Source organism: Aphis gossypii, chromosome 2 (genome assembly GCF_020184175.1).
Source record: "Aphis gossypii isolate Hap1 chromosome 2, ASM2018417v2, whole genome shotgun sequence".
In the NCBI taxonomy this organism is placed as follows: Eukaryota; Metazoa; Arthropoda; class Insecta; order Hemiptera; family Aphididae; genus Aphis; species Aphis gossypii.
In genome coordinates this window covers 67,274,381-67,418,559 of record NC_065531.1, presented here as the reverse complement: position 1 = coordinate 67,418,559, position 144,179 = coordinate 67,274,381, and the positions used below count along the sequence as shown (strand labels likewise).

General features: G+C 26.3%; 6 protein-coding genes, 1 long non-coding RNA gene and 1 other non-coding gene across 19 annotated transcripts in view; 3 read left to right on the top strand and 5 right to left on the bottom strand.

Annotated features, from left to right (window-relative positions):
• Window positions 1-15,737, top strand: part of LOC114122034 (forkhead box protein D5-C-like) — a 20,514-nt gene extending 4,777 nt beyond the window's left edge. Inside the window, exons 2-5 of one of the 2 annotated variants that reach the window (XM_027984589.2) lie at window positions 4,667-4,734; window positions 7,335-7,643; window positions 12,453-12,899; window positions 14,769-15,737. In XM_027984589.2, the coding sequence (XP_027840390.2) occupies window positions 7,335-7,643; window positions 12,453-12,899; window positions 14,769-15,221 (1,209 nt within the window). In that variant the 5' untranslated portion in view covers window positions 4,667-4,734 and the 3' untranslated portion in view covers window positions 15,222-15,737. The remainder of the gene's footprint in view (window positions 1-4,666; window positions 4,735-7,334; window positions 7,644-12,452; window positions 12,900-14,768) is intronic. The other variant, XM_050200491.1, reaches the window with a different exon arrangement.
• Window positions 15,738-19,404: 3,667 nt separating this feature from the next.
• Window positions 19,405-24,319, bottom strand: LOC114121689 (eukaryotic translation initiation factor 3 subunit I-like). The gene is made up of 7 exons (XM_050200492.1): window positions 24,210-24,319; window positions 22,120-22,262; window positions 21,760-22,006; window positions 21,544-21,693; window positions 20,822-20,949; window positions 19,797-19,997; window positions 19,405-19,718 (listed from the first exon to the last, which is right to left on the bottom strand). The coding sequence occupies exons 2-7, from the start codon at window positions 22,120-22,122 to the stop codon at window positions 19,470-19,472; spliced, it is 978 nt and encodes a 325-aa protein (XP_050056449.1). The 5' UTR covers window positions 22,123-22,262; window positions 24,210-24,319; the 3' UTR covers window positions 19,405-19,469.
• LOC114121690 (U5 spliceosomal RNA) lies at window positions 23,206-23,327 on the bottom strand. Its single transcript, XR_003592211.2, has one exon. It is a non-coding gene; the product is annotated as a U5 spliceosomal RNA (small nuclear RNA).
• An 8,446-nt stretch (window positions 24,320-32,765) lies between the features above and the next one.
• Window positions 32,766-66,404, top strand: LOC114130540 (uncharacterized). Of its 2 annotated transcripts, XM_027995529.2 has the most exons (9): window positions 32,766-33,331; window positions 54,342-54,461; window positions 54,912-55,014; window positions 55,087-55,214; window positions 55,336-55,525; window positions 56,987-57,182; window positions 59,376-59,593; window positions 60,446-60,703; window positions 64,288-66,404. In XM_027995529.2, the coding sequence occupies exons 1-9, from the start codon at window positions 33,224-33,226 to the stop codon at window positions 65,217-65,219; spliced, it is 2,253 nt and encodes a 750-aa protein (XP_027851330.2). In that variant the 5' UTR covers window positions 32,766-33,223; the 3' UTR covers window positions 65,220-66,404. The 2 variants fall into 2 exon arrangements, with proteins under 2 accessions (XP_027851330.2, XP_027851331.2); XM_027995530.2 differs by lacking the exon at window positions 60,446-60,703 and having other exon boundaries at window positions 32,767-33,331.
• A 10,102-nt stretch (window positions 66,405-76,506) lies between these two features.
• On the bottom strand, window positions 76,507-82,422 carry LOC114130542 (uncharacterized). Its single transcript, XM_027995531.2, has 7 exons — window positions 82,270-82,422; window positions 81,737-81,833; window positions 81,102-81,166; window positions 78,872-78,907; window positions 78,678-78,792; window positions 76,823-76,887; window positions 76,507-76,756 (listed from the first exon to the last, which is right to left on the bottom strand). Exons 1-7 carry the CDS (start codon window positions 82,324-82,326, stop codon window positions 76,685-76,687), a joined length of 507 nt encoding a protein of 168 aa, XP_027851332.2. The 5' UTR covers window positions 82,327-82,422; the 3' UTR covers window positions 76,507-76,684.
• LOC114130543 (uncharacterized) lies at window positions 81,857-85,831 on the top strand. The gene is made up of 3 exons (XR_007603920.1): window positions 81,857-81,920; window positions 84,003-84,127; window positions 85,016-85,831. It is a non-coding gene; the product is annotated as an uncharacterized LOC114130543 (long non-coding RNA).
• Window positions 85,832-88,073: 2,242 nt separating this feature from the next.
• On the bottom strand, window positions 88,074-97,983 carry LOC126549949 (uncharacterized). 5 transcript variants are annotated; one of them, XM_050200497.1, is made up of 7 exons: window positions 95,724-95,879; window positions 92,201-92,303; window positions 92,003-92,067; window positions 90,161-90,196; window positions 90,048-90,063; window positions 88,847-88,911; window positions 88,074-88,766 (listed from the first exon to the last, which is right to left on the bottom strand). In XM_050200497.1, the coding sequence occupies exons 1-7, from the start codon at window positions 95,757-95,759 to the stop codon at window positions 88,674-88,676; spliced, it is 414 nt and encodes a 137-aa protein (XP_050056454.1). In that variant the 5' UTR covers window positions 95,760-95,879; the 3' UTR covers window positions 88,074-88,673. The 5 variants fall into 5 exon arrangements, with proteins under 5 accessions (XP_050056454.1, XP_050056450.1, XP_050056453.1 ...); XM_050200493.1 differs by having other exon boundaries at window positions 88,084-88,766; window positions 89,949-90,063; XM_050200496.1 differs by lacking the exon at window positions 95,724-95,879 and adding an exon at window positions 94,595-94,615 and having other exon boundaries at window positions 88,086-88,766; window positions 89,949-90,063.
• A 4,124-nt stretch (window positions 97,984-102,107) lies between these two features.
• Window positions 102,108-139,284, bottom strand: LOC114128512 (uncharacterized). 6 transcript variants are annotated; one of them, XM_050200483.1, is made up of 15 exons: window positions 138,649-139,284; window positions 127,158-127,353; window positions 125,901-126,018; window positions 124,552-124,640; window positions 123,043-123,113; window positions 122,835-122,937; window positions 122,426-122,756; window positions 121,631-121,750; window positions 115,150-120,979; window positions 113,077-113,166; window positions 111,756-111,885; window positions 107,711-107,906; window positions 106,636-106,778; window positions 104,787-104,932; window positions 102,108-103,641 (listed from the first exon to the last, which is right to left on the bottom strand). In XM_050200483.1, exons 1-9 carry the CDS (start codon window positions 138,758-138,760, stop codon window positions 115,991-115,993), a joined length of 6,129 nt encoding a protein of 2,042 aa, XP_050056440.1. In that variant the 5' UTR covers window positions 138,761-139,284; the 3' UTR covers window positions 102,108-103,641; window positions 104,787-104,932; window positions 106,636-106,778; window positions 107,711-107,906; window positions 111,756-111,885; window positions 113,077-113,166; window positions 115,150-115,990. The 6 variants fall into 6 exon arrangements, with proteins under 6 accessions (XP_050056440.1, XP_050056443.1, XP_050056439.1 ...); XM_050200486.1 differs by lacking the exon at window positions 111,756-111,885; XM_050200482.1 differs by lacking the exon at window positions 113,077-113,166.
• Window positions 139,285-144,179: the final 4,895 nt, after the last annotated feature.

Genomic DNA, 144,179 nt, shown 5'->3' with positions numbered 1-144,179 from the left:
ACGGTTATATACACTTAACACACGTATACATATTTATATAGCGTGAGCGTACAGTACAAATATGTGTCTCCTTATTTTAATTTTTATTATTTGATTTGATATTTTATATTTAGTCTGAAAAAACGTGTAAAATATAGTATTTAATTGTATGAAACATAGATTATGATATACGGTTTAATCGTTTTAATATTAACTTTAATTGTTATCTTAATTTTTTAATTAATTTTCAATACATTTCTTAAAATCTACATTATGACATATTATTATAGATAACAAGTAACTACGTACGTAATCTTCTAGCGAATAATATAAGTTGTTTCCACGACCTCTAAACCCGTTTACTGGGTACTGATTTAAATTCGGTAATGGGCTTTATCAGCTAAAATTATATATTATATTTATTTGTTTGTTTATCAAACACAAAATATTAACACAAATTATAAACTTAAACTAAGAAATAAAATGTACATTTTAGAGGTGCTAACTTTTTTTATTTTTTACCAATATTTTTCTAGTAAATTATTTCCTTAAGTTTAAAAACCTTTTAAAGTATCATATTATTTTTTTTTACGTTTGAATACAATAATATAAATTCATAATTCTCATAAAGATTATTAAACGTCATGTAAATGCATATCTATAGATTTTTTCATCAAATAAAAAATTTACAAAATAGTTAATGTTTCATTTATTTATTTATTTATTTGAATTAAATTTAGATCTTAATTAATAAATTATTTATTTAAAATAGGTATCAAAAATAAAATTATATCTTATTTAGGTAAAACCATTTTAAGAATACAATTAATATTCTACTGCAATGTAGGTACATATGTTATAAATTTATGTAAAACAAAAAAATGTAATTAAATTTATTGAGTCGTTATATATAAATTAGTTAAAACTAATAGCCTTAGCTACAAAGATTATAATAAATTAACAAATAATAATAATATTAAAAAAAAAGTTGATAATATAATTTAACTATTACCATTTACCAATATATTTATTGCAATCCTTATTAGTTATTACTAATATATAGTATTTATTAATCATAAATTATAATCTTCTTATTTTAAAAGTTTTCACTTTTCTGAGTATTAGAACATAAATAAAATAATCTATTTCATATTGTGTAGTACTATGTATTAATATATTATATATATATTATATATATTTTTATGTGTGTATTCAATGTATTTCCTATTTTCAAGTTCATAATGTAATTTAAGCTTATTTTGATGACAAAAACAATTTTATGCATTATTAGTAATTAATTAGGTATTACAAGTCTTAAAATTAATAACTAATAAAAAAAAAAACTAAGCCAATGAATGCATAATTGTTAACATTAAACATTGAATTATAATTTTTCAAGCACAATATTTTATAGGATAACTTAAATATACATATGAATTTGTAGATTTGTGATCTATAGACTATTGCTTTTAATAATTAAACATCTAAAATTTCATCCGATAATACACAATATATTATATAATATATACTATTTACATACTTAACACATACTATATATATACGAGTTCATAAATATATATAGTATATATATATATATATATATATATTTAATACAATTTTATAACACGTTAAAATTACATGTAAAATATTTTGTTTCAAAGCATATTATTTATGTTTTATATGCGCATGTAGAATGTAGATATGGTACCTACTATAGTTATACCTACCTATTATTTTAAAGATTTGTTATAGTTTTTCTCTGAAACACTTACTACATCTAAATAAAAATCATTGTTTATAATTTATCATATTTAATTTTTGTGTTGGTACTCATTGGCCATTGCCCATTTAAATTTTCAAAAGTATATTTATTATAGAAGTTAAAAAAATGTTTTAAAGAAACATGTGCTCTTGACATTATATGAACTTTATAACTTAAATATTATTGTTTATATTATTTTTTGTTTATTTTATCCATGGTAAAAATAACTTGTATAAAAAATATTTTACTTGTGAACTAGACGTTTATGTGGTATTTGTATATCAAACTCATAATTACAACCATAACACTTTTTTCTAACAACGTCTTTTTTTTAGTTATAATAAAAACAAAAATCTAACTTTTAATAATAAAAATAAACATCTTTTGAGCAGATGAAATTTAAAAATAATAATACATTTGATTCAAAACTATATTGACTAACTTAAATGTCATAAAATATAAATAGACATTAGACAACTTAACAATATTTTGTATTAGTGTTTTACGAACAAAATCACTATAGGTAGTTAAAAATGCAATTATATAGTAGTATAATATGTACTAGTATAACACTAATACCAGTAATACCCTATAATAAGCAATCGATATAAACTATTACAAATTATACCAACTATTATATATTTAGCGTATATTTTACGTTTGTACTAAGTATATATTGTTGATATTATGTTACATTACATAATATTTAGTATATTATATATACAGTATACTGTATAATACTATCACAAACTTATTTACATTAGGCTCAGCAAAAAATATAAATATAAATTATTTTAAACAGTAGGTACTCTGTAAATAACCATTAATTTTAAATGTGTTTCGTTGTTATGTTTAATAATCTTATTAATTCATTAATAATGAATTTAAATATTAAATATATGTCCTGTGTGGCTACGTGTAAAATAATTATTTTAACGCAAGTCAGTTAATATCTGTCTCTGTATTAACAATTGAATGAATATATAAAAATCAAATTCTTTTTTGTATAACCATTTAAAATTTTAAAATAGTAGGTATTAGAAAAGCTAATGACCTCTGCCAACGAGCTTAAAATTAATAATAATAATAATAACAATAAGTATAAAAAACAACATAAAAATCAATAATTTAAAAACTATGAGACAATCTGTTTAAATTATTGTTTTTAATATGATACCTATATAAATTATAATATATGTTATAATCCTCTAAGAAAAAACATAATCCAAAGTATATAGGACACAAGTATATATATATCACCTATTATAAGTTATAATAAAATCAACATTAATTCATGTTAACATAATTGCACTGTACAGTGTATAAATAATATTATATATAGACATGGAACATAGAGGTGCTATATAGGTAGTTATTTGTCAATATGTGTTTACATTCGTATATTTTATAGGTAATATTAATATACAATCTACAGTATTTATTTATAATTCGTCATTATACAAGTGTTTCAAGTTTCACTGTCCGACTTTTTTCCTCTGTTAAACATGTAATGATTAATACAATTTTGAATTTGCATTGCGATCGTTAAAAAAATCTAATTACCGCGTACACGGTTTGCTATGCTTTGTAATTAAACATTGGGGCGCACCGTGCACAGACTTACGGTTAAAGTTCGCGTTAGTACTTGATGGTTTTAAAAGAGTTCGTCCAAGAAGGTCTAATAGGTACGTTATAATATAATATTATAATTTATATTGATAACAATAGTTTGAAAATGCATCAAAAATATTTTATCGCAGCCATTACACACACACACTATCATAAAAAAATTTAATATTATTTGAACCACAACAATTATTTTGAAAACCTGAGTATAATAATTTATCACCAGTTACCACCTATAAAACTAATAATAATAAATATTATATCTACTACCTAAAATTCGTTTATATATTCTTTTATCTGTTGTATTCATCAGAATATTATGTTGACAATTGTTATTTACATATCGTCATATCAAATAACCATCGATGTACCTATGCACATAGCACACACACATATATATATATATATATATAATACACATCACACACCTGTGGGAAATACTATTGGAAAGAACTGGAGTCAACGATTCGAGTATACATATATTATTATTATATCCTATCTAAAAACATATTATTCATTGTTTTTTTTCTAATATTTATTTTTTTTTTATTTTTTGCCAATAGCGTTTGAATTTTTAACCACAAAATTATTAATGAAAACACAACGCACCACCGGTATATATAGTGATCGTTACTTTTGATTATTGTTTTACAAATAGGTTCGGCGATTTTGGTATACGCGATCGAATGTTTTCGAATAAATTGTTTATGAAAAAACATAAATAATTATATTATTTATTATTATTTCATGTGGTCGAGCGTGTGTTATTTTTTATTATTATTATTTTTTTTATTCACAAATGCATCAACGGCACATTTGTCAACAGCGTCTGTCTTTTATCGCGTATTGAAAAATATTAAACAATAACAATTATTCCCGGCTGTGGGAGGTAGGGGGAGGCACGGCACACACACGGCTACTGTGTAAATCGTTATCGTGAATAGATTAAATAACAATTTATTACGTTTGTCGTATGTAGTAGTAAAAATAATAATAATAATAGTAATAATAAAATAAAATAAAATACCATGTCTATATAACGACTATAAATTGGATATTGCACTGGTGTTGTTATGAATTATTGTTACTATACTATAATAATAATTAATATTGATGGTAAGTCATATATGGTTTTAATAAAAGGCATATAGTATTAATTTCATTTTGTATATTTTCCTTCGTAGTTTGTTATTGAAAAACGTATAACAAACACAATATAAAAAAAAACTAGGAAATAATGCACAGTTACTGTATTACATCAGACACTACAATAGATACCTATTTTAATTTATTTTTCAGAATAGCCGGGTCTTACAAGTGTTTGACCAATCGGACGGCACCTTGGAGACTGCAGCAGCTTGATATCGGTAAGTTTTGATACTATATTTTTCAGGCACAGATATCACAGAGTTAAAAGATTTTTTAATTGTAAAAAAACATGATTTTATCTCTGAAGTCAATAAAGATAGTCGCCTCTCTTTCACACACACACTCTTTTTTGTCGTTTCTCTCAAACAGACATGCGTGCTTTCTTATAGCTTGAATAAGTCGAAACCACGTCAACCAATAGTAAATGTGTTTAATCCGTTTTACAGCGATATACGCATTTCAACAACCTAAAAATGCTCAATACATTGTTTGTTTCTACTAAATATTAGTATTGGATTAGGTATGCAGCATAAACAATAAATATTAACAGTTTTAAAAAAAACAACTTAACGTAACCATATCTTATCTGTAATAAGGCGGGGTTAACTTGACAACTGATTGATGACAACCCAAACCTTTTTGTTATGTAATATTTATAAAATTTTAATGAAATCATACCATTTATTTCGCCACCTAGCACTTAGCTATTACGCCTATATGCATTAAATAGTTGGGAAAAATACCAGTGACCGGGTTTTAACATATTTATTCATTTCAATGTAAGTTGTATCATTCAAACATGTAAACTATTATAATAACTATTATAACTCAAGTATGTGATAAACTTGCGGCTTTTAAAATCATTTACCTCAAGAGCAATCTTAATCATTATAATATTTTTAAACAAAACTCTCGAATATACTATGAATATATATAATATGAAGTATTTCGATAAATATTGAATTAATTTTACTGTGAGGTAAAATATTAGTCACTATTTAATACCTATTTATTATTTTTCGAAATAAAATATAAGATTATTTTGTTGCATTTTAGAATCTGATTGGAGCGATCGATGTTTGGAGCGACACATTTTACAATGTGTTTGTTTTTTTTGTATGTTCGAAGGTTATTTGCACCTTTTATATCAGAAACAATACTTTAATCTACAATATTGAGGGTAGTTCCTAGTAAAAAATTAAATCTATAGTTTGTAATTTAAGTTAGAATTAGAAAGTATTTAAATTTTAAAGAAAAAATTCTTAGTACTTGTTAAAATAATCGGGGGAAAAATTTATTTTCAAGTATTGAAAACTGGAGAGTAAGTGGGAACTTACGGATGTACGTGCCTCCACTATATATTGAACCAGAGATTCTAATTATAGTGATTTGATAGGTTACCAGTAATCAATTGTTCTTTGGGCATTAAATCTTAATTATTTACTTTATTTCAAATTTCATTTTAAGTTACAAAATAACCCCAATTCAGGATAATTTTCATGCTAGTGTTCGCTAGGATACATACCTATATCGTTTAATAATTGTTGATTAATTTAACGATTACACATACATATTATATAATTATTATTTAAAAACAAGGTATTTTTATTGTTGTTAAGCAATAGCATTAAGTGTTAACATACATATATTAATTTTGTACTTCAATTTTTCACAACAATACAACATTGATACGAAATACGAGTTTATATATATATGATATTTATAAACCGTAATTAGTATTCTCTGTAATTGAGCGATAGGTATGTACTTCAAGTCTTCAAAGTATATTTAAGTTTCATTATCAATTCTCTGCTTAAAATTGTCCGATAAAAAAATCCTTATTAATGAATATTGACCAATGGGAGTATCCTTTGCAGAACACATTATTATTTTAATATCGGATGTCTATTAATAATTGTATATACATATATTATTTTGAAGCATACACAGTGATTAATATTTTATCTACTCATTTTAAGGACGATTGTTAAGTTTCAAATACACACAATAATAAATAATAACAATAAAAATATAAAGTAAATATAAGTAATAATCAATTAATGAGTAACATTAACAAGTTAAGTATACACGATGACTTTTTAATACACTAGAACAAATAAAATAATAGAAGAAAAACAATGTGTGTTTTTTTCCATATATACGTAAAAAAATAGTCAATGGAAAATGTACATGCATATTATTTTTAATATTAATAAAATATTAGCAATACAATTTCAAATTTAAATACAAGCATAGTATAAAAAAAAGGATAATGACTCACACAATTAGATTATTAGCATGTGCAGGAGATTGTTGTCGTGTGGCATTGAAATATTAATGACGAGTTATTTAACATGTGGTTTTGGGAGAAATTATGAGTATAAAATAGATAACTGTCGCGACTATTGCTGTGGTCAATGACTTAAAAATTTATCGGAATTGATAGGAAAAATTCATAAATTTCGCTGTACATTTAATGATAATTTGAACAGAAAAGAGCTGTGGGCAATAATTTTACGCGCTTTTAAACAATCCATTATACCTATATTCGTTATAATAATACAATATAATTCCGTGTAATAATATTATGGTTCTATAGACCGTCAATATTGGCATTACAGTTGTTAATCTATACATATATGTATAGCATTCACAATATTATAATATTATATTGTCGATCAAAACATCAGTCGTTCACGTCCGACGACTGCTGAATAACGCGATAACCCAAACGACGCATGTCATAAAAATATAATAACATATACTGACGCCGCCTCGTGTTATGATTTATAATATAATATAAGTATAATTGTTGCAGATGAACCGCGGGGGCCAGCCCCAATCACCGGAACAGCCAAGTCATACCGCAGCAGCCGTGGACAGCATGAAGAACGAAGAGCCGACCATACAGAGTCATCACCAACAGCGGAACATGTTGGCCGAGGCGATAGCGTCTCTGCCGCCCGTGCCTCAGAACTTGTCAGCCATCGCCCTGTTTCATCAGCTGCCCATACTGTACCAGCAGCACTACCAGCACATGTTGCATTCCCGCATCCTGCCCTACTTACAGGAATCGCTGAGGTTGCAGAGTTCCGTCAACTTTGTGGATAAGCCACAGATGCCGACGGTAAGTCTACATATTATATTATATACATAAATATCATACTCAAATGTTGTTAGCTGACCCGCGCACGACACTGATTTTATTTTTACGTGATATTGTTTTAAAGTTTAAAAACGGGGTGGCGTCAGTCCATCATATTTCACCAGCGCAATAGGTTTCATTAAAAAAAAAAAAAAAACTCTAACACCGACCAAACCACCTTTAATCCCTCTCCGTCGTCGCGTACGTTAACTGCTGCCATCTCAAAAGTAGCAGCGATATGACTACTCTATTAGTACTGCGGTACGATTAATAAATAAACAAATTATGTCCTGAAGGGTTCTATAATATGAATGGCTTCCCACGTTTTGTATTTTACTTCCAGTGTTTTTGGCTATGTGTGTAGTTATCCTATATTTATTACTGGTTATATGTTTAAAATATAGATTCTAAGTTTTTCAAGAAAAATTTTTAAAAATAAAACGTTTATCTTATCGATTTCTATGATTTTGATAATACCTAATGCACACATTAGATATACACATAAATACTTGATAATTATAATGGTATATTGATAGAGAGATTTTTATACTAATGATTTTTTAAACTTAATTAATTGCATATTCTATAGACGAATGTATTTCTAAACATTTTCGAAAATAAAACAAGTATTATTATTTTTATATATATTATATATATATGTGCATTTAAATAGTTCATACTATGAGCAAAGTCAAGTAGCGGCGGATTTATAGTTTTTACGAAGGATAATGATTATAATTTATATTCACGCGAAATGATCATTAAATTTACCGAAATGATTCAGACCAATTTTATGGTCAGAGATAAAATACTTTTTATTCTTCATAAATAGGATTTATTGATATAAACATTGTAAACATATTATGTTACCATCCTCACCTATAAGTTGTATAGTGCCTATATACTGATAGAACTTTTAAGACTTTATTGATACATACATAATAACTTAGGTCTTAGAGTGAGTCCAAGTACACTTGATTATAACGTGTTTAGTCCATCATACGTATAGAATATATAGATAGGAACATTATATCAATATTTACGACAATTAAAAATAATAAATTCTTTAGTAGGATTACTAATCCTATAGGTAATCTCTAGTAAGTAACAAGTAATAAAGCCTTTTAATAAAAATACTAAAAAAATTTAAAAGTTATAATAATAGAATTTATCGTGTTATGATGATATTACAATACATTTTTTTTTTTTTGACTTCTCTAAAATATAAAGTAGTCCGATTTGCTACTAAAAATCATCACAATTATTGAAAATCTTAGAATTCTATCGACTACTTATTATTTGTGTACTCAAAAAATATACCAAAAAAATCACACACACATATCATTATAAAATCAATATATTTATCGTTTTGCCCAAAATCTAAAACATGAAGTTAATTGAACACATTCTACAATATTGGTGGAGATAAAATCGACAGTCATTTCATAAATAATTCATTTTCTACATTATTATACTAATTGGTGTATAACTATTTATTTAAAACCTTTTATTTATTAGTTATTGGTCCTAGTATCCCTATAAAATTACGTAGATTTTAGAAAATATTGACAATTTATATGTTTTTGGCGATTTTAAATCTTTTACTTTAATAAATTATGTTATATTCTCCATTGAACGATGTATGAATTGGCTTTACAAGTTAACAACTATGTGTATGTTTTATATATATTTATTTTTATTCCACCTTTTTATTTGTCAGCATTATATAAATTCTTATATTTTCAATTTAAAAGTTAGATTTTGGTAGCAAATTTAATCTTTACTTTGGTAAAAATAATTAATTTTACGTAAACCCAAATGTTGATAAAATCGGATTTGTTTATCTAACTGTAGAATTTTTAAATATTCATAAGTTATTTAAATTATCTATTATTTTTTATATAAAATAATGCATTTTTTTGATATATTCATAGACTAAATTAAAGCTATTTTTAGGCATTTGAAATTTTAGAATTTTTAAGTATTTTCCTATAACTATTGTAAAAACTTATATAAAGTGTTAAAATCTTGAAAATTTAATATATCTTACATACAATATTATTATGACAATTTTATTATGTTTAAAATTAATCTTCACAATTTATTTTTATACCTATGTAATTGAAGCTTAAATTTTGAAAAAATTATTTTGTGGTTAAAATAATGTATAAGATTTTAAATTTACTCATAAAACCATAACCCATAATTTAACTTTTTTTTTTTAATTTCTAAAAATATTATTTATAAACTTGAAACATTTCATCATTCATTACGTATATAATTATTTACTATATTTATAATAAAATTTTCAAAAAGTTTAGATTTATTTTAAGCTATTTATATAACATAAACCTATTCAAACCGTTTTACTGTACATCTGTATTGACTTAGGTTAATAACAGCTATTAATATTGTATGAAATAATATAATGATTACTAGGTAGTACGTATGTATAACATAATGTGTAATTTTTTCAGCAAAAAACAGTTAAACCCACTAGATTACTAATAGAAAAATACGTTATTAATAACAATATAAATAATATATATTATATACCTAATAAAACGTCCTTATAGGAATATAGGCTAACTAACAATAATTTATCATTGAATTCAAAATTAACACATTTATTACAGTGACCCAGTTTTGATGGCACTCTGATATCTACTATACCTACAACAAAGCAACTATTCCAGTAGCGAATTTGAGGGAGGGGTGATGAGGACAATTACCACTTCCTTATGGCCCAAGTAGTTTGTTTGTAAATACCTACGAAAAAATTACGAAAATTTAAAAAAAATGGTCATCGTTGTATTATCAATGAAATAATTATTTAACACGCTAAAAATTACAAATATTTTGATTGTTTCCATGATTTGAGATATGAACCTTAAATCGTGATTATGATGATGCGTGAGGTTTCACTATCATTAGTTGTGTAAGATTATTTGATAATATTATCACAGATTAACAAGTATAAATTAACTAATGGTATAATGGGTAGGTAATACTAATCATAAATGTATACACTATACACAGTATATACTCTTATGCTATGTATTAACTATATTTAGATGCTTCTGCTGTTGCGGTTTTTATAAATATTTTTGCAAAGCCTTACAAAAATTGTTTATCAAAATTCTGAATAAATTATAAAATATTATTTAAAAATAGTTTATTTATTTTTAGGTATACAAAATAATAAATTTAATTGGCTTAAAATATTTTCTAGTTCATAGTAGTTGAATAGTTTCGTCTGTTTTAAAAAAGTTTAGGTAATATAGTTGACAACAATATACATTAATTAACTTATATTTACATTTTTCACTTAGGTTAAAAACATGGCTTAAATCCACAATAGGAAAAAATACTAAACGCATAAATTAATAAATATAAATATGCCAAACAATTGATACATTTTCACAAACGAAAAAATAAGTATTGATTTCATAATTTAATAAATATTTTTTTACTAATGTTTAAGTTATATTATTTATTTATATATCTAAGAGCTTAAGCATATTTATATATATGTATAAAAGTTTACTTAGAAAGTATATAAAATAAGTTCTCATAAATTAAGTATCCCCACTAGCTCATAGAAATAAATCAAATACCTACGTCATTATTAACTTCCCTAGTTTTTAATAACTCATCTCATTAACACCAAATTATCTAAAAAATCAATTTTGAACTTTTTCGTATTACAATATAAGTCCCATACATTATGTTCAATGTTTATACGATGATAAGAGCTCAAAATTTCTGGCATTGTTGTGGCAAAAAACCAAAAACTGTCTATTTTGTTCGTCTGAATAATTTTACTGCTGGCCTAGTATCTCACATTTATAGCGAAAACATATTATAGTTTATTATCAACTATTAATTTTCAATGTCATCACTTAAATGTTGACGACTAAAAGACGTAAGCAAATTTCCTCCACTAATGATAATGGCAGAACTCAACGTCGGCACTTCGGCAGTACCCCATACGCTATGAGGCAACTATACAATCCCCTTAAAAAGGCCTAATTGACGACACTATAATATATAATTTATAATAATGTTTCTCGTGATATAAGATTGAGCATATCTTACATCAAAAATCGCGATGTACATATTATGAAATATTATACATAATAGAGAAAAAGTTTTCGGAGTTTCGACTGTTCTAAATAAATTATTTTCGTATAATAATATGAAAGAGAGTAGGTAAGTAAATTACACGTATATGTTTTACACGGTTAAAATCATAATATATATGCTAATATTATTTAATATTTATTCACAGAGCATATTATGATTTTATATCTGTCAGTGCTCAGTTCCATGACGTACTGATATGAATTTAAAAAGTTCAAATATTACACCCTGTATATACGGTTATATATATACACTGTCATCTGTATTATATTGTTTATTGTCTACTTGACAAACACATATATATATATTAAAAAAAAAAAACATCTCTATAATAATTGTATACTGCACCTACGCAATGAATTATATAATATATTATACATACATATTTGATGAGCCATTCTGTTCTAATTAATTGCTATTTATATACATAATATTATATAATAATATACTGAAATCGTGTATATTTTTTGACTCATATTGCACCCTCTGCCAATAAAAAACACATAAATCGTCGACGCGTGCGTTTATAAGTGCCTATTAAACATAATATAATAATTATATTACGACACGTACCAAAAACGTGTTATATAATATGACGTGTACCTAATAATGGTAATAATAATGATGATGATAACAATTCGTTCACAGGTGCCGGCTATCAGTCTGTTCGACCAACCCTCCGAACAGAACGCGGCGGCCGCCGCGGCCGTCGCTGCCGCTGACATGGCGGCGGTCGGATGCAACGAGAAACCGCCTTACTCGTACATAGCGCTCATCGCCATGGCCATAACTTCCACTCCCAACCAGCGGATGACGCTCAGCGAGATATACAACTACATTACGGACAAGTTCCCGTACTACCGGCGCAACAGACAGGGCTGGCAGAACTCGATCAGGCACAACCTGAGCCTGAACGATTGTTTCATCAAGATCCCGAGGGGCCGGACCGGCATGGACGACAACATGGGCGGCGGCAAGGGCAGCTACTGGACGCTGGACCCGGTGGCCGCGAACGACATGTTCGAGCGGGGCAACTACAGGCGGAGGAGGATGCGCCGGCATAGGCCGTACCAGCAGCAAAACCACCACCAGACGGTAAGCCTCACGGGATGACAACCCCCTTCCTACATACTTGAAAATCCAATTTTTGCGAGTGTTTAATGGGTTATGACTTTATAAGTGTTTGAAGTATCGGTGACCGCGGAGTTGTGTTACTGCACAAAGTGGAATACCCCGCAAAAAGTACATAAATGCTCTCTTATCTAAACTTTAAATATTTGTTATAACTAATAAACTATACTTGTCCAAAATTTGATTTATATAAGTAAAAAAAAAAAAAACTCCAAATCATGTTCTACTTCGGAATATATGAAATGTAAAAAAATGTATATTGTCATTCAAAACAGTAAAAAGCAGTTCAACGTTTTCTGAAATATTAAATAATGAATATGAATCAGTATATTAGTTAAACAGAAAATAACTTCGCTTATTACCGGTTAATACATGGGTAATTAGATATCGTTATAAATAGTATGAATAGATGTTCCCACGTTTCATTTATTTAAAAGTTATATTGTACTGTCGAAGACGTTAAAATTAATCACAAAATGTCCAACAAATTAAGATCAAAATGTATACCCAAGAAAAAATCCACAACCAAAAAGTTATGATGCTGGAATAAAGTTTCAAAAGACAACAATTTTACCAATGAAAATAAAATCCATCAAAATTAGACGTGCTTTACGATGTCAAATAAATTGGAACGTCAATAAATTGACACGGAAAATAGGTCTATTAAGTAGACAGGTATTATGCAATCATAGATAATATATAGATTTTATATTAGTCTAAAAAAAAAAAAATAAATAATAATAATTCGTGATAAACAAAATAAATTATAACGGCATGCAATTCGGGTAGATCCTCGTAATAAGAGATGGCGTGCAATTATAATATATAGGACGTTTCGATTTATGTTTATTATTATTTTTTTTTTTTTTTGGCATGCCATTTGGACTCGCCGATTAGTGTATTACACCTATAATTATATTAATTATTCATAGTTCATACCTTACCCATCAATTATATAATATATGTTATTGTAACTTGTTATTGTACTACTGTATACACATAGAAACATTAGTGTTGATTTAACTTTTAACAATACTGTTGACAGTGTAGTTGTCAAATTTACAAATTTATATATTTAATATATAATTAATATATATTTAAAAGCAATGAAGATCCACACATATTATGTACAAAATATTTATTAATATATTAAGTGTGTTTATTTTATATTATTAATTTTTTTAACGGTTACATATCTATATTTGACATGCTCGGCATGTCATGCTTGACATGCATGTAGGTACCGTATTTTGTTACATTTTATCATCTGAATAGGTATAGTCGATAGATAGGTAGGAACTCATAATAATCCGAGGTAGTGAGAACAATTCTACGATACGGATAGCGGTTGATCCAAAGCCATGTCTCTGTATTTTTTGCATTTTTTTTTTCAATTTATTTTTTAAATCAACTAATAAAATATTTATGAAAACATTAAGTAATTAATGTTATTTTAGAATACTTAGCAATTTCTCAAAATAAAACATAAAGTACTCAATACAACAACAAGGTCGTAGTTGATATAAAATGTATTGGTGTAGATTTCACATCGAATATCATATAGTGATTCCAACTACTTACGTTATTTAATATAACCAATAATTGTTGTTGTTTTAACCCAATTGGAAGACTAAAATAGATGGAAAATTTGAAAATCGCGGTTAACAAACTAACGTTGTTAATTCAACACCAAGCCAACCTCAGTCGGAATCTAACGTTCAAATGTGTATTTGATAAACTCAATTCGGTGTTTTGAATTTACATCAGTTGTCTATGTGTCTATATATATATATAATAAAAAATATAACGACGGTGTGTCTCGTGTTTTTGCAGCAACAGCAACAGCCGCTGACCAGTCCTCACCACCATCACCACCACCACTTCGCGGTGTACCCCGAGTTCCAGTTGACCGGCCGGAACGCCGTGGCCGTGGCCGCCGCGGCCGAGTCGCTGGCGGACAAGCAGCACGCCGTGGCCGCCGTCGCGGACACGGTGTCCTCGCACAACCTGGCGTTCCACATCGAGAACCTGATACAGAAGAAGCACCGCGGCGTCGAGATGTCCCAAGAGGAGATCGTGTCGTCCAGCGGCGTGCACAACAACAACAACGATCTGCAGCAGTACTCGGCCGGCGACGACAACCCCCACCTACAGCACCACCACCAACAACAACAACAACACCACCACCGCCATCAGCAAGCCGTCGAGTCCAAGCCAAAATTGATCATCATCAACGACGAGGACGACAGCAACATCAGTGGCGGCAGTGGCGGCAGACGCTGTTAAAGACGCGCCGCGGTCACACGCGCGCATGAACCGACATGCGATCGTCTTATATACTTATCGATAAGTCAATAATATAATTGCGGAATTATGACGTTATGTTATATATATATAGTAAAATGTACTTACCAGTACGAGTGGCATCGTATTCGCAAACAAGACACGCCAAGACGTGTAGTCACATGTGCGTGTGCGGTAATACAGGTAATACACCATTACCTATACCGCTGTAATCGAGTAATATTAGGTATATACCTATTTGCGGGGCGCGTAAAAGATATCCGATGGAATATTTTGTGCGCGCGCGCTTATGTGTATGTCGTTTTACGACTTGTGTTTTTCGCGGCGCGATAGAAACGCAGTATCGCCCGAACGAAAGTATTAATTTCATTTTCGAAAATATAAAACATGTACATACCTACTACCTACCTACACATGAATATTATTATTATTATAATTAATATTATTATTATTATTATTATTATTATATCATTATTATTATAACTACTGTGCTATGAATCGTTTGTTGGTTTTTTTTTTTTTGTTCACTACTTTTCAGTGCGACGAAATGTATGTTTGTAACGAATTGCATTGTCTATACCGCGGTGTATCTGGCTACTACCTAGGTACATGAGGCTATTATAAAATATCTACGCATAATATTTAAGTAAAACAGTGTTCGTTCTCAATTTTCAAAAATCGTATTTGTTATTTAATTTTTATAGTTGAAATCTTATGTGTAAAAATAGGAGTGGCTCTATTAGCAATTTCAAATCCTACGTGTATTCAAGTAATGAAGTAACTACCTACCTATTCGATTGGTAATTTAATATAAATTATTTAGTTGTTATATTATTTTATAAATTTATTTGCTGAGATAACTTACTATAACCCGTCCAGCTCATCTTGGCACTCGATAATCGTCACGACTTAAAACAAAACAGTGGTCTAAAAACTATACACCTATATTGTATTGAACACATTACCATAACTCAAAAGTCCACAGAATAAGATAGAGAGCGAGACTATGACATTTTTTTCAGATCGTTGTTTTTTTTTTTAAATTGTAATTGTTGAAGAGTGCCAACTGCCAAAATGCAATACCTACCTATTGAGTATTGACTATTTCCTTCATACTTTATAATATACTTGTACCCCTTGAGATCATGTTACGTACCCCAGGTTGAGAACCGCTGCTTTATATTATATATTGTAACATATTATTATGAGGGTAAGGTAGTAAACTTTTTTTCTCCGTTTTTCGTAGAGTATAGAAAAAACTTCTCTTCGTATTTTATTCATTGTTGTTTTAATTATTAAAATTAAGGTATAATAATTAATAATATCTTAATTACCTAATTATTCTTTCATTAATTTCACCAACAATCATTATTTAAAAAAATATCTGTTATATAGGATTTTATTTTTATTTTTTATTTATTTCATATTATTCACAATTATCTTGTAAATAAAGAATGTTTCTGGCAAAACCCAGATAGATAGGTAGGTAATTATTTTAATCTCGAAAAATAACAATATCGTTATAATAACTTAATTTAAATGTACAATAATGTGCCTAGTGACAATCAATTATCATATGAGTAAAATACGAAGAGATTTATACTTTATAAGTATACAGTATACACTATACAACACTTAGGTACCTATTTATGTGAAAAAATGTAGATGCTTTTATGGTATTCTCTCCCTTTATAGGGCAATGGGAAATAATTTCCCACTAAAAAAATTAAAATCTTGAAGGTTCTGTTTCAGTAATTCATCCGTAGAGCGCGCTAAAGCAAATGCCAATAAATCACTAAACTCAGAAAATTGTAAACTATATGTTTCATTTATTTTCTCTAGTTGCTTATTATTACACGATTTTAAATAGTATTTTTTTCTAATTAATATTATATTATTGTAGTAGATGAATACTAACAACTATTAACTATGAATGCTACAAACTATAAAGCATACAGCCCGTATTATAAATACCATTTATTGACCTTATTATCTATTTCATATTTATCCATAGAAATGTAGTATGATGTATGGAACCTATAAATATACTCAAATAATATGGATTTATAATTATATATACCTACTTAAATACTCATTACCTAATCAGTTTTCTTGAAAAAAATTGATAATAATGATTATAATAAAATTAATGTTCAACATATTATTCTTTTGCACTGTCTTAAGATATAATTCATAATACCTATCTATAAAATATATACACAGAAATTCCTAATAGGTATAATAATGAGGAACATTGTATTCATTAATAACTTATTTCATACATAAAAAATCTATCCCACAAGATGTAAGTTACTTATATAGTTACATAGACATACCCAAAACTACAAAGTTGAATATTTATAGTTAGTAGTTACTAAGATTTAACAAATTATTTTAATACGAAATGATTATTCAAAGTTTAAGATAATTTAGATATTAATTAAAAAAAAAAATACTTCACAACTATAAATCTTGTGATAAAAAAGTAAATACATCTAAACCTTTAAATAAAAATTATTTATTTTTCATTAATTATATGGATTGTTTCTAGAATATCTTCTAATAAAAGAATGTTACAATATAACAGGTCAAAATTTACTGTATAGAAAACCGACTTTTTTAAATCGGTTTTTGGATTGTTAATCTATTATTTTTCATTCCAATAAAATATAATGTATAATTTGTACAGATTCATGCAGTTGGCATATTAAGTTATAAAGAAAAATTTAAAACATAAAAGGAAAATAACAGTTTATGATTCAGACTTCAGAGGCCATTTGATAACACAGAAAATAAAAAAAATAAGTGACTGGTTTAAATTTGTGACAACTCATTAAGAATAGTAAGCTTTATTCACATTTTAACTTTGTTTAAAATAAACACTGATTATATATTTCAATAAATAAAAACAAAAATACAGAATGTATGCCAAAGCACATTTTATAAATACAATTTTTCAAATATAGATTACTATTTCCTTTATTCTTATCAACCTCCAAACAATGTTAAATGATACGTAACAAATAACAGTTAAACACAAATATACATAATTTAAAAAAAAATTTAATATTATTTAGAACATTCAATTTGTATATAGGTAGCATACATTTTCTAAATTAACTCAACAAATTATATAGAAAATATCAGTAAAAATCAGTGATGGGAAAGTTCTTTATAAAAATGAACTTGTTCAAGTTCAAGACATCAAATATGAACTGTTATATATTATATTACATAAACTAAAATCTAGTTCATATTATTATCACAAAGTTAAAAATTGTCAATGAGCAAACCCAAAACTTTTAAGACCATAATAAATAAGAACTTAGTTCACGTTCAAATTCATTTCTTAAAAATTGAACTTGATCATGTGAACAAGTTCTTTCCCATCACTGGTAAAAATTAATTTTAATTTATAAATGTTATAACTTATATGGTTCACATTAAAGCACAGACAAAATCTGTATGTTTTGTCTAAATCTTACACATACAATATACATAACACAGTAACATTATATTTAGCTTTGTTATTTTATTTTAATTCTTGATCTATTATCAAACTTGAACGTTTAATTAAGCATTATTTATAATTCTATGATACTGTAAATTTGAACAATTGATACATCTATAAAACATGTATTGAAAATTTTCATCAAAATAAATTATAAAATAAGCACCATCAAGAAATAGTTAATAGTTACTCTATATAACGAGAGAACACACCTTGGTCCAACAAAAATTAGTTTTACAGCATATTCCATGTGTTTCCTTGACATAGTAAAATCAGTATTGATGTGATGGTAGGATATCACATGGATATTTTTAGAATTAGCATGTTCTCTCACTAGACAGAGTATAAGTTCCCTTCAAGTTTGATAATATATTAACTCAATTTAATTTTAAAATTAACAAAGTTTAACATAAATTGCTGAATGTAAGTTTCCTGTATTAGAAACTTGTTACAGGGAAATATCAAATACATGTGCCATATTAACATTTAAAAAGTACTATTTTTTTTAATAAACTACTTTAAAATTGGAAGTTATGAAGTATAATAAAATACAATACAAGTAGATAAAAAAAAAGGAATTAATAATCTAGGGTTTACAAAATGGTAAGATCCAACAACATAGACAGGTTGTAATAAAATAAATTTATAAAAAAATTGATGGTAAATATTTTATTCTTATTTTTTTTTTTAATTATTGACACTGATACTAAAATAAATGATCAATAATCAAATTTAAATTCTTTGTAAGATGGATCGAATGATTGAACCCTAATGAAACCATCCTCTCCACCTGTACTGAAACTTTCACCATCTGGATGGAAAGCTAATGAATTTATTGGACCGAAATGACCTTTCACTCTTGCAAATTCTTCTTCAAAAATAACATGGAAGAATCTGGCATCAAATTTGCCTGCTTGTGCTGCTGTTGTTGTTACATCCATAGCATCTTGACCGCCTCCCAATACCACCTGAAAAAAAAAAACAATATTATTAAATTTCAATGTTAAGTATAAACAAACTTTATAAAATATAAGTTATTAACTAACATGATCGTATATTGGTGAAAGTGAAGCACTATTGACAGGACGTTCAGTGACATAAACTTTGTGAACCGACAAATCGTCTACATCAAATAACTTTGAGGTATGGTCTTTTGATGCAGTAACAAACATAGTACCTTGTCGGTTCTTTTGCATGTCGTTGATTGATCCTTGATGGTCTTTAACAGTTTCTATACTTTTACCAGTCTAAAATATATATAAATATTATGAACACAATATATACATAGGAAAATCTTATTAATTTAAAACCTCAAATTTTATCTAGCCATTTAAGAAGTTATAATATACAATGGAATCTTTATTTAAAGAAACTTTCTATGAAAAGAAATATTTTATGGCACTATGAAATTTTCATTCAAAAATGTTTCTTATTGTGTAATTTTTCTACAACAAATTTAAAAACTATTGTTAATTGTAAATTACACATTTCTTAATTAGATAAATGAGAGTATACACACAATTGTATGCAATCATACCTCATTAAATTTATTAACTTAGATTAATATTAACAATTTTGAAGTGTAACAAACAATCAATCGATAATAAAATCAGTTGTGGAGTTCAGCACATCGAAAATAAACCAAATGATATCTTTAAGATTTTAATAAAATGAGTATATTTTTAAAGTTGTCAAAAAAGTACAAAAATTGTTCAACGGGACATAAGAAAGTTTTTCGGCAACAAAAAATAAAAAATTTTATTTACATATTATTATGTACTTAATGTAATTTATTTATAAATATTGTACACATAGGAGTATTATATATTGTTACATATTTACATAATTTTCATACACTAAAATGAAGTTTTTTAAGTGAAAAAAATGTATCTTTTTAACAAATTCTTTTCAAAAAATCTACAAGTTTTGAAATAGAAGTTCTACTGTGGTTAGATCAATTTGAAGAATAAATATGTTAAATATATTGATATTCCTTTGAGATTCTAGTTACTAGGACATAACTATATAATATAATATATAATAAATTTAATTTTCTATCAACTATACATACTCTTAAATCCCATTGAGTTATGCTACCATTTTCATGCCCAGTAATGATTGTATGGTCCAATGTACCCCAAATTAACGAAGTCACTTTGGAATCTGGTACAGTCATTTTTAAAATTGGTGCACTGCTTTCTATAAAATAAATTATTGATGATTAAAATATTAAATATACATATTTATTTAATAGATAATATGTTTAAATAAAACAAAGTACTAGATACTGTAGTGTTTAGTACTAGATGTTTTAAACTTATAAGAAATATATTTAAAATATTAACAAATCGGAGAAAACAACTATAAATAGATTAAAAAAAATTAACTGAACATTTATCTTAAATAGTATAAACTATTTCCTATAATATACTAACTATACACTTATTAAAAATGTATTCGTTTATTATACACTCAAAATTAATCAAAGTGATTTTCAGAGAACACTTTTTTAGTATCTAAATGTAAAATAATACATTTTTGTACAGTTATATCTAAACTTAACTATTGTCTTACATAATACATTAATACTTATAAATATATTATTATAACTTATACCTTATTTTGTTTATATTATAATAATTATCAAATTAGTTGAAATAAGTGCTTAAATTCTCAATTTGGTATTAAAAATAAATCTTTTAATTTTATTGTTATAATTTATAAATTTCAAATGCTAAATGTTTAATTGGTAAAAACAATAACTGAACCAATATTGTAAACAAAACAACTTACTAAAAGATTCGTCATCTCGAGCATCAACTATAAAAATTTCACATTCTTGTTTCATAGCCTGATCTGTTGAGTAACTGGCGAGATCAGCCGAGTAACTGAATGAGCATGTACGCACAGCTGAATTACTACTAATATTACCAATTTCCACACCTGCATATTAAACATTTTAAAATCATTTGGTTCAATGCTATAAAATTAAAATGTCATTGTCATTACCAGTCGCAACATCCCAAAGTCTTAAGGTGTTGTCAGCAGCTCCGGACAAAAACTTTGTGGTTTTCCAATCAACATCAATACACCATACAGCTCCAGTATGGCCATTGTATGTACCAAGACGTTCACCGTTCAATGAATACCATACGTTTGGCGTAATATCCTTAGCAGATGAGAACAATAAATCACCCTCCCTGTTGTATTTAATTTGAGTGATGGCACGCTCATGCCCTTGTAACATTAAAGGTTTCTGTATAACAATATAAAAAATGACATAAAGACAAATATTTAAAATAAATACTTTTTTAAAAACATTGTAGATAAAAGTGATGAGCGCAAAATAATGATATACTTATTACTTACCATGGTGAACAAGCGAGGAGAACTTCTATATTTGTATTTGAAAAATATATAACCGAAAAGGGGGATCCACAACGACAAGACGTACTTCGTCTGTCGCGTAGTTTACTAGTGTCAAGTGTCCGAAAGTTGATCACGTCCCAACTCTGGAAATTTCCCGGTAGATCGTGGTTAGTAAATGATACCATGATTATAACAGCCAATCAGAATACGATAAAAGGCACGCGACACGAAGCTGCAACTGCTGTGGATCCGGCTCAAGTACAAGCTCACAGACACGGGTAATAATATTGAGTAGGAATCGACTGTCGAAGAAAACTGTAAACCTGAACTTCAAAAGAGGTAAGAACCGGAAAATCACGCGATACCGCGTGTCAGCGTCAGAATATGATAAGGCGCAAATAAAACAGTTTCACCAATGCATAGACTATAAAATATACATTTTAATACGCGCCGACACTGATCATATATATATATATATTTATACGTGTCAAAATATTGTGTCGGACGTAGAAGAAAAATATGACGTGATATAACTTCGTGATCAACACCAGCTCTCGGCCGGCAGCGGCAGCCAAACTCCTTAGTTAAATCACAGATTAAATTATTTAATCTGTGGTTAAATGTTCACCATGAATTAAGATTAATATAAGGGCATAAGGCCGGTGTCACTTGCAGAATAATCGCGACATGTAGCGATTTTATTTTTTCCGTGCAGAAATTCCGCTGGAACGTGTCCGGTAATATTTAAATATATGAATTTCGATATTGCGAAAATTTCGCCGCGGATATTCCGCAAGTATGACACCGGCCTAAATAAATAATAATTTCACGGCCTATAAAAGTTATATGTCGAACTCCCGTCTAACACAATGCACGCCACAACGTTTTTACATATAATTTTGGATTAACTTTTTAGTTTTTACCAGTTTACCACCTTTACCGTGTATTTTTTATACACTTTAAATCCGTTAATGACGCGTAGGCAAATAGAGTCGCAACTCTGTAAACGAAATGGGTAATCGCTACAGAGGCAACTGAACGCCTACAACTCTGAACAGATATGTAAGTATGATTTTAGTTGATCTAAGCCCGACCGAAATCAGGCAATTAAAAAAATTGTATTTCTAGACTCCTTTGAATGCTCCCTTCCACGGAAATCTTTAGTAAAAGGCGAAAGATTTTTTCGTATTGAAAGGGAACCGGAGTTGTCGGGCTATGAAAATTGGGAGTCTAATATACACTTTACAGGCTGTATAGCATAGCGAGAACGTTCAAAATATGAGTATCCAAAGTAGCTTATATTTGTTCTAAGTAATGGTGTGATTTAAGAACAGATTACTTGTTTGTATTAAAAACATGTATTATTTATTCTAGTTTAAGTTGTCAATTACTTTGCCAAGAAAATCATTGGATTTTTTAACAAAAATATTCATCATTTTAGAGACGATCGGTTTCCACGCCCTCTGCCGGATGTAATGTCGACTATCCTATCTACAACAAGTCTTCAATAACTGTAACGTCGTTTTTGTCCGCTAGTAGCAGCAAACAGTAATACGTAATACATAATACAATATTGTGAGTACATATATAATATACGACATCTATGAAACGAATTCAACTAAGGGAGTATGAGACACAGGCCAGACTTATTACTTTACTTATGGGCGTTAAAAACTGTGATTTTATTTACAAGAACACCTGGCGGGCGTACCCTGCTGTAATAAATGTATGTGTCCGACTGACCTTAAGGACATAATATTATATTGAAATAATACAGTAGAGATAAGCACTTTAGTCTAAGGAGATCTGGTGCCCAGGCGAAAAGGGGTTTGTAAGACTCGGTAATACAGAATTCGAAGTAACACTTCTCTAGCTAACACCACATATCATTTACTCTTTTTATTATTTTACTTTGGACTTGGTCGATTTTTATTTAATAAACGTAATTGCGTATATGACAATAATCACTTATTGTGTCAGAATTATTAATTATTAATCTCATCCTTCGGTCTGTAGCAAATTGAGGTTTGTAACACATTTCAATAAGACCACACGAAAGGAACTAAAAAGTATTTACTCTTATTAAGTACCTTTAATAATCCGCGGTATTGCTATAACGGGATGTACTTGCTATCGACTGTAAAATATTAATTTTTAGTTTTTACCATTTTCAAGTAAAGAAATATTAATGTAATAAATAATAATGTGGTTATGCATTATAAGTTAATTTTGTTTTTGTTTTTATGATATTAGTAACACGTATTTGTAGAATAAATTAGCAAAACTATAAGAATAACACATTCAGCCAGAACTATGAATTTATATTAAACAATACAAATACAATTTTTAAGCAGGTACATGTCATATAGCTATAGATAATATTTACATTTGTACATAATAATATGTGACTAAATATATGTATTAGTACTAAGTAGGTATACTGTATACCATGTACCATAGGTACTATTTAAAATTCCTATTCTCTACTTCCTACCTGTATATAATTTTAATGTCGAATCTAGAAATTATTATTTACCATCATAATTATTTTCTATAAAATAAAAATATAATAATATCTTCATTTACCTACTGATTATTTTTTAACTGTATGAACTATGAAGTTTAAATTTTAAATTTTATCGAATAAAACCAGGGGACCATAAAAATAAAAATAAATTAAAACCGTATACAAATATTAAGCGTCGTTTAAAATCGTTTACTTACTCTTCGGAACCATTTACCGTATATTGTAGACCGTTCAATACCTCAGACTTTTTTCTTTTATTAAAACATGAAAATTGGAAGGTCAGTAATTAAAAACCGTATACCTACATTTAATTGACAATTATTAGAAATTCAACATTTATCCATTATAAAAATAATTCAATATATAATTATAATTTGATAAAAAAAAGTATATATTGTAGATGCTGCTTAAATTGAAATAAATTTACAAGTCCGGTTTCAAATATTCTATAATAAATTATTTAGGTATAATTTTGTTATTTTGATTTTGAAGGTATTATTTTGTAATTTTGCAAGTGTCAACCAATGTTTGCTTGTATATAGATGTACAGACATAGGTTAAAAGTTGGGATAATTGAATATTTTGTTTTAGTTATTATTTTAAGCTTTTTAACATTGATTTAAATTCTATTCTATTCTTTAGATAGGTACCAATGTATCATTATACCAATGGTGTTATTCATAGAAATTGAAAGCGCTAATTTATTTGGGTCGTGTATAGATATTTTATACGCATTGCGCAGTAATGCTACTAATCATTATTAGTACCTATAACCTATATTTGAGTGTTGAAGTGTATAGCGTATGTACTGTATATTGTGTAAATTTATTTGAAGTCCATAATGATAAACACTTGCATTTTTGGACACGTGTCATATGACATAAAAATAAAAACTAATTTTAATGTAAGTAGGTATCTAGCTAACGAATAATAAAGTAAAACAATAAAATATTTCTAAAATGTTTATTCTATTGTAGGTACTCAACAATCGTAATAATCGTATAATTATAAGTTTTAATCAAAGAACGACAACTACAATAAATTAATAGGTTTAATACCTACCAAAATTAAATTTTGGATGGATAAAAAACAAAAATTTACTTTTATTATTTTACAAAAATTAAATTAAATATCCTTCTAGAAAGTATAATTAATGTTTGAATTATTTATTATTATTTGTATCTATTGGCTACTTAAGTATTCATAAAATATTACAATTTACAGTTTTCAAGTTTTGTGCTACATTAAGAAACGAGTAAAACACTTATTCTGAAAATAAAAACTGGTCAATCGTGAAAATTGTATATTATTATTATTTATATATAAATGCCTTTAAGTTCATAATTCGAATAACTGCTATTTCACATATTTTGTACCTATATTGTTTACTTTCTATAGATCCATAAACTGTAGTTTATATGTAGGTACTCATGTCTTATTCTTTAATTTATTATCAACTGTAAATTCTATAAATGTTCATAATGATATTAGGTACCTATATTCTTTTAAAACAGTAGATAGCCGATAGGTAGTAGCTAGACACTAATTATAAATTAAAACTACAGTCAATTTTGGTATTCTTACTTAAATATAAGTACCTTATTTCATTACATATATTAAAAAAAAAATTATGTTTCCTACCATCTTAAGTTGGTAATATCTAAATATTATATGTAAGTACAATAGATAATATAAATGAAATAATCAAATAAAATGTAGTAAGATAACTTGGTACAAATATATAATATATTCGTATTTAAACATGTATGTTTAAATATTAAATATAATATATAGCTTTAATTATATTTAATAAGAGATAATATTATATTTTATGAGTAAATATTAAATTACCGGATGACGTATACGCCTATAAATAATACAAATTCCGTCAATTCTGGAATTCATCATCATCTGTTTTATTTTCATAATAAATTATTTAAATTTTAAATTATTTTGTTTAATCAATTTATTACAATCTAAAAAAAATATATTTTTTCGTCAAGAATCATTGTTATGTACAATTAAATTAGTTTTTTTGTGACATTACTTACGTTATGTTAGTAGTTTTATCATTTAGATATAATATATAGTCATATAATAGACATGTATCTTTTAACTTTTTCCTTTTGTGATTGTATGCACGTACTTATTGATGATATATTATTGTATCATTACAACTTTATCACTTACGTGCTATTTCTCTAATTTAATTGTATTAAAGCATATTCTATATTTCTATAATTTCTAAATAGAATCTTACATACTCTAGACGATTCGTAGATTACTAACTTTACTGCGTAGTAAAATGTCAATACTTTTATCAAATTATTTACAATTTACATATTATATTGTGTTATAATGTTATATTAGTATGCATATGCATATTACTATACCTATTTGTATATAACAATTTTTCTCATGAAGTACCTAATAGCTTATGAAATAGAGTTGCAGTATTGTCATTTCTAAATTAAAAGTTGTGCGACGTGCATTGTCTGGGCTTAAAACTAATTTTAAAATATCTATTGTTAAATAATTATTAATTATAATCGAAGAACTCGCTTTGCTGACTGCTGTATACATGCTTATACCTATAGTATTTTAAGTATTTAGGTTTTGAGCGTGGGTAGGTACCTACTTCGTCTGGTGTCATAGAATAGGTCACAATAATTATATGTATGTATTAAATTTGAATTCACTAATAAGTCATTAAATTGTTTACAAAATAACAATGTTATTATACTTGAAAAAAAAAATGATTCAATCTTTAACTTCGAAGCTGATTTCTTTAACAAATTTCATCTTATTGGTACTTTGAGGGTTCGAAGTAGAAAGTGCTAATTGAATATAATTGGGAAAGTGGTGGCTAAAACACAAAAAAAAAAAAAATATAGAAAAACTTGAATATTTACGGAACACGTAAAAATTGACGAACACTAAACATGCAGTGTTTCTGCTCAGACTTATTCTTCGATAGTCTGTCGTTAAATTAAAATTTAATACAAGATCCATAAGTGATCCAGTCAATGATAAGTTATATTTTGAAATATATACTATACCTATAATAGAGACTTCCACTGTATTTTTTTTTTAACCTATATTGTTTTACAGTAGTTTTAAAAATTACTAAGGAATTTAATGGTAATTAGAGCTATTTGTATGCATACTTATTATACCTATACGAGTATATAGTATAAATAATAAATACTGTGATTTTATGAATGTTTGATTTTAATATATTATTATACATATATAGTGTAATGGGTGTAAAATGTAATGTTAATCTGCGGTTTATCGCATATAAAATGACTAATGTAAAATACATTATTTCATTTTATGATTTAATTGTACCTTACCTATATGCTGTAGAAATGTAGTTCGTAGGTAGTAGTCATACTGTATGAAGTTGTAAAACAATGATAAATTTAATCAAAACTTCTAGTTATGATTGTTATAAGTTATTATAACTTATAAAGATATAAAATTATAAGCCATTTGAGTATTTGACATTTATATAGTTGTTATATACTTGCATGATCTTGTCTAAACATTAAATAATTTTTAAAGTTGGTGAATCATCGTGTTTTTTCTTTTTTTTGTGCTAAACAATATAAAATTTATAGAAAACATTGGAATATGGGATAGTAAGGATAGTCTTCTCAATTATACGATGTATAGGTAGGTATACCTATATTATAATATTATATAGTAAATTAGTAACATTAATAAATAATAAGCCATAAGTTTGTTAGCTATAATTGGTCGATGTAAAACATTTTTTGAAAATAGTTTTCTATAATATTAAGATTTAACAAAATTGTATAGATTTTCCTTGAATTTTAAAATAATACTTAATAATAGTATAGCTGATAATTATAGAAAATGTAAAAATATTCATAATATAGGTACTTACATAAAAATGTTTCATGTATAATGTATAAACATTAATCTTATTTTTATCGACCATCGTTATCGTACACGACAACTATTTTATAATTGACTTAAAAGTGTGTGGTCAATACATATTATTATTTTATTTATAACAGTTTAACACTTATCGTGCGTTTATTTAAAACGGAGTAAAGAATGTTTAAAATGATTATAATATGTGTTATCACGTTTTGTCGTGTTGGAACATAAAATTTGTTTTAATCTTCAACATTAAGGGTATCTATGGTAATACATTTAATCTAGTTAACAATTTGAAGTTTAATACCAAAAGTAAATTTTTTTTTTAAATTTCCAAATATTATTTTAAATAATTGAGAAAAACTTATTAAAATAACTGAAAAGTAATATTCTATGAACAAATAGATGTTGATCATAATATTATACCCGTCTACTTCGTCTGGATCGTTTTTTTGATGTGACTTAAGTACTTACCTATTATTAGTATTATTAATAAGGTAATCTAGTATATATTATTATAGTAGTACTTAATGACAAGGTATACTCAATGTCGCAATACATACCTATACGAGTATACTATAATATAATAGTCTATACGTAGGAAAAACTAGTTCCTCAGTTTTTTTTTTTGTATAAGTGTACATAATAATATATGTATATTATAATTTATTTTGAAAATTATTTAGAAATTAGAGTGTATTTATCTATCACTTGTTATTCAGTATGAAATTATTAAGATAATGTAAAAATTAAGATTTTCTAAATTGTATATTGTTATATTAGTTTTGAAGACATAATTCATGGATATATATATAACTAAATTAACTAAACAAGTTTAACATTAAAAACAAAATAAATATCATAAATTATTAATATTTATAGTTAATTAATGCCGCCAAAATCAGATTTATAGGTAAGAATTTGTTAATAGAAAATTAGATAACTTTTAAATAGGTAATATTATATGTATATGTATATTGTATATATACTAACAAATAAGATTGAATAACCAGATAAATAAATTAAGTATTTTTTTTATTCGACCCTCAACAAAAATATATATTTTAATACCTACATATTAATGTGGGTAATACTCACAATAATTTATTTTGAAATGTGAGTATATGTATATGAGATGTAATTTAAATTTAAAAATAAAATGGTCAGCATAAGAAAAATAATTAATTTTATAACTTGTATATTTATTTTTATTTTATTAAATTCAAGTAAGATTAAACTAATTTTAAATCACGTGTATCAATAGTATAATTAACTATATACTGCGTCTACCTACTATAATACGAGTATGTTAATATTGTAAACACAGGCTAATAACCAAAACTTGAAACTTTTATTTCTTAATAAAAAAAAAAAAAACGGAATCAAATATTTATTTTAAACTTAATTTGTAGTCTAATTTACGATTTTAAATTAATTTTTTGTGTGATAAAAATTATACTTGTTATTTGTATAAAATGCAGTTGTTGAATGTTTTCGATTATTTAATGTTATAAATTATTGTTCACATGTTCCACAATGCATGGTTATAATTTAACTGGATGATTATGCTTAAATTTAAATTAAATTAAGTACAAGATAAATTATTATTAAACTTTTTCTACTACTTTAACTAATAATGTGAGAAATCCTATATGATTAAAATTATTAGAGATATCTATATATTTCATAAGAAATATTTTCAGAAGCTAGCTTGTGAATTTAGATAATCTTACTTAAAAGTTGTATTTTATTGTTATAAAAATAATTACTATCAAAACTTAAGTTCACAAAAGTAATAGATTGATTATACCTATTTCTCTTACATTTTAACATTTAAAAATTATTTTTCCTCTTATAATTGCAGTTTATAATGATGTAAAATATATCAAGTCTATTTTGATTCTAGAATCCTAACAAAAATGTCCATTACCCATTAAGTTCTATATTGTAGTTGATATTTATAAGTTATAATTATTGTATCTATTTACTACATTGGGTAGTGGCACAACAAGTCAAACTGGTCCTCAAAGTAACTTTTAATGAAGAGGCCATAGTTTAATTTTTTTTTTAAATCTTTTACACATATCCTTGTAAACAAAATATTGGGTCGATTCTAAAATATTTTATCATATCAAATAATTATAAAATATTTAAAATTAAAAAAAAAAAATAGTATTTAAGTACAATATATAGTAGGTAATAGGTATACAACTAGTATACATACACACATTTTTTATACTTTATTAACTATTGAATTTTAATTACTATCTATTACTTAAACTAATTAAGTATTTTTTTAATTTGTATACATCTTATGTAAAAATGTAATATAAGTGCATGTACCTATTAAATGCCTATTGATGTATATATTTAAGGGCCAGGAGCATAATAAAAGGTCTACCAACCGCGGTAAACTACCAGAAACCTTACTAATGGTAGTGACCATTCAAAGTTGAAAATCTACAATCTCGATACATAGTTCGATTACATTACTCATTTGAAAAATATTGATTATAGTATGCTCATTATTTTACAATTAATAATATGCTAGTATTTAAATGTTATAAAAATTGCTGATCATTAGTTGATACAGATTAGTTTAGTAAATCCGTATGTATAACGTACCTACCTACCTTCATTTTTCATGATTATTTTTTTATGAGGATTCTAAACGACCTTCGTTATGCACAAATTATATACCTATTTGACTATTTGTATGTACTTAATTTGATTTGGTTAGGTAATGGATAAAATTATTATTATACGAACGAAGTGAAACATTTTTTTTTGAGTTTATGATAAGGTTTTTATGTGTCATCTACTTAGGTATACCTGAAAAAATTGTAGATCGTAGACAATATACGGCTGATATCCTCGACTTTTGTTTAGAATATTATAACTATGAAATTTGTAATCAAATACGGATAAATTGTTGGTTTAACTAATTGGGAGCCTCAGTAATCGACACTCCCTACCTCAATCCTCTCAATAATAGAATTGTTATTATAAAATACAGTAATACTGTGTGTAGTTTAATGTTTATTAGCTGAGTAAAAATGATAGATTTACCATGCCTATAATACATCCACATTCGTTATTGTTCATCAGAACGTTTTGTCACGTAAATTTAGGTTTACGTATCACCCATAATAATATATTTTTATTGTATATACTATTATAGTCAATAGGTCATTGGATTTCAACTGCATTGTGTTTATGTGTCATATAGTACTATTGCAGTCATTGCAAGTGACGTATTTCACATGACAGGATGATCAATAAAAATATAGTTAAAAAAATATTAAATATTTTTTTTTATCTATGATGTATAGGTAGTGGGTATTTACGCATTATCATCTGTTATAAAAACGAATAATCGGGGTTAACGATATTTGTCATGAATCATGATACTTATTGACTTATTGCTAAATACTTATACATATAGTTGAACTTGTAGATTATGTTTAATCCGAATATTTTAAAGAATTATTGTTCATATTGGTTTTTTGTGATTTTATCCTATATAAGTTTTAACTATTATTACTCTTTACAAATCTGAGTCTTTGTCAAGTATAGAGTACTATCATAGTTAACATATATAGTTTAATAGTTAATCCTAATTTTCGGTCAGAAAAATATTTATCTTTTTAAATATAGGTAACAGCACTACAAAGTATAATTATATATTAGTACTTCGCTCAACAACCATTACCTAACTGCAGCAAGGCACCTATTGCGGCTTACCTACTCGCAGTAGTTATACTTGTACACGATATTAGTATACTACATACATATTATATCGATTTTTAATATTTAGTCATTACTATACGCCTTACACACTTAAGTCGGCCATGTGCTGTGTACATAAATGTGGTACATTTGTACAATATATATAATAATATGAGCACGACGAGTAAATAAATACGTGTATCACACCATATCGTATCATAATATTATTATACCAACTACCAAGCAAGTAAGTATCAATCGTTTCCGGTTTTGCGAAACGAGTTCATAAAGACGTTGTGGCGCTCGTATCGGATGCGGTTTTATTTTTGTACCAAGTTATTATTACTATCAATTAAATCGATGGGCGACGGTCGCGCCGCCGGGAAGCTACCGATGTCGTCATCGCCCGCGACCATCGGAGGGAGACCGACGCGGCGGCTTCCCGAACAGCTGATCATACGCACGCGCCGCAGTCGTCGCTCGTGCGACGGCGGGCAGTTAGTCGTCGTCGTGCCGTATTGACGTTTGTGTTTATTAGCGCGCTCCGGTCGAAAACGCAACTTTACTGTTTGTGATCCTCATCAGACTGCAATGATAATAATTTTTATAACGTTTTAATACCTACTTACATTTTAGTTATTTTTTTTTTACTCTCGAGGCGCTACATACGATTTTTATTCACTTGAATTTTTTTACATATTTTATTCTATTGGATACGGCGGTCGCGTTTTGTATATTTTGTATCGGTGTTTTTAAATTATTCGATTTTTTTTTTTTGCTCATAAAGAACCACCAACGACAACTGCTCGTTACACAACACAATATATATTAATGCGTTTCGTCGTCGACGGGAATCGGTTATTCGCGTATACATAAGCATTTACATATTATTATTATCTGACGACGACGCCAGCGACTGGCGGTAATGTGCGACCGGCTATGAGTTCGCCAAAGTCGTCGGACAGGAAATCGGGTAGAAAACAGTCGTTTTCGCACCAACGGTCCTCCAATGAGGATATTTATCAGCAGGACGAGTACGACACTCCGGTAAGCGAGTTCGATTATTGATATTATTTTATTATTATCGTTGCACGACAACAACGGATTGCTATTATAATAATATATTACTGTAAATAAAACATAATATATTATAGTGTAATAAGTCGAGTGAGTAGATTTAATATGGTTCGTATAAGAATTATGTGTGCGATGATGATTTGTGGACGCGCGTGCTAAATGCAAATCATAGGTAGTCTGTTTATACAATGCACTCGCGACGGTCGATAATCATGACACGCCACAAAGCTGTCTATATTTAGGTGTAGATAAGCCGTTGATAACTTATCAATTATTGACTATTGTCGTGTTACGTTCTATAAGAATTGTTGCATTTTGGCCACAACTGACGATTTTGATTCTTACCGGAAATAATATTTTAATGAATAGAGTTCAGACTTCTAAAGTTGGCACAATTAATAATAATATATTATAATATTGTCAAGTATTGAAGATATACCTATGCAGATGTTCGTAAACGTGAAAATTATTATGTCATATTTATTAATGCACTATACCTACCTACGTTAAATTGTTGATACTCGAGTTTATACTTAATACTTATTATGTTATTCGAATATTGAGGAAACGACAATTATTGACATCGTTCTACTAACATAGCTTTTCACCTGAATACATAGTTTAAATCTCGGTTTAAATATATCATAAATGCATTTTAAATGAGGTTTTCAATGTTTTCCACTGTCAATAGAACTTTTTGTCGAGTTCGTTAGGAAATTGTAAGTTTTAAAACAATATAAGGATAGTAAGAAAAATGTATTAATTAATTAAGCTGAAAATGTAAAAATATGAACTATTGAAAATTTATATTGTAGGTACCTACCTACAATAGTATTAATATGGAGTTTGGCGATTTAAATTTAGAGATTAGAGAGTAACTAATTAAATGTATTAAATATATTACGATGAACTACCTACAATATAAATAAGTAAATTGTATATAATACACATTCAGTTTCATAACATTTAATTGATTTTTTTTAATTTTTATTTTTGAAAATAGTAATTATTAGTACATTTAATAGTGAAGGTAAACAAAACATTATTTTTAATAAAATGTTATGCCTTTGATTTCTAGTCATAATTTATTATGTAAATTAAAAATGATGCAATTTTTATTGCTTTATGAACTTATAGTTTATATGTATATTATGTTGCAATGCAAATGTTGCATAAAGATGGTAAACTGGCAAAACAATAAACTTATCTTTAGGTTCAAATATTATACTTAAGATTTGTATTTTTGTTTATGATATGATAACATTTTGGATTTAGAAAGTGTCATGTTATAGGTAATCATTTTTTTTAATGGTTAAGCATCAACTACAACTTACAAGGGTTAAAATCATATTATTATATAGTATCTTTTAATTTTTTAGAATAATTGATTGAATATTAAATTGATTAATTAAAACTTATAAGTTTAAATAGTATAAAAAAAATCACCTTATAATATAAGTAATGTGATATAATAATAAATAATAAAAAAATATACTTTACTAGATTTTTGTTACTCATGTATAAGTATTTGTTGTTAAAGTGCATCTTATATAATATCGATCATAATATATAATAGTTTTTCTATTAGTCTTATCAAATTTAATGATATTTTAAAATAAATAAAATTTGATACACATCTTAAATCATATAATTTGTATTTTTGTGTAGTGTAGGTTTAATTACCAATTATTGGTATAAAATATATATAATTAAGTCTGGTATAGTATTTAGAATTTTGACACTGCACACTGATATACAGTTTTTTTACTGTTTTCAATGGTATTAACAGTTATACGATATTTAGAAAAAATATTTTTTTTTAATACCGTAGGGGATGGAGTTTTTATAAAAATAAAAATGGACATAGAATAAAAAGTTTCTAGTTCTATAAGTTGTTCTTAATCTTCTTGTAATCGTGTACTATCATAATAATATAGCTTACTAATTAGCTAGTTCTACGGATTACTTATTCCCGCATAATTTGATTTAAACATTACTCCAAAAATAATTTTTCCGAGAATAATACAGACTGGCAACCTAAATTGGATAGATAATATTATGTATGATTCGTTATTATATACGGTAATCATTAAATCACGGAATATTAAAATTTAAAATATCGAAAATACTGGATAGCAGTAACTATTATCGGTATACGCCGAAAATTTAGTAATATAATTTTAAAACTCGTCATCAATTAATATGTCATTGTGTTTTATTATTATCAATATTACAAAATCATTATACACTAATTGAAAAATTTACAATTATTTAATATGGAACTATACCCATATCATTACATAATTTGTTGTTTTTCGTGCTGAAATAATGCTTTATTTTTCTTGTGGTAGTCGGTAGACTATTCTATTTACTGCCACATGTATAGTTTCAGTCTCGATTTCAGTTTAATAAAAGGGTGGTCTTTAGGTCATTTTACATTTAGTATGCACCCCGTGTATGACTCATTGTCGTGGTTTACTAAGACACTAATACAAACATTACAGATAATATTTTTTTTTTACGTCAATGAAAATATTGTACATGTATGTGTATTTCAAATCAAACAATCATAAATTCATAACTCATAATAATATATTTATATTATACATAATATGCTATATATGCTATTGAGTATAGACCATTAAAGTATTATTATTATATATATATATATTATATTAGAATACAAAAACTTTATAATATAATTTTAATAAAAATGTATAAGGTGCCTAAGTATCTTTCTTTTAATGCAACATTCGTGATTAATAAAGCTTACTTTTATAACTTACATAAATATATATTATTCCTTTAAACAACAGTTATATACTGTTAATACTGTATTACAATAATAGATTTTATATTTATGTACATTATATTTAATTTCATCAATAAAATAATAATTACCAATAAATAGTAAAACTTATTTTACTAACATTTTAGCAAGAAATTAATTAATTTTCTTATCTTAGTAGTTTAATTTTAGTATTAGGTGTAGATATTGAATTCCTAGTTTTAGATAAGTATAACCATTATGGGAATAAAGATTTTTAAAATGTTTATATTTTTAAGTTAAAATTACATCTTACATTTTCATCTTTGATTTAATACTGATGTTTTATTTGTTATCTAGTATTAATTTATTGTGTTAGGTAGTATAAATAAAAATCTAATTGAAATATATTCTAATTTCTAAACATATTAAGCTTTATCGACATTAAAAAATTATAACATGTCTAATATACAATATACATTTATATACAATGTAAGTAAGTTTTAAAAAAATTTAAAATACAATTTTATAATAAGATAGTTATATTATGCATGAAAAAGGTTTCATTAGGCATATTATAATAATAGTTTAATTACTGTTTGTTACCATAGTGTAATGACGTTCAGCAGACGTGAGTTCATTAAAAACAAAAATTTTAAAATAAATATTTTTGTCACCGTAACCATACGTTCGCTAAACTATTAAGTATTGTCTGTTTTTTATGATAATCAGATACGTTTTTTTAACTTCTGTTTTTTTAGCCCTTTACTAACCTACCTAAGAATACTTTAATTTTTAATGGTTAATCAATTTGAGGTTATAATTGCATAATATATATATAAATGAATTATTAATTATTGCCTATTACATTTTTAACATATCCAAATTGTCATTTCTGTAGTTTAAAATAATTCTTTCAAGGTCATTATATAAATAAAGTTTTAATTAAACTTTCCTTCATTTCTGAATTAATTTGATTGGTTTATAAAATATTTAATAAAAACGTACGTTGAATTATTGATTATTTAATACTGACATGTAGATAGTTGTATACATCTATTAAACCTTGGTGAATATCATGTGAAAAAGATAAGTAATAAATACAAATAATTTTATGATAAAATATTGAAAATGTTAATTAAAATGTCTATTTAATATTCCTAAATCTTGATAATTAATAATGAAAATTAATATAGGTATAATATACCCATTGGTTTTAATTTTTTTTTTTAAACGTAGTTTAAGTTCCATTTGGAAGTATAAACTAAATCTAGAATCGTATGTAGTTGTATATTTATTAAAAATACAATTATTAAAACTTAAAAGTTTAAAAACTTAAAAAGGTCAGTACATAATTCATATGAAAATGAAGAAAAATATAATATTCCGAATTCTAGACGATGGATGGTCGTTACACTCGCATGTTTCATTGGAATCTCACTACAATTTATCTATAACTAATATTAGAGAAAAGTTATCAGATTTTTTTTATATATGTAATATATTAATATAATAAGTTATAAACACTTGAATAATTTTCAAAGTTTTAAGTTTTCAAATTCATGTATAATATATATCTAATCTTAATATAATTAATTAAAATAACTCCTATAAATAAACCATAATTTGTAATAGGTATAATCCGGTACGTAGATTTGATGTTTATAAGACAGAGATACATACGGCCAATCTTGATGTTAACAAGAAAACATATTATGCAAATTCGTGGTACGAAACATGTTATTTATGCTATGAATATTATTATCATATATATGTCATTGAATAAATGTGGAAAAAATTAAAGCCACAAAATGAATGATACCAATGCTTAAATAGAGGTTTAAACCTATAATGCTAAATACAATCTATAAAATAAAAACAAAAAAAATTAAATTACTCAACTTTTCAAAATTTAAAATTAGTGTTTTTAATGGTGCCTACATTTTATTATTAAGTGTATTACTATTTTTTTTTTCAAGATTTTTTTAATTTAGTTAGCCATACTAGGTATTTATGCTCACAGTTAATTAAAATTTTTCATAAATTTAAATATAAACTATAATAAATTATATATCTACGTTTTTTTCAACAATTTTATTGGAGTATATGATTCAATTATTGAGGTTTGGCATAAGAAATATATATTCCAAGTAGAGGAGTAAGCAATATATGTTCTCCATAGTCTTCTAATGAAAACGCTCAAGTACCTACTTATAGACCGATTTTTATGTACATATGAAGAAAATTACTATATTTCTATTTGCGGCTAATGTTTAACTTATCATAAACTAAATAAAGGTAAAATCATGTTTCTTACAAAAGCCAGAAGTAATAACTATTTTATATTATGAAACATCAGCGTAATGTACCTATAGTTTAAATTGTTATTCAGAGTAGGTGTATATCGCTTTATTTATTATTATTATTATTATTTTGAGTAGTTATTAAGACATAACGTAAATTTTATTTTATATTAAATTAATATTAGTAAGTATACTGAGTAAACAATCATTATATCAAAAACGCTTTGAAAATATTTGTTTTTACATAATTTAAACTTTGAAGTTAGGTATTACAAAACAACATATTTTTAATTATAATTATTTTTTTTATATTTTTATCTTTATACAAAATATAAAGTTTTCAATTTTTTGTATGGTAACATAAATTGTATTCTATATATAAAAATTAAATAAGGTTCAACGTATAATTTAAAGTTTTAATGAGTACAATAGTAGATCAACATTTTCTGTGGTGCATTGGTGTCCTTTGATAGCTCACAACACCATCCACTTATTCATCAATAAACACTTTTCTACATATCACTTTATAATTAATTAACTATTTTTCCTAATTTTGATTTTAGATTCTGAGCGGAGTTGACATTGCAGTCTGATCGCTGTGTTGATTTTACATGCGTTTTTTATGTTTGTGTATAAAGACATTTTTTGTAGTACAAAAAATGCTGAGAATATCAAATACGAGAGTAGTTTCTGTTAGTGAATTATTGGATTTAGTTTGTATTTTCGTGGGTTAAAAGTGTATCTTAGTAGGAACATTTTAAAATAATTGAGTAAAATATAATAGTATATTAATAAAATATTTTTATAATATTTAATTATTTGGTAACCTTGGTTACTTAGAAGTTAGATCTTTTTCGCTCATCGTGTATAATATTTTGCTTGAGAACTTTTTGAAATATTGAATTTTTAAAAGAAATACCTATTTTGTTTAGTACCAATAAGTAAAAAACAATTATAAGATTTAAAACATTATTTTATATTAAGTTCTTGGGCTATAATTATTTAAAAATTATTATATAATACTTATTCATAATAGTGAGATAATTTAATTTATTAGCCCTATGCCCCTATCCCTATTACCAAATACTGAAATGTATGGTAAATAAAAAATATTAAATCTTCTTTTATTTATAGTTAGTTTGTAAAGAGGGTGGTAGTTGAAAGATACAATGAATTCAATTATAAATAAGATGTAATGTATAAGATACAATTCATTATGTATCTTTATCGGTTATGTGATTATGTTTTATATAATTTAAAGTAAATTCTAACAATGAATTTTTGGTTTGTAGACTAAATTTGTATAAACTTTTGTACGTGTATATTTGGTAGTTAATTATTTATTAACGAGTCAATTTATGAAATACACTATGCCTATGTATAATAATATATGTATAGTAAGTTATACAAGCACTGCAATATTTATTACTTGTATCAGCCAATCTTCGCCCTTTTCCAGTCTGTATATACAATTTATTAGTAATAACAACTCTAGATATGCGTACAATGTGTACACTGTACATCTATGGCTATATAATACAACATAATGATATTATCAATTTATGGCTATTGGTGTTGTACGTATATAATATAATATTCTCTATTTTGAGTTTATATAATTATCATACTATACAATGATGTATTTAAAAGTTACTGTTAACTTTATGTTAATAAGTATTTAGGTTTAGCTGGTATCTGAAAATTAATAAAATGGTTTCATGTTCATAAAATTATATTAAGTTAAGTACTTAAATTTTGTTAAACCATAGGTCTGCAGATAATGTCATATAATAAAATACTATAACATAAATAAATAAAGAGTTACTGATTATTGAGAAACCTTGATTTGTTGATTTTCGGTTAGGTTTGTGGGAAAATTTAGTCCTTTTAGTCAATTGGCAAAACGACACACCCATATGTATTTATTTGTATTTTGTATGTGCTTTCACTTACGATCGTCTCTAACACGCAATTGACGAAGCAATTAACAATATGCCAAGGACTTGATGGATTTTTACCATTGTTGTATTGGATTGTTTTCTTACATCTTATATAGTGCTAAATTATGGTGTATTATTTTTTCACGCCGAGTGCTTCTCAACCATTTGTCTTAGTATTTTAAAAATTTTCTTCTTACATCGACTTTGTTGATAGGAAAATTAAAAACGACGTTAAAAAAAATTCTAAGTAAATTGTATTATGATACTATTAATATAAGTTTAACTATCAATACATATTTTATTTATTTCAAATAAAAATAAAAACTGTATAATTATTGCCGTTAACCTCGAAAAATACATTCTCATAGTATTTATAATATAATTACTATTTTCATGACTAAAAATAAGTTCTGTAATGAGTTTTTTTATTAATTGTTTGATATATCAATATAGGTATACTTAAATACTTTTATACCGATATGGTATCGATTATAGTTAATATAATATATGAATAATAAATAGATTAGGTTAACTACCTTAACAATAAATGTGCGTATTGGTTTTACGGCAATCATGTGTTTTATTATTTTAATTTTGGTTTTTTTATACTAGTCATTTATTTTTAGAGCAAAAATTTCTTTAATACTTTTAAAATTGTAATGTGGTTTCTGGTAACTCATTTGTTCTTATTGGTTATTTGGGAGGTACCAATTAGTAAAATCTGTATATTGTTCTCAGTATAGTTAAAAAAAAATAAAAAATATCCAATGTAAAACGGTATTATTTACATAGGTAATACAACAGTATTGATTTGTTTTGATTTTTACTATAATTTAGAAAGGCAAACCGACATTACCTTAAAACGTTCAATACATCTAGTATTTTTTAGACGCAATACGATTTTCAAAACAGTATGGCTGTTTTTGAACTATTTAATATAAAGTTGAAATGTTCGATTTTATTTTTTTTTGTTTCTATACCAAAAAGCTTAAAAATGTAATATGAGGTTCTATGTATGATGTTCTTCTATACATTTAATAAAATCAAAAATATAGTCATAATTTTTTTTTTATAAATATTTCATTCAATTTTGATGAAAATTGATACTTAAACAAAAAATAACGATTTTTTTTTACTTATTGTGTCAAAATGTTTGGTTAAAATATTAACTAAAGGATTTTCACCATAACATTTTCAAAAAATTAATTTTAAGCTATTTACACCATGGATATTGACTTATAACATTATATTTTCTATCGAACTAATAAAACAAAAATAGTACCTATATAGATTTAATAAAATATCGATTGACTTAGAAGACAGCATCAATTCGCCATCACTTGTACCTTTTTCGTTCAGAATCGTCATTACTTGTTTAGTATATTATGATTTATTAATGAATTCAAATTGAACACAATATTCGTTATTGTGACCTATTCAGTAAGAATGTACACTCGATACCTACCACACAGCAGGTGTGAGAGTTTACTGGTTTTTATGGATGGAAAGTATAATTTCCGTGAATTAAAGTATAAGTACTAATAATATTAACTATTACTACTTAAAAAAATTATCTTAAATTATTATATTACAATAATGAATAAACTACAAAAAATTGCACAATAGAAGCTGCGTTGCTTCATATAATGATATTGTATTATCTTAAAATAGTCCAAATAAAGTTTTACCTACTCATTTATTGTATGTAACAACTCTAAAATATTTAGTAACTTGTATAATGTTTGTGTTTTATATGACTTAATATATATATATATGTATATATTATAGTATCCAAATGACGCTTAATATTTAAAGTTATAATTCTATTATATTATTGTAAGTTATAATTTTATAAATTAAAATGATATATGGCCTATTACATAATTATAAATTATAATCAATGCAAATAGATCATTTTCATTGTTAACATTGAAAAAAAAAATAATAATAACAGCAATGTACAACTTAACCTTTATAAACCTTAATTAAATAATTAATAGGTGCGTTTTTATCTACTATTATTATATATAATAAGTGGATCAATTGTACAACATAATTAAATACATGAATTCAAGGAATATATTCTTAATTTTAAAATAGAAATAATTTCTTAAAAATAGATGGTTATGACAGTATACATTTTCACCCAAAGCACTAAAATGATGACTATATATTTTTTTTAATGTCAACTTTATTATGATTGTTGAATTAAAATTATTATTAAATATTACTTAATTTACAGAAAATTAAAATCTGAACTAGGGATGAAAATTCATAGTAGGTACAATAAAAATAAAAATAATTAGATTATTCAATAAGTATCCCACAAAGACATGCACTTTTGTGAGAAGTGCTATATAATATTATCTTGTAAATCTTTGTTCGTGTTATATTAATAGCTGATAATAATTTAATGTTTATTAACTAACATTTTTTCCCAAGAAAATTCTATTCAAGAAATATACTATTCATGAAAAATATACCATACAGAAAAAAGTCATTCGGTAATTTTGATTCGATAAAAAAAGTCAATATGCATCGTCTTAAAACTTGATTTAAATTAACATTTGATTTTTCACTATAAAAAAAAAAGAATAACTACTACAGCTTTTAAATGTTATATAAAATCATAAACTATTTACAAATATGTTGACACAAACTTTTTTGAATATCGCATAATATATTATAGCTTCCTATTTTGTTTACAGTGTTTAATAAGTTAATATGATAAAATATGTTTATAACTCATAATCCACATTTAGATTTTGAATATGGTGACTAAGTTATTGATTAAAACATTAATAAAAGTTATCAAATTTTATTGATTGATAATTAAAAATTAAATGTTTGTTATCTAATTATTGTTTAATAGTTTCAATATTATTAATATCCGACTAATTAACTTTATCCTTACACAAATTATTTGTAAAAAAAAGTATATTTTTGCAATTTTTTACATGCAATATATTTTATAATATATACTCAGAGTTGATTAAAAATGAAAGACACCGTGAACAGTATGTTGCAGTGTGGTCCATAACTATCAGCAGTTATAGCGATAAATCACCTTGTAGTGAATAATAATACATTATATATACATATTATACTCTTTATTTAAAGACTAAGACGAAAATTTGTGAAGCTTATTTTTTTAGTAACATTTTAACCTTCAATTTTGTTTACATATATGTAGTACTATTATAGAAAATGTTTAAAATGTAGTAGAAATAGGCGATTTGGTTAAGGTCACAATAAATGTGTATTCATTACTTTTATGTGCTCGGATTATTGTGAAAGAAACGTTATAATGTGTAATGCTATACTATTATATATATAGCATATGTATACACAACATACAATATAGGTTTGTATAATATATTTTTTATCAAATATGAAACGATACATATCTGTTAAAAAATACTAAGATATTTTCACAAGTAGAAAATATGTTTGGATTGTTTATTACTTTTAATTGTAATGTAAAATTAAGATTACCATTTGATGTTTTATTACTTTTAATTGTAATGTAAAATTAAGATTACCATTTGATGTTTTAAAAATATTTTTTAGGTGTATTTTCCATATTTCACACTTTTCTATAGTTTTGTTCATAAATATTATAATAGTACAATTTTTACCTTTTAGTGTTGTATAACCTAGGGTTGGGATATGTCCCAATTTGACTTGATATTCCCGATTTTTAATATAATTGTCCCGTGGTTATATTATAGGTAACTACAAAATATAACAATATTGGTGTTTAGACATTTTTGATAATATACAGACATGTAGTCAATGTATGTATATTACATGTATATTTAGAGTTAGTGCATTAGTTACTATGGTATACTAATAGGTCGTTTTTTATTTAGGTATAATTTTATTAATATATTATATTTGGGTTGAAAAATAATTGATATCGATATTATTTAAACAACGTTCCTGGTAAGAATATTGTTTATTTATTTATTATTGAAATATTATTATTATCTTGTTTATTTCAATAATTTTTGGTATACTAATACATTTTAAACATCTGTTATAATATTGTCGATAATAATAATAATCTTATTATTGTATAGGTACCTATTATATTATAATATTATCTTATGATGCTACTAAATTTATATTATATTGTTGACAGTCATTGCCCATTGGTTTGGCTGGTTTAGGTGATTACTAACATGTTGTATCAATGTTTTTAAAGCCAACCTCAGAATTAAATTTTTTTTTTTTTTTTTTAGTGATATAATTTGAAATTTCTACAGGGTTTTAAAAACTGTTTGATTAGGTAAAATAGCAATACTAATAACTAATAAGTAATATCAATAAAATATTAAAATTACTTATATTTTAATAATTGCTGCGTATTGGTACCACGGAAACGGTTTGTTAAACATCGCAGCTGTGCCGTTATCACAGGGTAATTTTGCATAATAATATGCAGGCGTAATTATAAACGTCGTAGAAATTGAAATTTAACACTTTCTCTTCCGCGGTGGCTGACCATGGCGACTGTGACACTACCTTCTATATTTACACACTTATAGTTCTTATAAGTAATATAAAGACAATACCCATATATATGCCATTAATATATTATGATATACGTACCTACACTCATCGATGTAGCCATGGAGTGTTTTGGATGTTTTAATACCCCCATCTGTCATAACTCATATTTATGCAACATATTATATACTATCTACGTATGTGATTTAGATGTCTACAAAATATGTTGACAAATGGTTCTATTTTATGTTTAATATTAATAATGAAGACAGGAGATTAAGGACTTCAATGAACTATGACCCCCTATTTTATATTTCAGTATAAAATTAAAATGCCTCCTTAAAAAATCATCATGCGTATACTGCACTGTTGCAGTATTTTTTTCTGGTATAAATTATGTTTATTATTATAAAAAATTAATGATTTATCTTATGTAGTGATGCGTTTTTGGACCGAAATCGAAATACCGAATTGAGTGTATTATTGTACAATTATTTATGGTATGATAAATTACAATGATACGATTTCCGCAACTTACAGGAACGTTTAAATTTAGACTAGGTATACGTTATGATACTGGCGCCACACCAAAATGCGCTGTGAACCGCTTAACATTCGCAATAATAATCTCGATCCCGTCATTATAAATTGATATAATTTATAATTATTCTAATTAATGCAATAAGTAATCTAACGTATTAAACAATTATTGTAATCCATCATCTCGTCATCTGCTGTATTATAAAAGTATTAATATTTATTATTTTATTATATATTATGTATATTATTGTTCTTGTATAATGTATAATTATATTAAGGTATACGTATTACACGCGACGAATCTTAATATTATTTTTACGCGTTGTCACCTGCTGCATATTGTCCTTATTATTACCGTAGCTTATAATATAATAATAGTCATGTGCTGAGTTGCGGTTACGATGTATTGTACCTTGTTTATTTACAATTTATATATATGTATATAGTTATCAGTTATCAGTACTACTTGGAATTCGGAATGGTATTGAAAGTTTGTATAATAGATATATGTTTTTTTTCGGTGATAGTTTTCACTAAACCACAAAAACAAGTGTAATACATAAATTTATTATAACATCCTTTTGGCTATAATAACATACAATTATGTAGAATTTAGCGAAATGTAATCGTCTACAACTGCAATCGGCTCTCAAGACGTCTAAAACAAATAAACTTAGTACACCTACAAATCAATTTGTTCAAAATGGTTATAATATTTTTCTTTTTATACACATTTTAAATCATTCAGGCGTTTAACCTACATGTGTAAGTAAATAATATAATATACATGTACGAAGTACGCCCACAAAGTAAGAGTACTTGATTTTTGTATTTTCTTTTTTTCGTATTATACATTTTATTTTCTGTATAAGAGTAAACACATTATTATCTACATAAATATTGTCTAAGTATAATATTTTATTCTTACACTAGGGTCTATGACACATACGACATATTATATTGTTGTGTAGATACCTACATCTTTATACAGGGGTTTATGCTGTGTTTATAGGATTTTCAAGATGTTGAAAATGAGATGAAAAATTCATTTTTTGTGTGTCAAAATTAACTTAATAAATTATTGTAAAATTATCTTTTTTTTCAAAATATAAAATCAAGTACTTTTTTTTAATAAAATTCTTCAATAACAATCTATTTCAAGGGGGGTCAATCAATTTAGTATTAATAAATACCATTAACTTAACTTTATAAATTAATAAAATAATTTATAATTGTACGAGTAATATGATGTTATAAATAATTTGTAAATATAATGTATAGTTAAAAAAAAGTGTTATCTAAATGGGGAGGTCCATTTAAAGTATCCATTTCTTCCCATAAATACGTTCATGTGTTAGTATGTTATATCTTATAGTCCTATATAGTATATTTATATGAAGTTGAGTTGGATTTATTAATTAAACGAACAAGTTATAGAACAAACTTTTGTAAAATAAATTTTGTTACTAACATTTCGTTTTAATAATTGTTTCATTATATTAAGTTTCATTATGCGTGTAGCGTTATATTATTATTATCTATGCTGTAATAATATTATTATAGCATGCATATATGAAAAAATAATATTTATTTTGCTAACCTTGTTCCAAACAATTTATTATACTATAGTCTATAAAATATTGATTGTTTATCAATGTATTTATATTAATAATACTAAGCATGATATCTATGAAGTATTTATGTTATTATACATTTTTGTTTTACTATATCTAATGTTTATTGAAAAGATGAACTTTGTACCTACAACCCATATCAAATTATGCAATATTTAGATTAAATTTTAAAGTATTGTATTATTTTTCATATTAATTTATTGGTAGTTAGTTGTTGTATGCAATCTATAATAAAATATGTAGAATTTGATCTATATTTTAGCATATTTGGCTTAGCTGAAAAATAAACAAATTTAAAAATCTGCGCTATATATTAAGGATATACCTCAGGTTTGATGTAAATGTCTACCCCAATGCACAGGAAAATCAGTTTCGATGTACCTTAATTTGTGGACTAATTTCACTGAGATAGTCCATTGCCTATCGACGATTAAATTTAGTACTTGGTTTATTTCTGAACGTAGTTCAAACTACTCTCTAAATGTTACTAATATTTTTATTAGAGCAATCTTTTAAATTTTTGTCGACATTTTTCTAGAATTTTTTGAGTATAAAAGCTACCAATATATTATATTCATTTATACATAATATTTAAGATATATTACACTATTACAGTATTATATTATCTACCTATATACTTATTTATTTGCGTTGACATTCGAAGGGAAAGTGCAGTAGAATTGGGCTTTCATCAATATATAATATAATATTATTATTATTTGGCATTATTATATACAATGTCCGGTTGTATCTATTTGTTTTCACCATAGGTTGGAACTAACTATAAATAACATATATATATACTTAATATAATATTGTGTGTGTGCACTTCGGTGACCACGTCGAATATAATATAAACATAAATTGTTATAAATAATAAATATCAGAAGTGATTGTTTCACCGACCACGTCCGACAATCCGTAATCATTGTTTTCCTTATGCAGACTATTGTGAACCGTTTTATATTGTTTGCTAAACACACATGCACGCACCCAGAGGATGCGTGTGTCTTCGTTTAAATATATAGGACGTGAACTACACATTTATACGTCGTGTATTATATTATTATAAGCGATTTACCCGTCGACCGCCCGTCGCGATGAGTTGACGATCATTCTTTGGTTTATATAATATTTTAATTGTTGAATAATTTTCTCACGCACGCTTTAGTGCGCATATTTTTCTAACGTCACCTTACTACTGCCGAGGTCATAAAATGCCCATTATTATTTCACGATATATCTTTGCTGTTGTTTAAAATAACCTAAAAAAAAATAAAATATTAATTCATTGTACACATAAATAGGAAATCATCTAAAATGTACCAAATCATAATTGATTAAATTATATTACCTATGAACTGTTTATAAGTGCAATAAGTTTAAATATTATTGTAAATCGTAAATGATTAAAATATGTGGTAAATGACTAATCCTAAATGAGAATATACCTATATAGTATAATATTACATTATAATATGAGATCATAATATTATTGTTATTCTTACGTCTTAGTTCAAATTCCAACAAATGTTGATACATTATTGACAACAACATAAATAACATTAAATACTATATAATATACCTAGGGACCTACTACTTATTTCTTTGATTCTTTTTTTCGATCGAATAAAAATGTTATAATATTCATTTATTTTTGTATTTTGTACGAAGAAAATAATAGCTTCTGAACAACAAATTTATACATTTTATTCTTGTAACTTAACTTTTGTTTTGATAATTATATCTCAACGGTTACGGTTATATTATATATAATATAACTTATTGTATAGATATAAAATTGATGGTTACACGTGGGTTTACATTTTTTAAACATGAGTTTTATCTTTTTATGTATAGTAGTACGATTAGCTATTGTATTTTATTATTGTTTACGAATTTATAGTGTTTACTAGCATAATGATAACACTTACATTTTATTAACTGAAAAACGATTTTCAACATAAATATTAGTTACCTACCCATTATAATGTATAACAATAACAATAATAATAATCGCGTATTTGCGTTTAATATCACAGAATATAGATTAAATATTTAATCTATTCTATAATAATATAGGTATTGGTTGATATAGATGATATAGTAACAAAAGAACAATATAACTAAAATCCTAAAAAATTTGCATACAATTGTTGAAACTTTCGAAGCTTAGGTTATGATTTACGAGTCGTGGTGAAAATGTTTGGAATTACTTGTATTAGTTTACCAAGTAAAGTAATTTTGAATACAAATATTTCGAATTATTGTAAGATGTCAAAAACTCAAAAATAAGAAACAATAAGACAATTTATAGTCTTAAATTAAATACCAAGTGTTCGAATTAGAAACGTCAGTTCTTATACCAAAATACCATAAATATTACTTATTGAATTTTTTTATTGTATAAGTAATTGGTAATTAATAATTACCTTTTTGGTATATGTTTCTAACATAATTTTTTTGTGATTTGATAAATAATAATACTTTTTAAAAACTTAGAGTAATATAGAAGGACATTTGAGAAAATATTAAGCCATAATATGTTAGGTAATAAGCTATACTTTAGCGTAGTTCTTGATAATTTAAAATATTTAAATCAAATAAATATAACAAATTTACCCAAACCTTACTCTAATTTTATAATTTGTTAATTTAATTAATCAATAAAAATATAATCTCTTTCAGATTTTTATTTTAATAAATTAAATGCAATATACATCGCTACTAATTAGTAATTATTTAGATTTATGTATCAAATTTTGTTTTAGTAAAAACTAAGTATAATAATTGAATACACCGTACTGTCCGTACTCCTATTTAATATTTAAAAAATAAATGTATTCTAAATATTCTATTGTATCATAAAAAAGCGAATACATATTTTTAATCTTAACGTTTAATCAAGAAGCTGAATAGCAGTAGTTTGACTTTCAATAGTAAAAACCTTAAAATATATAGGATTTTATACAGTATAAAAGAAGACGTGTTTTTGTAATCCAATTTTGTCTCTGCTTAAATGTTAAAAACCTGAATGAGTGTACGAGGTCAATCAAAGCCAACTGTCTCAATAAAAGCGTATTGTAGAGTAATTTCCGAGTTGGAGGGGAAGTAATACAAAGTTGTCGTTATGATTTATAATTTAAATCTAACGAATAAGCCCGTTTTTCATGACAACCTATTATATTATTATAAATATATGTAACATATACCTACTTATATAAGTATGTTATATGTGTTATGTACATCCCAACGAAGGCCGTATGAAGGTGAAATTCAAATAAATTATAAATATTTCTTTTAATAGTACTTATTTAATAACGGAATTTACGTCATTTAGTGCGTGTATAATGTATATATTATGCGTACAGTTCGTAAAATGATTTTATGCTAATTATATTTTGTATAAATAAAACAATTGATTTAATATTTACTCTAAGTTTATACTTAAAATATAATATAGCTAAATTGTTTTTTTAAGATCGTTATTTTTGTCTTTGAAAAAAATAGTTATTAAAAAGTTCGAACTAATTTCTTTGTAAGTGTAAGAAATATTTAAAACATATAAGTAATTTTGATTTTCGATAAAACTAAAAAACTTCTAACAGTTTTTTTTATTTATAATTATTAATTACTATATTATTATTAATGTATAGATTTATTTTTTTTTTAATATATATTATGCATTAATGACATTGAATGTTAGTTAATTATTCAAAATAATGTTGGTATTGAATATTTATATAAAGTATATTTAACATGTTTGAACATACCTACATACCTACATACCTACATCAAGTTAATATATTTATTATCTAGTGCTTAAAATAATAATTACAATAATATAATTTTAATGTATTATATATATTTACGAAAACCAAATTTTGAAATATTATAATAAAATTTGGATTTTTATTTTATCGTTAATTTAACTGTGTATCGATATGTATAGTCATACTGGCTATTTTCAGTTCTTGTTTGTTGTGCCAATTATTATTTTTAAAAGTGAAAGATTCTTGAAATCCTCCAAACACTCGGTTTACCTTAAACGGAGTTACAGAGGTTTAGAACTTTCAAAAATTATATTATAATATTATATTTTATTTTTTTTTAGAAATTTATTTGTTGTATATTAAGATACATTATCATAATGTGTGTTGTTTAATATTTTATTTATTGGCGCATAATTAATAGTATAGTGTTTTGCTGCCAACACTGAAATGGACGATGAGAGAAAACTAAGTTAACGTATTTGGAGAGTCTAGTTTAGTGTCATAATACTTTTTTCCTGTTATGCCTATAAGTCCAAAAGTGATTACTTGCATGTGAAACACCGTTGTGTTAAACGCGTGGGAATAATAATATGTCTATAATCATATATTCGATTATTTTATAAAATATTTGAATTTACTTTCGCCGACAAAGTTATTATTTTCAATGACTAGTTTTAATATATAATAATTATTGCTGTGATGTAACTTTTATCGATATCGTTTTGGGAGTTCTGCATATAGTAATATTATAATGTCCGTAATAATTAAATATATGTCATTGAAAACGAATAAGTAATGAACAAGGCTGTACAACTCTTATTAAATGCATTATCATCTATTTATTTTTGTTACTTTGTAGAAGTATTCATTGCACTTAATCAAGTTTGTTCAAAATTCGTCGTATTTCAAATATTTCTATAGAATAATAAGATTTTTAAACAATCCACTGAACGTGATTAAGGGTATTTTTTAATTCAATATTTCTTTTAAAAATAAATTACTTTTATATCATTGTTATCGCAATAGCAATTGTTGATGAATAATAATTTTGATAGAAAAAGTATTATGTAATATACTTTTACAATGCTGAAAACATCATGAAAAGTACTATAGAAATTAAAATAAATAATAAAATCATATAAAACAATAATGACTACAATCGATTTTAAGTATTTTATTTAAAATATTTTTAACCAATATTTTCTATTTTCTTATTTTTTGTAATTGATTAAGTACATTTTTAAAATATTTAAAGTACACGTTGGTATTCGTATTTAAATTATTCAAGTGTATTTTGCTATTTTTTAATGAATTTGTGTACCTAAGCATAATTTGTAAACAATTTAATGCATTAAGTTCACGTGTCACGTCTATACAATAATTGATTTATGTACTTATTATTTATAGTTTTAATTTTATATTAACTTTATTTTAACGATATTACATAAATATTAATAAAGTTTATTAATTTGAATTAAGCGTTATTTTGTGCTCGTAGAATACTAATACAAACTTTTTATTTTACAAAACGTTCTTTCCACCGTCTTAAATACCCATATTTTTCTACTGTACATTTATACGTATAATCATTGATTATAATTAATCAACGGTATAATGTTTATACATTTAAAAATTAATATTTAATTCACGCGTGACATTATGTGTAGAAATTTATAGTTGTATTATTTTCCCAATTCAATCATAATCGTAATTGTATAATATGACGTACCTATAGATTTATTACCTATTAAAAATTGATTATTTATTTTAGTAAGTTTTATTCTATAACAAGTATAGTCGATCATATTATTTTCGTTTAGTGAAATAAAGAGCGTTGAATTAAATCAATCCATCATATAGGTAATTTAATCTAAATAAATATTTGTTAATTTTTTTTTCAAATTATCATTTCTTTAATAATATATCTAAGAAATATCAGAATAATACATATTATATAGATTCGTGATTATTTTATTAGTTTTTTTACAGTTGTCAGCTCAAACTTAAAACTCTGATTACTACCTAATAAATGTATGTTAAGCCATAATAATAATAAAAAAAAACTAAATACATAACTTAAGTAAGTATTTACATATTTATTCACATAAATCATTATTCATCATTTTCGATTAGAATTTTATTGTTTAGTGACAAAGGAATTTCGTATATGCCAAATAGATACATTAAAACATACATTTTTCTGTTTACATTCGCGCAACAAAAATTACGTAAGTACCACGCAATGGCACATTGAAAATATTAAAAAAATATATGAAAATCTTCAATTGAAATGTATAATAATATATCAGTATAACGTATATACATTAAATTTTAAAGTAGAACAATATGTTTTTAATTATAAAGTTATAAATTCTTATAAAGTATTTAATATAACATCAGGTTTTATACCCGACACTGAACAAATTCGGTTATAGTTTTTTTATTTATTGCATTTAATGCAAGCAGTATTTGCCATCTGGTACTTATGTAGTTATGTATATATTAGAATATTAAATAGAATGAGTTGTGTGGTTTAATATACTACAGCGACGACCGAATACAACGCTCTATTGCTCACGTCATGTGTTTACACTATCTATTTCTTACTAGAATTTGCTTACATTTTAGGTCCTCGTAGATAATATATAATTATTAAGTAATATTCTTATGTATTCAGTTAAATAGAATTATACTCATAATAGTTATGATAATAATGATATAACACATCTATCTTTTTACGTATCGCTGTATTGTTACCGGAGGCGACTTATTACTTTCAGGCCATCTCTCCTATTGAAGAAAAACGAGTTTGTTCCAACTTAAATCATCATATAAGCTACTAATAACTGGTAGTATACTATCTTGTGTACAAACCTTATTCGTACGAGTGTTGAACATAATATTATGTTTATAAAATTGTATTTTGCAAATCATGTGCATAATTTTTTAAATATAATGCTCAACATTTTTAATATCACTATGATTTATTATGTACCTTTATAAAATATAAATGTACAATATATAAAATATAATATACATTTGTTGGATGGTGATAGCCATTTAATGAATTTATATAATTTAATAGATTTATAATAAAAATTAATAATAATATTCAAGGATCTACGATTTATAATTATTATTTTATATCATAAAGATAACCGAAGGCTTAATTATTATATTATATAATATAATATTATTATTAATTATAATGCCTATTGCCTACTAATACATATATATATATATATGCGTGTGTATGTGTTTATATGTTATTATTAGTTATAATTGTGTAAATACGTTTGTGTAAAATTACATGCCTTAACACGTAATGTGACATTTAACATTTAAGCAGCAAATTTTCAATTAGACTGCAGTCTGAGTTTTATGCAAATTGATGTTGGTATTAAGTATTAATATTATAGAACGAAAATGGAATTTAATGACTACTTTGTTAATATAAAAAGTAATAACATTGAAATATAAATGTATAATAAATAATTATTTTATGTTTTAGAATCAAATACTTGACCGCGTGAAATGTGATCATGTAACTGTTACAAAACCAGAAGAAGATCGACGAAGAAGGACCATAATTATCGAGAAAAAAAATGGAAGTTATGGCTTCATGCTTCAAGTAAATATTATTAAGTACCTATATTTTTTAGTGCGAATTTAATTTCTAACCGTCAATCCTTATACCTATAACCATTACTATTTTTAAAACAAAGTGTTGCAAGATTGCTATTTTTTATCAAATAAACGAAATAGTTTTTTCAATAACTATCTACTTTTTTAATTTTACATTTTTTAATATATTGTTCAACACCTTGTCGTTGACAAAAGTTTAATAACATATTATATTTTCTTATATTATCATTAAATTCTAAGAATTGTATAGATAAAGAATAAAGAACTGCTATAATAAGTGGAGTATTTACCTTTTGTTTTTCTATTATACTGACAAGAAAATGTAATATTTGTTCATGTATGACTTATAATGTCTTGTATGTTTAAAATACTTAAAATTGTAGCAATAAATTTAGGTATATAATATATATAATGGTTTTATATATTTTTTTTAAAGAGTTATGGCATTCATTATAAAAAAGAGCAGGAGATTGAAATGATAACATATGTAGATCACGTAGACTATGATGGGCCAGCATATAGAGCCGGGATGAGAGAAGGTAAATTGAATCTACTTTTCATTAATTCGCTAATACCAAATATTATAACTAACATTTTGCGGCTTGTTGTAGGCGACGTAATACTGTCAATAAATGGCGTCGACATGGAAAAAGCTGACCATAAAGCATTGGTAAACTTTATAAAAAGCTGTGATTCACGAATGAGAATGGTAGTGCTATTTGAAGACTGCGTGCGAAAAGTGAGAATTGGATGAATATATATAATATTATATTATAAATTTGTTCCGTTTACATATACGAAATATCTAAACATTTTAATTTATAAGAAATAAATAAAAAAAAAATTATGCATTTGTATAGGTCAACTTACACATGAGATACATACAACTTCAGCGTACGCTTCAGGCCAAAGTTGAAGAGCTAGAAAAGGTTGAAATTAAAGAAAGAGAGCTCATGGAAGGAAAATGGAAAACACACAGTTTGCCGGCAAGGAAAAAGTCTAGTCATTCTTCTAAGGACACTGCCAACCAAAAAATATTGACTGAAAACGGTAATTAATAATTATACAATAATATGATATCTATAAAAACTATAACCTTTATAATATTTACTATATTTTTTTACCATAGTATCGTAATATATGATGGTGGTTTGTTTTTTATTTTATTCCGTTCAATTAGCTTTTACGTTTTACTTTCGAACAGTGAATAATATTATAATCTTATGTACCTATTAAAATAAGTATTACTTGAGATGATATTTTTTCTTATACAGATTTATCTATAATTTTACCGAATTGATTTGCATGATATTTTTTGTGTAACTTAAGTGTGAAGATGAGCCATTTATTAAAAAAACTACAAACAATTAATTAATTAAGTAGTTTCAGCGTTACCGTATTGCGTGTTGAAAAACGACATGCGATTCCACATTCAGTGTGTACACGTCATGTTCACGAGTTATTACTGATTAATTATTATAAACACAATACTGCTGTCATCGACATGGCTTTTTTTTTATGATAAAATAATAAACGTTGAACAAACTAGCCGTCGACAGTGGCGTGGCAGCTGTACTATTGGCATTGGTTTTAATATATTCGCATAGTTATGAATTTGAGATTGCATGGGTCAATTAGAATTTCGACTTAAATATTAAAAATACTGTGCAAACAGATGTTGTACAAGTATAGTTTAAAATAGTCAATATTAATTTTATTTTTTTAATATTTTAATGCGAAAGTTGAAGTAGTGCTTAAAGTAATTGCAATTGGATGTGTGCCCGAGCACAGCTCGTGTTCGAACCGGAATTGTGATGTGCTATCTTAACCTGTCTGTAGATTGTAATTTTTAACAGACCGATTACCATTAAATATTAATGCTATACTGCTTTATTATATGTACCAAAATATCAAATAATAATGAACTGATATAAAGATAAGTTTTCCTCTATTGAACTTATCTGTATATATAATATATTGTATGTACATTGACACATAGTACGGTTAACAAATCGCTGATACTCGTAAGGCCTTACGAGTACTTTACAGTAAAATATTTTAAAATAACATAAAAAACTTGTCCCGTCCCAAATAACTACATTTTAATTTTTTTTATTTATGCAGATTATTTGTGTTTGCAATTTCAGACTTAAATAACTTATTATTACGGAATATCACATAATTTTTAAGCTTAATGTAGAATTAAAAAATTTGAAAATCTATATATTTAGAATATTAATCGGAATCGACAATAATTGGCATACAATTCAAATTTTTCCTCTACGTAGTTTCATATTAATTCACACATTAAAATTAATTAGTAAATTATATTTTCATAACATTTACCATACTAAAAAAAAATATTTTTTAAACTTTCTTTTCAAATCAATTTTATTAATACCTACTTTTAAAATTTAAATTATTATACTGAACGTATAAGACGTGTGCCCATATTTTTGATATTTATTCATTTTTTCAACAGACACTGATTCAATAATTAACAAATTACAGGTGAAAGTTCTATGTCTAGGCCTACATTATCGACTGAAGATGTGGCCAAAGCACAACCAATTTATGTACCTAAACAAAATTTTATGTTGGCTTATCGACCACATCATTTTATTGATCAGCACGGACGTTCCTATTACTTGCATCAGCCTGCCACTGCCATAATTAATGGAGATTCAAATTACGTCGGTTGGCAAAGGTAATTAAAATATGCATATTGTATACTACCAAGTATCAATCCATCATAGATCATTGAAATATCAAGTAAACTTAGTAATTTAAGAACTGTCCTTCTTATCCCAATTATAAAATTTTGCCTCGATGTTAGTATTGGTACACAATAAATTGTTATTATTTTAAATAACAGTTAACTTTATTGTGAAGTCGGTAAAGATATTGGTACCCATTTTATATGAAACCTAATATACGTATACGACAATATATATATAAATTTATTAAGAAAAATGAAAATAATACTAATTAGTAATTCTGAATTCTTAATTACTCATCAGCCTACTATTATACTAATTTTAATGATATAATACTAACTAGAAATCATGGAAATATATTAATGCAAATAGACTAAAATAGTGTAATAAGATAGCATAGAATAGTATAGTATAGTTAGTATACCTACCTTAAATGTGTAATATTTGTTTTTATGTTTATTACACTAATTAAATATTTAAGGAATCATAAAAGTAAATTCATTACTTTCACCCGTGTTATTAACAGTTAATGTTACAATTGTTATTCATAATGTGAAATTATCATTATCTATGTATGTATTGTGTATGTTTAGACGAACCTAATTACTACATTTATTCGAGGAATAGACGAACCTAATTATTACAATTATTCAAGGAATCCCATGTTAATTTTGTCGGTATTTATATACATAAAATATTAATTTTTTAAAAGATATAGGTATAGTTATGCAAATCATTGATATAACAAACAAATAGGTAAAAATTACTATTACGATTTACGATTTGTGGCATAAATTTCCATAGGTAGTCATCAAGTTTGCTTTATTTGATAATATGAATTAAGAGTAATTGCGTATGCAATACACGCAATCGTAAATATGCCAGTTGAACCTACTTTACTAAAAAAAAAAGCACCGTTATTCCAAAAAGAAAAACGTAAAATTATAGTTCACATGTCAAAAATTGTTTTAATTAATAATTGTTTTATTACAATATTTTATTTAGAGTTAATCTAACCAATGTTGGTGAAATTTAAACTCATTGTTACGACAAAAAGTTTTAAATGGACAATTTTTCGTGAAGACGATTAACTAAGACTTTATTCTATATACATTTTGATATTCTATAATACCTAGTGAAAATGGAAACGATACTAGATAGATATAATAACTACTAAACTGTAGCTTCAAGTCACACTTTACCCATGGAATATGTGACACTGTGATAAATGTGGGTCTGTTAGTTGGGAACAAGTCACCGATAATCGGATGCCATCTTTGTTTGGTGGACAAATACTAATTTTGCTTGTTGAACACACCACCACCGAATTTAAATTGAAACCGAGCCCAGTGTTATTTAACGTTTTCCTTGTACCGTTTTTCTCTCAACTCTCAAGTGACCTATTACACCGTACAAAAAATATTTGTAGACATCGGCTATCAATAATAATGACTATAATTTCACTATTATGTTGAGTATAATTTACAGACTGACCTAACATAATGGCATGATAATTAATTTTCACATTTAGCAAAATAATTAAATTTTGATTTCTGTATGTTTGAGATAAAATAATAAACGAGTTCCTAATTATTATCGTATTTATGTAAGTATAGTATAACGTATAATGAGTATAGTGACACATACGCATTTGCTTGTACGATCATTATTTTTATACATTCTCCTCTGTGAAAGAAAAATTTAATTTTCCTGTGACGTATAGGTAAGATGACCATTTTAAACTGGACAGTCCAGTTTTCGATCTCTGCCCCCACAGCTGAATTTTCGGGACACTAAAATCTCCCATTTTCTGAAAGTAAGTCAATTTTTATTGACGAATAATTTTAGCCACTTATATACGCATAGCTGTGAGAATAACATTTTTCTTTATTTTTAAATCCATGGTACACCGGCTAAGATAACCAGATACTATTTTTATAATAATATATAATATTTATTATTTTTTTTTTAAGTACTTATAAATTTATAATACTGCAGTGAATGACATAATATATTATAATTGCCGTGTTATAAATTCGCAAACACATTCGACTGTTGATTTTTCCCCTCGTTATAACCCAAAACATATATAATTAGTCACCTTTAAAACACAACCTATACATTGTCTGTATCAATTATCAACTCGTACGTACTAATCGTAATCGTGTATCTTGTGTTTTCAGCAATCGTTCGAATAACAGCAGCAAAAACTGCGACCAACAAGAAAACTGGGCGCCACCGGATCAACCGGTCCAGCAGAGGAGACGATCGCATTACGTGGTGGAAGTCAGTCGGCGGTGCAGTACGTCTTCGGATGTGCCGAATCGTTCGCAGCAACAGCAGCCTCCCTGCAAACAGCACAACTTCACTAACAGAGCATCGCAACGGTCTTCGTCACAAGGTAAACATGGGATTGGTGTCTATATCAATTATATTACAACATGTATATACGCGCCGTGTAATCTAATACATATGTATTAAAAACAATGCTATTAGATAATTTTTAAATCCCATTTAATTCACGTCGTCGAAATTAAAATTGTCGTGGAAACATATTATGATTACTTATCTACAAATTTTATTTATAATTATAAATTATAATGTACTACCTTCACGTGCGCACATGTTTTTTTTACGGCGAAAGGGCTAATATAGGTTTATGGGCAAAATTTTAGCATAATTCAGGATAGGTATATTCTTACCTTAAGTATACATGACAACCTTTTTGAGGTAATACCCTTCCATTCAAACACCCCAAATTGCGTAGTCTTTGCGTGTCAATAATAATATAATATGACAATAATAATTATGCGCTGCAGCACTACAATAACCGTGGTATGCAGGCAATGTAACTAAATATAGTAGAGCTTACACAACACGAAAACCATAGTACCTATATGTAATAATTTACCTTAAACGTAAAACACTGCAGTTAATTCTTACTATAACTATTGCCATACTTAAACTATTGCCGAATTTTTCTGCTTCCATTGGTTTTCGAGTTGTAGAAGACCTACTGCGATCATTACATAAGTGCGTAACACCTGGCGTTATGTATATTAATTATAATATGAATTGCTTTGGAGCCGCTTTGCACCTTTACACTCGCTCATCCCTCGTACGTACACTTATTAATATAACACGGCGGGCGGTGTTATGTTTACTTTTCTTCTTCTTCTTCTACTTCTTCACCGTCTATTTCTTCTTCTCCGTTTTTGTTTGTTTGTTGTTTCCTATATGCTTTCCGGTGTAGGCGATAATTGTCCGCGATGGGGTTGCATACGTACCGGTGGCGGATCGTCCGGTCGGCGGAGGAACGACGGTGGACACGACGCCGACGACGACGATGACAACGACGACGAAGACAACGACGGAGGCAGCGTGGAGGCGTACGATCTGGCGACGGACGGCGGGGGGGCGGCCTGCTGCCCGGGATCGCAGTGCGTGCCCAGGAGACACCGGCGCAGACGCAAGTCATCGTCGGCGCGTGGCGGTCGCGACAAAAGCCCAGGCAAGCTACGATTGCTGCTCCAGCGGCCCCGGGGACCTCGGTGTTGGTCACGTTGCTTGTCGCTGTTGTTTGGCGAGCGCCGACTTAGTGGTTGTTGTAATTGTTGTTTTGGTCGTGGTCGTCGCACTTGCACTTGAAATCGTATACGACAGTAAAATATACGCACGCAACCATGACAAATATACGCATATTATATGGTTGTTATAATCTTTATAGTTTTTAGCGGTATTGTAGACAGTATATACATATAGTAATGTCGTAGTATTATACAGTAATAATAGTGTAAAAAAATATCGTTGTTATTACTACTACAGTAGATACCTAAACCTCTGATATAATATACCGCACACGTGTCCTCTGATTACCCGCACCACTTTTCACTTTCAGAGCTGCACGTTTATACGCCTATACCGTTGACGATATATTGTTACTATTCATTGTAGGTATTTAGTATTCGTCATTGTTTTTTTTTACCTATAGATTTTTTTTTCATACTTTTTCGTTTTAGTTTTTCTTAAATATATTTTACTCGAATCGCATACATCATACATCGCGTTATACAGAGCATTAAATTGTAAGCATGATGTATGTGTATGTATTTATACGCGCATATGTATACGCATACACTCTGATATGATTATTTATTTGTTTGTGTTTTTGAGTTTATTTCGTTATTGTTGCTTTTTTTTTTTTTTTTTGATACGTATAGGCAAAGACTGTGGGGTTGACTTTTTATGTTTCCCGATGTTACCACACGCACGTTTCCAATGTTTTAAATGTTCCAATCATTATATTATTATAACATATTACCTATATGAAGTTAATATTAGGTATTAGGTTTATACAAAAGAATGAGTACTTAAATTTATTTTAACATTTTGTGCACCTATTCAGTGAAAAACTGAAATCACTATCAAATATCGATCGTTGTCACAATAAAAAATATGTAATATAACATATTATATTATATTAATGTGCTAACGACCTATATAATACTATTATATTATTTATATTATGTTGACCGCATTAATATTTTTATTGTTTTTTTTTATTTGTTATTTTATGATTATTTTATTATATAACTTTTTTTATATAAATCTTTTACTTGTGTAATGGGTTTTGTCATCGTAAACATGTTGTATACATACTCATGTAAAAAATATATTATTTTATTCATTCAAAGAAATTATCATACTATCATAATGTATAATGTTAGATATTAAACGCATGGATTTATTCGTATGTTTATTTATTATTATTTTTTAGCCTTTTCTTGCATGTCAGTAGAGTTGAAGGTTTATGTAGTATACACTAACCGTGGCGTAGCCAGAATTTAATTTTTGAAGACTAATAATATTGTTATATATTAGAGAGGCTTAACCTTTCATATAAGTATGGTATGATGGCATGATGCTGATGCCGTGAATACATAATATTTTAGAATTTTCCAGCAACCTTTACAAATTTTAATATATATTATTAATAATATATTAATTAATTGTTACGTCTTACGTAATATATACGTTCATAGAACACAGAACATTTTTAATTCTCCCCCCCCCTATTTTTCCAACCCCTGGTTACGCCACAGACTAGGAAACTAGTCACTTTTATGTATTTGTATAATATATAGGTATCTGTTGTACTTGTGACATTATTATTTTATCGGAATACCGGAGTTAAACAAGTAATGACGTACAAGCTATATTTAAAAAGAAATATAAATCCAAAATCATCAACTACCTACGTACATTAAGTTGCATTTTGTCACGCAAAATATGGGAACTTGAAACATGCATTTTTAATTAGCACGTAAAGAGCAAAAAAAAATATTGTTTTCATGTGCCAAACACATCACATGGTTGGTGGAGGGTACTGTGGTGGATATTTTTAAACATTTCTTTGTTCGCTTATCCAGATTCTAGCTTGTAGAGCCAAATCACTTCGGTATTAAAGTGTTGGCCACCTCTAGCCAACAATCTATGATATTCGCATTTCACGCATGTCGGTTCATTGACATGAAAATAGAATTCGTTTTATTATTTTATTATAATTTAACTTAAAATATGATTGCATGTGCCTACTTAACTAATCGATGTATATAGTAATTAAATATGGCAGTAGCTAAATAAAAATAAGCTTAATAGATTATAATATTTTGAAAATCTCACTAAAATTCTTTGACTATAATTTTTAAGCTAAGAACTCTTTGGTTTACTTTATGAGTATATACTAATTTCAAACTGTTCCTATATGACTATCGATCTATAATATTCGTGTATAATAGTCAGTACATGTATATTTTATTATCAATATTTTTTGCAGATTTATGTATTGAGGAACAAGAGATAGGTTAACTATTCATTATAAAATTTGAAGTCAGAATATTTTTTCGCGTATTTCAAAACATAAAAGTCGAATTATAATATTAATTAGTTATAATAAGTATTTAAATTTTTGATGAGTGGAGTTGACTAATACTTTGCAAAATATATACCTCTGTGCCACTTAATAGTCTACTACTCTACTCCATTCATCTTAACTTAAATAATAAAAAATATTTTTAATTATTTTTAAAAATATAAAATTTTTAACGTATGTTGTCATTCATTAAAACACAAGACTTAAAAACTGATAATGGTTTAAAATTGTAAAAAATATCTTTATTTTTTAATGTTAATTTACATTATTATTAAATTATATAAATAACATTTTTTTAAAAAAGTTAAAATTATGCCAAGACATTTAAATTAATTTAATTATGAGTGTGTACCTTTCGTAGGTAAAAGCACACATATATATTTATAGAGTGAATCGTCAAGTAATCTCATTTTTTTTTCAATAACACAATTATTCAAAATTTGATTTTTGGAATTTTTGAATACACATAGAGATCATATTTAAAATGGTTTGAGATAGTTAGTATTACTTAAGAAAGTATCACGTAGCTATATAAACTTATGTTTTCCAAAGAGATCCTCTTTCATACTGTAAATTATTAATTGAATAATCTGTTTGAATATTTTAACATAGTTATCTATAACTAAATTTCTTAGTTATTTTGACCATTTTTACAAGTTATAAATATTGATAGATTAACATCAATGATTATAACCATCATGTATTTTAAACTAATTACCATGGACTTATATTAAAACACAGTTAAATAACTCAAAAACTACTCGATCGAATTTTGATTTCGAGGTTTCAAAATGTTCAGTAGAATTATCTTTAAAATAATTTCAGTAGGATTCCATTTGAAAATAGAAGTTAGCATTTCCACTAGACACTCCTTGAAGTCGTACAAAATATTTCAAGTATTCGAAAATATGTTATGGTCTTTAGGTATTGAAATTCCAATAATTCGATTTTGAATTACTATGCATAGTCGAGGAAAAAAACGAGGTGAGCTTGATCAGTGAAGCAAAACCATGTCTACCCAAAATGTATTCCCCCTATGTGATGACGTTACATCATTATCTTCGATATTTCTACATAATTATTATGGTTATATAATGTACATTGTTGTATACGACACGTTTATAATCGGAACAATCGGCATTGTGTGTTGTGTGTGTTCGCAGACTGCAAATCGGAAGGCTCTTACTGCCGGAAGGGACACGAAAAGCGGCGCAACTCGACTCGGAACGACGTGCCCGACGAACACAACCCGTCGCTGCAGCGCGCGAACAGCGGTAATCACGGTTACACTAATCTGGTCAACGATCGGTACGCGTCGGACGAGCGGATGTGCCAGAGCACGTCGATCGGCGGCGGCGGCTGCGGCGGCCGACCATCGCAGAACAGCCTGACCGAGAACAGTCCGGCGTCGTACACGACGTCGCTGAGTACGGACACGCTGTACTGGGACGAAGACCCGATGGTCGCTGCGGGTCAGCAGGCGCCGTCGTCCGCTTCGCGACAGCACTCGGTCAAGTCGCAGTCGTCGTCGACGTACCGTCGGGACAACTGCGCCGTCAAGCCCGTCAAGTCGTGGGACAACCTGACCACCAAGGCGTTCGGCGGTTACGGGTTCGGTTACGAGTATTTGGACCGCGACCAGATCGTCAACAACAACAACGGCGGCGGCGGTGGTTCCGGACAACATCACATGGTGTACCTGCAACTGAAGAACGTCAAGGGCGGACAGAAACATCACGGCGGTCATCATCACCACCATCACCATCACCATCAACACCCGCAACAGCACCACAACCATCACAATCAACAACATCACCATCACCATCGTCACAACGCCGACGGCCGGATCCGTCACCCAACCAAGTCCACGGAGGCGCTCCTGTCGTTGCCTCCACAGTATCCGATCGCGGCCATCGAGTCGTCGGCCAGTTGCGAGTACTTGGACGCGTGTTCGTCGTCGTCGTCGTTGGCGGCCGCCGGCGGCGGTTACTTCGCGGGCTACATCAGGAACGACAAGGCCAGTCAGACGGACTGCCGGAGATACGCGGCACAGCATCAGCAGCAGCTGCCGCCGGCCGAGGTGACGAGGCTCTGATGAGAATCTCTATATTTAAATAGCATATAATTTTAAAACATTTTTTTAAACAATTTTTTTTTAATTTTTTACCGCCTCGTCCCATGCATATATTGTTTGTCTCGGGTTTTTTTCGTTTTGAACGCGACGAGCAATTTTTTTACAAACAAAATAATTAGGTACTATCATACTCCGCCATAATGATTTTTTTTTTTTTTTTATATGCATACTACACTTAAGTTATATTTACGAATATTATTATATTTATTACGTACAATCTTTTTAGATTTATCTCTAGTCAATATTATATAATATCATATATTATTATTTATTACTATCGGCCGAGTTTTATAATAGCTACGTCCGTTATTATATTAATCATATATTATTATTATATTATATTATATTATATTCTAATATCTTAGACTTTAAAATATATACGCGCGCAAGTGTGTATCTTGTAATTTGTATGTTTGAATTTTATTTAGACCGTGAAATAGTGGACTTTTCGTCGGTTTGGGCGCGTATATAATATTGTCGTCGTCGCTGTAAGACAGTCTGACGTCGAACGTGGACGTACAATAATTATACAAATTTATTTATTTACTCAAAATATTATTATATGTGAGAGAGATGAAACGGTTTTTAGTTAGTTTTCCTCGACCAACTATTTATAATAGGTCCATATAATAACGTCTTCGTTCCCTGATCTGAGCAAACATCAAAATATATTTGTGTGCTATCCGATATCGCTATATCGGTAATAACTTATAAATAATAATAAAATACATATTTTAATCCTATGAGTTATGCATTGTACCAGAACTTACCGATTCCATCATACAAGTTATAAATAATAATTTATGTTTTAAACGTATTTGTTTGTTTTGTTTCGGAGGGTCACTTTTTAAACACGGAAAATTGTACATCAGTTCCGAACCAAGTCCACTGCTTCACACGATTTATTGTGTTGTTTTTTTTTTATCTGTGCGTGATGTTTGTTAATTATTTTCTCTTTTAAACTGTAATGTTTTCTTTTTTAATAATCAAGTCCCTCAATTGTACTTGTATATTGGGATACATATTACCTACATCAATAAATAAATGTAAGAAAAAATATCCAAAACAAAAGAACCCAAAGTATTTTGTAGATTATTATACCGTTTGTAACTTATTTCGAACTATAAAATAAATAATATATAATAATTTGTAGTATTTTAAATGTGTTGGATAGGTATACATGAACAATACGGTTAGTTAATGTTTCATAATGTTGACCGACAGTATTGGAGAACATCATTTCATCGTCAACACGAATGATCAGATATTGTTTGAGTTTTGAATGACTTCTGCTTCGAATGGAGATTTAGAAAGTCACGAGTACAATAGTATCTATTGAAATATTTTTTAATTATTGTGAGAAAATGTATGACGTATATTTGAATTTACAGAAAACTAAATAAAACAAACATAAGTACCCTATTGGCTATTCGTATGTATTTTATTATTCATCAATTAACCATAGTTGATTAGGAGATATCGCCTCAAGTAGGACATTCAATAGATAAGTATTAAAAAAATATTACTTGTAGGAATAGACAATATTTCAGATTTATTTAATGTATAGTGTATACCCACTTTTATTCTAAAAGTTAGCAACTATTATAGGTGTTTAGATATAATGTGTTGATTAAAATAAATTGACAGATCTCATGAGATGTATGCTCTTGGACGCGGATGTAGACTAAAGGCTATAAGTAATGACTGAATAGAAAACAATCAAGCTCTACCACTTCAAAAATATGTAGATTATTCATGGGAAATTTAATGCGAAAAGATTGGAAATTAAGTTTAAATTGGCGTACAAAATTAGTGGTGGCAATGACTGCAGGTTAAACATTTTTTATAATATCCACTATTAAAGTGATGTAATAGACACCTTTTACAACACAATTTGAATATTTCTTCCGCTTGTTTATATAAGATGATAGTACACTGTTCGCTAACAAAATACCTAATATATTGACGGTTTTTGATTTTTTAATTTATATAGGTATTTAAATTTGGGCGAATTGTTGATGATTATGTCAATATTTTTTCCGGTTCGTTCAAGTTTAAAATTTAAACCGTGATTAATAGTGGTGAATCGGGCGGTCCAAGTAAGTAACAATATAATTTATTTAGTAAGTTATAAATTATTATCACGTATCCGAAACGATACAATCAGTACCACAAACAGTCTAAGAAGTAACAATACCGACTTCCGACCGTTGTTATTAATAAGGTGACAATAGACATCCACGATTCAGCAGTTGAACGAAAAAGAGATTATTAATTTATTTTATTAGGATAGCGTATTAGCGTGTATTAAGTATTAACTATACAGAACCAATTTTATGTCTCGTATAGAAAGAAGACATTTTCACTGACATATATTCAAAATATATTTGATAGGGTTAAGAAAGCATAATTATCAAAATTTAGTAGTTTGCAGTTACCACTACACAATAAAACGGTATACTTTATCACCAAAATATCAGTCTATAAAGGTTAGCGATTCTAATAATATTAATAAATTTCAAGTTCAATTTTAGTTTAATTGAATAAAAGTATAAAATAATTAAAATTATCATCATATTATTATAGAACTGTGTTATATATTATCCGCTTGCTGGTTGTTTTCGGATTTCATCAATTGAGATTTGAGAGTTAGTTAAAATCATAATATTTTATTGAAGCAAAATAATTAATATAGAGCGATTTTATTCTTAATATTCTCTTGTGCCATACAATAATATTATAATTATACTTAAAATTACATTGTATTTCAAAAACGATAAAATATATTATATCAATTAGGTACAAAAAAAAAAAAAAATGGGGAAAAGTACATCAGAAGGACAACACAATAAACGAGGAGGGGAATTCGATATGGTGAAATGGATGCAAGTCGTATTGCTGCGAGTATATCGTAGACCACTGGTCACTTTTACAACGTTCTCGCGGCTGGTCGCGTTTACTCGAACGCGATGACGACGGCTGCGGGCGAGACCCGAACAGTTTCGGTCGCAAGGAACGGCGAGCGGCTAATAAGCGATGTCGTGTTCGTTTACGGTATCGATGACGACTTTTGCGACAAAAACTGGAGACTGATACGAACGAATAGAGATAAGATGCTGCGGAATCGGCGGCAATCGGAGCTCGGCAGGCGGAATTTCCGTGAGACTAAAAAGAGCCTGTGCATCGCCAAATGGGTACACTCCGCGTAGATTTCGTCCTCCCGTCGACGGCGCCTGCATCCGGTAGCCGTCGGACCGCGTGGACCGTGAATTTCCGACTTTGAGCGACCGATTTTCTGGCTTCTCTGACGTCTGTATAACTCTTATATTATATAATCTCACCCCGCGCGTCAAAGTCTCCACCACCGTCGTAACGAGCCGTTTCATTGGTGCACCGCGGCCGATGCGCAATCGTTCCCTGCGCCGGTAGGTACAATATGCTAATCGCCGTGTCGCCGCATCGTTCGCAGTTGCATGCGACCAGAGCGGCAGTCGGGTGCTCCCTCGAACCGGCAAAGGGTCGATCGCATCGGTGACCGGTTGCCTGCTAACCCATCGCGTCTCAAATGGCCGGAGAAAGTGTGCACATAGGTTAGGTACCCGACACATTTTTTCGATTATTTTATATTTAACATACAATGAAAATCTAGCACACATATTATTAACATTATTTTGTCATGTTATAATATTATATAGGTACCTATAATTAAAATAATATTATATTGCTCGTGTATAATACATTCAGTGGCGTATTTATAGGGGATGATAAGAACCCTTGACCTTTTTTTTAGCTTATACCACAGCGTTAGTTTGTATGAAAAGATTAAAAACGTATTTAAGAAATTCTATGAAGGAGGTAAATATTCCCTATTCACTGCAGATGAAATATGTGTTGTATTTGTATTAATTGTTTAAATTTTGAATACTATTTTAATTTTAGTCCAGATTGAATGCGGCCTTACAAAGCTTTACATTCATTATATAAGATTAGATATTAAAGAAATTATTGACGAAATAGCTAAATAACCTAGATGGCTACGGTTTGTCTTATAAATGATTCATTATTTAGTTCATATTATTTAATATTTCATATATTATATTTATAAGGTTTATACATCTACTATTCACATATATAATTAGGGTTCAGATTTTAAAGTATATTAGGTAAGCTTTTTTTTATATGAGATAGAGATTTAATTTTTTGAAAATACATAAATTCTTTTCACGTCATTCTGACTCCAAATAAACCAATTTTTTTTTTTTTTGCTTTTTTTGCTTTTGTTTAAATTATTCAAGGTGTAAATTTTTTATATGTTTATTTTGCTATTGCAATAAAAACAAATAAAATAATAAGAAACGTAAATACCCAAAATGTGGACTAGGTAAGTGGTTATATGGATTCTTATTATTGTTTTCGTTATCTGCTTGTTTATATTAAATAAACAGATAATCGATTTACATAATATAGCCTACAGTAGTGCAGTACCTATACGGTCAGTATGCCTTCAACATCGATATCGATCGTTTCAAAATTTAAAATTTAGTGTTGTAATTTTAAACCTCTGGTATGAAGTGAAGTATGCAACGATCACTTCAGTGGATGTAGAGAGTTCATTTTTTATATATTCAGTATCACTACAGCAGATCTAGGGAATTACACGGTAAATACCTAATTATTTTTTTTAATTTAAATTAATTTTTCAAATTTTTTTTATAAATTTTTTACCTAGTTCATTTTAACTTTTGGTCATACATTTTTTTTTTGCTTTTAAAAACAAATATGCTTCTTTTTTGCATTTTTAAAACAATCGTGATCTTTTTTTGTTGCGTATTATGCTTTAAAATCCGAGCCTATATGTATATAATATATATATTAGGTAGGTATGAAATCAAAATAAATTGATAGTATCTTCATGTATTTCGAGTGGAGGGAGAAAAACTATTTTGGTCATTTCTCCCCCCTCAAATAAATCCTACATACACCATACTTGTATTAATAGTATATACTATATTATACCTAAGTTTTCATAGTTTTTATTAATAGGTGTTATTTTCAGTGTTGTTTAATCAATATTGATAACATAGTTAGTACCTATTAGTAATAAATATATACTACTTACAGTATTATTGTGTGAAACTTGATGGACTACAGAGGCCCCCTAAAAATGGAAATAAAATTAAAAAATACTATAAGCTAAAAGAAAATATACTTTTCGATCATTCGTTAAAAAAATACTTTTATGTTATGACAAACGTATTATTGCCCTTCAACTTAGACGTACTCAATAAGGGGAGGGTGTAGCTAAGTAGCTGGTCTTAATATGTCACTGATTACTAAACACAACGATAGCTAAAGTTGGCTACTGACTTTGTGCTTGAATGCTACACCCTCTTAGGCCAGTGCATTTTTTTTTTTTTTAATCTACAATTATAACAACTGAACTAGACAATTTTTATATTTAATTTTCAGTTAATATTTTATCAAACGAGTAACAACTCCGATGTATATTTATTTCTAAAACACCAACTATAAACGAAAAAAAACTTATATTAAATACAATAAAATAATAAAACGTGTTAAACAAAAATTAGTTTTTAATCTGACTAAAGTACCAAAATGTTTTACTTCAAATTACCTACCTATTTTAATTTATTGTATTTTCACACAATTATTTTTTCAAATAAATATTTAAACACCGTATAATCATTAAAAAATAAAACTTAATCTTAATTTTTGACATATTCATGAAGGCATATTTTTCAAAATTTAAGATGTAGTGTTGTAATTTTGAACCTCTATCTCTATGAATGAATGTGAAGTATGCATCGATCACTTCAATGGATGTAGAGAATTCGTTTTCTATGTATGAAAATATTCTGTCGGACAATAGTCAGTTTCACTAATGCTGCAGATCTAGGGAAATACATGGTAAATACCTAATTCTTTTTTTAATATAAATTAATTTTTCAAAATTTTTTATTAATTTTTATAACTAGTTCATTTTTGGTTATGCTTTTTTTTCAAATAAATATGCTTCTTTTTTGAATTTTTAAAACAATCGTTATCTTTTTTTATTGCATATTATACTTTAAAATCCGAGCCCTGTATATAATATATATTAGGTTGGAGTTATAATTAGGGCTAGGATAACATAGGATTTTGCATTTTTTTTTAGGATTTACTGGGCATAGCTTTTCAAACACAAAATATGATTATATATGAGTCATATATGAGTCCAAATATATAGTTTTTATTTTGCTTTTTTTTGCATTTTTTGCACTTTTATGGATTTAGGGTCATTTTGTAGCATTTTTAGGTCATTTTTTCAATTTTACTGACATTTTTATACTTTTTTGAAATCTAGGTAATATTTTTTATATATTTTCATTTATTATGTTTTTGATAAAAGTTTTGAACTTGTCACAAAAATAATATCGTATTCAATATTTCAATAAAATTATAGAAACAATGTGTTAATAATCGCTATCGATAATAAAATCACGTATATTTTACAACAATAATCTTCGATACCGTGAGTTTTTTATAATATTATAATTTAAATAATTTTATACTGAAATATTAATTAATAATTAATAATTATAGTGCATTTTTATAATATTTTGATATCATTTTTATCTTTAGAACATTTTAAGGTCATTTTTAGGTTATTTTAATGTCATTTTTTTTAGGTTTTTTGGGTCATTAAAATCCTAGCCCTAGTTATAATAAATTGATATTATCTTCATTTATTTCGAATGAAGGGAGAAAACTATTTTAGTCATACCTCCCCGTCAAATAAATCCTAAATACGCCACTGAAAATATTTATTATATTACGACCATGGTCCAAATCATTTACTTCTCTACAGTATTATCAAAAGATTTACTTGTAAAATTAATTATATGATGACTGATGATAACAATTATGTGACTTTAATTTTAGTTTAATATACGCTTTTTATGTGTTATTAATGAGATTTCGATATTTTTTTTCCAAGTTTTGTAAAAAAATTGATATTTAGTTTTTATAAGTAAACCTATCATTTTTTTCTGTTTTTTTCTTAACAGATTATCACGTATCAGCTAGAATACCAAGAACTTGAAATAGTTCATTAATGTCAAGTGCAGATATTTATTATCCATACGTCATATACCTAATATCACCAAAAAAAATGGATTTGAGGTTTTTTAATAATTTTTTTCTCTTATTATGTTGTTCCATTTTTTATGCAGCGATTAAACATAAATCATAATGATATGATTAAGGACTAGCATATTATTATTCAATCACCCCAGAAATATAATACTATCATAATTCATAATGAATTGTGAAATTGCGCCATATATATATAGGTATATAAATATATAATATAATATAAGACCTTTTTTTTTTTTTTTTAAAGTAGTTTATTGAAATAAGTGTTTATTTTACAATCGGTACTAGGGGACACAATCAGTAAATAAGTAAAATGTTTAACTTTACAATGAAAAAAGGACGGTGGGAAACATTGAAAGCACTTCACCCAATAAAGAGGCACTTGAGGTTAATTATTTAACTTAAAAGGTATGCGTCAGATGTTGAGTAGATTTCTAGGCCTGCAGTTGCACTTGAGGTGTCTTAGCTGGTTTCCTGGAAGATGGTTGGAGTGAAGTTGAGCGATGAGGCTATTGGGGTGATCAGCCGTTTTAGAGTGAAGGCGAGTATAGAATGTGGCAGCTGTTTGTTGATAGTAGCAATTTTTAGCTCATTGTGAAGGCTGACATATTTGGTAACGTACCGAAGGGAGTTAACAGAATATAAAACCTATAAAATAAATGATAAAATATAAATAATTATTATGTAAGACATGTAGGTACAAGATGACTGTAAAAGTTACTAAATCCTTCAAAATCGGTGTTAGGTATATAGGTTAGGATGCGTACAAGCCACATTGTACGGTAGCCAATCCAGCTCAATTGCTCGGTGACGTAAATATAGCATGACAACGCATACATTTGAATGTTACTATTTGTTTCATCGACAAGGTTTTACGATTTCGAAAAATTACCAACGATATATATTTGTACCTGCAGGATACGTGCATAATGTATTATTATATTTAATAATTCACATTTCACTTCTTCGCAATTATGTTTTTAATCCTACCGTTTAAATATGTATGATATTATTTAGTATTTACTATCGTAAAATATAATATAAATAATTCACTGAAGGTGGATCTATATGGATTCCCTCTATTATAATATTATTTATCTATTATTAATTAATTCATCATGTCCCCTGTTTAGCTTTAGGATAAAATAATATTTACATAACCAATGTCATTTACTTTTATATACTTTCATAGACATCGTGTCGATATTTTTATTGCAGTGCGGCAATATGCCATTCCTCCGAGGTTTCGTACGACACACAAAGTTCTCCTACGCGGTGGTGCTAATTCAATCTTCGTGTTTGAAGGTACATAAAATCGTGTTCGACTATCATCGCAATTTAATATTATAATTTATGTTCGCAGGTTTCTCTCGGGTGTTATGAACAAACACACATTCATATAGAATTGTCTTGTCCGGCATGCGTAGCGAATATATTATACATTTCGACATTTCGTGATGAGTACAAGTGTGTTGGTGTTAATTTGTTCACCTACAAAGGTTATGGTGTTGACTATCATGAAGGTATGCAATTAATGATATGGTTTTAAATAGATTATGAGTAAAAGCCCCAAATCGTATACGAAAACAATTAAAAAAGGTTTCGCGAATGAGTATAGCTTCGGTGAAAATGAATATGACATTACATCCGGGTCGGATGAATGGTTATGGTACGGTATTATAATATATATTGTTATATTTTTTATTTACACTTATTATTATTAGACGGTGCGTTGGGGAAAAAATTTACCTTAGGTACTTATTAATTATTATAAAAATATATATGCTAAAAGAATGCCATTCGACTTCATGATGTCAACCATGTGTGTATGTGAGTATTAGGTACTTCATTTTTTAGTTTTTTGGTCGTTATTCGAATATGTGTTGTAAAAACAGATTTGTGTTTAAATTTTTGTTTTAGAACTCAGCGTCAGCGTAATCAAACAACTGTGACTCTCATCATTTGATGTCCATGAACAATGAACATGCATTAGGTACCCCCCAAAGCCTTTGAGTAAGCATCTTAAATACTTTCATTTTCGGGCAGTCTATATTATGCGAGTGACTTTGTCATACGCGTAAACTTTATACTTACAAATGCTCTACTGCCCTCGTGATTTCCCTGTCAGCATAATATAAATAAGGTATATATTATATAAGGTATATGTGTAGGTATATATCTACAACGATTCGATTGGCAACTTCTTCCGTAGTGTAATAAAACGCGCAATAGAGCCATACATGCTTATTCGCAAATCCGGAAGTTACAGTAAACGTTAGCCTATCGCCTAATAATGAATAAATATCGTGACTTAACTCGCACATTCAAAATGTGCGCTGAACGAATTAAATCTAAGAAACGATAATTTACCTTATGATAATAAATATGGGATTTTCGTTCTATGAATTTTTTATAAATTTTTGTGAAAGTAAACCTATTTGTTAATATAAATCAGAAATATGTTCAGTTAACTTATTTTATTTATTAACAATTGATGTACACTTTCCATTGTCAAAACTTCCTATAATGATAATTGATATTCCACGTAAGAGCGAAAATTATTTCTTTAATAATAATAGACGGGTGATTTATTGATAACTTGTATAAACCTATAAAAATTGCTTGTCTTTCACCTCTAGTACCAGTAAGATTTCTATCATTTGAGCAAAGCATCGATACAAGACAAATAATTTACATTGGTCAATGGGTTTTCTACATATTTTTGTGTACGCGGATGCATTAGGTATTTATATTTTTTTGTAATAACAAGCGTATAACATTTTAATAACATTTTTAGTTTTTATTAATTGCGATTTATGTGTAATATATAACAAAAATAAACCATGTCAAGCACTGTGTAACTGCTTAAGGGAAATTCCTGGGTTTTTATGACAATGTAAATTACCCATTCACACGCTATGCTTGTAGTAAGGTAGAAAAAATAATGAAAATAATTACCTAAGTTAAGTGTACACAAGATCGTTAAATTAGTAATTAATAATTAACACGTAATAAAATTAACTCGTTAAGTAATTAAAATGAAAATAAATATCAACTTGACTAATAAGGCGATACATATTACATAGGTCGTGGGTCATACAATAATAGTGTATTTTGTTTATCTATCGCGTATATAAAAAATATTATAACAAAAATTATAAAATCAGATTAGTTTTATTAAAAATGGTGTGTATACGAGCAGTAATTAATTTATGAAACCATTAGAACCGTTTAAATTAAAATTATCAAAAACATTTTTGAAACATAAATTATTTTTAAATCAACTTCATTAATCAATCATTTCTATAGTACGTACCTATATTATCAGATTAAAATAGTTATAAAGCTTTAAAAATATTTTTTTTATAACCAGTGAATGCCTTTATATCTTTGCTATAGTGTATACGATACATATACCTTATACCCATAGATTTAGGTACAGATTGTATATTTAAAAAAATTGAAAAAGAAATTTGAATGTAAAATTAAATAGGTTATGCCATTATAATACGTATATATTATAATGTCATAACTTCTATGATAACAATGTTCCTTTAAATATTGGTAAAATATTTTTATTTGAATAATACCTACATTTTAAAGATTCAGTTGTCGTTATAGTGTTTTACGAGTTTCATGATTTCCGTCGAGATAACAATGTAATAATAATACTATAATACAACTATACGGCATTATCGATATCCTGACAACAATGTCGAATGATCACGATAAATTTAGTCGTCTTAAGCCGTTGCTCTACACAATAGCCAATAATAATTAACAACATTATATATTATTGTCATGACCGAACTAATGTAACGTTACCTGCACACTGACAAGGTTACCTAGCTGCTATTACCTAGGTATATGCAACATCATGGAACACAGTTAACTGGTTATTAATCATACATATATATAGGTACGTATTGTCATTGATATTCCTACGATAGACATTTAAGAACAACCTATATAGACGTATAAGGCGTATTTTATTATATCATTGGCACGAGTACAATGACTTACTAAATGCCGTTTTGAATTATTTCAACGCGGGATTAAATAAACTCATATAGATGTGTACAAAGTATTATGATTTCGTGTTAAAGTATTTATTTTTACTATAAATTTTTTTTTTAATTGAAACGTAAACGAAGTGAACTGGAGTGCATTAAACTGCGTAGGTACATTATTACATTATATATTATAATAACTATTACGAGTATTATTAAGTATTGTACAATTTTTTATAACATAAGGTATAATGTATTGTGTTATTCTGTGGCTTCGTCTTCGTTTTGAGCGTTTTCTTTGGCTATCAAATAGTTTTTGACCATGTCTTTAGCCTGTAAAAAATAACGAAATATAATTACCATCGTAAACCGAACGAATTGCTACGTTATAGGTACAACCATCGGGGAATGTTCCAAGGCGCACTTCATGAACGCGTAACCGGCGGCGCAGTGAGTGTTTACGTCTGAAATAGATAAATTGTACGTCACACGTAAATATAAAATACTATTTAACTTATTTAAATATACTCTATTAACGTTATTTAATATATTCAATGTGTGTATAATATACTGGCTGTTTAACTCAACTTCGCTGGAGGAAAAAAACGAATAAACAGTAAGATACGGCGATAATGCGCTATAATGGTATTATAATATATCTATAGGTTTTAGACGTTTTAGTGTATGTCGATTAACGCTCGAACAAATTGGCATCGGCGTACTTCGCTTGTCATCAACATCGATCAAATAGTGTGAGTACCTAATACCTATATAAACTATATACACATATGGACATTGTTTTTTGTTGTATATTTGAGTAAAAAACAATTCATTAATATTATTTTATTTTTAAAAAATTTAATATATCAACGGCTGAATCTTTGCAATTTTTTTTAAATTGTATTTCTCTAACACTATATAGAAACAAAAATATTATTCATTCGGTTTTCGTCAGCCTAAACTAAATTCATGTGTAATAAGTCAATTTGTATATTATCTAATACCTATAGGGTTGAAAACTGAGAAAAAAATACTCCCAGAGTTTGAATGTGTGCAAATTTAATGTCAATTAGTTCGGTAATTTCCTAATCTATAAACGCCATAAATCATGTATTCATGTGTATAATATATTTTATATAAATAGCCAATAGGATTGCATCGAAATCACATGCCAAAAATGAGCGATTTCAGTCGACAACCGGATTGCAAGTAGTGTGTTTTTTTTCGTGACAGGTGATGAGTGATGAGTGCATCAATAAATTTGCATAAAGGTTGAAAAAACGACAATTTAGTTTTGCCAACTTGCATACAATAAAAGGTATAAAAATTGTAATACGTATTATTTTTTATTTTTATAAATTTTGAACCACAATTTTTTTTAAAAAATTTGATTATTTCTGTTGTGTCGCAAAAAAAATGAATGCAATTTGTCCTATATATGATGATCTTCGTACACAATTCTGATATATATATATATATGATGGTTTATGATAGTAAAAATCGATTTAGTCTTTGTCCAAACAGTACGACAATATGTATAACCTATACCAATCTATATTATAGATTGAGTAAAATTTTGTTTAGGATGACGTGTGATTTACATTATGGGCGTTATACATATAAAAAAACAAACGTGGTTATTATATTATACAGTGCGCATAGAAAGGCTTTTGTCGTTCGACACTATAATATGTCAACGTCATACTATTATCAATAGCTGCTTTACGTCATATCCGGACGACCTGCAGATTTCAAATATTCGTAAATCGGTCAAACAAAAATCGCTAGTTGTCAGAGTCATCTCGTATACCTTACAGTGTATACTGAATAGTTAAGCGCGTGGAATATTATATTAGGTATACGAAACTTATTTTATTTTCGTGACGAGTATTGGAAAAGATTCATAAATTTATAATAAATAAATCACAATTTTCGACGATTTCCATTTTATAAAACCGGTTTCTTTGATTTGGTGAGAATTTTTGAAAATATGTCGGCTGTTTGAAATGTTAATTTGTTAATCTATACCTACCAGTTCGTACAGATAAATTTTATTATTCCATTAGCTTTAGGTACACTTGATAATATTATCTCTACTGTCGGTTATTACCTATATATACTCGCGTAGCGCACTATTGACACAATATTATATTAATCAGTGATCGTATAAAGGGACATTGTTTGATAATATGATATTACACGTTTATATTAAAATATAAAATAAGGTGTTTAAATATTCATAATTTATCTTTACCATCGTAGCAGTTTTTTTTCAATATGTCCGCCTCGGATTTAAGCATTTCATTATCTATCAACTTCGATAACTCATAAAATCTGGGCCAGTTCCATTTGCCGGTCTCCGGGTTCATCTAAAATTGTAACGAAATCGTAAATAAAATAATAAAACATTGCAGTACACTGTAATAATATGCAATAATATAACCATACCGTTCCCATTCTCTTCGCCGTGCACGGACCGAGGCACTAAAAAATAAAATACTATTTTTAATCTATCGATTTTTCTGTGATCATCTCGAAATCTAACTATATATAAAAGGTGTCGGTGATCTATGTCAGAACGCGAAAAGTCGGGTTCACAGCTGCTGCGCATTGTCTACCATGATGTTGTGTGTTCAACATTTCAGATCTGTCCAACACTAGACATTATCCTGGTATAGATCATGGTTATAGTGACAGATAGACCACGATTTCAACGACCAACCGTAATACAATGAATGAGACATGACGTAGGTAAAGCTGTGAACCCGGCTTAAGCGAGCTGCATATAGAGCGGCACAAGCGAAATAGGTTATAGTTATAATATTAAGAATAACAAAGAAAGTGGCAATTTTTCATCACCACCGGTACGCGTGTATAGGTAGTTTTTGGTAATGATTATTATTAACCTTCGTTTTATTTAATAGCAGCATTTTTACTTCGCACTTTTTAACGAACGACAATCGCACTTAGTTGTTCGGGTTGATGATTTCTGACTGATTTACGCACGGTGCATAGTTGATTTTACGTAAAGGGAAGTCTACAAGGCAGACAATTTGCATCAGCGTAAATCGTCCAAAAAAGTATTCATTTTTTAAATTTAATCGTGTAATTCAATTATCAATACACATCGAGTAAGCCGGTAAGCGCTTAAAATACGTGGACTAACGCTGCGAAAAATATAATAATATTATCCATTTAAGTACTTTATATATTTTTATTTTCCACTTTCACGATATATTGCTCTCTTAATATTACTCGAATGAACTTAAAACCTTTTAGATATTATAATACTAAACCGCTTAGTAGAATTCCTCAATCTGACGATATTTTTATTTAATAAATCAAGGATTTTCAATGCAAACAATCATTTTTTAACAAATAAAATATTATTAGATTGAATTAAAGAAAATCAATTACTTTAAAAAAATAATTGGGCAATAATCTATTTTTTAGCTTATCGAATTTATAAGTGTTAGTTGTTACTTCTCTAGTTGAGGTCCTAAGAAATATTAGCGCCTGCCCCTCCGGCCACGAAAGTAAAACACTCATATAACATGGAGAGGAAGCGTGATCTTATAAGATCAACATACCTACATTTATTATCGTTTCTATATGTGTTATTCAAAGAATACTAAAACGTGTTATGAGAACGTTAGAATTGAAATGAGCACCTATAATATATGCGTATGATAATTCTATTCTATAAAACTGCCATATCCGTTAACTCAGTTAAGTCAACTGGACTTTTTGTAATTCCTAATTTCTTAATACTTAATGTGTGCATTACCCTACATTTGATTATCCAAGACACGCAGCTTCTATACTTAATAGAGATTTAAATTAACCCGCACCACCAGTTAGTTAACCTAATCGGTTAAATTCAAATATTATGCGGTAGGTAAATCGTACAAGTATAATAACCATAAAGACTAGAATAGCTTATGTTCATACTAGTATGTGAATTAAGCTGATTAAAACTTTATTATTTTATATTCATGGGTATAAAATGTATTATATATAATATGTGTTAACTATTTATCTTTAGACGAAGAATTTGATATGATTATATTATTATAATAGGTACCTATATTGACGTCCGGATCTATAGGAATTAAATACCTAGAGATAATACACTTATTTTCATAAAAAACTGACTAATCTACTAAACCTAACTGTAACTTAAATTTGCATTATTATATATAAATACTTTTAAAAAATAGGATAACTTTGATACTCACAGTTACATTTCATTTTTTTCAAACATACTTTGTAGGTATTTATACCGAAAATATTAAAAATAAGAAAGGATTACAGGAATCCTCAATTTTCCCACTTTAGATCAGTCTCTGCCTACATCAATATAACTATGTGACAAGAAGAGTTCGAAAAACCAAAATATTTTCAAAATTAAATCACATCGAGAAAATACTAATAAACATACTTGGTGAATTTTTAAAGTAGGTACCTACATTAATTCGTTAATAACCTAACCTAACTAGTTAAAATTTCCTGCTAGAATACATGTTCAAATTTGAAGTATTTTTCATCACAAAAGATGATGACGTCAAAAAATATGACATCATAAAACTAATACTTTTATCGTTTTGCTTAAAATCTAAAATATAGCCTAGGTAATTAATTACATTTAGAATACTTAGAAGTTAGAATATATACACACCTTACAGCTATCATACCTCTTATCATTGAGGTCTTTGTCTTTCATCAACATTTCAGTGCAAACGTCTATCAATCAGTAAATACATATTATAAACAAATAATATTGATAATTATCTATACATATTCAAGTACATCGTTTTACAAATATTAGTTTTTAAAATATTCTTTAAGATGATGCTATACCCGCATAATGTGTTTTCTCTGCCGCTTACTCTGGTGTCATAGTTAAAAACTGTTTAGTGCGGGACAACTTTACTCTCTCGATATTTGTATCAAGATTACAAAAATTATAAATCGCATCGGGAAGAATTTTATCTGCAGGTAAAACATGTGTTGTAAACTCGTAGCTTTTTAATTTTTTTGATAGCATGAATACAATTAAAACTATCGATTTGAGAACTTAAGGTTATTTTCATTTAATCATTAAAAATTATTTGTTACTACTATCAAAAAAATTAAAACTCTACAACATAGGTAAAGATCTTCCCAATGAGAATTTGGTAATTTTGATATAAATATCGAGGGAGTAAAGTTGTCCTGCGCAAAACATTTTTTAACTATGTTACGCGTGTATAAGACAGAGACAACATATACGGGTATAGCGTCCTCTTAATACAAATAATAATGTTTTATTACCAGGATTCATGTTCAGTTCTTGCATGCACTGAAACATGTTATCTAACATGTCATCTATAAGTTCGCTTTGGTTGTTATATTTTTTTTCAGCACTTGCCTGAAATACAAGGAGTTTTTCAAGACATATAATATAATATTATAATATTACGGATTGACATTTTGAGAAGAAATGTATTAATATAAAGTAGGAATAATTATATACAGAAAACATTTCATTCTAAATTTATTATATACTTTATAGAAGTATACACTATACATACATTAAAATATTAAGTGCTTTTAAAAATTAAGTTCTAACATCATTGTATCTATTTATTTGGTCTATCATTATATTATATTTACTTATAAATAAATGTTTACTAATATAAGTATACACGTAGATATTAAATATCAAAATCATTAAAAAAATAATAATAAAATTTGTTTTACATAAATACTAAATTAATCAATCTCTTTTACAACAAAATATCTAGTAAATATTGTATATAATTGGCAAATATTATGTGTATTATTTATATTATATTGATACTTACAGGTATTATCACCGTAAAAGCTGCAAAAAGACAAATTAATAGTGTTTCAGTAAACATATTTGTAATACAATATTTTATTTCACACGATTAACAAATAATATGTAAATTAAATTTCTAACAAATGGAAATTGCAAAATAATCATTCTAGTTTTATACTGGAAGCATACTATTTGACAGGAAATACCACATTTAAGTCTAACAATAAATTTTTGATAAAATCAAAAAATTCTTTGTAGATAATTTTATATTATCTATATTTATAACATTAAATTTATTTAATTTATTTACCGGATGTTTAATTCAACAATGTCATTCAATTTATTGAAAAAATGTAATTGCAAATTATATAAGTACGCTATAATAACTAATAAGTCCCCTCATAATCCATAAAAATTATATTGAATAAAATGGTATATTTATGCATAGTATATTATATTTTATAACTAATTAGTTAATATACTTTTTAGTTATTACTAATCAGTAATTATGCTAAAGACATCATAACAAAAAATATATCCTTAAGAAATGTTGGCCTAGTTATCCTGGTTTTCACTTCTAGACTTAAAATATCTCCAATATATTTTACATAAAAACATGATAAACCTCAATAGATAATTCTAAATCAATGTAAAATGTTTATTATTATATCGAAACAGTAATAGGTGCAATTAAAATGTTTTAAACACAATATTTATACTTACATAAAGTACCTATATAAAGTACCTTTATGCATGATTATTATTTTTAAGAAAAACTATAAAAGCTAAATCATATAAATTTATTGAATTTATTATATTTATATATTTTTATTATAATTATTATTAATAATTTAGATTAACCAATTTTGTTAAACAATAACTTCAATGGATAAATTATTTAAGACTGCAGTTATTATTTATGTTAGTTTAATACACAAAGCGAGTGATCCATCCAAAGTAAGACACTAATTTATCAGTACGATTACAATTTAGAAAATATTTCTTTTAATAATTATCTAAGTAGTTACAAAATAATATTTTTGGTAAGTTTTTTCTTTTTTAAATTACAATATAAATTTTTAATTTCTTATTCCAATGTATTATAGTATTTCGATTTTCGATCTACGAAAATTAAATTTCTAATGAATAGTTTATTAACCATAAAAATAAATTGTATCACTCCATCCATCTAAACTTAAAAGATTTTTTTAGAAAAATTTTGTATTTAAACACTTAAAATCAAGAAAAATAATATATTTATACTTTCAGAAACAATAAAAGTAGTTTCTTTCAAATAGTTTTTGAAACAATATTATTTTACGTAATTGAATCATTCAGTAAATATATATATATAGGTATAAAATAATATAATATAATATAAACTTATAAGTAGAATGTAGAAATAATCATCTATATATGTATACTATTTGTTGGCAGTCGATAAACATTCATTTTAATCATGAGGTGAGGGATAAATCGATAAGTTTGTCTTTTCTATGAAAACTTGAATAACACAAAGCTTCTCATTTAAATTTTGATTTTAGTGAAGAAAACTATTTAGTAATATTATCCACAAAATAATTAACTGTAAAAAAAAGGATGGTTGTTATTTGAAAAAAAAGAAGATCGTTTATCAATATGACATGACACTCCTTAAGTAATAAAAATAAATTTACCTAAAACAGTGACTTTATACAAATACTTTTTCATACTATAATTAAAAGGATAATTTATAATTTTAATGTTCTATTCTAGCCTTTCCGTTATTCAAAATTTGTCCATATATATTTCCACCGAAAATTTTTACATTCCTCTGAAACCTAAATAGACAACAACCGAGTCAGACCAATATATCTGGATTCTGAAATTGTATTTCTAAAGTAAGTGTTATAGTCTTGTTCAAATTAAAATTTTAATATAATATAGTTACAGCTTACATAATAATATGTTCTCTAAATCTTGAAAGCATTTTTAATTTTTCCTAAAATTTAAAAAAGTGCTTCCACCCCCAGTTTTCTTTTGCTAAGTTGCTGATCTATGAACGAATAAAACAAGTAATTAGGAACTTATAATGATTTGTATATTATAAAAACTAATTTTTAAACAATTATTCATTAAAAAAAAAAAAAAAACATAGATAGTTTTATTTTATTATCTCTAATACAGATCATCCTTGTATACACATGAAGCACGCAGCAGTGATGTTTATCATTTTATGTTACAAATACAAATGGGTTGTTTACAGACAAATGAAATAACAAAATCAAGGAGAAACGTAATATTCAAATGAAGGTCTGTCCTCTGCATAATAAGCTACTTATCATTTTTTCATTATTTTCCATAATATCAAGTTTCATTGGCCATTGTTTAACATTTTTTGCATGGATGTACTTATTTTTCATATTGTATAACATATTATGTTTGACATTTTGTCGATATGTCAGTATAAAAGTGATAAATTAAACTCAAAATGTACAATGTACATAATACATCATATTATAGTTAGTGCATCCGAATTACGTATGCCATATCTTAGAAGCGTTTGTCTAAATTGTATACCCTGTACTCACAAATTTATTTATCATGAACTTTGTGAACGAAAAACCTTAATTTAGAATTTTCTAATTTTGTTAAAAAAAAAAAGGCATGCATAAAAATGCTTTATGATATTGTTATTACAAATGTTTCCAGCATCTAGCTTAATATCCGAGTAAAAATTTCATTAAACTGTACTTATTACAGTACCTATATTTTTGTCTGTTTCATAGATATACGAAACAAATTTCAAAGATAGACGACGGGAAATATTTGAAAAAGAAAAATGTATAAGTTCAGTGATGTACAATCTCAGAATATGGAATAAGTAATAAGCTTGTATACGTATAAAAATTTGCATACATAGCATTTCCAATAAAAAAATAAATGAAACAATACTTTTCCAAATTTATAATAAATAACATTGAACATGACAATATAAAAATAATATTATTATTTATTATTAAATATAATGTATTGTATCTAAATTATATGCCGGAAATGCTGAAAAAAGACTCCACCAAATTTTATAATATTATTTGAAATACTATTTTAAAATGTAAAATACATTCACTTGATTTTATATTTTTGTCTAATTATTTTATTCACAGTTTAACTATTTCAAATATTTATATATTTTATCGCAATATAATTATGTAAAAAAAGCCTTGTTACCATTGTTAAAGTCTTTTCATTAAAAAAGTTAAATCATTTTATTTATTAAAATCAAACAGGGCAAGTAATTCGGACAGACCTTTTTAAGAGATGACATGCAATTCGAATGCAGCGGAAACTTGAATGTAATGATATAACTATTATAACTATAAAAGGTATATCTATTACATAATATATCATCATGCGTATATGTGCACATTCTGAGAGTGAATTACAAATTTATTTTTAAATAAATGAATTAAGTAAGAATAATGAAAGAAACAGTTATTAATTATTATCTACCCTAAAATTGAGAAGAACTATCCAAATCAGTGTAGAAACAAGGAGAATATTCCATACAATAACTTTAAAAAGATAAATTCCTATGTTTTTTGCTTTGTAGTTCATATTATTATAAATTTAAACATTAATATAGTAATTGTATTTATGTTTGATTTTTTTTAAATATTATAGAACAATTATTAATTAATTAATTAATTAATTCTTATTAAGTCAATCTTAAAAAATTATTTTTTCTTTTTTAATCCTATTTAAATTCAATATTCATAATGATTTATCAACTACTAATGTTAAAATTTATACGTGGATTATGATTAATGAGTATTGTGCATAAGAAATTAGTGGGTTCGCTATAATATATTATCATTTGTTACATAAATATATAGGTACTGGTAAAATTATAAGTGTTTGTCTTATGATTGAAATTAGTATCTAATATATTTATAAGTAAATGGTTTTAATATATTTTATGGGAAAACTTGAGTTGGATCCACGTTGATTTTACCTTAATTACCCAATTCAAGTTTAACAGTGTATCCGGACATTATATTGTAACTTGCTAGTAGTTAGTAGATCAGCGTCCGGTATGTATCAAGGCTAGAAGTATTCATTTAATAAAATAGAAAATAGAAAATGGAAAATTTACTTGGAATTCAGAGTGTTTTACTTCAGAGCTCCACAACATGGCCGAGTAAGAAATCAGCAGAAAAAGAACAAAGTTCAAGAGGAAAAGATGGTTTGTTTTAACTATAGAGAACTGACGCAGTTAACTTTTGTGAAAGATGTGTCTTTTAAATTTCTTCCTCAATTTAAACTATTAACGATGAAATGTAAAAAATGTAATCTATAATCAAGTTAATATAGTGATAATTTTATACACAAATAAATAAAAATGCTAATTGAACGATTATTTTAATATTTTAATTATGTTTACATCAGGCCGTTACCTTTGTGTGCTTACCCAAAAACTAACCGTTTTGCAAGACCTTCGCATGGTGTCTTCTAGGCAACACTAATAGACTAGACCCAACCCACGTACTCGATAAAATATGTCCGGAATTGTCATGTTGTTTTTGAAATTCGGGATCCAACTGGAAGTCATCCATTTTATCCCATACCCGCAGTTTATTGTTATTTTCGTCTTACAAATGCATAATATTAGGGTGGAAAATTATGGTTTAGTATTTATATTATGAAAAATAAACATATTATATTACTATAATAGTATAATCGTACTTAAAATACAACAATATCGTCTGTGTTTTATTGAAAGACGTATTTGTTCGGTATTTTAATTTTGCAACGAATTGTGGACATATTTTGTAAACGAGACTACTTCGGCACACGACGTATAATGCATAGCAGGACCTTGGGTAACGGTATTACCTATACGGCTATATATGGCAAACCAAGTGTCTGTGGACTGTGATATACCTATCATTTATACATGTATATGCAATATGTATAAATTATTATAATAAATATAAATACTATGATATTTTGGTGTTTTACTGTTACTATACAGCACTGCACTCTTTAATTTTGTAAATGACACATAATGATTTGCTCTGTACATAATTTTAGTCATTAGATGTTTACATATTTAATGATTCATTATATAGTGTTTTTAAAAAAGGTGTAGTTGTTTTGAACATTATACAAATTAATATAACTTCATCAACATACTTGAAACATTATGTGAGATTTATGCATAAGCTTTAGTAAACGCAATACTTTATTATAGTTACCTATTACACAATAATGGATGCTATTGCATTTTTTTAACCTCAATATTCAACATAGCATCAATGTTTTGTAGCTTCTATTTTTTCAAAAGACAAAATATTTCGAGTAAACATCGTGATCACCTATTATATTAGTCCTAAAGCAATAACATAATAATGGATGATTTTAACTTTATGAACACGAACTTAATTTTATTCTCGTACTTGCTATACAAAATATCATACAAACTTTTAAATTTTTTCGAACCTTTGAACAATAAAAAATTTTAATGCATAAAATAACTATCTGTTACTAATTATTAACTAACAAGTTAATACTTCTTACTAATAACCATATAAAAGCGTGAATAAGTTTATGGCAAAAATAGCTCAAATACCTTAAAATAAATCGAAATATTTTTAAAATGTTATTATGTATGGTAAGTTATTATAATACACATAATAGTGAAAAGTTATACGAGTACCTACCACTATTATTTTTAGAATTAGGTATATCAAAACAACTATAATCGTTAGTTTTTGTTTAAATAATTCGTTTACCTTGTTTTTCGATTATTTTAAAAAGTACTGAGCATTTTTTCTTTTGATCTGAAAAACAAACATGATTAAATTTCTTACAAGAAACTAACCCCGAAGCAAAAGATCAAAGCGTTTTTTTTACTATAAAAAATAATTATTATCCATGATAACAATTACGCTCGAAAATTACATTGTAAAGCCAATACTGAATACATTCATCGTTCCGTACAGATTCTAAAATGCAATTTATCTGCTGTAGGGTTTTTTCACTCTCGAACATTTCATAAAACAATCTCTGGAATATGTATGTTAAAAACTATTGGAAATTACATTTTTTCAGTTATTACTTAAAATAACTATATTATATAACTTTATTTTATTTTGATAATGTCAAAATAACGTAAACGTATTATAAAATTCTACTATATAGTACAAGATAGCTATATTTAATATACACTTGTATTTTATCACCACTTAATTTTAACCATATATTTGCATAATTAATCTAAATACATTATTAACACAGAACTTTGACGAATATTTACTGAGTACATTTATAAGAATGTGTGCGTGTGTTTATGTGGAGTCTAAAGTTATAATATTATATAAATACACCGACAACTAATCGTGTGTGATCCTGGCACCCGACTATAGTTAATGTGATGGTTGATTATTAATCGTCATTTTCATATTCCAAATTTGTATTGTTCATAGCTTCGATATCCGCTTGTTTTTGAATCATATAATTCTTTGCTACATCTTGAAGCTATATCAGCAACACAAATCAAATTAAAATTATTTCAAACAACTATTAATATTACTAATAAATAGTTTGAGAATATTTACCATTTTAGAATGTTTTAATGCACACTGGAATAAAGGAAAACCAGCTGAACAATGTGTGTTTACGCCTAAAACAAGTTACAAAATAGCATTAAAATTAGTTTACAATTGTAATGCGTATACTATATTAAAATATAAGTATTAATGTATTATGCATAGTATTAGGAAGACATTATGTTTTTAATAATAAAATCTAGTGATATATCTCAAAAAAATTTGGTAATAATTATTGTGTATTTATACCATGTACCTATGGAAAGAAAAAGCTGAGTTAAACTAAAAACAAAAAAGATAATTATTATTGTATATTATTTGTTTCTTAATAATATAAATGTCTTTCGGGAATTAGGAAAAACGATCGAAAACGGTTAGACAAGCATACTCACGACATCTAAAAAAATCGCAAAATATATATTAAAATAAAATAATATCATAATGACATAGCAACATATCAACCAGGCGAATGATACAGCGTTTATCTATAAAGGACTGTAAAAATTAATGACCGGTAACCGTCTAGAATGGAGACTAAATTCTGTCAAAAAAATCTAATTATTATACACCAATTAACATATTTTCCAGAAATATTTTTACATTCTGAGCTAATTCACCTATTTATATATTAAATAAGTATTATAGGTACACGTATGATTCATACCTACCTATATTGTTCCATATTGTTACGTTTCATTTTTACTTTTAGGTATTAGCCAATTCTCGCAAAAAAAAATCTAACCTATACAAATAATATACGTTTTTTTAATGTAATTCTTAAATTTAATAAGTGATGACGAAATCGACGATTATATCTATATCTATAGGTATTTATTGTGTATAACATATTAAATAGAGCATAATATAATAGTTGTTACACTAACAGGCGCGTAGCCAGAGCGAGCGTTTAAGGTATTAAAACACCCCCCCCCTCGGAGATAAAATATATAAACAAAAATAATTATATGCTAAAATTACTTTAGTTTAGGTTAGGAAAGATTATATTTTTCAAATATTTTGTTTAAAGAAATATTCGAAAGGTATGGCACAGAGCCAAAGACTTAATATTATCTAAATATCACAAAATGTCTAAACAAATCAAATGCCATACGGTCTCTGCAATTTTTTCCAATCACTTCAGCCTCTTGTCTCCACTCCGGTACTTCGATCATCTCTGTAAGTTCTAAATATCGTTTTTCATTCCACTTACCATCATTGACGTTCATCTATATATATAACATAATGAACGCAACGACATATTAATATGTGTTATATCATAAAATAATATAATAATACTTTGCATAATATATTCAGATTACTTACAGTTCCAATTGCTTTAGCTATGCATGGTACGACACACTGAAACAATAAATATAATATTATGCTTATACATAAAGCATATTAATCATTAGGTACTTATAATATACAAAAATAATACTTTCAATAGTTCAGTGTTTTCGAAGACAAATCTTGTTACATTAGTTTACATTACACTTAAATATGTAATAATAGGTATACTTGAACAAATTTGTTTAACATTTAAAGTATCTACGTAGCTATACATTATCTATTATTACTGCCTTTATAAGTTATTATTACTACTTATGTACTTGAAAAAGGTAGGTATTTAACAAATTAATTATCTTATAAATAAAAAATGTGCCGCTATACGCTATACGAGTCTATGAATAGTATTATCATGTTATTGTAAGTATTTATTTTATGTGATTTGAAGTCGTTAAAAAAATATTTGAAAACAATGTATATTACAATTTTTTTTTTTTTTAGTGCAATCATTTCTCAGTTTTTGAATGACAGCATACATACTTAGTTTCATATTTCAGAGAAAAATATTTTCTGAGAATTTTCATGTAGGTACATATTATTATAATCGAATATCTATTTAAAATTTCGATGAGTGGAAATGAAGTACAGATAACTTTTTAAAATATTCACTCATTGATAATTTAAATACTCGTCCTTATTACTTATTATAGTTCCATATTCAAAATAAAATTTCATTTTATAAATAGATCGATAAACGTATTAGAACTACGTCATAATTAAATATTTTATTTATCAACTTATTAAGGATGGTTACTGATAAAAAATTGAATCTAGTAGAGATTAAAAGTTTAAAAAATATTCAATATTTTTTAAAAATAATCGAAAAAACACAAACAATCAAAAGTTGGAGAGCACGTCCTACACTGCAGTAGGTATAGTACAGAGGCGGCCAAACAGTTGATCGCGGACAATTTCAAAGTCGATCATGTTAGAATTTTTTTTAACGCGCCCTATATGTTTCTTAATAATTATAGCTATTCAATAATAAAAAAAATTATCTATGAAAGTCGATCCTCAAAGGTGAAGTATATTTTTTAGTAGATCGTGACTAAAAAAAGTTTGGCCACCCCTGGTATAGTACTATAGTATAGATATTTGTAGAGTGTGATGTATAGCCAAAAACGAATCTAGTCGATCTAGAATTTTGTATAGGGGGTGTTACAAAATAATTGCTATACAAGTTTATCAATAACAAAAACGATAATAAATATTCTAATTTCTTATCGAACAAAAATAAAGGTCAACAAGGTCAACCAAGGAATGACTATAATAGAACACTAACACCGCTTTCTTGATGTGCCTCTATAGCTTTGAAGTATATAAGACAAAAAATGTATAATTTCATTCACAAATGAAGAAAATGACAATAATAAAAAATAGTGATTAAAGAATTAATATTTTGTTTTTATGACTTAAAATTACGTAAAAGATTCAATGTCAGTACTTTTAATACTTTTAATGACTTACCTAATGTTTTACTTTGTCAAAAATCATGTAATAATCAGTAGTTTTTATCCTATACAATTGTATAATGATTTTTTTTTAACTAAGTCATAGTATAATGTACACTCACGTATTTATTAATAAGGTATACTTATATTTTTATAAATAATAGCACTATTGTAGTATTGTACAACTATATAGTTGCACTATTTAACACTATTAAATGTACGAAATACTTGTACATGTCTTTACTATAGGTAAGTAAATACTGTATATACAATATATATATATATATTATTTATGTCTGTTTAGCGCATTATATTATAATAAATAAAAATGTATATAATATTATATGTAGGTAATAAAAGGACTTACTTTACAACCGTCGTATTTGATATCACTAGTATTCGACTTGTCATCCAACAAATCTCCGCACGTTTCTATAAATAGTTGTTATTTTATTAGAATACAAATAACATAAATTATAAAAGTATACCTAGTCAACATAATATAATTCAAACATTTTAATATTGATGATGAATAATAAATTATATATAATAATTAAATAATTACCGATATTTAAATTTAATTCTGACACGCAATTTAAGAAACCGTTAAGCCCTACATTCATTAATTCCTTATGATTTGTTATGCGGACTTCTGCATAGGTCAATACCTGTGAACAAAGGAAGACTCTTATACACTAATATACTTAAGGCTACAATATATCGAACGTAACACAATAATTGAGCACTTTTTTACCTTTTTATATTTAAGCAAACGTTACATGATTGCGCAAAACAAATATTTGATATCCTTTTCTACTGCAGTATCTTCCTTCTGGTTTTTTCCACGTATTATTAATAAATGTAATATTTTTATTTTGCTTTTTACCCGGTTTGTTAATATTTTATTGTTTTATACTATATATATATTAAAAATGTTTAAATACGATTTACTTTGGATGTCTAATGAATATCTCGCCACTTGGTAAATAGATAGATCAGATGTATAGAACTGCGCATTATAGTGACTATATGGAAAGATGTTGGCCCATTAGTCATACTTGTCTCTGTTAAGGATTCACCTGCCCATGAAATCGGTGGAAAAACGGCAGCAGATTATAATACATAACTGTACAGTTTATTATAGTTTATAATCATCGAATTCGATAGGAATTATCAGCAGAATTATTTTAATTAAATAATCAAAGGCTTATATCTACATTTAATATTATACAATATATATAGGTATTATATAATAATAATTGTGTGCCACATTTGTATACAAGTTTCAGTTGATTTTTAAATTGAAGAACAGTGAACTGTGAGAATGTAAAAACCACTTTGTAATAAATACATCGTACATTTCAGAATTTTAAATTTATTATAATATGTAATATATATATTGTATACTCATCAACTAAAATATACGGCTTACTTTTTTCTGTAACAATTGTTTTTTATTTCCATTTTCTCAAAAAAAAACTAAAAAAAAAACAAAAAAAAAAAACGAAAATACACACATTGCTCGACATGAAACTGTCATAATGGTATATAACTTTTTGATATGTGACTGCTACACACCGTCACTATCATGTTAACTTACAATATTAGATAACTAACAATAAAATCCGATGCAATCAATTATTATCTGATTTTAATACGTTGAAAAGCAATATGTTTAGTGTTAAAAAGTGCGCAATCATGTTGCGTTTTTTTTTCAGGTAAAAAGTGCACAATCGTGTAGCATGACGGTATACGGTATACCTATACACACACATTTATACCTACTTATTATATGGTCATATTATTTATTGGAATTTGTTAGTAATGGTAAAAATAGTTATAAATTATATAATTCTACTTATACCCTGTAATTCATATCAAGCGTGATAATTGAATACTATTTTCAATACATTTAATTTAATTATATATTATATTATTACCTATACAAATTACAATATCGTTAGGTACACCTAATGGCTAATTCTACCGTAATGCACATTGAACAGGAATAATAATAAATAAAAATTATGAATTTGTTAGGTACCTATTAAATTTTGTATACTACACATTTTAATAACATAATGTGTTCATCTAGAGTCTATATATTCTCTATTCTCAACGATTTAAATTTGAGTTTACAAGGGCCCTATACTAATACTTTTACATCAAACAATAAAATAGAAGCATTTCTTAACAAAATCGAACTTTGGGAAAAAAGATTACAAAGTCAAAAGTTTACGTTTGATATTATGTTCCCATCTTTTTTTTAATATGGTGGAAGAAAAAATAATAAATGAAAATGAAATAAATGAAATGCAAAATGTTATTGCGATTCATTTATTAAAACTAAAAGAAAAATTTCTTAAATATTTTGATCCAACAAAAGATATTCGTTTAAACAATTTATGGGTTATTAATCCATTTATTAAATCAGAAAAAAATAAATTATCATCATTAAATGAAGAAAAATTAATTGAGTTGTATTCAGACAAAGGGTTGGAACAGATTTTTCATAGTAATAAAAACATAAGAAAATTTTGGATCAAAATTCAATCTGAGTATCCTGCATTGACAGAGGAAGCTTTAAAAAAGTTAATTCCATTTTCAACAACATACTTATGCGAAGCAGGGTTTTCTATGATGACTACAATTAAAACCAAATCGAGAAATCGGCTGGATATATCGCCAACAATAAGAATAAGTCTATCCAAATCTATTGAGCCAAGGATTGACAAAATTATTTCAAATCAACAACAGCAAAAGAGTCATTAAATTAAAAAATATTCAAATGTACATAGTATACCTTTTTTTGTAAAATATTTAAGACGAAAAAAATTTAAATTTAATATTATATTATCTATTTATTTAAAATTATCTGTAAGTCGAATTAATTACTTTTTTTGTAAAATATATACATAAATAAATACAATAACAGTTTATTCAATTTTTTAATGCTTACTTTACAAAAGGGTCGTTAGACATCTTGGTGACATTATAGGGGGTCGTGAACTCAAAAAGGTTGAGAACCGCTGATCTAGACGGTTCAGACATCTAACTATAAATTGGCTGCAATTGCATATTAGTCAATAACTTTATAAATTTTATAACATGAGAATCCGGATGTAAAAATATACCTACGAATACAACAATAATATAATATTGACAACATGAAATGAAATATTTTTATCTAAATGCAAGACTGGATAATGTTAACTATGTTTCAATTTGTTAAGTTAATTTAATAAATATTAAAACGAAAGTTTAGTTAAAAGTTACTTTATTTTGTTTTATTAGAAAAAATTATGAATACTTTTTTTTAAGTAACTTATAACTTAGATAGGTTAGATAGTTAAAAATCATTTAAATTTCTTTCATATACTAAATATTTACAATCTGTGCTCAAAATACAAACAGCAAATTTTATAAAAGTATATTTACACAATAATGAAAATACATTATGTATAATAAAAATTTTATACATTATAGTAACTTAATAAAGTTTTTAGTTAATATCAATTAGATTAAAAATATTTATGAAATCAGTATATCTTTAAACGTTAAACTAGTTTATTTGGTATGAATAGTGGTATTTTTTAGTTATATTGACCTGGGATTTTAATTTATGTGTTTGAAAGAAATAGTTATTTTCTATGAACATTTTTTAATAAGTTGTATTTGTATTTTACAATATACTTTATTTTGATCTCTATTAAAATCCTTTATATTTCAATAGTCTAAAATAATTACATAATATATCATAATAATATATCACAATATATTATACAACATTATGCCTATCTAAATAAAATGTTTATTGTTTTCATTTTTATAAAATTAATAGATTAAAAAGAAATTTTTTTAAGTTGTTTTTTAATCAATTAATTAATGCCAATAGAGTTGCCTAAATATTAACCAAGTACCAGTCGTGATTATGTATCTATGTCTGAGAATACAAACCACGACTTTAAACAAACATCAGCAATAGTGACTAGGTAGGTGTAAATGGTTTATTGTAATTACTAATTTGTAATCATTAATATTACATCCTAAACTCGCATGGCCACATACAAAAAATTATACATACTTACAATTAAAACTAAACAAATTCCGAAAACAAATGACATATTTGACGAGGTTTATGTGGATGATAACAAATATTATACTAGAAATGAGTGGAATTGTTAAACAATTGTATACTTAGACGTTGTAATACATATAAGATGTGTTGTATACAATTATCAAACACATTGTCAAACGAAAATTGAAAATTTTTATTTTTTATATTATGATTTATTAAAATAATCAGGAAGTGAAAGATTCAGTACAAACCTAGTCACAATAGATTTACATATTATATTATAATAGCCTAATTATTACCTATAGAATTGTTGTATTATTGTAATGTAGGTAAATAATCTGATTTCGGCGTAAATTTAACATTTTTAATGATATTATTTTGGAAAATCTGAATAAATCGGTAGCAGGATAATATGAAATTAACACGATCACGCAAATTTTAAAACCAAAAATCATAAACTGATAATTATTCATTTAAAAAAAATGAATAATATTGTTCTATAATGATTTGCATACCTACACACTACGTCACTACCCGAATATAGTATATAGGTATAGTATACAATATGTATAACTATCCATGAAATATACACAATACATATCCTATATTATATCCTACACAATAATATTAACTACGTTACCCGACTTAACAGGGAAAAAATGAAAAAAATATAAATAATTGATTAATACAAATAAAATAGCTCGGCGTTAATAGATGGTGTAATATCTCGGTTTTATAGTTAACTATAAACCCACGAGTCAATTAGCATCTGCTTACCTTGCTTTATGTGTGAAAAAATTTGACCAAAAAATATGTCTTCATGAATATGTTAAAAATTAAGATTAAGTTTTATTTTTTATGATTATACGGTGTTTAAATATTATTTGAAAAAAAATTGTGTGAAAATGCAATAAATTAAAATAGGTAGGTAATTTGAAGTAAAACATTTTAACATATTATAAGGTACCTACTTTAGTCAGATTAAAAACTAATTTTTGTTTAACACGTTTTATTATTTTTATTGTATTTAATATAAGTTTATTTTCATTTATAGTTGGTGTTTTAGAAATAAATATACATCGGAGTTGTTACTCGTTTGATAAAATATTAACTGAAAATTAAATATAAAAACTGTCTAGTTTAGTTGTTATAATTGTAGATTAAAAAAAAAAATGCACTGGCCTAAGAGGGTGTAGCATTCAAGCACAAAGTCAATAGCCAACTTTAGCTATCGTTGTGTTTAGTAATCAGTGACATATTAAGACCAGCTACTTAGCTACACTAGAGCTTAATGAATACGTTTAAGTTGAAGGGCGATAATACTTTTGTCATAACATAAAAGTAATTTTTTTAACGAATGATCGAAAAGTATAATTTCTTTTAGCTTATAGTATTTTTTAATTTTATTTCCACTTTTAGGGGGCCTCTGTAGTCCACCAAGTTTCACACAATAATACTGTAAGTAGTATATATTTATTACTAATAGGTATAACTATGTTATCAATATTGATTAAACAACACTGAAAATAACACCTATTAATAAATACTATGAAAACTTAGGTATAATATAGTATATACTATTAATACAAGTGGCGTATGTAGGATTTATTTGAGGGGAGAGAAATGACCAAAATAGTTTTTCTCCCTCCACTCGAAATACATGAAGATACTATCAATTTATTTTGATTTCATACCTACCTAATATATATATATTATATACATATAGGGCTCGGATTTTAAAGCATAATACGCAACAAAAAAAGATCACGATTGTTTTAAAAATGCAAAAAAGAAGCATATTTATTTAAAAAAAAAAAAAAAACAAAAAAAAAAATGCGTGACCAAAAGTTAAAATGAACTAGTTAAAAAAATTAATAAAAAAATTTGAAAAATTAATTTAAATTAAAAAAAATAATTAGGTATTTACCGTGTAATTCCCTAGATCTGCTGTAGTGATACTGAATATATAAAAAATGAACTCTCTGCATCATCCACTGAAGTGATCGTTGCATACTTCACTTCATACCGGAGGCTTAAAATTACAACACTAAATCTTAAATTTTGAAACGATCGATATCGATGTTGAAGGCATACTGACCGTATAGGTACTGCACTACTGCAGGCTATATTATGTAAATCGGTTATCTGTATATTTAATATAAACAAGCAGATAACGAAAATAATAATAAGAATCCATATAACTAAAGATATAACCATTAAATCCGCATTCTGGGTTTTTACATTTCTTATTAATTCATTTGTTTTTAATTAATTTAAACAAAAACAAAAAAAGCTTTTACATAAAAAAATAAAAAAAAAATTGATTTATTTGAAATCAGAATGATGACGTCGAACGAATTTATGTATAAAAATTAGGCTTCTATCATATATATATAAAAAAGAAGCATATACTTTGAAATCCTAGTCCTAATTATATATGTATATGTTTATAGTAGGTGTATAAATCTCATAATTATAACATATAGCATATTAAATGGTATGAATTCAATAGGTAATGAATCATTTATTTATTTATCATTTACAAAACAAACTGTATCTTTCTAGGTTTTTTAACTATATGGTCAATAGTTTCTTCAACATCCACTCTTATGTTGTAATGAATGTAAAGCTTTGTAAGCCCACATTCAATTTGGACTAAAATTAAAATAATTTTCAAAATTTAGACAATTAATATATAATGCAACAAATATTTCATTATAACGAATAAGAAATATTAATTTACCTCCTTTATAAAATTTCTTAAATATGTTTTTAATCTTTTCATACAAACTAATGCAGTGATATAAGCTAAAAAAAAGGTCAAGAGGAAGATATAATCTTTCTCATCATCAACCCCGTAAATACGCCATTGATGATTGATTAATGCACAGGTACCCATTACAAGGCATTACCCATATAAAAGTATATATTTTAAATAAGTAGTATAATGTATAATATTTTAATAATTTAAATAATGTATATGTCGTAGGCATATAGTCAAATCAGGCATTTTATTAAATGCCTAGGCATATAGTCAAAGAATTTAATGTTTATCCAATTTCACTATCCGCCTAGACATTTAGTTAAATGCCTAATCATTTAATTAAATGACTAGGCATTTGACTAATTGCCTATTTCATGCCAGGCAAATAATAAAAAATCATTTTGTATTATTTTAAAAATTTAAATATATTTTCTTTTTAATTTTAAATTAAACATATTATTTCACATAATTATTATATTATTATTATTATTTTATTTTCTACGTTTTTTACATATTAATAATACATAGTTTTTTTATACATAAAATAGCAATAAATAACTGATAGAAAATATATTTAAATTTTTAAAATAATACAAAATGATTTTTTATTATTTGCCTGGCATGAAATAGGCAATTAGTCAAATGCCTAGTCATTTAATTAAATGACTAGGCGGATAGTGAAATTGGATAAATATTAAATTCTTTGACTACATGCCTACGACATATAGATTAACTAGGTATGTTATTAAATTTTTGGATTTCATATACATAAAAACGTTTAAAAAAAAAAAAAAAAACATAAATTAAAAATTTGCAGAATATTATGAACTTGGTAGGTATAAAACAGATACCTAACTCCTTGAACTATATTTGTTTCTGCTTTTATAGTTAGGTCTTAGGTAAGTATCTATAATAGCTATAGCATTAATGAAATTTTATTTATTCCATACTTATATTAGGTAGGTGCCTACTAAATATTATATTAAGCAACACAAAACATTAACTATGACAGTTTTACGTTCTATATAGATATACGACCGACCTACCTACGTATTTAAGTTCCAATATTATAATACCTATATTATTATGACTACCAATTTAATTATTATGTCGTTTTATAATTGTCCTGCAACATCGTAAATTTCGTTCAGAATAATTGTATTCTCGACATATGATGCACTATTAAATATTAAAATAATCACATAATTATATGCTAAAAAAATACCCATAACATTGTAGCTCACGTCGAAGGTCATCACTCGTCATCATCATTTTACCGATTTTACCGTATGCTATTTATGTACTTTTGATAGATTGTACGTGTTGATTTAAAAATATTCGTTTCCATATACATAGAATAAACTTTATGTCCGCTAAAAATAATGTAGTGACCGGTATAATAATAGTACCATTTTCCACCAAAACATTTAAACACTAAAAGACCACTACATATAATAACGAAAAACATATAAATATTATGTTAATATAGTCATTTTTACGCAGCAATTGTTTTTTAAACAATTAAAAAGGAGTTTCTCAAAGAAACGAAATTTCTGGCTTTGGCCCTCCTTTACTCGACATTCGCTCATGTCTAAGACATTGTATACACCTGCTCTGATCAGTCTGATCCCTAGGTATTAGGTACATAAATACTGACGACACACATATTATAACGTCTCCAAAAAAAAAAAAAAAATACGTTACAGCTGCAGATGGTATTATGATTCAATACCTGCATAATATGATTACCTATCTTGTGAGCGAACAGATGAGAATGCAAAATAAACGAATTATCTAAGTCTATTCAAGTACAACCTTTTCACATAGAAATCTCGTGTTACCACTATAGTTACCCAGATACGTTAAACAATCAAAAAATTACATTAGAAAATTAAATTAAATATTATATCGGTTTAACGTGAAGAACACTATTTACCTAAAAAGTATCAGGTCGGGTGGCACTATTGAGGGCTTGCCGGTCAATGTTACCCTCCCGTCGTTTAACAATTAACATGGTTTAAATATGAATGATCGAATTTACTTATTAGTTATTATGCTCTTATCTGTTAATTGTTTTAGAGAATAAAAAAAATACAGCAATTTTAATAAATAATTAGAAATACAATACACTTATTATTTATTTACCAAGAACATTAATTGATGTTGCGAATTATTAGGAAATCCTATTGGATATTATCCACTGATTTTTTAAATACCTAATTGTACCTATTTCCTATACCTGTATAATCAACCAATACCCGACTTATTATTATTATTATTGCTTAACTCGGTATTCTTATAGTAAAAATGATTTTTTTAATATTTACTCGTATATTATTTTTAAGTGCCTACTACATATTTAGTATTTTAAATAAGTTAAATACTATATTACAGCTTTATATGGTATAAAAATTGTTTTGGTGGAAACGTGGTCAATATCACATTTAGTGAAAACAAGTACCAGCTATTGATGGAAAAGGAAAAGGTACACTTTAAGTGAAAATGTACGGACAAGCCTTTCACGGATCTGTTTGTTACCAAATTCCAAGTCTCCACCCACCGTAAGTATTTTACAGGATCTCTATGAGTGACTTTGTGTCGGGCAATCTCCACTACTCAACTCTTGCCACAGTTCGATTGGTGTACGATAGTCACACATGAACTGTGACACCGTGTGTTCTATTTTTCATCATTTTAAAAATGACCAGTGGGTTTTCCTTCCATTTATAGTAGAAAAACGACCGAGTTGAAAACTTACCTTTTCAAAGTGATAGGCTACACCACCTAGACGTTCAATCTATAAATATACAGACATGAAACTTTTAAAGCATTTTTTTTTCAGCCTGAGAAGAAAATCTTTATAAAAATTCGCTGTAAAACAACCAATCACCACAGTGTTTTAAAAAGCATAGATACCACAAAAACTGCGAAGAGTAAATGAACTCATCAAACTCGACGTCCATACCGAGGACAGGTAAAGTTTTCAGAATACCATTCAACAGAAATTGAAATTGGTGATCAATTGAAAAAAATACAACTCAACAAGTCACTGAAATGAAAAATAAACAAACTATTGAAACAAAACCTTTGGTTTAATTCATGAGAATATTACAACATCAATTATAATAATAATTACACAACAATAATTAACATTTAGAACGATTATATACAACTGATTGTAAAATATAATATAATTTATAATTATACACGAATATTGACTTTTTTTTGTTATTTTTATGTTTTATAAATTAATTACAAGGATATAAAATTACTTCTAAGTTTACACAAAATATTGTAATTAATATTGTGATGGTGTAATAGGCATACATATTATATTATATATATGTAATATGTATTAGATATATTGAATAAAAAAAATATAAAAAAAATTATTAAAATCAATCGAAGAAAAATAGTCGATACACCACAAGATTATAATACGAAAATACAAATTTATTTTCAATTGAATAGTAAACGTATGCCATAGTGGCTATACTGAAGTTAGTAACGAGTCTTACAGTTTATTGTAAGTTTTTTTATTTTTATTACCTCAAGTTAAAATAATGATATTGATATAGAGCATGAGCTTATGAATTGAAAAAAAAAAACATACAGACAATAACAGCAATCTAGTTATTATATACACATAGTATCGTATATTTATTTAAACATTCACATTTTTATTGTATTATATTTCAATAATAATAATAATAATAATCATAATAATATATAATATAAAACCATAAACAAGCAATATTAACGTCGAGTAAATAACATTCTTAATATTACATATAATATTAAAGATATAATGTTTGTAATATATTATAATATTATATTATGGTTTAGGTGAGAAAACATACAATTGACATGCTACGTTAAGGAATATATATAATATGTTAGAAGCAGAGGTCGCGAACAAAACCCTACTACATAGTTATTAATGTATAATAATTGTAAGTAAAAAAAAGAAACAATAATAATAATAATTACAATCAATATAATATTATAAGGTATAGTGATTTTGTACAATGTTATAAAAATAATAATAAAAATAAAAATAATGACGATGATGAAAATAATATATTTTATAATTTAAAATTAGTTTATATTACATTGTTGGTGCCAAAACAATAGCCGATTGGATGATTATGAAAAAAAGTTTTGATCGGACGACAATCTTAAAGTCATGTTTTATTTACAACTGTCTATTGTTTCGTCATCAACAAATATAGTAGTGACATTACCTTATAATGTCACTTTCTTTTAAAGCCATAATACTTCAATTTTTATTTAGCAATAATTAAACATGAATTTATTATTAAATTTATACATAATAATAATAAAGTCTTACAAGACCAATATGTACAAGATACACTAAAACACACAAACTTTACAATTTATAATTATAATAAATGAGCTCATTCTTTTTTTCTTTTTAAAATATGAAATAATTGGATTTATTTTTATTCTAATAGCCTATGTTATGTTATAATTCCCCTGTACAAAAAATAATGTATCATTAGGATTATCAATTATATTAATAACAAATGAAAGCTATAACAAAAAAAAAAAAAAAATAATAATAATAATAATGAAAGTAATAGTAATATAAATAAAATCTTAAAATTATCATTATATTATTGTTATTATTTACATTAAACCTCAAATGGGCAGCACAAAAATTATAAATTATAATAATATTGAGATCAATTATGACCATAATAAATTAGGAAACATTACCACTAACATAAATTAAAAAAAAAAAACATAGTTCAATCAATTATTTTAACAGAAAAAAAATATTAAAAAAGTTATCTATAGGTCGATTGAGTACATTTTTTTATATTATTTTTTAAATTTATAACTTAAAAATATTATTTGAGTAATTGATTATTTGACCAAATAATTAGTTTGACATAATTGCATCATTAAATATGAATTTTGTAACCCAGTTACAATCAAATGAAATGTTTCATCAATTTATTGTTACATTTTTTGTTCTAGTTTATTATAACCCAAACATATTTTCTTCTGATTGTTTGACAGTATCAATAACTGAGCTTAGTTAAAATTTTGATGACTGGTATTTCAAAATATGTAGATAATTTTGAGTTGCACAGCGAAGCTTCTTATATGATAATCTTTCTAATATTGATTATCTAATCTGAAAATACAAAATATAGACATTAAAGTAGTGATAAGTTAAATGTTTTGTTTTAAATTCAGTTACTACAATAATTCCATTCTAAATTTAAATTTGGCTAATTCAATGTAATTATGTTTAATGGTTAAATTTAATACAATATAAATAAATATGTTGTTATAGATAATTTTGTTAGTATATTTGAAAGTTTTAAACAAAACTACGAAAGTATAAACAACTTAAAGATCTATAATTTGAAAAAACTTATTTACGACTGTTATTTTATTCATATAGAATTTGGCTATACATAAGGTTGCCATATTTTATTTTACTTAAACCATGATAAATTTTTTTTATATAATTTTTATAAGAAAAATGTTATCACTCCTCCACAGCTAACCACCAAGTTTAACACACTATATTTAGTTACTAAAATACCAAACACAATGATTAGCACTCAATACACGAAGGATGTTTGTGATACAACTAAATCAGTGGTACAAATCAAAACGAGTAACTGACCAAATTAGTATCAAATAAGTTACGAGGGATGACAAAAATTGTTGATAGGGGATAGAAAAAGAGTGAACATATTCATCAATTAATATTAACATTAAGCTAGAAAAATTATTTAAAAATAGACTTTGTAAGTCAATTAAATAGATTATTTTATCAGTTATCAAAACAATATTGTTTATCTACATGTTTAATTAAAAACAAACTGTTAACACAAACTATTGAAGTTTAATTTTGAAAAAATTATGGTTCCAAAACACTTAATTAAGACAATAAAACACTATATTCAAAACCAACATACATGGCAACTTTAGCCATAGTATTTTGAACTAGTCAATTTTAAAAATTTTTCTCACATACTTTTTAAGATAAATGTAAATGAATAAATAGTATGAAATTAAATTGTGTTTGAAATAAGTGCTGTAAAAAGTAAGTTTTAAATTATTTTTCAAAATAAAAATTCAATTAACAAATAGGTTGGAATAAAATAAAAATTATTATTTAAAGTTTACAATCTAAAAATGATAATAACAAATGTTATTGGTTCATTCAAATATTAACTTTAATAATATTTAAATTATAAAATAATTTTTTTATTCAAACTTTAGAATAGGTACCTATATACATTAACATTTTTATTATTTACTTACATGATTTCAACTACTTTTCAGATTGATTACAATTTGATAAAAAGTATTTTTTTAAATAATGTTAATCAAACTTCTCAATTTCAACAAATGTATTTTAATATTTCTTCAGATTTAATGGATATATATAAACCTATAGTACACTTCTTCTGAAAATAAATTATAAACATACAATTATATTAAATTGCCATGATGATATTATGCTAAATATAGCTAGTAAGTTTATTTAATTATAATATAAAGTAAGGCCCTAAAAATAGATAGGTAAAATAAAAATTTGAATATAAAGATTCAAGAAACTTGTTTGTAATAATATAATATAATTGTTTTTGAGTGTATCTTGTCATTGAGTAGGAAACTCAAAATAAAGGGTTGTTAAACTTGTTTGCTAAACAAATTCTAAACAAAAGATATAGGATATTCATATAAAAGTTTTTTCCTTAATTTTGTAGGTTGAACTAATTTTTAACAGAAATATTGTATATAACTTATGTCAATATTAACATAAACTATATTACTATAAAAATGTGCTAATAGATTCATGAAATAAATAGTTTAAGATCAATCTTTAAAAATTTGAAACCTAACAATGGTAAAATTCTCGAAATAACAGCCAACATATTTACATAAAGAACTAATATAACAAGTATCAAGTTTTCAAATCATAAATCTCAGTGCATTATTTTTATTAAAAGTAATGGCCAAAACATACCAAAATTCAAATTATCAGAAATTATATACCAAATAGTACAATTAAAATTCATGAGATGTGTTTCATATAAAAATGAACTAGATTTGTATTGACCCAACTTAACTACAAACACATAACTAACACTATTTGGCAGTCTACTAAATTCAAGAATAATGTTTATTATCAAGAGATTCCGATCAAGTCCAAAAGAAAACATAAGAAACCTATTACAAGATTCATCCACTGAGTCGTAAAAGATGAAAAATCATTTCACTGCCAGGATCATAAAAAATAACTAAAATTTAGAGAACATATTGAAAAAATAATTGAATTTGCTATAAAAGTAAAAAATTCAACTAAATACAAACTAAAAGTATATAAATACTACTTAAAAGACATTTTTGATATGTACCAAAATTATAATAAGTTGTACATAGTTATGATAACATGTATGAACAATGAACATATTAAAATTTTTAAGCTGTTACTGTAAAATTTTAAAATCGATATTTTTTTTTTTTGATATTCTTATAAGAATAAAAATAATTTAATATTTATAAACGTAGATACTATTTTGGTTTAGCCATTTACCCGTTTTGGGAAATTTCGGCAAATTAAACCACAAAGCTTTATTCAGGAGATGCTGAAAAAATTTATTGAAAGTAAATATCAATAGTTAAAATAAGTTTTATATCATTGAATTTTGAAATTGCTGTATTTTGCAAACAAATTATTTAAAACAAAAAGTATAAATGCAAAAATTAATTATAAAAATGGTTTTATATATTTCTTGTATTCGATATAAGAATTATTTAGATAATAGTTTTGGGAATCAAATTAAGCACTTGCAATCTACATATATTATAAAAAAAAATACAAGAAAAAATGTTTAGATTTAAACAAATACAATGAAAAGGTAAATATTCATAAAAAAGGAAAAAACTTTTACAATTAAAAATCATAAAAATAACCTTTTGACTTAGCAGATGTTTTTATATCAAATTTTGAATTATTTAATAAGTTATTAATAATAAATGTTTTTTCTAATTTTTTTTTTAGAAACAATTGAAAAAAACCTAAGTTTGTTGAATGAACTATATAATTGTATGTATTATTATATTTCTACTAATAACTAATTAAATATTAAATATTAAATTTTACCTGGAAATCTTGAACTTTTCACTAATTAGTATTCAATAATCTCGTTAAAATTCTGACTGAAAATAATTTTATAATTTTCAGCGTATTAGTTGCCTTATTTCTTTTATGGTTTATGAATTTACTTTGATGACATCTTTATTCAGCTGTAAAAACCAAAACACAACAATGTTAATATTTTTTTTAGCTTTTATTATTCAATTTTTTTTTCTTGTTTTTACATCCAGAATTTTTAAACAGAAAAGGTCTTCATTGGGAAATTCAAACAAAACCTTACTTTAAAAAATGATAGCAATTAATTTCTGTTATTTTTGAATATTTAAAATTGAAAATCTACTGAATTGTAGGACTCTACTGCATATATCTAACATACAAAATATTACATATTTTATAGTACAAAAATAAATTATTTTGGATAGAACTTAAGTTATATAACTTTAAAGTTTAATTTAAGGTTTGACTTGAATTAGCCTCTATGATTTTATAATTAATAAGAATGACTTATAAGAAATAGGCCTGTAAACTCTCCCGGGTCTTCAGTTCTACTAGTTTAATTTTATAAAAACCATATAAATTCCAAATGTCTATAAATAGCTCAAAATAGTTTAAAATATTAAAAAAAAATATGTAATGTATTGAAAATTATCATAAAAACATTTGGTGATTATTTCAAGTTTCTAAGGTTATTTGGTTTTGAGTTACACCAAAAAATCAAAATCAATTTGGTTAAAAATTGGATTTGCATTAAGTCTTGTTTTTCCTTAATTTTTATAGATTTTTTGGAGTACTTTAAAAATACTAAAAATTATTAATCATAATAATATTCATCACTTCGCTCAGAATCTAAAAATAAATAAGAACAACTTTAATTGTTATACATGTACCTAAACCTATTACCAAACATTTTTTCTGATAAAAATCCTAGTTTTATTAGCTATTCTTCTGTAAAAAAATTCTAATATGTTAACACTGTTATTCAGTTATTACTCATTACACATTAATGCTAAATTTCTAATAATCATAGTAATACTTTAAGTAGATATCTAACTATACAAATTAATTATATTCTATAAGGTACCTTTGAATGTTTTCTTCCTTGAATCCGTTAATTTTTCTGCTAACTTTTTATACTTATTTAAATAAAACTCGTTTCTTGATAAGACAAAACAATTTCAACTTGAGCCATTCTATTATATTGACATAATTTATGGCAATTTTTCAGACTATTGATTCTTTTCAAAATAGCCATAATATACAAATCAACAGCTTATTTTCTGTAAATAATAAATAAAAAAAACATCAGTTAAATAAAACAAAGAGTAATTAAAAATAAACATATTAGAATTATGAGTTATAATTAGGACTGTGAATTTGTAGGAGTGCATTTTTTTTTTTTTTTTGGTGATTGTGAAACGTAGCTTTGTTACGTACATGTAGGTAATTTGAATTATGTTACAACTCATCGATTTATAAATCTTTTATATTGAAAAAACTAACCTAACCAAATTTTGCATTTTTTTTTTTGACGTTTTTAATTTTTTGCATTTTTAGGTCATATTTTCCGTTTTTAGTTAATTTTCCTATATTATTAATTTAATTCCGACAGTTAAAATATTTGAAAACTTTTTTTTTGTTTTACATAATTTTAAAAATTTTATGAAATATTTCACGTGAAATTCTAATTCAATCAACATTTTAATTATTATTTTTTTTATATATATTAAATAAACACATTTGTGTGCATGTAAAATGTAATGTACTAATGTATAATATCTTATAATATCCTATAATATCAATATAAAAATTAAATTAAAAACGATTCTAAGTGCATTTTATACTATAATTGTTGGCATTTTAGATTGCATTTTTTAAGGCTTTTAGTACATTAAATTCACAGCCCTAGTAGTAATAAATTAACATAGTAAAATGTTTTGTATCAATAAGTCTTAGGACCGTATACTAATTTAAAATTTCTACACAAATTATGCAACTACAATATTACATACATTAAGAAGGATTCGTAAAATCAAATCAAGAATTTCGAGGAGTATCAAACTGTCTAATTGTTAATCCCAACTCCCAACTAACTACCTTTCTCATCTATGCACATTCTAGTAACAAAATCTTACAAAAATCATATAACAAATTGAGCAAAATGTGTGTATTTCCAGTGTGTTGGGCACAATAAATCATGAGTTGAAAATAATAAAGAGTAGCCCAATCTCAATTGACACACGAAACGACGAAACTTAACCAACAATAACGGATACTTATGTCGGATGCACAACACTAACAGAAATAACAAGTGATATATATATATACATATTATTTTTTTTTTTTATAGCGGTTAATTACATAAATCACTAATTATGTTATCGACGAGTGTGAAGGTTTCAAGAAAGTAAACAAACACATCATAAATATAGTGCCGTATATTTGAGGAACCTTGGTTTTATTTTTATAGGCTTATTCAGGATTATATATCTTAATATATAAACATTTTGTGTTACAGTATTTGTCCGGGATGAACTCCGAAACTACTGGACCGATATTGATGACATTTTTTACACTACGTGTCATTTGGTAAAACTTAAAAGATAAGCCAAGTTAAAAAGTGATAGGTCCAATCCCGGGAGATGCTTAAACAGACATTTTGAGATTTACAATGGAAATTTTTGTTTATAGATAGTTACTATTAGTTTCAATTATAATAATAATTAGAGCAAAAGAAATTATTAAAATAATTATAATAATATTTATTGCCGTGAGAACAAATAATAAAAACAGCGGTGGATTATATTTATTGGATGTGCTGGGAGGCACAGGTAAAACTTTTCTCATTTTCAAAATGTTGGCAACCATACGATCACGAAATAATACTGGCAGTTTCCGGTGCGATTCGCCTTTGGAATGACCATCAACAAAGTCTAAACCTTAAGGACAATCACTACAAATGTATGGACTGAATTTTGAAAATCCATGCTTCTCACATGGACAACTGGCATGCTCAAGCGTCAGAAAACCTTCTGATTTATTTTTGTACACGACAGAAGGAATAATAAAAAATATTGTGTATCCAAATGCACTTCAATACAAATATGGAACAATAACAACTTTAAGTTAAAAACAAAAAAAGTATTGTCAAATTCAAATGAATACCTACTTGAATTGTTAGATTTTTCTCGATGAAACAAATAAAATTACATAATGATGAACTAAATTGAATATTGTTGTAAGATACTATTGACTTAGTATATTTTTACCATTATCTATATATATGCATAAAATTATACTGCTAGCATAATCACAGGTAACGAATTTAATACACAGTTTGAGACATAAGAGGTAGGGTTTTTAGCGGACTACAAAGTACACGAGTTCAGCTAGTATAACAATAAAACTGTCAAATCAGTAATAAGAAATTGCAGACAAAACTAATTTGAAAATTCATGGTTGCATTCCGTGTCAAGTTGAATTAAAAAATATAATCGGCTCTTTTTGGTTTTTTGTTATGACACTAAACATCAAAATGAATTTTGATACCATCATACTTTGCAAGCTATATAATGTATGTAGATATACACGAACAATTAAAAAAAAAAGAGTGGTCAAGTGAGTAACGCTTTACTATATAGTAGGTCACTATAATTGATGTAATAAATTTGAATCCAATGAGAGGTATCATTGTATACGAAAATCGATTCTGAACGGAGATGATTAGTCAGACAATAGCATATAATTTCCAGTGGTTGGTGAAAAGAAGGGTGGTTTATGTTTTAATGTCCTGAATACACCAAAATAGTTTTTTTATAATAATTATTGTAAGCCAAAATTATGGAAAACCTTATATTAAATTTTCAACTTTTAGCTACATGTACTAACATTTTTGCCAATCTAAATAACTGGTGAAATTTTCAAGTATCTACGACATACTTTTTGAATAATAACAAACATTGAAAATCGTTTGAGGATAATTCGTTACCGTTACGCAAAATTTCGTAAAAATTTAAAATTTAAACGCACATAACATTTTTCTTATACCTAATGATGTTTCCAGTTTTCCCTATAGCTATTTTAAGGAAAACTTATGGAAAATGTAGTGTTGAAATTTTTACCTTTAGATATAAAACAAACATTTTTAATGATTTTTCAACTACAAAATTACTAGCGAATTTTAGTGATTTGTATATATTTCATAAAAAAATTGAACTATAAACACTTACAAAAACTTGTGACTAAAGATCTTTGATATTTTTTTTAACTAAAATAAGAACAACTCATAAAGAACCTTATATTCAATTTTCAAGTTTTTTTGGGCAGCCAACATTTTTTTATCGACACTTCAAAAACAAATAGGTACTAAGTAAAATCGAAAATTTTAGATGTCTATAAATAATACTCCATAAGAGCCAAAATATTTTGGAAATTTAACTATATATAGATAACACTAACATAAACATTTGGTGAAAATTTCAAGTATTTACAGTGATTAGTTTTTAAAGTTACAACTATATAAAAAAATCGATTTTTTTGAAAACTGTTGGAAAATATTTACTTTTGACCAATAGCACCAAAAATACACCTAATGCACCAAGCATATTCACTTTGCCATTGGAAAACACCCCCGAAGTTTGTAATTGAAGAGTTATTTCGAAAAGTTATGCTGCACACAAAAAAAAACACACATCATTGTAAAATCAATACATTCATCACTTCATTCAGAATCTAAAACAATATGTATAGTAGCGGAGTCAGGGGTTGAGAGAAGTGCCTCTTTTACCATTATAATTTATAGTGCATAAAGAATTTAAATTTAATATAATATGTGTGGGTATATATTCTATACAAAATTAACGTTTTAATTTCGTTTAACATCAAACACCAGAAGCTAAATCCACCACTAGCACGTGAAAGATAGATTTTATCGATAAATATACATCGTTTATATAACATATATAATTTACCTAATTCTGCAACAGTCATATTCTAAAACTTGAATCAGTTTTTTTTTTTTTTTTTAAAACTATTTGATACTACACCAATTACTTTACATTTATAGACCCCATTTAACACCACTGCCTAATATTATAATATTAGATGTCGTGAAAAGCTAAGATATTTACATGATTTGTCGATCAGTTCTGTAGGGCTTTATTAGTATCAAATCCATCGTATTATTTATACAGTTCTTTTAGCAGGCGCGACAACCTGATATTAAAGGTATGCGCAATTATTATTAGTATTGTTTTTAATCTGTAACACAACGATCAATAGGTATGTGGTTAAGGTGTTTGTTATAACAAAATGTTAAATTAATTACTAGGTGCTTATGAGGTTAAGAGTAAATTGAGTCCGAGATAAGTTTGGTACATTTTGAAAGCGGTAAATTGAGTTCCGGGAAAAAACAGGTAGTAAGTAAATATTTTGACTGATGTTGAGCTATTTATAAGAATATTATATTATTTTGATCTTAGATAATGGATTTTGCATAAAATGCATGTTGCGATTTTCAAAATCATATATATGCAGTCAATGAGTGTCCACAAATCATAAAAGTGATTGATTAAATATCAAAATTGTATAGTGCATATTTTTGCATACTCTGACGTTAGGGCATGTTTTGCATATTTTTACAAAAAACATATATGTGATCCAAAAAGGTGTCGAGCAAAAAAAAAACAGATCATAGGTACGTTTATATAATATTAATATCGAATATTTCATGTCTCAAAGGATATTCAGACGTTAAAACTAGGTTAGGTTATTGTTTTTCCAATTAACATGCTACATTAAATTGTTTGTACTTTTTTCTTATTTATACCAGTATATCACCAATGTATCAATGATTAAAAATTAAATTACATTTTTGTATTACATATTTATTATATTATACATCTTACTTTTTGTTTATGAAAATTTTAATAAAACTAATAAATAATTATTACTGCAAAATTAAAATCAAATATAAAATGTAATATAAATTGAAATTTTATTCTGCATGTTTTGCATCTATCTCTTGCATTTTTGTCTTTTTTTAACACATGTTTGTTTGCATATTTTTAATTTTAAAATGCATATAAATCCAGTCTTTGATAATAATGAAATTTCTTTTTATAGAGTATGCTACTACTGTTTTTCCCCGGGACTCAATTTACGAATTAGGGTCATTTGGGATTCAATTTACCAATCCCGATGCTTATATATAACTATTAATTACACTCACAGGTACCTAATTAATTAAGAAATATTTCGTTAACACATTATTTTTCCGATTCGCGAGAACCAGGTAACTGCTTATTTAAATATATATAAAACAATCAATCGAAAATCGTTAGAAAAAATCAATAGTGGGCAAGTTAATGAAAATAATTAATTGTGGCTAGTTAAGTTAATTCAATTTAATGGCCTTCAGTTACAGTTAACTAAAAAATAAATGAACTTAACTCAGTTAATTTTTTTTCCATGTCATAATATCCATGTCATAAATTGCACTAGTATTTTTATTTGTACAAACATTTACTAAGACGCTTAGCACTATGTAAACATACAATTTAAAATTATTATTATAGTACATACTACATTGTTACTAGAAATGTATAGGCTACATCTATACATAAAAAAATTAAAATTAACTTAACTGTAAAATAATGATAATCAGTGGCGTATTTACGGAGATGGTGTAAGGGGTTTCCACCCCCCCTTAAAACCAACATATTTTGTATAATGGTTAGAACAAATAAAAACGAAGTACTAATATCTCGTAATTTTTATCATAAATATAATATAACCCCCCCTCCAGAAAAAAATCGTATCTACGCCACTGATGACAATTAACTATAAAAAGCTAAGTTAAAACAATATAAAATTTGAACTGAATAAGTTAAAAACAAAAATAACTAACTAGTTAAATTGAAAAGTTAAAAAAATTAACTTTTTAACAAGTTAATGCTCGCCATTGGAAAAAAAGTATTTATCACAGTACTAAACTATTTATATGTTGGTATAAAATTATTGATATACTAATTAATCACATTTCCGCTCAAACTACACAATGCAGTGAGTTAGCTATTCACATTATACCGTTATGTTTAAAAATGTTTTAATAACTTAAATAAAATAAATACAAATTTTTAAACAATGATTAACTTCCATTCGGTAAATTTAAATTTAATTTAGACATTTATACTTATTTATATCAATATCACATACCAATAATTTATTAAATATAATATATTTTAAGTAACAAATAAGTGTATATAATACATAATTTACATTAGTGGGGAATTATAGTAATACATTTCACCAAACTTCTTGAATAAAAATTTAATTAATTAAAACGGTTTTTTATGAAATTATTAGTAAGATTTAATAAATTATTCCTACACTAAAATTTTAACTATCATTAAAACAAAAATGATTTTCAGTTACTATTAAACATTAAAAATTAGAAAACAACAGTTTCAAAATATGACTAGTATATATGGTAACAACTTTTTTTAATTTTACACATTAAGTAAGCTTGTTTTTATTATTACAATGTACTCTCAATTACCCGCGGAATTCGGTTATACCTTCCATCCTATTCCGTGAATAATCGAGAGTATGTTGTATTATTATTTTTTTTTGCTCAAGTTAATCATAATTTTTCTTATGAAATAGACATTATAACTTCAACTTTAATTCATCAATATAAATAAATTGGTAGGGTTTTTCTACTTTTAACACTATAAGAAAGCAAATACTAACAATGACACAATACCTATTATATACTAAAAATTTACAAGCAAATGATATGCAGATACGCTACAAGATTTTAAAATTCAAAAATCGAATATACAGTAGAAACCGTTTATAATGACACCGGTTGTAACGACAACATATTGGGTGTAATGACCTTAGATTGAAAGTCCCTACAAAACATCTATATTGCATGTACTAATTTGTATCGATTATTAAGACGTCTGTATAATGGCTATACGGATGTTATGACGGTTATTTTTTGTTTTATTGGAAAAATTTAGTCCAAAAACAAATTTTGAAGAACTAAAAAGAAAATTGAGTGTGATTTTTATACTAAGTTCAATCTAAAATAACAGATTTTTTTAACAAAATTATGTAAATTATTTAATTTAAATGTTTTTATCATTCATTTTTTTTTCTATATGTATTGAAATTTCAATTTTTTTCTCATAATTTTGGCTATAATGACAAACTGTTGTTATATGACCAATTTTCCTTGGTCCCTTGAACATCATTTTAAATGATTTCTACTGTAGTAGGAAATTCAATCACCAAACTTATATTAGTGAAAGAATCTTCTATAAGAAAATATTTTTTTTTATAATTTCATGTACTTGGATAAAATTGTACTTCATAATGGTATATATAAGTTAAGATACCATAAAATAGTATAGCTAAAACTATCTTAACCACTTATTTACTATAATGGCTCAAGATAAATTTAACTCATGTAATATATATACATAAATTCACACATAAATCAAAATAATTTCTTACCTAGATTATTTACAGGCAGTTGTTCGATGCAATGTGGTCAAATATTAGTCTTATAAATTACATTGAATAACTCAATAGTTTTAAGTTAATTACGTATGTTTCAAAAAATTTTATATGATAAAAATTTACCTTTGAAATTTTTAGGTACCAAATGAAACAAAGTAGGTAGTGTTTAAAATTTTAGTAGGTACCAAGTTACATTAGTGACTTAAATCTTATATAATACTTAACAGACTGGTAATATAACTATTTTAACAATTAATTCTAACTTTAGTACTTACTCAGAATTATTAACATTTTCTGCGAGAAAAAAAAATTACTTAGAAAATAATATTTGGACTAATTAAATTTCAATAAATTTGACATTTTTTTTTTCTCCTAATGTTGTATTTAACTGAATAGATCAACATTAACAGTTAATGTCCACTTTTACTTATCCCTTCTTAATGTGAATGATTTTTTTTTTTTTTTTATCAGGAATTCATGATGATAGTTATTAGAAAATATCGCATTTTAAAACTGTGATTAATTTGTTTAAAATAAAATATAGATAAATGCAAAAATGTTATTATGGAGTTTTAAAAATAAACTGTTTAAAATTTAAATAAATATTATGTTTTAAAACATAATTATAGTGTAAATTGTATTAAGTAAATATGAAGAAAGAAAGAAAATGAGCAATCTTAAGTTATCACAGTTTGTTAAAAAGTAAATAAAAATCACAGTATATTATAAAAATCATTTTTTAAATAATCTGTTGGATTTACTATTGTTTAAAATTGTGTAAGCTTGGAATGTTAAGCTTAGATGGAAAAATAAAACTTAAATTAATAAAATATCATCAACGCTTTCCCTTTTTTTTCTTATCCTTTTTTTTATCATGTTTCTTTTTCTTTTTTCTTCGACTATTGTGGACAATATCTGTTTCTTGGTCCTCCGGTTCAGTTATAGAAGGTTGAACAGTTCCACTCAAATTACAAGTTGTGGAAATATTATTATTAGTAGAGTCAAGAAGTGAAATATTATTAGCAGTAGTATCAACTGGAGAAATATTATTAACCGTAGTGTCAGCTATAGACATTTTATTTGTCTTAATATCAGTTGTATTAATATTAGAATTTTTAACAGTTCTATAATTAGTATTTGCAGTACTTGTGACTGTAATAGTATCTGTAGTTTTAGTAGCTGTAATTAAAGTTGTACTGTTGTACCTATGGCGGTTTGAGATCAACATTAAGTTATGAGCAGCATTTACCGCTTCTAAACTATCATCTAACAAAGCATGCTCAGGTACAGCAGTAGCGACAGTTTCAACCAAGGATGGTATGCTACAATCTGATGACGGAGAATGAGGCACAGAATTAATTGATAAACTTGGAGAACAAAATGGCACAGAATTATCTGATGGCATATTTACAGGTGAGCCATAGTATGAATTTGTCGAAGAATTTGGAAACTGAGCACTAGGAACTTGAAGATATGTGTGGGGAAATTCTGTATATATTTGTCCATCAGTATAATAACGAGACACGTGATTATGTTTTGGGCCTCTATCGTTCAGAGAACAAGTGTCCAGAGAGATCCCATGTGATGTTGTAGGAAAATTACTTAAAATTGGTTGATGAGAAGAACTGGTAAGATTTCCAATTGATGATTGATGTGATGTACTGGGTGAATTCTCTACAGCAGCTTGATGTGATGTGTTTGAAATATTTTCATGAACATATTTTAAAGACTGATTAGTTAAATTTAGATTTATTGATTGATATGCAGGACTAACAGAATTCTTTACAAAATATCTATTTATTTCATTAGGGAAATGTTCTTCATCAAACTGATGTGAAGTAGCTAATAAGTTTTGGTTAGGTGGCTGGTATGATGAATTAGATAATTCTTCCAAAACATGTTTCGGTATAACTTTATTAGGTATTTGTAAATATTGATAAGAGTGAAGATGTAAATCTTTGTTAAAATATTTATGTCCAATATCAAGTTTTTCTTTACATTCAGAATTTAATAACTTATTATTATCATTAGCTGCGTCTGAATAACTTTCACATGCATTTTGTAAATTTTGAGAATTACTTTTCACATCTTTATTTAATGGAAAAATAATTGTGAAAGCATATGTAAAATTTTTTATATGTCTTTCCATATCTTCTATCATCTGAGAAATAGACTGTTTTTCAACATCTTCTGAAGTAAAACGATGTGCCAAATGTTTTTTCCAGCTACATGTTGATTGTGTATTTGTAGGCTGTTCATTTTCACAATTGTCTTCTTCAATACTTGGTTTTTTTCCTTCAACATATGTATATAACATATCTTGATTTTGATTTAATTTAGAATCAAAATCACCACAAATTTCACACAGGCACCGTTTAGGCAACTGTACTAATTCAGGTATACTAGGCCATGTTCTTGGGTTTGAAGTTAATAACTGTTTATACTTGTACTGTATATTGAAACGAAAGTCATCAAATGGTACAGTGAACTCATGCCGAAGCATTTCTGCATTAGAAGGTATAACACGGAAATGATGTCTATTGGTGCATTTTGGATACATGCATAAAAATAACTTACCACTATTGAATAAGTGGTGGGCTGCTTCAAAACCATCTATGTCAAATGATGTGCTTGATTCTTTACTTTGACATGGTATTTTGGTATTTCTATACATTTCTCGGTGCTCAGATGATTCTATTCGCGAATTACTTTCAAAATTTTGAATTTTTGTTTTTTCATCAATAGAATCAGATCCAGATTGAATGGTAGGTGAAAGATGATCAGGTGCAATGAAATTAGATAAATCTTGGAACTGTTGGTTCGGTTGAATAGAAGTGCTATTGTTTACTCTTTCGTTAAATGACAAATTAGTGCATTGGTTTGAAATTTCATTTGGTGACAATTTTTGATTTAATTCATCATCAGTATATTTATACAAAACATTTGAATTTCTTTTATAGTCTAAATTTGGAGAAGCTTCTAAAATTTTTCCATTTGAAGAAGTTTGACTTTTGTTTTTATTTAAAGGCCATTTATAATGAACTTTACAATTCTTACTAGACTGTAGCATTAAATGTGTCATATTAATTATAGACTGTTCTTCTTTTTGATTTGGGTCTTCCAACAAATTTGGTCCTAGTATTGGGTCATAACTTGAATATTGTAATCCATTATGTGGTGATATGCATTCTGGATTTTTATTTTGTAGTCTAAGAGGAGAATTTTCATATCTAACAGATGTATTACTGTCAGACCTTGGGTACTTATATAAAAGTCCATTATTCATAATTGACGAATTTTGATTATGAACACTATCATAGCCATTAATTAGTGTTTGTTTTACATTTGGATCATTATCAGTTGGTTGTAACATAGGATGGATATATTTATCATTTGAACATATATTAACACAACTTCTCTGTCTATTTTTAAAATGAATTAAATTGGGATCTTCTATATTTCCATGATTTATCATATCTATATCTGATGAAACACGGAAATCAGCAATTGGATTGTAATATATTTGTGGAGGACTTTTATTTCCTAAAAACACTTTTTGTACATGTGCTTCATTCAAATTAATCGGCATTACAGACTGTGTATTCAGATTAATTGGTACTGAAATCATTTCTGTTGGATCTGTATATATTTTTAATTTTTGCTTTTGATGATGGTTAGATGTGTCAGATGGATTTTTAATGGTAGACCAATTACCACACTTTTCAAAACTATTAAGCGATTTTAAGTCACTTGATATAGACATGGATAAATTATTTATACACAAATTAATATCTTTGGGTTCAGCATTGTTGATTCTCAAGTCCATTGAGTCAACATCACTAAATTCATCTGAAACTACATCAAGAACATCATGTTTGTCTTTGTTGCATGATGAACCTCTTTCTAAAACATTCATATCAGTTGGTCTAGAATTATTCATTGCGAAATTATAAGAAGGTTGTTGTTCTATGATAGATTTTTTCTTCAATCCATTAAAACACATATTCATTGTACTATTGTGATAAATGCCACTATTCGAATCATTTAACTCATGTGCTATATCTTTTGAAGACACAGTAACAGGAATAGGTTTAACAGTAGCTGCCAAAGGTATTCGATTTACATCATACGCAGTACCATAAGCCGAATTCGAAACTGAACTTTCACTTGGAGACAAAGCAGCCGTATACGAATCTTCGGGAAATATTCTTGATTCGATTCGATTATAAGAACATGGCCTAGACATAATTGGAGTTTCCAACTGCATATTATTTAAAAGTTCAACTTCACTATTTTGATTAGTAACACGACTGGTGTTCATGTTAATTGAATTACATAAACCATTTAATTGTTGTAAAGAAGACTGAGAATGATCACAATCAATATCATTATGATCATTATGGGCATGTACCAATGACATATCAGGAACCCATGAACTCTTATTCATAGGAATATCAGTCGAGTTAATAGACACAGGAGATAACACATTTACTACTTCTAAGTCTCGTGTATTTGAATTGATAGCATTTTCAACATAAGGATGTTCTACATGAGATAGTTTCTGTTCCATAGGCAAAGCATAAATTTGAGTATTTTCATTTTCATTGATAGATCGTCTGGATGAAACCAATTTTGAAATCATTTCTTCAGATTTTCTTAAACATAATAAACGCTCAGTCTTTGGACTATTGTTACCTTCAGTATCAGAGCTTGTTGTTTCAATTCCCATTTGCTCAGAATTATCAACCATTGGTTTAGATTCTGGAGAATATGAATCAGAATGTGACAACTTTATAGGCCATGGTATGTCACTTGAAGGAGAAGCAGTATCGTCCTGGTCACTACTTAGATCAATAATTTTAGAAGTACTATTACTTATGCTTTCATCTTTGTCACTAACAGTTAAATTAGTCTCTGTATGTTTCAAATTTAAGACAGCAGTTATAGATAATTCAGGGTGCGATGTTTTTGTTACCCATTTATTTTCTTTGGCTGAAGATACATTCATTAGACGAGAAACTCCATTTGTGTCTTGAGAGTTCTTTAGATTTTCATGTACTGTGTTATCATTATTTAAAGTGTCACGACTAATATTTTCAACACTTGAATTCTTACATTTTGAATCAACGATTTGATTTGGGTTACAGTTTGATACATTTTTTTCATGTTTGGACTTTGTTCTGAACATTTTTTTGCTTTTACTATTTTCACCAGATGATGAATGAGTTCTTTTTTTTCCTTTAGCAAAGGAACATCCAGGTCCGTAGGAGTGATGCACAGCACTTGTAATTTCAGACATATAATTTAATCTACTTGAATTATTAGATAATGTAGGATCAAATCTGCCTTCATTTCTATGTAATGGATGTTTGTCAGATGATTTTGATTTTTTCTCATTGTCTACCATCTCATCATCACTTGATTGTTGCTTTTCATTAACTGAGAATGATTCTCCATTAGTGGTTACTGATTCTTGTGCCACAACAGATGATTTTTCATTTTCATCTACTATTATATTATCAATAGTCATTTTAGTGTTTGATGAATTTATAAGATTAGATTTTTCCATACATCTTTTATCAGAACGTGAACTATTTTCTTTATTCCGAAGAGGTTGATCTTCTGAACTTTCTCCCACGTGGTTTAAGCTTAATTCCTTGCTTAAATTATTTATGTCTGTAACAGAACTAACTTCATCGGGTTCATCATCAAGAAGTATATACTGATCTGGAATATAAAAATTATATTTGATTTTTCTCAGCAAGCTATTGCAAGACCGTGTAGTTGGTATAATTGGTTTTAGAGTGTCATCAAAATTTTCATTCTGCAAAAAAAAAAAATAATAATAAATTAAAATCACAATAGCGTACAAAATTCCAAGAATTAATATTTATTACTACTAAATATTAATCAACATTTACATAAAACTGTATATTAAAATAATCTGAATAATAACTTATTGTTTTGTCAACAAATTGACGACAACTAGTGATATAAAATGTTATTAAATTTGCTAAATAAATAAAATTAATTATTTTTATTATACCTAATAAAATATTTAATATAATTAAACTAACTTGCACTTTTTTAAGTAAAAAAAACAGTAATTAATTAAAAACCACTATTAATAAAATAATTTTAGTTGATTTTGTTTTTTTTAATTCAAAAATACAAAACAATATTATAGCCCTTTCAATATAATGAAAATAATTAACACAAATAAAGAAAAAAAGAGCAGATGGAGCATTAATAACCAAAGGATCATTGAATAATAATTAATAAATATTAATTTCAGTATTATTATTTAGAATTTAATACCTAAAATTATTATAATATTATAAATATGTAAGCTATGCACAAAAAACAAGTTTATTTTTTAAATAATTCTTAGTTGTAATAATAACCATGAATAATTAAAATATATAAGAAACATAATACCCACAATCCATTACAAAAAATAAAAATTATATCTTACCCAATTTGTCAGTACTTCTTTTCCTGAAATTGCAAATAAATCTGGCCGTAAAATTTTTAATTGTTCTTCAATTGGTTTCAATAATATTGGAATATCTTTTCTTGAAGTGTCCAATATATCCTGAATGAAATAAAAATTATTAATAAGCTACTTTTTATGGGCTAGTAGATAATTTTTCATACAAACAGAAAAGTACAGTATAAAAATTATTGGTAATATCATACTATATCTATCAAAACCTTTTTATTAACCATTAATGTAATGAAAACTAATAGTGGTTCAAGTTTAACATAAACAATTAAAATTATTAGACTTTTAATCTATAAAATGTTTAGTTACCAATTTAACTTAACTAACAATTTGGACTGGCACCATTTATAGTTAATAATGCATTTGACCTATCAATTGATCAAGAATAATTTATCTATATGTATAATTAAAAATTAAACAAGAACAGTTATGTTTCAATTTTTTTCATGTTTACTAAATTAATTAATCAATTCAAAATGTAATGAATAAAAAGTAAATTTAAAATTATTTCATCTTTTTATACTTAACAAAGACATCCACAAGTACTATGTAAATGTAATTTTAATTAAGTATGTAGCAAATAAAAAAAAAAGTTATGTAGTATATACATGGCAGATTTATTTAATATAAGACAAAATTAAATAATAGCTGTACTGTACTATACCGTATACTACATTAAAATTCATATAAATATTCAGTATGAACAATGAATACTGGATGAATACTATTTTTAAATAGGTTTATAACATTTAAATCAGAATTTACCTTGTAACACTCTTTGAGAGGTAAATTTGCACCATACAAAACAAAAGTAACATTTTTTAAATCTCTTTGTATTGTATCTGGTGTTCCATTAGGAGACATTGTCAATTTTGGCCAATTAGGCCAATTATATTTTTCATGTTGACTCATAAAATCATGTGGAACATTTAACCCTCTCAATAATAATCTTATATTTTCCAATTCCTTTCTCTTAACAGAACTAGTCATAACCGAGGAGTGAATTATTTTTTTCCACAGTTTAAAACATAAAATATATCTTAAATAAGTTAGAAACTTCATTTTTTTAGGAATTGGATGTTCAGACAGTAATTTTCTGTAAATAATAAATTTATTAAGCAAATTAAAAAAATTATTACAAGTAAGTACTAATTATTAATAATAAGATACTAACTTAAAAACTGGAAGCATTATTGTTCCTAAATTAGTACTAACAGAACCATAAAATATATAGTATAATTGAAATACTGTATCAAACATATAATCAAGTTTCTGATCTAAAAATATAAAAATAAAATAAATATATAAAATCTATATAATACATTTCATAGAAATTTATGAATTCAAATATCAATACATCAATATTTATTTTAATATCTTACCTAAAAAAACAAATATCATTGTATTTATTTTACTTGACGTTCTTTTGTGAGATGAGTTTTCTTTAAAACGCCTACAATATAAAATTTAAAGTTTAAATAATATAAATTTAAATTAAAGATATAATTTAAATTTTTTAAATTTATAGAATAGGTACTTTTAAATTTGTATACCAATATAAAAGTATTAGGTATAAGAGTTATAAGTTATACTTTTACCAATCACAAATAAGATTTAACAATTATTACTAAATAGTAGTGGGTAGTTAAATAAATATGTTTATTATTTATTTATTATGTTTTTTTAAATCGGCACTTTATTATAATTGTACTAATTGGAATAATATTAAAACGGCAGTAATTTTTGATTCGGCATTTCCAAATGTATATTTATATTTTAAAGATAGTGTTTTTCATACAAATTTAATTATTTTAAACTAATTCATTCGGAACATAATAAAATAGTGTTGCATAATGGGCCTACTAAGTACAAAGCATACTCATTCATAAATATCCATTGTAAGTACGAGTATGTATTTGAATATAAGTATTTTGATTGTTCCGCATGAACAATACAAATTTAAGTACAAGTGAAACTAAATAAATATTGTACCGATGAAACGATTCCACAAAAAGAATGAATTACTACCACTATTACTTATATTTTAAAATGGTGAATTACCTATTTGATTTTTTTTTTTTTTTATATATTAATAGATTTGTTAAGTTGAAAAACATAGAAATACTGGATAATAATACAAAAGCAATAAGAAGTAGATAGATAGGTAGAACAGCGATTATTAACAAATAACACTTTTATCATAAATTCAAAATTGTCAAAACCATTTTTATTTTCAATACATATTTCGGTATATTTCTATATTGGTATTATATCAGTTTAAACTTTTGTTTTATATAGGTAATTTAGAATCTCGTTAATAAATCTCATTATTTATTATATAATTAAAAAAAAAAAAATTTAATTAAATATTTTTAGAGTAGAAGTCTTCCTTTATAATATTAATTTTTTTCTTACTTACAAATCACAATATATTGGGCAATATATATACAAAAACTATATAACATTCACATTTAATATTTTAAATACATATAAATAATATAAATTATTCTACTTACCTATTGATTATCATCCCACATAGTTTTATTTTAAATTGATTTAAAATAAAGTGTATATAAAGTGACTATACACCTAATCACTATACATCGCTAATTTTTATGAAAATAATATATTTTAGATTTTTTTTTTGTAAACTTAAATGTGGGTATTTTATAATTATTAATGGAATTAGGAATGTATAGTTTTAGGATTATATAATCAGTTACATTTTAATACTCTTTGATTTAAATTAATTTATAATAACATTTATGGAAATCATTGATCAATAAATAAAATAAGACATATTTAAAATATTAAGAATGAATCTTACAACCTTTACAGATATTTTACAGTTTATTAATATCTCGAAATTGAGTATTTAAGCCAAGACTTACTGAGATGCCATTAGTTTCAAATCAATGAAATATGCCAACATTGAACTCATTCTATCATAATATATAATATCCAAAGTATCTCCTTTTATCTGAAAAATAAATAACAATTATAATCTAATACATAAATAGTAAATAATACAAATAAAAATAAATTAAATCATACACATTTTTCATAATTTATGACACAAAATTACAATGAATTATTAATTAAGAGTTGTAATACTTTTATTTTTTTTATATAATAAGTGTAATATTCAAACGATTGCCACGTAATTCTGTCTTACAAACATAAACTAAAACAAATGTGTTTGATCAAACTCAAAATAACAACTCAAAATCTTGAATTGTGAACTTTAATATTAAAGGGATGAATTAACCTATTTCAACTTTGAGCTAAGAACATTATCGGTGTTTATATATTGATTTTCAATGATGTTTTAGTTTTTAAACAAGTTGAATAACAAGTTTTATTTATAAGGTAATATTCGAGGTAATATTTGACACATTCATAATATGTTTAAAATTGAAATATAACAGATAATATTGTTTCTTTAAGTTAATAGTTAAATTACCTTTAATATAATTAAAAAAAAAAAACAAAATTTGTTCAATCGAACACACATTTGCTATATATCTGAAATATCAAGACAACATAAGTGAGAATAAAAATGAAAAGCATTTTCTTCAAAAAAAAAAAAATTAAAAAAATTAATTTAAAAACGAATTTTTTAAAGCTAATCGTTTATCGAGTCGTTTATCTAAAGGTATGAAAAATAAGTTTTACAAAGTATTGAATTATAAATTATATATTTGTATTATACCACATACCTAGCCTATCTTGTCGTATGCTCTCTACAGCTATACTTAGATTTTAGGCAATATATTATAGTAATAAGTGAGATGATGTAAAAATGGTTTTAAATGACAAACATTTTTTATAAATAAGTAATATATTATAGGTATTAAAAATTATTATATATTACCTATCGATGCAATATAAAAATTAGAAACTGATTCTACATTTTATATAATGTTGTAAAATTCTCTTAAAAATATTTTGAACGTCACGTGAAAATATAAAACCCAATGATTAAATATACGATCAAAAATTATATGATGCAAGAAAAGAGAGTGCTAATCTTTATTACCATAAGATAAGTCACAATAATAAAGATATAAATTGCATAGTAGAGAGTATATGGCAAGAACAAATTCTGTTTTAACAATAATCGTGAAACATAAATAAATATACTTTTAAATAATTATTAAATTACACTACCTACCTACATACTTTTCAATTTTAAAAATATTAAGGTTATTTTTGTTAAAGAAAAAATAAGTGTATTTACTCTTTTTATGCGTTTATAGTATCCTCGAAAAAACATCATACTTTGTTCTAGATAAGATTTCAGAAGAGTTGATTTATTAATTTTATTTCTGCAGTCAACCATTTCTGGCGCTATATTCCTGTAAACAAATAAATCCTTATTTTAAATAAATGTATAGTTAAAACATATTTGTATAGGTAGACATACAATTTATAACAAGTAAGGTTAAAATCAGTTATGAGAAATATAAAATATATAAAATATGAAACATAAATATTATTCTTTATACTGTAATTTAATTTGGAAAATTAATCATATAAAGTTATGTAATTAAATTTTTTATTAACTACCAAATTATAATTTTTAATAATAAATTAAATTCCATCTAAAGTAATAATTAATTTTATGTTAATATATTTTAATCCGTCATTGGTGACGTTACTTGTATAACACCGTTGTTGATGTGTGAACGAAATGCTCACCTACTAAAATACACGTGTGAGCGTATAAATTTATATACCACAGTACTGACAAACATTAATATTGAACTGCTAAAGCATAATAATAAAATAACACGATAATACGGTAAGGCAATCAGTGACGTGCGAGCTACAGTGGTGAGCACACACAACGCTAACATATACTGTTTTACTACATATAATATTTTTCCGTATTCATTTTCGTGAATAACTCAATGAAGTATATTATATAATATAATTTAATATTGTCAAAATCAAATGAAATATAAACCAGTGGTTTTAAAAATGGTAATTATGTGAGCGAAATGCTCATAGCGTCACCTACGATGGATTAAAATTATTTTAATACCAAACCAAAAAATTTGAATTAATTTGATTAAAATCTGATCAAATAGCCCGGAAAAAATTGTACTTATACGCAGTTCACAATAAGAATCTCGATATTAACCAGTTACTGTCCTTAATGTCAAGAAATACTCATCCACTATCTCCACCAAGTCTACCATCTATATGCCCACTGCGAAGAGAAACTACATTCTCTGGCCTCTATATAAAAGTCAGCAACTGAGGTTTTTTCTTATGATTGTGAACATAGTATAGTATTATAAAGCATTTAAAAAACAGAAAAATAACTATGAGTGTTGTAATATTTATTTAGATGACAACCTAACTAGGTAGTAAATCAATAAAACATTAATACATTTAGCTTTTGAAGCATATTTTTCTATATAAAATAAGACTTACAGTGTACAAATATAATTTCTAATTAGATATCTAATTGTATATTCTAAGTACTTACAAACAAAAAAAATTGAATAATCCAATGAAAAGTTCTGTATTTGTACTGCATGAAATCATGCGGCATTCCAACCGAAAACCAGCTAACCATTTAATAAATGACATTTCCACCAATGTTTCTTGACAATCCACATACTTAGGAAATTTGTCTGAACTTATTGGTGTGTTTTTAGTATTTTCATCGATATCTGAATCAACTAAAATAAAAAAAAAAAATTATAATACATATAGTTATAAATAGGTACAATACATAAAATTGCAATGTATACATTTATAGAGTAAAATACCTAATTGATATTTTAGTAATTTGTATATCCTAAGCAACTGTTTTAAGACAATAAATCGTGATTTCACAAATACATAAAGTTAAATTATTATAAACAACACATTTTTTTTTCATAGATATTAGTATAAAATAAAGAGTAAAATAATGTTGTTGTGTAAGTACCTATTTAATAAAAATAAATGGTTTAAATAACCTCTAGTTTCTGTCATATTATGTATATAAAATATAATAAACTATTTTGTGTTTTTTTTTCAACAATACATTCTAATAACTTAATTGATCTACCTAATTTTGAAAATGTCTAGATATTGTATTAGATAGTAGGTAGTTAAATGTTTTTTTTATTTTATAAAATGTCAAAATTAGTTAGGTAACTGTCCTTACATTTTTTCTCAGAATACATAATCATATGTTTATACATTAAAATTGTTCATAGAAATAGATTACATTAAGTTTAATCTAATAACCAATATTTTTCTTGGATGTAAAATGTTTAAGTTCATAGTCGTTATTAGTTTTTAATTCATTTTAAAATAGTAAGTCAAGATTTCATTACATACATGATAATCAATAATTACTTAATAAAATGCTAAAGAATTTTAAAATTGCAGTTAGTTTGGCCCCATTTTTTTAATATTGTTTTTATAAAATTTTTATTTGATTTAGTACCTAATTAGGCATATTTAAGCCCATATTTTATTATGTATAATGTATATGGATGCACATATTTTTATACGCATCAAGTCCCAAGCCCTGCTTAAAATTATTATTAATGTAAAATAAAATAATAAAAAATACTAGATAAATGCCTTGTAATTGATAAATCTTTTGATAAATACACAACAGTGACATCATTTTGCCACAGATTTTTAATCTGATTTACAATCTAGTATAAATATTCTGAGGATCTTAACACATTTACTGCATATAACACCAAATGATGTCATCTACCTTGTTATTAAATGCAGTAAAATTTTGTCATTTTGTTTAAACCAAAGATTATACTATTGTAAGTTAGAATCTCCAACAAGCATGTTTATGCAAGTCATTGGACTGTCACATAGTGTGTGATCTACTGGCCGCTATAGGATACGACCTACCTGCTACCAACTGGTTTTTACACAGTCCTAAGTTTATCTTTAATAGATTCAATTTAATCTTTTTCTTTGGTTAACACTTTATCTTTATGGCCTCATAGTTTATGACTTTCGATAACAATAATACTTCAACATTTTGTAAAAGTTTAGACTCAAATGCTCAGTACATCACTTATTGCGCAACACTACAATAAATACACAGTCATTCACTCAATATGTTGGCAAAGGATTTCATTTAATTATTATTAGTACCTAGTGACAAAAACCAAAAATTATTAAAAGTTATATATAATTTAATGTAATACGTATGATAAAATGATACATATTTTATTTGAATAAACACCTGGAAAGCTCAAGTACACACTAATAATATTGAAGATAATATGGCTTACAGAATGATATACTTCAAAAATCATTTATTGGCGTATTACAGGTATCTCATGGAAACATGGTGGGGTGGCGAAGAATAAATAAATCTAATTTATTTAATGCATGTTTGAAAAATATGGAAGTTTAGCAATTAGAATTGTTGCTATACCGAATGAACATAAAACAACACAATATTCATCATTCTTGACAATTTTTTTGAATAACAAATTTTTTAATTATAATTTTTTCCTTTAATTATTTAAAATAATGATATACTACCTACATGATATAATCTTTTAATTCATTTATTTGTGGTAGACAGCACACTATATTTTTAAATCATCAATAGACTGCATACTATATGACAGCCAGTCATTGATATTTTAAGTTTTGTTTGAATCCCAATTCGTTTAATACCAACAATTAATATTCTCGAATATGATATGCAGTAGTGGTGGGTCGTTACTGCTGTACTCGGTACAATGTAACAATTACATTGGTGGAACAAGTACATTTATTGTTCCAAGTTCATTTCATCAGTACAAGGTTTCTAACTACAAAATGGTCCCTATCAGGGGATAGCAATACCGAGTATTGAACTACTGGATGTTTAAATTATATGTCACTAAATGTTTAAAATATTCGATTACCGACATTAGTCAAATAGTAACGAGTTGTCACGATCATAGATGTATAATCATTACGATTAAGATTTATCGAGATAAATATAATAGGGTACGATAACAGAATCGGTATATCCCAGCTGTCACTACCGATCGTTGGGGTACAATAACCGATTTTTAGTAGGGTAAAGTTATTTTTTTATAATTGTATTTATATAATAACCTTTTTATTTATAACCTTTTGTAATTTTTGATTGGGTATTTCAAATGTATATTTATATTGTAAATTTGTAAACATAATGTTTCTAATAGAAATTTAATTTTTTACGAACATAATAAAATAGTGTTATATAATGGTTCTATGAAGTACGAAATATATTCGTTCATAAATATCCATTGCAAGAACCTGTAAACAATTGAATACATGCATTTTTATTGTTCTGCATGAACAAAACGAATCTGAATACAAATGTAACTAAATAAAGATTGTACCAATGTAACGAGTACTTTGGAATCGGTACTTTAATGTAACTGTACCGATTGGAACTATTACATAAAAGGAACGATAATTCCCACCACTAATATGCAATGAACATGTTAAAAGATCATAATTAAGATTTGTGAATTATAGGAGTAATATTTTTTTTATGCTCTTAATTTGTAATAGACCAAGCTAAAATCCATTTAAAACTGTAATAACATACCTATTTTTCTAAAAAGAAAAAGAATATTGATGCTTTTATTTCATGACTTGTATTTTAGTATAAAATTTTACAAATAATAGAATAAAAGAAAATATATTTTATTAGTAATATTCAAGTACCTACCAATAATATTTGTTCAGTTAAATTAATAACAATGTAAATCGGCAACCAGTTATCCACACATCAAATCTTTCTTTATTTCTTTAATTTTAATTTTTAAATTGTTTGATAAAACAATTTTTAATATATTAATTAGGTATATACTAACAATATAAAAATTGTAATAAATAATAATTGAATAAATACATCATGTTTGCAGTAGGTACAATAGATACAAATTTATTTAAACTTTAATACATATTTATTTTGCTCCTATAACTTCCTATAACTTTCCTATAATTACCTAACCATAATATATATAATAATTTATTTTGTTAACCTACTATATTTTTTTTTTGAAAAATTATTTTGCAAAACAAAAATCCTAAATTAACATATTTTATTTTAATAAATAATTAAATAATTAGGTATAGGTAGGTTTAGGTAGGTATAAAAATATATATGTATTTAATTATAAAGAATAGAGCGTATGTAAACACAGTATCTGTACTGAATTCTAAAAAGAACAAACGAACACAAAAATTGTTATTTTTGAACTTGATTAATAATATTGTGAAATCTGACTCAAAAACAAATTTCCAATACTAAATAAGGAAAATGATCATAAAACAAAGGACAAATTTAGATATTTTAGTTTATAATAGCATACATTGTAATACCTATTCAAGATCATATTATAGTTGAATTTAATATATTTTTATCTTAAAAATATGTTTTCTAATATAAATTTGAATACCTAAACTAAAATATTTACTTATAATTTATTATCTGTATATATATATATATATATATCAATGATAATCTTAACTCATCAAGTAAAATGTAATTTAAAACCAGAACTATTAATATAGTTTCTTTCAATCAAAAAAAAAAAAAAAAAGATCAGAAATCTAGTATTTACGTAAATAGGTTAAACCTCAGGTTAAACATATTAGGTATACATAATTGAATATATTATTTTAAACACAAAAGAAATATTCAAAAACTGAAGTATATTATTTAGTAACTTCCTAACACCTTAAATAGGTACCTCCTACAACAATCATTTTTGTTTTGTTTAAACTTAATTTCAAATGTTACCTAATAAAAACGATCACTAAATTTTTGATTAACCTTATATAGGTAAATCAATATAACATTATAAATGGTTAATTTAAAAATACTAATTTACATCAATTAATTACTATTAGAATCTTCTTTAATTTCTCGTTTAATTCATTATTAATTTAGCCTTAGAAATAGATTCAAAAAAGAAAACATAATAATTTTTAATTATAATACATTATATTAATTCTGGACCATATTTATAATAAAATTAATATTATTTTAAACCAGTAATACAATTATTGTGACGTTTTTATCAACATTTAAATAATAAAAAAAACTCTTGAAAAAACTTAAGGATAGAACAATACTGCAGTTTAGATACTATGCAAAATTCAAAACTAAGGTAGGTAAATCAACATTTTATAAATTATAATTCCAAAAAAAAAAAATAATAACTAAGTATGAGTTTTTAAATTAAAACAATTTACCAATAAATGACAAGCAGTTTCTCCCAACCTTTACTGGCTATAGTTATTAAACAAAAGACCCTACAAATTTATTATATGAGGTTCTGCTATTAAGCTCTCTTGTACAAGGAAATAGCCAACCTTATAATGGGCAAATAAATACAAACATATAAACCATAGCCCAATTGTTAAACTTTATATTGCCACTATTATGGAACTAAGTACTACTCAATTCAGACTATGATATTGTAATGAACTAATAATTTTATCTAGGCTTAAAAAAAATTAGTTACCTACCAAACAATTATTTTCATAATAATAATAATTTAACTAATTTTATTTTATTTATTTTTTTGAAACTTTATCATTTTGAAAAGTAGGTAGGTCCTGATAATTTATAATAAATTATAAGTCTTTAAAATTCAAACATTAGACATACAGACATCTCAGATGAGATAAATATAAAATGGAAACTACATAAAAAAACGTTTAAGAGTAATATTAAATTATCAAAAAAGTAGGTAAGTATTAGGAGTTTATACTTTATTCTATAGATGGAAAAGCGAGTGGAAAAGTAAGTACCTACTACATGAAATTTTCTATGGGGTAGCTATCACCAAAGCCTCAACCAAAGCATTTAAATTCTTGGTGCCCATGAACTAATGGTTGCTATTAAACCTCAAATAATTTTAGAACAACTGCAGCATTATATTGTTTGAAAAAAAATATTTTTAAAATAAATTCTTTATTATTAATGATTACCTACCCACAAAAATTGTATGACATCAGAACAGGCTGCATTTATACACATATTTTATAATCTATCTATTTATTTAACCTAGGTATGTAAAGTAACATAACTTATGATTCATCATTACCTAGCCAGAATCACTAACTATGAATATGAAATGTAGTCAGTAGTTTCATTTTATGATGTAAATACTCACTAAAAAAGGATTTTAAAAAATGTATTCTCTAAAGTAAAAAGTGTAAAATGGAGTAGAAATGGAAAACGCTTTCAGCTAAATTTTTTTTAAACTAAACATACATACTTTGTAATCAAATAAGAAAGTATAAATCCACAGGTTAACACGTACAGTGCAAAATCGGCTAGTCATAAATAAGCTATAACCCACATTTTAATAAAACATAGTTTTTTTAAGCCTTAAAAATGTGTAGGTAGGTATATTTTATTTCAATGTTCATAAAATTAAAAAAATATATAGGTACTCTTCGTAGGTATCAAGTCTCCAAGCTGTTTTACTGATAATTCAAAATTATATAACAAATAAATCCTCGCATAAATCTAAAAAAATTATTGATAATTACCTAAAAATAAAAATATTTAGAAAATTATTAGGTTTGTTCCAACACGTGGTCAAACTATCATAGAACTGTTGGGAGCACGCAAAGTAGAATTTTTTTGTTCCAACTCGCCTGAAATTTAAACTCAAACTGTCAGACAGTAGTTCCAACACATTATTAGACCAGTTTTATGACTGATTATTGAAAGTCCAAACGATCCGCAAATATTGACAGAACTGGGAGTTCGAGACTCTGTTATCATACATTTATCTTTTATTTATTATCAATTATTTATGTTGCAATTGTGGACAGTCAGAAACATGTTCCAACAGTGGTCAAAATCCATGATCAGTCAGCATTAGCACATGCGCTGTAAATCAATCATGGATTAGTCAGCAACTAATCCCAAATTTCGTGTTGGAACAAACCTGTTATATGTAAAAATGTTAATAAAAATGTTCAGTCTATAATTTTTCATTTTTTAAAAAATTAACAATACAGCACAAAATTATAAAGGTAGTGTTACATAAATATTTCCATTTTTCCTAATATTATAATATTCAATCCCATTATATTCCAATTTGATGCCAAAAACCAACCTTAGTTGTAAAATTAAGTATTTTTACTACATTTACTAGGTACTTCAAAGTATAACACAGTAATAATAAATACAAATATATATATATAGGTATACCTATATGACATAAATTAAAATCAATAGGTACATTTATAACTTTGTTCAAAATTTAAATAGGTAGGTAACTTTAAAATAATTCACTTTGAGGCAAACAAAACATAGCACTGTTTTCACTCCTCCTTACATTTGATGCTTTACTTAATACAAAAACTTCTGCAAAAACTTTTCTAATTAAATGATTGTCATTATATTTGTATATTAGTTGTATCAGGATTAAAATCATGAATTGTCTTATTTAAATTGATTTTTTTTTATGCTTTGAGTTTTTATGAATTTAATTAAGTTATTTGCTATAAGCCTATAAATAATAATTTAATGATGAATTTCAAAATAAGTAGAGCACTTATTGAGAATACTATTCTTGATTTTACTGTCTTAAGTAATTAATTATATAGCTATTAAATTAAATAATGTTAGGTGTATACACCAAGAGCATGACTGAGTAGAACCCAATTTTGCATCAGCTATGATGTGCAGTTGATTTCTGATTAGTTTTTCAAACTCTCGTTTACTACCTATAATGATGTGGAGGAAGTTGAATAAGATGCATGACCGGTCATATTTTTAGAGTGTGAAGAGTATAGTACATGCAAAATCAGACTTAAAAATTGATACGATAGGACTTACCTTTAACTATTTAACTATAATTATACACTGCTAATAATCTACCGAAATATACCTAAATAACTAGTATGGTACTAATATTGGACCAATAAAATAAGCTAGGTATAGGCCAATAACTTGTCAAATTTTTAAATTTTTAAACCAGGACACCATATTGACGGCTAACAGGCAAACGGCCGTATCTGCCATTTTGGATGTATCCACCATAGTAATTGTTTATTAATGAGCAACGAGAAAATACATTGAATGGGCTCACTCTAGTGGTTCTAGCTACAACTGTCATTATGTCATTTCACTTATAAAAGTAGCCGTATCCATCATTTTTTACAATTTAATTAGCAGGTATAAAAAAAAACATATGCACCAATATTAACGTAATTAGCCTTTTCCAAAATACTATAAACGGACATATACTTTAAGTAGTTGTATCTTAAGTTTAACTATTGAAAATAATATAAAATAGTAAAAAAAAAATTGTTTTTAGCTTTCCTAAAAAATAGTGTTAGTAGCAGATACGGCCGTTTGCTTATTAGCCATTGATATGATTTTTTTTTAATGTAACACTTATATTATACTTGTTACACATAGCGACAGATAAAACTAAAACCATGACGATAAGATTTAATCATTTAAATAACATAATTTAAGATAATCATATTATAATCATGAAATGTACATTATTCTATGTTTTATTATTATATAATACAATATTAAATGTTATTTTCACTTAGTTTCTATTAACTGGGATTGATTAAGACAAACCATTAAAACCGAAACTGTTTCAGTCAAACCAAAATGGCAAGCCTACCTATGAACTATATCTGTGATTAAAAATTGAAAATTATAAGCAAATGTCAATAAATTTTCATCTTATAAGTACCGAATCATAATTTCTGGAAACTATTTTGAATTGGGTACCTACATTTATATTTAATTTCAGAATATAATTAACTATTTAATATCACTGATGAATTTGAAAGATAAGAAAAACACAATTTTAAAGAAAGATCAACACTAATGGTGACCTAAGGCTAAAAAAAGACAGTTAGTAAATATAAGATTGATAATCGAGATTAATATGAACATTATATTTAAATTATTATGCTAACCTCAATTCTAACATTTACAAATTAAATAATTTTTTTGATCTAAATAGGTATTGTTATTAATATTAACATACATATGTATTCATTTAATTGATTACAAGCTATAGAAAAGAACACAAGTTAGATGTTTTAATCATTTTAAATAGAGTCAAAATATTTTTCAAATTTCTACAATGAAATATATCATATATATTGAAATACATCAATTAAAATTCGATAAATTGAAATAAGTAATCATTATTTTATTGCTCTTAAATAAATAAAAATTGTCAAATGCTTTAATTGGTACATAATACAAACAAATTAAACTTTCATATAAATGTTATTACATATACGATTATATCACAATACCTATACCACGCAAACAGTCTTTTAGACAGTTTTTTTCAATAAATAATGAACTTTGAACCCTTCTATAGTACAGACATTAAATTGTATACAATTGAGAGTTGTATCTAATTAGAAGGTACCTAAGTTGGGTTAGATTAATATATTATATTTTTGAAGCAATGAACAAAATTCTAAAAGTCCCGTTATTTTGACTGTGATGCATGTGCTCTAAGGTTAATACTCACCAGAATAGTGAACATTGAAAGTCAAATACTATAATAATGTAGATACCCACTAATATAATACCCGATAATACCTGATCAAATCATTTATGCTAAATAAAATAAAATGTTAACAGTTTTGAACTATTTATTTCAAAAAATAAATTGAAAAATGAAAGGATGTTAATTACATTGGTACCTTCTCTTCTTACTATTAGTTAGGTATTTCTTACATTAATAGGTACTAAATTGAAGATATGTACCAATTATTTATACCCAATTTAAAACATTATTATAATAAGTAAAATGAGTTAGAAAAAATTGTTTACTAAACAATTATTAATGAAACATTCTTAGTAAGAGCCCAGAATAAATAAATTTAAGTAGGTAGATAGATAGGTATAAGTTTTTGAAGAATGCATTAGAAAAAAAAATACCAATTGCGTATACACATTAGTTTTTATTGAGTATAAAATTTGATTTTGTATGTTTTAACAAGTACCTGCTACTTATCAAAGTACCTACTTATCTACTAATTTATGGTATAAAAAACATAAGAAACTAGTGCCTAGATTTATTTTAATCATAATTTAATTTGTATCAAAATAGGATACTTATCTTTTTTCTTTTTATTTGACCTTGGTAAAAATTTGAATGACTTTCAAACTTACATTAAAGAGTACCTAATATTGAAAACTATCAATACATTTAAATACATTTTTTATTTCAATAAGTCTTAAATCCATACTTTATTGATGTATAGGTAAGTAAATGGTTAAATGCAAAATGCTAAATGAGTTATGAAATATTTAGGAAACATTTCTTGAAGACAAACAAATATTATTTCAAGTTAGTGTACCAACAGATAAAATGCTACTTAAAAAAGAAATTTTAAATTGAATCTTATTGCTTAATAAATTTAATACAGCAGCCAATTTGTCATTAATTAGAATAAATGCTGTTGGAGCTATCATCATACATAAACTTAAGCAATAAAAGTTGAAATATCAAATATTCATAAGTATGATATGCGCAGCACATATGAACCCAGGGTCAGTGAAGCATTATTTTTAATATTTTTAAGGCATTTAAATCAAATGTCTATTTAATACCATTTAATTTCAATTATAACAAAAGTATCAGTAGTATACTAATATATTTATATTGTAAATATAATTATTCCTAATATATATAGGTAGTTAGTTATTAATTATTGAAAATGCACCATAGAAAACTGATTATACTTACAATATGTATCTCTTCTATTTTATTATATATTGACAAAATTGTCCAAAACAAATGAATAAATAAACTTACGATTTTAATTTATTTGTTAAAATAATTACCCTGGTAGTGGTTATAAAATCAAAACCTTACCTGGGCCTACGAAGAATGAATTATTTTTTAGGACTTCAGTCCTCCTAAATTTCAGCCCTTAGTTGCACCACTGAAAATGTTACTTATCTAGTTATCTACATATCTACTAATTGTAAATACTATAACTATAATTGACAAATAAACAGCTACATCAAAATTAAAATGTCACGATGTTATTATTTTTTTTTTTTTAATTAGTAGATTATTTAAAGAAATTAATTTTTCATTTCTAGATGTTTATCAATAAGATAACAATAAAGAATAATTATTGTTATTCAATTGAAAGACACTTAAGCACAATTTATATTAAGTATATAATTAAAATGATACAGTACCAAAGTCCATAGCATATTTTATACTAGGCACTGTTTCTTAAGGACGCAAACAAAAAAAAAAAATGTTAAAATGCAAGTCTAATGTCAAACAATCATTCACCATACCTAATTAACTTTAAATGAAAACCACTGCTCTACTGAGACCATGTGTATATTGATAATTCTCAGCAAGCAGTACCAGAAAAAAAAAAATTGAACAACGGTTGACTATTTAAGTGAAATAAGGATAAATAAATAGGTACTTCAAAAGAAATCTGATGCAATAAACTAAATACATCACTTTTTAAAATATATAGAGGAACTTCCACCAGGATTGTTCTCAGTAAATACAACAGCTAGAATAAATAATTTTTTTAAGGTACATAAGTAATACCTTGAGTAATACCTACCTACATTATGTATGTGTATGCCTAATATAGAAGCAAGTATAGAAGTGTAATACCAAAGACATTAAAAAAGGAAATTTTTAAAAATAATTCCTTTATTAGGTAGAACCAAACAATACGAGTGCATATTACTGTATAATGATAGGTATTGACAAATAGAAGTTAAACGTAAAATGATGGAATGTTTAAGCACAAGTGTACAACACGAACAAGTTATAAAACTATGCTTGTGCAGCATCATCAGTAGACGTAGAGTAGATGTATTCACTGAGAAACCACCTAGACAGCTGTACAATACAGCGTCTGGTACAACATATTGACATTAAAACACTAGCCAACCGGGAGTAACGGTGAAATCATGTTTTCATAGACTGAGCATAACATAAAAAAACACTTACCTGTTTCGCTGTGAATCCTCTTGCGACTGCAGTCGATCGTCGTCATGGTCTCGACGGTACTGATGGACATTGACGACGATGAACATCCTTCTTCGTGTCGGTGAACAGCCATCGCGTCTTCGATGGCGAGCGTAACACCACTCTTTACAGGATACTAGAAGTGGATGGCAACAGCATTTGTTCGCTGTGCAAGACTGCCCCTCAAATGAACGACCGGCGCTCGGCAACAAGCTGTGGCGGCGGTCAACGTCGCTGGTGAAGAATATCGTCTCTAACTGACCGTCGTCAGACTGAGCACAACCTATCGGTACGCGAGCAGAACAGTCATTGCTCGCTATAAGTCTCCGTCACTCCGGGTCGCTTATGAACTATGAAGTAATGGCCGACGAATTGCTGCTGCTGCTGCGGCGGCGGCGGTGGCGACGGCGGCGGAACAGTGGACATTGGGGTCCAACGTGCGCGGCGATTAACAATTATTGTTTCGGCGCACGACGGCGGCAGCGACGGCGACAATTCGCTCCATCGCAGATTAAAAAACCGAAACGTTCTGTTTTACCGAAAAGGCGATTCAGAACAATAGTAATAACTAATAATAATAATAATAATATCAACCAGCGACATCGGGGGACAGGACACCACTTACGCCAGACAGACGTACGTATATAGATATCAGATATACCGTGTACATAAATGTATATATATATATATAAGTAATAATGTGATAGTGTATACGCTCAGTATATATATATATATATATATATATATATATAATGTGTACACAACTGGCGAGCGCGCCCTCTACAATGTGCGTGTGTGCAAGAACATTTATATAATAGTAAAGCGTATACTTCTTAGTGTACCTCAAGTATTCGAATGTGTGTGTGTGTGTAAATGAACATTTTTTTCCAAGGTACAAGTACGGTCGTATGGAACACAGACGCGCACGCACACGCAGACACTGTCAAACACGGCGCTAGTGCGCTACGGTCCTACTACGAGTACGAGCAGTCGTCGGTCGGCGGTGGGGACGAGAATTAATATCTCGATCGTACATGCGCAGTGCAGCCTCAGCGGGAATCAGCTGTTGCCAATGGCAACAGCAAATGGCGTTGCTCCGCCGCACGACGTCACACTGCTCTCTCGACGAACGCGCGCGGTTGATTTGATATTTACTATTATTACTATTACTACGGTTATTATTATTGTTACACAGTCCCTGGGACATAAAAATAAATATATATACATAAACGATATAATAATATTAAATTTAAAAACATTTTCGATAACGAGGGGGATGGTTCTGGGAAATGTGTTCGTTATCGAACGGGAGAGACAGAGGTGGCTTATTTGACACGATGTCGTCTCCCTTACTCGGCGGCGCCAAACGCCGATCGTTATCGTGGAATATAATATTTTATTGACGACGACATACGCCAAGAAGGATAATATAATATCATTTTTAGATTCCAAGCTTAAAGATGAAAGTACCTATATTGGATTTTACGATGATGATCGATTTTTTTGTATTATCATCTTTGGAACACTAAAAATGTTTCAATCTTAGGTAAGCTTTAAAGCTTAAAGGAAGTTTTTTTGTTTCACCAAATTCTAGTATATAGGTAGTTGTTTCTTTGGATAGTCAACATTTTCAGTAGGTATTTTGTACAAAATAATCAGAAATAAACTGAAGAAAATAATGCAATATTTCAATATTAGATATGAATCATAGGTACTTTAATTTATTTGTCAAATATATACATTCTAAACATGCTATATCATTTTTAAATATTTCCCCATTTTGCATTTTGAATCTAACTTTTAATTCTATTGTACGATTCTATGTTTCTATTATAGTAGCAATTCAAAAACATCAAAAGAAGGTTTTACGATATTTTTCAAAAAAAATAAATCATAGAAACATGAAATATTTTATTATTAAAAAGTACCTATCAATATATCTATATGTACAAATGTACAATGAATATTTTAAAATATTTACGCTAATTTTATACTATTCATAATTGAAATTTTTATTTTTACGAATGTTTTGATACCCAGGTGTTCTGCATAGGTGTACTGCAAATAAAGACTTAGTAACTTAAATACAAGGCTCCTTCATTTTAATAAAATTAAAAAATACCAAAATACATTCATAGTTACAATTTTTTTTATAGGTACCTAAGTATTTAAATTTTGAAAAATCTGCCAAGCTCAAGAAAATTCACGAATAATTTTGTTTGTTTAAAATTGTATTCAAAGTTTCTCATCGTAAGTTCCTACAACTGTCTAATACATCAATAATACATAATATTAATAACATTATATACAATAATTGTGTAAAAAATTTTTTTTTTTTTTTTGACATTTGAAGTATTAATACTTAATAAAATTGATTATATTTTAAAAACAAAAAAAAAATAATCTTTCCTTTATAAGTGGTTTTAGTTAATTTCTTTATATTATACATTTAATAATAATATGATAACGATAAAAATAATGCTACTCGGTTGCAAGCGAGTTCACGAATAATTTATATTATGTTTGGAAACAATAAGTCTATATTAAGCTATGTTATTAAATTATATTGAATGTTGATATGGTCACAGTTCCATGGTATTACGTATAAGTCTTATACAATGGCACTCGTGTATGAAGTTTTTCTTATTTATGTGGCCTACTTAAACTAATACAAAATAAAGCCTTTAAATAATATGTACCTATAAGCACAAACCTATCTTGTTATTGCCTAAACGTTAATCCCATTTTTTATAGGACCTAAATACCTAATAAGTAGATAAATAAAGGTTCTTATAATCTTATAAGTACCTATCTGTCTACCTATATTTCCGGACCCTAAATTCATACATTTTATACATCATACCTACTTATACTTATAACTTCAATGTACGTATATACACCTATATCTTATAAGAATAAACAACTATATAAATTCACTATAACAACAAAACGAAGAATTATAAACCTACATAACCTATAATCATAGATGATTTTTTTTATAGAACAACACTAATTATTTCCATATCTATTAATGATTTTGATATTAATGAATTTCCAGTCCAAATAAAAAAAACACATTTTTTAAAAATGTATATTTTTATTGTTTTATATATATTTTTTTATATTTTTTTAATGGAAACTCGCATTTTTAATTTTATATTCCGAAGTAGAATATTTTTAAGAGTATTTCGATACATAAACTCGAAATGTGGACGAATAGCTTTTAAGTTATAACTTATAAGCACGAGAGTTTCGGTGGACGCAATGAAGAGGTATGAGAATACATCTTGCATAGTAATGGTCTACAACTCCACTTACTTAAACTTTAAATACTTATAAATTATTATTCATACTACACACTACTAGTCTGAATTTAAATTTGTATGTAATGAAATACATCAAAAAATATTCTGCTCTAGAATATGAATTTAAAAATGAAATTTTCGTTTAAAAAAGTAAAAAACTTAAAAAAAAATTATAACAATAAAAAATAATTTTTAAAATGTTGTTGTATAAAATATAATGAGTATTACTGTGTACTGACTATATATTATACTTATCTTCTTATAATTTATTATAATTTATTATAATTTATTTATTTTACTTATTATTACTTAGCAGCTGCTTTAAGCAAAGGTCCCAACAAAATATGAGACAACAGCTGAAACCCCGTCGAGACGATTGCCTATTTTCAATAAAAATATATATTATGGATTATTTTACATTTTTTTACTAAATATTACTTTGATTTTATGAGAATTTTGGTGCCAAATATATATTTTTTTAAATTATCTACAGTTGTTATTGCGTTGTTTAATGATATACAATAATATAATACATATTTACTAGACATGTATAAGTTCAAACTTGTGTGACTTCGTGACATAGAAAAAGGGATGGACAGAGCCTGAAGTCAGAAATCAGGAATTAGTAGCTATAGCTTATGTAAGACATTAAAATGAATGTATCTACGAAGACGTACGTGGTTGGTAGTGAATCGTATCAGAACAGTTCAAAGTATATTTAGACATCTCTTTTAAATAAATGGAAGTATAGAGATGATCATTTGTGTGATTGTGAAAAGATCAAGCAAACAATAGACCATTTAATGACGGATTTCGGAGTTTCCAAAAATAGTTTTTCGCAAAGGCTTGATTAGTATCTTAAATATCACCCTGGAAGCTATATAGAATGGATAAAATTAATACCTAGATATATAGACTTATGATTTATAAGTTATAACATGTATATTACGTTGTATAATGTACATTTTTTATTTTATATCAGATTGTAAAATGTATTGTGAGTATTCAGTATTGTAATTTTTACTTATAATATTATTTTATTATTTAATAATATGTGTTTTGTTAGTATACCTACACCATATGAAATAAATAAATTGTTGTTTATCATGTATTTTCTTCATAACGTTCCATAAAATAGGTACCATCAATTACAAATAATAAATATACGTATGTAGGTGTATGAGCTATAGGCTCTCTCACTGTTAATGTTATTATTTTCAATTTTCGGAACTTTCGCAGACTACGATCAATAAGACTCGAGCGTTAACAACAGCTAACCGAAAATACTATAAATACAATATACTTCTTATATACATTATACAATATAGTACCTATATAATATATATGGCTATATGCATACAATGTTCTATGATTTTTTATAGGAAGGTACATATTAAATATACAAATAAGTCAAACACTTCCACGTTTTCTTTATGTTTAGATTGATAAAATATTCAAACGAAATGAATAGAAACTTCCGTTTTATAACTCAATTGTTAACAAAACGACAATGGTCCTTCGGGCACATTACATACAGTATGTATAGTTAGTATATACTATATAGACATATAGTATCTATGTATGTATAGTTTATATATTAGGTATGTGAATTGTTCCTTTTTCATTTAAATAGTTAATTTTTCAAAATGTTACAAAAATAATTTGCTTTAAGTAGCGACATCTGATATGTATATAATATAACACTGTATAGACGTATAGATGTATAGTTAACATTAACATTAGACATAGCCACATAGGTAATAGGTATAGATATTTTTAATACTATGATTCACGAACAATATAGTCGAGTTTGGTTAAAAATTATAACTACGTTCTATCCAATCTTTTATTTAAATATGATTGTAATATAGATAGATATATTAAAAAAAAATTATTGATTTTAAATTATAATGTAATTTAAATAAGACCGCATAAGAAAACATTTGATTATCAACTATTTAACTACACTTGTTTTTTTGAATTATAGATATCCGATGGTGCTAAAACAATAAAACATAACCTTATCGAAGTATTAAATATTTAAATATATGGGCACTATTAATATACAAATAATTATAGCAACTATATATTTGCTTATACACGTATGTCTAAGAGATAAATAGGTATTTTATTTAAAAAAATAATCTCTTTTAATTTTATATTTTTTATATACCTAACCTATCACTCACTAATTATTGAAACAGTTTT

What these genes read in the sequence shown, in the direction of transcription:
- LOC114128512 (XM_050200483.1), bottom strand. Translation starts at nt 138,760, where the DNA reads ATGGCTGTTCACCGACACGAAGAAGGATGTTCATCGTCGTCAATGTCC. An exon ending in GAGGATTCACAGCGAAACAG is followed by an intron (nt 127,354 to 138,648) that starts GTAAGTGTTTTT and finishes TTTTTATTTTAG; the next exon opens with TTGATTCAGATATCGATGAA. An exon ending in TTGAAACTAATGGCATCTCA is followed by an intron (nt 123,114 to 124,551) that starts GTAAGTCTTGGC and finishes TTTATATTGTAG; the next exon opens with GCGTTTTAAAGAAAACTCAT.
- LOC114130542 (XM_027995531.2), bottom strand. Translation starts at nt 82,326, where the DNA reads ATGTTTACTGAAACACTATTAATTTGTCTTTTTGCAGCTTTTACGGTG. An exon ending in CTTTTACGGTGATAATACCT is followed by an intron (nt 81,834 to 82,269) that starts GTAAGTATCAAT and finishes CTTGTATTTCAG; the next exon opens with GCAAGTGCTGAAAAAAAATA. An exon ending in CGGCGAAGAGAATGGGAACG is followed by an intron (nt 78,793 to 78,871) that starts GTATGGTTATAT and finishes TTACAATTTTAG; the next exon opens with ATGAACCCGGAGACCGGCAA.
- LOC114130540 (XM_027995529.2), top strand. Translation starts at nt 33,224, where the DNA reads ATGAGTTCGCCAAAGTCGTCGGACAGGAAATCGGGTAGAAAACAGTCG. An exon ending in AGGACGAGTACGACACTCCG is followed by an intron (nt 33,332 to 54,341) that starts GTAAGCGAGTTC and finishes TTTATGTTTTAG; the next exon opens with AATCAAATACTTGACCGCGT. An exon ending in CGGTCGCGACAAAAGCCCAG is followed by an intron (nt 60,704 to 64,287) that starts GCAAGCTACGAT and finishes GTGTGTTCGCAG; the next exon opens with ACTGCAAATCGGAAGGCTCT.
- LOC114121689 (XM_050200492.1), bottom strand. An exon ending in TAACTCAATGGGATTTAAGA is followed by an intron (nt 19,998 to 20,821) that starts GTATGTATAGTT and finishes TATATATTTTAG; the next exon opens with ACTGGTAAAAGTATAGAAAC. An exon ending in TTTCACCAATATACGATCAT is followed by an intron (nt 19,719 to 19,796) that starts GTTAGTTAATAA and finishes TTTTTTTTTCAG; the next exon opens with GTGGTATTGGGAGGCGGTCA.
- LOC126549949 (XM_050200493.1), bottom strand. Translation starts at nt 95,759, where the DNA reads ATGTCATTTGTTTTCGGAATTTGTTTAGTTTTAATT. An exon ending in TGGAAAAAATTGCAGAGACC is followed by an intron (nt 88,912 to 89,948) that starts GTATGGCATTTG and finishes AACTTGTTTTAG; the next exon opens with GCGTAAACACACATTGTTCA. An exon ending in CATTAAAACATTCTAAAATG is followed by an intron (nt 88,767 to 88,846) that starts GTAAATATTCTC and finishes TTGCTGATATAG; the next exon opens with CTTCAAGATGTAGCAAAGAA.